The 121896-nt window shown below is 39.2% G+C and overlaps 1 protein-coding gene and 1 long non-coding RNA gene across 9 annotated transcripts; one reads left to right on the forward strand and one right to left on the reverse strand.

The window, feature by feature from the left end:
• Nucleotides 1-27735: 27735 nt before the first annotated feature.
• LOC138067834 (uncharacterized) lies at nt 27736-47880 on the forward strand. Its single transcript, XR_011142248.1, has 3 exons — nt 27736-27860; nt 30436-30722; nt 45790-47880. It is a non-coding gene; the product is annotated as an uncharacterized lncRNA (long non-coding RNA).
• On the reverse strand, nt 37254-121188 carry CCSER2 (coiled-coil serine rich protein 2). Of its 8 annotated transcripts, XM_068950721.1 has the most exons (13): nt 121098-121188; nt 120267-120450; nt 102336-103812; nt 101227-101426; nt 77967-78057; nt 74379-74544; nt 73492-73687; nt 64575-64658; nt 62972-63058; nt 60015-60113; nt 50590-50674; nt 45926-45965; nt 42303-42519 (listed from the first exon to the last, which is right to left on the reverse strand). In XM_068950721.1, the coding sequence occupies exons 3-13, from the start codon at nt 103771-103773 to the stop codon at nt 42456-42458; spliced, it is 2550 nt and encodes an 849-aa protein (XP_068806822.1). In that variant the 5' UTR covers nt 103774-103812; nt 120267-120450; nt 121098-121188; the 3' UTR covers nt 42303-42455. The 8 variants fall into 8 exon arrangements, with proteins under 8 accessions (XP_068806823.1, XP_068806819.1, XP_009675719.2 ...); XM_068950722.1 differs by lacking the exon at nt 45926-45965 and having other exon boundaries at nt 37254-42519; XM_068950723.1 differs by lacking the exon at nt 60015-60113.
• Between the last annotated feature and the right edge of the window lie 708 nt (nt 121189-121896).

The raw sequence follows: 121896 nt of genomic DNA on the forward strand, positions 1-121896 counted from the left end.
ACAAAAGGTATCATCATAAAACATTCTTCAAAGCCATTTGCACAACCAAAGCATTAGATGTGTTTCACAGAGTTTGGTTTTCTCTCTGCTCTCACCAATTGCAGCTATTCCTCTGCTGAATGGCTGCCACTTCAGGAAATCAGCAAAGCGGCCTCTTCTGAGTAAGCCAAGCTACAATCAGGCCAAATTTTTTCCCGTGTATTTCTCTTTTCTCCTTCTTTCTTCTCACTCATTTTCTTAGCTCTTGTTACATGAAAAACACATTTGGCATTTACTGTAGAAGTTACTGTGGAAAACTGCTAGATGGTGCTAGAATATATACATATGCCATACTATGCTAATATAGTGGTTTAGGCTGCAGTCTTCTTGTCCCCAGGTTCAGTCTTCTGATGTAATTGCTTTGTATGCCTGCTACATATGAGCCAGGTGGCTGAGTCATATTCCCTTATACTCTGGGGAAAGGATGCAAAGATCCAGCTGTAATCACACCAAGGCCCAGGTCAAAGAGATGGACTCACCCTTACGCTCTTCGATGAGAGTACGCAGGTCATCACCCTATCCATATAAAGCAAGCATGCAACCACATGTATTCTATATACAAGAGTGCAAGCCACCCTGCACAAAAAGGGCAACTTCCAGACACCAGAGAGCTCTCTCTCACTGTAAACGTTCTTGGAAGAGGAGAAAATGAGGAAGGGACAAAGAAAAATACCAGGAAAAAAAAAAAAAACCTGCTCCAAATCAAGACTGTAACAGAAGAGAATTCTGACAATACATACTCAACCCGTACACAGCTTGTGTTACCCCTCTAATTGATGTCAGTGGCTTCAGAATGGTTTGTATGTGGAAGTTTAAACTTGATACACCATAAATATATGTGATCATAAATGAAAGACACTTAAAAAAAAGTATCCATAATACACAGAGGAACACACAGAGACACCCTGGAACAAACAGCAACTGGAATTACATGGCACAGGCTTTGTCTGTAACCAACTAGAGCTTTTATATGAAAAAACATATATTAATACTATTTTTAGATGTATATATCTGATTCTTCACAGTAGTGGATAAGCATGTGGACACTTGAGTGAAGAGAAGGCACCAAGCAGATTAAGCCCAGCTTTCACTACTACTAATCTGCAGAGACTTTCACACCAGAAATACCACCCTGGCATTTTCCTGTTTACCAGCTGCAGACCAAGCTGTGTAACATTTAATCTTTTAAGTACTTGCCCTTTGAAAAATCTTGCTTTCGCTCACCTTTCTCTCAAGAAATCACCTCCTCTGCTCTGCTCATGCTGCACAGCAGTTTCTGCCAGCCTTTTCCTAGACAGGTCTCCCATAATGGAGTGCTGAGGAGCTCTCTTTCCTCAGCCCTCCCCCAGCTTTGCAGGTTTTCCCTCCTGCAGTCCCACATCAGTGCTGTGGATGTCAGGGTAAAATCCAAATGAGAACTCAGGGAGGCCAGGGCAGTCACAGATACACCCTTAGGGTGGGCACTGTGCTCTGGAAAGCTAACTAGAATTTGCCCCAAAAAAAACTGTTTAAGTGACCAACTAAAGCACCCAAAGACCTACTGAGATCAAAACAACACGTGGACCAGCCTAATAGCACACAAGTCACTTCAGGAGGTCTGCAACTAGATAAAAGCAAGTTAGCACCCTCTCAGTTTAATAAACCTGCACTTAATTAGATGACAGGCACCAAGGACCACACTGAAACAATGTTTATCCTTTAGGCGCAACTAGCCAATAGGATTCCAGTCGTTTACAAGCACTGCAGCTGAGCCCATGTATACTCCAGTCCAGACCTCACCAACTCTTTGATTACTGGATTGCAACAGCCTGGAAAAGCAAATATCACAACCTGAACCCATCTGTTTCATGTGCCATGTTATGGCTTTTCCCTCACACACACCACTTTTTTCTAACGTGTAAGCCATGGCGCTAACAGGAGCGGCACTGTGCTAGGTTGTGACTGTGACGGGTTCTTCGTTCCCTGCTCTGATTCTGACCAGCTGACTCCAGAAAGAAATATCCATCCTCTTCTCCTGCTGCCTTAAACATTTCCAAATAATTTTATGTAGGAGGTGAAGCATTCGTGTCCTTCTCTCGCTATAAATCCAGCTAGGTACCGGGTGAAAAGTCTGTTAGTATGTACATCAGATATTTTAAACAGAAGATCAAATACTTTAAACAGAAGAAATATGGATAAATGCAAGCTTAGGGCCTGTCTTTACAAAGTTCATTTTTTGTATATTATATATGGAAACATAATCAGTAAATAATATAAAGATGTTATCAATACACTTTCACTGTGATAGTGCTGCATATTGCAAATGTTTTCAGCATGGACTTCGCTAGTCAGAAGAATCATTATTTCTAGATGTTTCAGGGGCACTGATATATTCGAGGGCTCTGTGGCTGGCACAGGAAAATAAAAACACCAGCCAACATGGCATTCAGAACAGACTGAATCCTAAAGACTTCTGAATCCTAAGGAGGGGCTTCGCTGCTCTGCTGCACTGTATTTTCTTACTTCTGATATTTAGCAGAAGAGCTGCTATCACCAGCAAAATAAAAGGGACGCATTTCCCAAATCCTGTGGCATTGCTCATTGGCTTCTCTTTCCCACCCTCTCCCTCCTTCACATCCCAATCAGTTTGTCACTGCAGCAGTGTAACATACACATCTGTTCTCCCTTCTCCCCAGCTTTTGCTAAACATCTGTCTTTCCCTAAGCGTGGAGAGATTGGCCATGGGTGGTGTGCAGCTCCTTTCCTACTAGTTCATCACAAAATGCTGGTATTATTATTGGCCTTAAACGTTCTCATTTTCACAAATATTCCCATGACAGAGTTGCACACTACCTGCTGTGGTTGAGTGTTCCCCAATGCACACTGCTCGCAGCACACACAACACAGAATAAGGCCCAGAATATCCATCACAGAGATTAAAAAAAAAAAAAAAAGATTAATTCCTAGTCCTACAATACATAACCAATTGTTCTGAGAGTAAAAACCATCTGATACCCCTGACAAGGAACTCTAGCATTGGTGGAGATAGTTAACTGTCATATGGCTGAAAAAGATTTAATTAAAACTTCCAGCAAGAGAAATTACGTCATTCATAGAACTATATGAAACGTTTAAAAGTGTTTGTCACATCTTCAGTAGAGCTCTCAGTCACAGTTCTGCTCTATCTAGTATTCCACTGGAAAATGCTGTTCCAGAAAAAATAAAATGTTTACAATACTCAACAAAAAACACTGGAAAAGCTTTGACTGCTTTGTACTGAAAAGATTCTGTGGCTAACCTGAACTGGAGCTGTAGCTCACTGCAAAGTTATTTCCTAAGTTAACAAATAAGAAACCCTTTTTGAATTCTGTCTCTAGAAAGTTTTGGATTTTCTTTGTAGTATGTCATAATTCTATTTCTAAATCCCCAAGTTATTTTTCAGAATACACAAATTATTATTTTTCTGATCCACTGATTCAGCACCCATTCTGAGATATCACGACCTAAAGCTATGTAACAAGATTCTCCTCAAAGTGCCAAAAAAAGAGCTCCTATCCTTGCTTCTTCTCCTAGTGTTTTCTGTCACCAGGGACAAGACGCGTTGCCATTTTTTTCTCACTTTGTTCACCAGGCATAGCAATATTAGCCTTCCTCTGGGAAGTGCTTTCAGAGCCCCTGAACAAAAAGAACACACAAGGTTATCATCACCAACTGGTCGGCTTTCTAGTCTGATAGTGATATGCATTTTAGTCTGGCTTGTAGCCAAAAATGTACTGACGTGTCAGAAATAGTATAATCAAAATTTATGAACTTTATAGAATACTTCGTAAATTTACCTAATGAATACCTTTCAGTCAGAAAAGGCTCAAGGTTGGAGGAAGAGGGAGCATTACATATCACAAAAACGGTGCATAACTATAGATATTCACAGTGACCACAGGCTCACATGGGCACTTTAACAGTGCACCAATATCTTCTTCTGGATACAGACAGTGAAATTAGAGCAGGAAATTGTGTTCAATAGACAGATTCTAAATCAAGAGGCAAAGTTTTTCTTTATATTGGGTTTCAGAAACTCTGCTGCTTCACAGACGGACCTGATGAAGGGACGGGGGTACTGAAATCATGCCTTACGTACTCTGCTGGCAGAAGTGTGCTCTATGTGCTTGTTCCTCAGCAAGCCCTGGCACCAGATCCATGGAGAAATAATAAGGTGGTGCTGTAAAGGATGCTGTAAAGGACCAGACACAGTATATTCCACCTTTGTGAGAACAGAGGAATTCTTTCAGTAGCGGCATGAAAGACTGAAGGGGGCCCATGCTGGAATTCCTCTGCCAGGGAAGGAAAGCATCACCTGCTGAGTTCAAGGTACACCCTGTTTGTTGGTGGTAAGCATCCCTTTCTGCGCTTCATCTGCTCTATTGTCATTGGGAGATAGTTATTCTAATATAGGGTGTAATGGGTGCTTTGAAATGTTGAAAAGCTCAAAGCACCAAGACAAGCAAGCAAGCAAGCAAGCAAACAGGCATTGTTTTTGAGAAATCCCACAGTTCACACAGCTTTTCATTCAAACACTGTTTTCAGCAGATGAGTTGCTGAACAAGAAAGGAAGTCCCTGGGTGACCCTTCACGAGCCTCCCATCCTCCAGCAGATTCATTCCATCTGCAACACTTCTAGATCCTTAACTCACGCTGTGACTGGAGCCAGCGTGTCCAGAGAGAGTAGATACGACATTGTGTGACTGAATGATCAAGGTCTGCAGCTCTCTCATACCCTGAGGTAAAAACGTCTGCAGGCTTTACAACTGCTACAAGCAAGCTCAAGGCTAGACCACTGTAGTATTTTAACGTGCCATAACCAGATTTTGAACTACTGGGAAGTTACTAGCATACCCATTTTTACAGTGATACAGTATGATTTCATTGCATTTCCAAGCCAATGCAACTACAGTTGCACAGAGATACACTGCTTCAGTAATTTTGACACGGTACCCAATCTCTCCCCAAAATCAATGCAAGAAAGGGACATGCACTTAATGAAGGAATTTCCAGGTTAAGCTAAAAAACATCTAAGAAGAACTTGTTCCCAAATATCTCTTTTCCAGTTTCATTTCCATCTTGCCTTTGCTGGATGCAGAAGTCAGCTAAGAACACTGCAGACTTTGGAAGCAAGAGGCCACAAGCATGCTTACTCTACTAAATTTAGCCTCTCGCAAGTTTTGATCTGTACTGGCAGAGGAACTCCATGTGCAATAGCTGTATCAGTATGCTGCTATTCCCAAGGTAATGAGCCTGAATGAGTATGTCTGCCAGTGCTAGTGATCTAGCAGGGACCTCCATGCCCAGTATCCAGCTTTCCTCCAGTTGGGTCAAATCCCAGTGGAGAAGTCTTTTTTTTCTTGTGGCTCTTTTAAGGCAAAAAAGAAGGAGGAGGACTTCTCAGAAAGGGAGCTAGCTAAAAAAAAGATAGCGTTGAATGAATTATTTACAGTATTACATTGCATAACGGGCACGACCTTTCCACTCAGACATCTTTAGCTATCTGGTTGCTAGCAACCTCTGAGAGGGTTAATGCATCTTCATGGTCAATTGTGCCAAGCTAGTATGTTTTTGGATAAACTGATCTGTTTTCAACACTTTCTACATGGGAGAATCACACAAACAGATGAGACAGTTGTTCAACAGAAACTTCAGAGCATCAGTCACTAGATTCCTCTAGGATCTTTCAAATCCAACAGCGGATAAGAACAGGAACTATGAAGCTAATTCACTTCTCAGAAATAACACAGTCTTGGTTAATAGCATAGGATTAATCCCTTGTCTCCAGGAAACCAGGCCTGGTATCAAGTACGTCTTCTCTCATATGCTATTTCAGACCCACAGGTAACTTGACTTACTTCCAGAACAGCGCTAGAAGTTTCAGTTATGCTTTATGCCTCCCCCAAGACCCAGAATAAATGGGACCATTTTCATCATTTTCCCTTGGCCTCTTCTTTTCCAGAAATCTATCTCTACATTTTTGAAGAAAATACCTATGATGATGATAAAAACAGCTATTAACTATTACTACAGGCATTTCGCCTTAGGATTTTTTTTTTTTTTTTTTTTTAGTAAGGCTGCGTGGCATTTCCACAGAGAAAAATCACTGACACAGGATTTATCAACTTCTTTCTATACTTTCAAGATAAAGTATAATAGAGGATTTTAATTTCCTGAAAAACAACTTTGTTGCCCTGTTGTCACTCCAGCTGAAGTGAGTGAAGGAGCACTTGTTCTTCACGCTGCACGCAAAAACTGAATGGAGGGAAAAAGCCCACAAGATTAGCATGTTTTATCCAAAACCTCAACTGCCAGTAGAACTTCTGATCAAAAGGCATCTCAGGAGTGTAACACTTAATAACAATGTCACAGTGTCAATAAAGCTAATATCTGTAAAACACCAATTAAGAAGGATTTCAATTATTTTTGCTCTATTTAAAAAAAAAGTCTATTTCTTCAAACAAGTCAAACTGAGAATTCAGGTCTTGCAAAGCATTCAAACACATTCCTAGCTACTGCTCTGTACCTTTAATTGCTTGTTGCAGTGATGCTACATTAGCTCATATCAGGCAATGTCTATTTCCCATAGCTGCTTTTTAGATAAATGGCTGTAGCCTGAAAGTCTGGAGAAGCTCCTTTTAAATATATCAGAGAGCACTTTGGTTCCAATAAAATGTCCAAATTCAGAGCACTACAGCCTCTGAATGGTCAACAGAACTTCCTAGAGACCGGGAATCCCTAGGACAGCCAACTAATGAAATCAGCACCTCATAATCTGCTTTTCCAAACCAACAACCACATCAACAGAGCAAGTTCAGTTGGCAGCTAACAGAAGAAAATCAGCCTCATTTGGCACTCTTCAGTTGAGGACACCATTATTCTCAAATCACCCTTCATATAAGGTTAATTCAGCATTAATGTCAATATCATCATACTCACTCTAGTCAGTTGCGTCTGAGACATGTCATTACCTCCACATCAGCTAAGGATAACTTCTCTTGTTCCCACACATGTGCTCTGTGGCTATGCTTTGTTCCAGGTGATTAAAAATAAAAAACTAAAATCCCTTTTGCCACGTTCAAATCTCTCCAGCTGGTTCCTGTCTATCTCTCCTTGCAGTTTCTCTCATTAAAAAGCATAACGTTGAGTAAACAACAGTATTAGGCCACAAGCGCTATGCTCTGCTATGTCCTACCTTTATGCCAGGCTCTGTTGGCTCAGAAACTACTCCCTGGTAAAAGATGGGATACTTGTTTCTTTGCACAAAGCAATCTTCTCTTCAGCACTCTCTGGAAAGTCTTGTGAGCTCAAAGATGCTCCCTTGCAGTAAGAAGATAACTGGCTACATAATCCTGGGGCCAGGACTCGGTGCTCGAATGGAGCTGCCATAGCAAGGATGCTTGTCCAGGAGTTCCAGAGCTAATCAGGCACCGAGGCTGGCCTGGCCTTGTGCAAAGCAGCGGTGTGCCTGTCTGCAGGGACACACCAGGAGTCCTGCTAAATTTGGAACCCTCCTCCTCCCCCAACCCATTTTGAACACCAGTTTCTTACTGTCTTTTTCAGGCCATGCAAAGAAACGTACTTTTGGAGATCATCACACTCCAAATCTCACCCTCCCCACCTGTCCCGGCAGAGCCACCTGTAACAATTCCTTTTCACTGGGCAATACGCAGTCACAGGTTTTTTAAGTACCTGACAAAGGCCAAACTATGGAAAAATATGAACTTTGGCTCTCCTTTGCTTTCCTGTGTGGAAACAGCATGTGTTTCTCCCCACCGAGGGTAGTAAAAAGGCTAGGCAAGAAAGAACGTCAGATTTTTAAGCTGAAAGTGTCTTACTCTAGCGCACTTTATTTAAATTCCCCGAAATGCGCTCACTGCTGCTTTATCACTAAACCTTATCCTTCTGATGAAAGTTTCCGTAACAGCCATAGGATCTGGATGGCAGTAGTTCCTTAAGACTTACTGAAAGACCAAATCATCTCCTTCAGGTAGCGAGTTGGAAATAAAAGCCTGAAATGCAGAAGGAATGCCAAGAAGGTGGAGAAGCTATGGAAGGATCTAAGGCTGGGAAGACTTCTGGAAAGGTAACACGGAGACAGATACCATCGGAAAGGAAAGGCTGAAATCAGCTCAGGATGACAACGAATGGACTCCTCTGTACAAGAGACAGATCCCATAGGAGATCTGGGCTACTCTATGAGGATAGGCCTGAATTCCTCTGCATTTCCTCCCCCACAAAAGGGAGGAAAGCATCTGGAGGCAGTATCCTGGGTAGCTGCCAACTGGAGAGGGGCCTAAAACTAGTCATATGCAATCCTCCGGACTTGCGCAGCTTGAGCCCTTTCATTCTTTGGCAGAGGGGTGTCACACACAGAATTTGCTTTGGCTTAGTTCAGATCTGTCACATCAGGGTTACCTAAGAAAAGCACTAACCTGCCATAATAACCCCTTGCCATAATGACCCCTTGCCATGCGCACACCCTCTCGCCTGGTAAAGGTAACAGAACCTGTCAATACAAAAATAAATTTGCCAGTAAACCTGAGAAAGTTGGGGAAATTCTTCTGCTTGCCTAATGGCTACAGAGGGACTTCTGCTCTGGGATTGCACGTAATCTAACTGTTTGCTACTTAAACAAAAAGTAATCCTATAAAGCCTGCAACTACCTCTGCTTTCACGTCCCCTTGCAATTACAAAAGTGATTGTGTTTGAATAGCTGGCTTTCTCCTTCACTACTCTGCTTCTCTCCACTCTCGTGACTCCTACAGGGAAATCATCTTTTGGACATCATGGTTAGCTGCTCTGGGAAGTTACTGGACTGTCAGAAAGTCAGTATCTTAGCCTTATTGCAAGTACAAGTAAGAAGAGAAACGGACTGTTGCAAAGAAGAATACAAGTTTAGATACCAGCACCTTTGAGAGCCCTTACGCACACTGGAATTGTCCTCTCCTCCTAAGACCACTCATAACTAAGAGTCACTTAACCTTTGACTGTTTGAAGCAGTCGCATTCAGTGATTTATAAGGTTGCCACCTTAGAAAAATTAACAAAGACAGTATAAGAAATAACAATTCACACTGCCACTTCCATAATCCCAAATTCTCAATGTGTTCTACAAGTGTTAATGAAAAATACATAAAAGGCAATGGGTTATGTGTTTAAAATATGATTCAAGTCCTTCCCCGTACAGAAATACCATGAAGGGAGGATGACACCATCAAAACAGAGGGGAGAAGGGGGAATAACTGATGGTAACAGAATGCACTTCTCTTGTTTTATAGGTGGAACTCAGTTTCACTTTAACACATGGGGAAAAGGTATGAGGTTGTTATAATTTCATGCAGGTTTGCAAAGCTGAGTGTCCTTATAAAAAGAGCAATTACATACACACTTTAAGCACGAAGCTGCACAATAATTAAATGAGTAATTACCTTCCCACTTTTAAGCTGTCATGCAATTAAACTTAATGAAACATTCTCTATACTTCGCTAATCTTACACAAACAAAAGAAGGTAAGAAGGGTGCGGTAAAGAAAGGAAAGGGCATTTGGCAGAAGGTTGAGCCTATCAGTCTGCATACTTAAAATAAAATAAAACAAAACAAAACAAAACCCACTGACTAGTCAGCACCAGATTCTCACATAATTGTCTTACTCCTAGCGAGGAGATAACCCGGCCTGAGCTGCAAGGCAAGCAACAGACTGAGACAATACATTCCATTTAATTTTATGTAGCATGCTTATATGCAAAAAGTGAAAGACTTTCATCAGTTTCTCTTAGTATCAATTTTAGTTCAAATCACAAGTAAGGGTACTTTCAGGAAGCCTAACAGTCAGAATCTGTTCACAGCATCCCAACACAACACAGATATTGCTGGTATTGCCTGTTTCAGAGATACACAGCACGGAAAAAGAGGGTCACTAAATATGGAAAGTTACAGGAGAATAGCAGAACCCAGAAAGTCTTCAGAACAATTCCTGCCCACACAGGACTCATCTCAAAACCACTTTCACAGCACTAAGTTATTTCCACATAATACTTCCTAACACTGCCAGTAAACAAAGCACAAATTTAAAGCAAGCGGTAAAAAGAGAAAGGCTTCTGATCTAGCAATCAATAGAGCCTTCCACGATGCATTTGTCTCTGAAGACAATATTGCTTCCTATGCACAGCAGGCCAAAGTAAGTAAATAAGCAGTTCTGGAAACACTGGAGACAGCATTCAGGACAAGCCTTGTGTTACGGCTAGTCTGTGTGTCTGCGTGCAAACAAGAATGACAGCCCAGGGAGCCTGCTTTCAGCTGCTTTGACCCCGATGTCAATGCTCTGTGCAATCCAAGGTAGGCAGTGCCACACAGTCCCTGCCAGGCCTACAGCGGACAGGGCCATTCCTTCAGCTCCCTGGCAGTGCTGCTGATTTAGAAGCTGAGGACTTTGGGTCCAGTCCAAGCTGCTGTGCAATTGCAGGGAGCCTTCGGAAGCCTCCAGAACTTGGCTGTTTAACCCAAGCTGTCAAGCTCCAGTAGATATTTTATTTTAGGTCTGGGACATTATATCATTTCACTAATGAACTGGAAGTCAACAGTCCTCTATAGCTGGCAATGGTAAGTGCTATGTGATTTAAATTGGGAATCAGTAACAGAAACAGCATTAAAATTATGGTTTCTGCCTCATGATCTGTCACCCCACCCTTACCTGCATGTCCAAAAGGAAATCTCAGCAGAGCAGAACTTGTCCACAACTAATAGGCTGTTTCTTTTCCATGATTTAGGCTCTGGTTTAGGGGTTTTTTTTCCCCCTGCTTGTTTTGTTTTCATATTTTTCTCACAGATTTGGCAATATCACCTTGACTCCTCCTGCTGCTTTCTGACTCAGATCCAGGACAGCTCCTTCTAGCCCCATGAGCATAACTATCACCTGCTACTGTGGAACTTTGTTCAGGTGGACAACTTCCATGCTGCCTTATTTGCAGAAGCCCTTGAAACAGCCATAGGAAACTCGCTTGCAAATAGGAACCCAAAGATAGCTCACCATTACCTCAAGGCAGTGCTATGGAAAAGCAAGGTGAACTAACCCATGCTATTCTGCACTGCTTGTCATACCCAGTCCAGCTCATTTGAAGTTATTTTCAGTAATCTAGAACGGAGGCAAAAGACTTGGTTTCTATGCTGTGATTTCCTTCTCGCATAGTCTCCCTGATGGTCCTGACATATTTTACTGCACATTTCCTAATGTTGGGGAAATACCTTCTTTCTCAGTTCACAATATGAAAAAAGTCTGAGGCACAGGCAGCACAGGGTTGTGTTTAGCACTGTAGGGGCTGCCCCTTGCTAGTAAAAGCTAAAAGAACAGTTGGACTTGTTATTTGCTGGGTTTCAAGAAGCTCTCTGCTTTACATCAGTCAACACTGCACTGTTGCCAAAGTATTTACCCATTGAACAGAGTTGGAGCCTGCTCACACTAGACTCAGCAGCATGCTGAGTCTTCATGGGCTCTGCATACTGATCGTCCATGAGACACAAGAAATACGCAGTTTGTTTGAACACCACAATCACGGAAGAGCTAGAAGCAAAAATTTAGCTTGGGTGGAATCTGTGGCCTTTACTTTTCAAGGCTGAACAAATCCAGCTCTCCCAGCTTCTATGGCAAGTGTGGGGGAAACTGTGGGCAAACACTGTAATTTACCTCTGAGCAACACCGAGTCTGTGGACAGAGCGCGATCCCTTCCTTTTTCATTCTTTGCCGAGTAACTCTGTCTTTTCCCGTGAAAGGTTTTTCATAAGACTCTCCAGCGTTCAGTTAACAGAGTTTTAACTTCTTAAGGCAAAACATAACGTTTCTGAGTCTATAGCAAGATAGATCGTAAGTAAAACAACCCACAACACCACTTCCATCATCAGGGTGTAACTACCTCCGTGTTAGGGTCTTCCTTTCAATGCATCTCTTCTGTAGGGCATGTAGGCAAATCCTCAGACTGTGCTGTCCTAGTGACGGCTCAGCAGAGAGCCTCAGTCCTGCTGACTAGCAGAGCAGCCCCAGTAATATATTATCTGCCTTACATTGACAAACAACTATGACTTCACAATTAATAACTGCTCTAAACTTTAAGTGAGGAAATATACAAACATGGGTACATCCTCCTTGAAATAGTCTCCTTGCCACATTAACACGTACAAGAAGAGTAATAAAAAGCCCCTCTGGCTCCACTCTGATGGACTGATGTGTATATAAGCTGTTCTCACAATTTTCTTTACTGCAATAATAAATAGGAGCCTGAAAATGGAGGGGAAAAAAAAAAAAAACACTCAGCTCAGAGACTATTTCTTGGAAATCGATACTCTCTGAAAGACCTGCAAAGTTTGCGGGACATGCGAGGTATTCAATCAAGCCCCACTGTCCGTCTTCCTTTAAAAACTGATCTTCACCATAACTCCTTTTCATTTAGAAACTTTCACTTCCATCCTCTTCCCCCAAAAGGGAAGAAAATGAAAGTGTACAGACCGAGGCAGGCTTTGACTACACACTTTCCTTTACAAGGCAGCTCTTAACACTGCCTCTCTGAAGTCTCCTCTGTGTTGGTTTGAGGAGATCAGGGGTCAGAGAAGATGAAGTAAAAACTGTAAAACTACTCAAATAATTGCTAATACATCTCCGTAAGGAAAGTCAGAGCTTCACAATTGTTTTGTTTTTTTTCCTGCCCCTTCAACTTGATAAATTGGTCCAGGGAAGAGTCAAAATATCCATAAGTGTTTTCCTCTTTGTAAAGCAGTGGGGCTGAACCATGAATGTTCATCCTTCAAGTCCAGCCCAGGAAGGATGTTAGGACAGAAATGTTACAAATTGAAGCCTTCCCCCCGCATCCCCCCCCCAAAAAAAAAAAAAAAAAGCCAGAGAGATTTACCTCTTCTAAACAGGCACCCAAAGCTGAAAAGTATTGAAAGAAGTGTTGCTTTCCGCAGAAAGAAAATGACCCCTTATTCCAAGAAGTAATCATTGCTAAAATAAGAGGAGGCCAGTGCTTAAAACAGTGTTATCACTATTAGTCCTAGCACCACAGACTAAGTCATACATTACTAAATTGTCATGTAAAGCACTGGACAAGGATTGTGAAAGTTGCTTCATATTATCCTGAATCACAAAGTACTGTCTGTTTTATATATCACACTTCTACTTCTCCAAAGTGCTTTCTTACATACACCTATTAGCCATAAATGGTTGTTTCAAACCTGCAAAGGAGCTTTCCTGCCAGGCTGTCTCCTACTGCATCCAAACCTTCAGTCCCACAAGCCCACGCCTTGCTGGGGCACTCTCTCCAGTCCTTTAAACATATGCTCCAGGTCCAAATTTCTCATCTTTCTTGGCAGCGTCTACCATACAATCTCATTTCCTAGGCGATGAAAGTAGTGTTAAGTGGTCACGCACATCCCAGCGATTCTCAGAATTTCTTGGCAGCAGTATCCCTCCACGACCATCAGACTACGGTAGAGACGGAAAGTTACCCACAGAAACAGAACAGTTTCACTGCCCAAAGAAACACACAAAGCAAACCAGGGGCCATTGCTCAATATGTGCGTGTTAGGTGGCCACATGTTTTAATAGCAGAAGCGAGCTAAAAGCTGTTTCAAGAAAAAAAATGGCAAAGGAACGCTGAAAAGTCAACTCAAAGCAAAGACAGAGAGAAGAGTTTGGGAAACTTTCAACAGAAAGCCCTAGACGAGCAAAATTCCCTGGAGCCTCCTGTGGCCACCGGGATCTTAACTCATGATTTCTCTTGCCCTATAGTATTTGTGTTGCTGTGATGAACCGTGTCCTTAATTCCAAGTTAATTAATGTTAATGAGGACTCATTGTCCACAGACGTCCACAGACCCTTGTAGCAGGTGGAGAGAACCGTAAGTTAAGGTAGCATTCACACTGATCAGAAAAGCAGGGTTAAACTGCAAGCAATCATTCATTATAGCATTAGCTCAAGTCATAGGTCAAAGAAGTAGATGGAACCAGCTCTCATATAGCAATGTACAATCATTAGTGACCTAGGCTGTGTTCAGGCCAGTGATCTAAAGGTGAGAGGTTTGGTGTGTCACAGTACTAATCCTCTAAGGCAGCCACTCCCCTGCTAGCTTTAAGTTCAAGGGAAAGGTTCAGAGTGCTGCAAGGCAACTTTTTCCCCAACCTAAAGCTAATCAGCAAACCTGGATCCTCCACCATAGCAGAGAGCACGGATTAAGGACTAGTAAAATAACCTCTGGAAAAGAGAAAGCAGAGCCATCCATCTGATACTGCTTCAGAAACCTGACTGGCAACGTGTGTACCTGCTGTGAGCCCTGACATATGGTTTTACTAACGATGGCAGCACCTAATAATATTTTAGCAGATACTCCCTGGACTAGAAAAGAGCTAGTTTATACCACAGACAGCATCTTCCACCACAGACACAGCTGATGGCAATCCTATCCACTCCTCACCAGCAGAGACAAAAGAAATAGCAGAGACAAGAGAGAGGCACAAGTATGCAGCTCATGGGGAAAGCAAGCGTGATCAGTTGTTCCACAGCGTGCTGTGGTGATAATGGCCGAGTTGTAAAGACCTGCTTCCAACACTTTGTTGGACGCTCAGCTCTAAGTCCCTATGGACATTTCCTGCCTAGGTCTGAGATACTTTAGTCTTGTTCAAGCATACTATTCTGACACATTATTAAATCTCTACGCCCTGTCCTCTAAGTTTTGCAAAATTCAAGAACTGCAATAACACACTACTTCTAAGAAATATGCAAGATAAACTAAAAAAAGCTATTTCACGTGTTACAATTCACCAAAAGAAGTTCTCACAATCTAGGGAAGGCAGTGAACGTACAATGGGCAAAGAACCACCTCAAGAAGTTCAACAACGGAAGAGAAATAACTCATGCAGGCTGGGGGTTGACCAGCTGGACAACAGCTTTGCAGAGATGGACCTGAGGGTCATGGTGGACAAGCTGAACGTGGACCAGCAATGCAGCTTTGTGGCAAAGGCCAACGTATCCTGGGCTGCATTACAAACAGCCTTGCCAGCAGGTCAAGGGAAGTGATCTTTCCCCTCCGCTCAACACTCATGAGGCTGCATCTGGACTGCTGGGTCCAGTCCTGGGACAAGACAGACATGGACCTGCCTGGAGTACGTTCAGCAAAGGGCCACAAAGATGATTAAGGGACTCTCACAGGAGAGGCTGACAGAGCTGGGACTGTTTAGCCTGGAGAAGAGAAGGCTCAAGGGATCTTATCAATGTTTATAAATATCTGATGGGAGGGTGTATAGGACAGAGCCAGACTCTTCTCAGACTTCTTCGCAGTGGTGCCCAGTGACAGGAAAAAGGGCAATGGGCACAAACAATCGCAGGAAGCTCCATGTGAACATAAGAAAACATTTCTTCACTGCGTAGATGGTCAAACACTGAATAGGTTGCACAGTGCGGTTATAGAGTCTCCATCCATGAAAATATTCAAAACCTGATGGACATGGTATGGAGCAACCTGCTCTAGCTGACCCTGCGTGAGCAGGGGATTTAGACCAGATGATCTCTTAAGGTCCCTTTCAACCCCAACTATTCTGTGATACCCCACAGATATTATACCTGAAAAGATCTGAGTTGTGGCCCAGAAATACTGCTAACTTGACAACTAGTAGTACTTCTAGCTTTCAAAGATGACAAGGTCTTACAGTGTCAATGGCTAGATTTGAACTGTCAAAACAGAACTGACCACTGCTAAATCACATCGTAATTTTCATAATGTCAGGCACAGGGAAAATTCCTATGGACATTTACTAGCATTTTGCAGACTGCCTTAATTACCTTATGTTGACAGGTACACCTCACTCAGCTTGCTATGTTGCAATTAAGATGTCAAAACACAACTCGGAAATGGACACCTATTAACTCTTTCAACAGTCTAACAAGGATTGCAAGACAAGACATACATCACAATATAGTACAACCCTCAGCTAAAACCAGCTAAAAGCAGTAGCTGACTGAAATTGAAAAGGCATTATTTTCTTAACAACTCAGTGAGTAATCCCATAGGAAGCATTTTAACCTGGAATTTTAAGGTAAATCTTTAAAAAATACTAAGCAAATTAAAATAGATACGAAGATCTCAGTGAAATCATCCGTCTTGCTCAATCCTCTCATATAAGATTCTAGTGGACCAATTCAACTGCTACTGCTACTGCAACCTGCGATCAAGTCACTCTACTCTAATGAGGTATAGATTAAGCCTGTAAAGGCTCTTCCCCACAGAAACTTCTCTACCAGCTTATATCTAGAAAAAGTCTCTGCCATTCCTCCAGTGACTGAAGGGGGGGGGGGGGGAGAGGGATTTCGGAATACCCACATTGTCCTCAACGTGTGTTCTAGGAAAGAGCCAAAATGATTAAATTAATCGATCACAAGAGAGCTAGTGGTTTAACAGGGAGCATCAACAGAATTTTTAGTATTCATAGAGAGGTAGAATCATTGCAGCAAAACAACCCTTGTTCACTTATTGATGATCTAAGTTAGTCCATGTCTGATTTAACGATATCCTTACAAAGGAAAGCAAGTAAAAGAGGAAGCACATAACAAAATGTTAATTACTGCTAGGTATCAGTGCTACTCATAGAGCTAGGTATTTTTAATTGGTTTGGTTTAGATACTACCTTTAGATCATCAGCAGATTTTAATTTATTAAATTTAAACCCATCCCATACAGGAAGTTCTGCCACCCAAAGTTAGGAAAAACTCCCAAGACTGTGATACTCCCAAGATTCTGTTGAAGAACAGAAGAAAGAGCTCACGACGTTGCTGTGAAATTTCAGTGAGCAGAATTCAAAGGCCATCAGAGGAACAGGACCAACGTTAAAACTGGAGTTACAGAGGTCCATTTCCAAGCGTCATCCCATAATTTGCTAGGTATTACTTTGTACAGCATAGAATCAGGAGACGAGTCTGGTTTCATCCTGCACTCCTTGACTCCTATAAAAAGGCAACCAAATAGCTACTTACTCCTTCTTGGCAATTTCGAACTGCTCCTCCTCCACACAGAGTGCAGGGCAGCTGCTTGTAACTTTAAAAGTCAGGTCCACACTGTACAACACACAGTTCCAGAGCACTACAGCAATGTAAGCAAAGTTTGCACACTGCCACATGCCTGGACGGGCTTTGGCCTTACTTACGCTTCTCCTTGTGCAGTTATTTGAATGTTTCCTTTCATTCTTTCATAAAAAGAGAGCACCATTTCTATCATTTAAGCCCCACTGTGACGCACAGCAGTTTAGCCGTTAACAGCTTCAAAATTGCAGTCACTTCAGTGTCAAAACCCCATAGTTTAGGGCCTGGTTTGCTGAAAACAGACCCTTGTTTAATCCTTGACAGCTGAACGGTTCGCAACGGTGCTGGAAAGGCAGAGATCAGCACCATGCTATGCTCTGAGAGCACTCTGCTTTCTCTATACATTTCTGTCCCTCTTGTCCCACGTAACTAAAATTTGATTGTCTTTTCTTCATAAATTGAATACATCCATGACAACTGTAACATCTTTGGCTACATCTCCTACTCCAACATGGAGCTGAGTATTCACATACTGTTCTTTCTCGCAACCCAATACCTTTTGGAAAAGTTTCATGTCAGTTGAGAGAGGAAAGGGAAGGGAAAGGAAGAATGACAGATGATTCTTCTGCTCCTAAGAGCAAGGCCCTTGCCTTTTATCAGTGTTTGTGCGGGTCAGAAAGAGAACAAATGGACTGTTCTTGTCAGTATGACATTTAGCTGGATTCCTCTTACTTTAGAAAAAGGGCTTAAAGAATTCATCTTAGGCTGGATAATGCTATATTGGTCCAGCTAGGACAATTATTACAACCCTAGTTGTGTGTTCATTCAAGCAGGTCTGCACAAACCTGCAACTATAAAATTAAAGAGATCATTTCAGCTTTAAAAAAAAAAAAAAATACAAAACATGTTCTATCCCCTGAAGTGTTACATCAGGGTCTGGCAGGAGGTTGATTTAAGAAAACAACCAGAAGGCACTAATCATCAGACTAGCATTACGGTTTTAAAGCTTCACTTACTGTTCAGAACACTGAGAGATGCTTGCTTGTCTCACTGAGACCTCCTTTCAAAAATATCAGTGAGCAACTGTTGTGCCAACTCTGCTCTTAACTCAACCAAAATTTAGAAGCAATAGAAGTGGGTAGAAATCAGAAAAGGAATATGAGGTACCATACATATGGAGAAATACACAGGCGAGACTGAGCCAAAAGGTGGACTACGTAATTCATTAGCTTATATCTATGTGCATTCTCCAATGCAGGAGAATTAAATTGTGACCAGCAGATTTTTAATCCTTTTTTTTTTTTTTTGGTGAGAAAACATGAAATAAACCAAATTAAACAGGGAAATGGAAGCAAAATCAAGATTCTAACTCATTCATTCCCCAGTTTACTTTGTAGTAGCTTTGTTCATGACACAGAGCCAGCCAGAGCAGCTGTGCTCTTAAAAAGGGGATCTGGCTGATGTAGAAAGGTGAAAAAGGTTTTGAGATCTGAACTACAAATGGAGATCAAATGTTGCACAAACAAGCACTCACTAGCACCATATCTATCTAGATGTGCTCGTGTCATATACTCTCTTCTCAAGCGCATTGCACCAATGCCAGCCCCAAAACTGCTACCTTCAATGCAGCGATGGCCATGCTAATATACCAGTATCGCAGAGTCACTTAAGGAAAGGTTCAGTAGAGAGGCAGCTTGTGTACTGAACATACCACCACAGTTGCCCCTCCTGTGGACAGGTACAATCCTGGAACACCACATACCTGGAACTTAACTTCCCTTGACCTCTTGAGGTCGTCAAGTCGAGGATTTAGCTGCTTGGCTCCCATTAGAGGCAGCAGGAAGTGAGCAGTTAAAATCCTGAAATTCGGCTTTGAAAGCTACCTGTTAATGTTCCAGCACTTGTTCTGCAAGGATAGATTGATTTGTTCTTTCTAGCTTGTCATCCGCTGCATCATGCATTTATTTCTACGCTCGTTATCTCTGAGAAATTGCCTCAGTAGCTGTCAAAGCAGGGGGTATCCTCCAATGGTCTCTGGCAGCAAACCAGCAGCTGGAAGTCCTGTAGCGCATGTCTTAGCCAAGACCCTCCCAGGCTCTGACTTCACAGGGTCAGTTAAGAGCAGCAATGAATGTCTTCAAATCCAACAATCTTTGCATCCCGTTTCAACAAGATTGTTGTATCAGATGCAGACATAACTTTATGCACCTGGGGAATGCCTACATTCTTTTCTCACTGCCTTGGAGCCTCCTTTGTCCCTGTCAGTACGCCTCAATTATTTTCTTAACCTACGTGAAGGTTAGTTCTCCTGTCTAATGCAGGCTTCTGCTTCTGGATACTGGGGACAGACAGAATTTTGAGATTTGCACTGAAGGGCACTAAGTCAGGTTCAGTGTTGTAGAAGTACCTTCCTGGAAAGATCATAACAGAGACTACACAGTGCCCACTCCTGCAAAGAGGGTCAGTTACTTTCACAACTGTTCAAAGACCTGCTGAGGTGGTCAGTAATGATTCCGAACACCATAGCAGCAATTTCAACTGGTAAGACACTGCTACAGATCCTACAAACATAGTGAATTTGTTTGCCTCTGTTGCAAGAAGGGAAAAGAAGGAGCGAAAAGAGTATGGGATTTGAGTAACATTCAGAAGGGCTATTCAATAACGCAGAAATAGAGGCTAAAAGCAGCTTTCTTGTCAGTAGCTGCTGAACAAGTATCATCCCCCCCGAAACAGCCAGTAGAATACAGCCATTGGTACATCAGCAATCCTGATAAGGAAATTACCAACTTCTGAGCATACTATTCTGTGAATTTTACATATAATTTTTCATCATTTCTCAAACATCTCAGCATTGTTATTGCCCAGAAAGCATTAAGACCAGAATATTCAATAAATATTTGTCAGATGAACTTCTGGACAAGGCAGAGAGCCTGTTCTCTATCAGCCTTTCCTTGCCTGACTCAGAAAACAAACAAAAACTTAGGCAAAAAGTGAGAAAACATAAAAAGCAGATTCTGCCAATCTTCCTGACTGCATGTAAATGCTTCAGGTTCCCTAATCCGATTATGCCCAGCTAATCCCAGATGTAAGTCTTGAATGCATACAAAACATTAAAAATGAGTCCCAAGTTTCATGGTCGTTTTATAGTAAAATGAAAATGCCTTGCAATTTTTCTGAGTGATTTCTAAAGCAAGGTAAGTTCAGCTATGAGTGAAAGCAGACAGACATCTTTTTGATAAAAAAAAAAAAAAAAAAAAAGCTCTGAGACAAGGACTCCACACAGTTGTTCTGCTAACCTTTTCAGCAGGATTGAGAGAGACGTCTGAAAGCATAAAACTTTGAGGATAATCATTCTGAGCTTATGACAGACATCATGGACCTGTAGAGGCAATTTAATCAGGGTAACAACAGTTAAATAAATATACATCCTTATTTCTGGATCAGAGAGCGGGTATCCTGTCGAAACAAAGGTCAAGCAGAATAGTAATTAACACAAACTGTTAATGGTGACAAGTCTGACCTCCTCTGAAAGACTAGCTCATACTATTCCATTCTGATTGGAGAGGACTGCACAGGCAGAGAATATCCAAACGAGAAACAGAAGAAGCCTCGATGGAGTACAGTCACTCACTCATGCAACAGAAAACGCATGTATGTGAAAGACATGTAGATCACGATTAGTAACATCAAAAAGCATTTTCACTTCAACACTTACCATAACAAGAAAACAGTTGTGCCTTTTCGAAAAAGGCAAAGGGTCTCCGGTTAATGTTATTACTGTCCCTGTGAGAGAGCAGATTTAACTGAAGTGCAGACGCTGAACTAAACGCCTACCTGTTGATACAACCTCTAGGCAAGCCAAAGGAAGTACAGCCCCAGAGCCCTGCTACAGGGAGAGACAATGGAAATCCAGGCAGAAAGGGAACAGCTAGAGGGCTGAGACTAAGCAGGATCACCTCAAGGAACATGCAAAGAACCCATATTTTGCCCTAATACTGCCATTGCAGATGTCACTGGTCAGAACCTGTTTATATGCATTTTTATAAGAAGGGTAAATTGCATAACAAAAAGCAAATCCCTGTCTGAATAGTAACAAAACAGAAAACATATACTGTTCCTGCACAATTACCAGCCAGTATCATACACAGAGAGACTATACCAAGCCAGTTTACGAGGCAGTGCGAGGATCTGGTGGTATATCTCATTAGGTAACTTGGCTCAGCCGGGGTCAATACGCTGTAAATAATGGATGACTCCCCCCCCCCCCCCACTTTTCCCAGATAAGAGAGGACAATCATTTTCTTCCTCAGCACAGTGAGCTACTCGCAAAGAAATGGAAGATATGGGATACTTGTAAGGCTACATTTGATCTCTCTCCAGATTTACTATTACTCTGTCTTTTCTGCAAAAGTTACCAAGGAGCAGGATCTGAAATTTCTGTCCCCAGTGATGACCACAGTAGCTGCCCCTCCCAATTCATCCCTCTTGAACATAGCAAGACATGCACAACAGATTGTGTTGTCTCTTAACTTTTGCCCAACGCACATACACCAGTGCTGACCAGGGGTCTCACAGCAGTATGTCAACATCAGCCACACTCCAATTTCGTTTCTTTTCATGTCTTTGTGGTAATAGGCTATAGGGCCCTTCACCTTTAGGTCAGTGGCTTAAATGGAGCCCAGTTTCACAAACACTGAAAGCTGTTCCCTGCTAATGGATGCTTAAAAGCCCTTTGTGAAATTGTTAGTTGACAGACTCATTATCAGCTAACAGTGCATCAGCCACTAATTAGTTTGCCCAGAATAGGAGGACCGGCAGGTCCTCCTCGTGACATGGCATCCAGCCAAGCAGCACTTGAGCGTTTCCACCATCCCGCTCTCTGCTACCATGAGGATGAACAGCAGTGCTGTTCCTCAGGTACCCCTCCCACACACAACTCCCACTCACAGAGACAGTCCACTGTCTTTACAGCAGGACACACTCAGGCCCAGTAGCACCTTGGGTGCTTGGCAGATGCTTGGAGGGAAGTCTGGTGCTGTGTGATGCCTCCAGAGAACAGCTCTCCTGTGGATAATAATTTAAAAAAAAAAAAAAAGCAAATTAGAAACAATAAATGACACAATAGAGAGAAATAATATAAACGCTATTCTCTCGCTATGATCCCTTGAGAGTTCACATAGTGCTGTCACCTTTCTATCCTTCCTCCCCAAGCATGCGTGCTAAAACACAGTAGTTTGGAGGATGAGGCTGTCTGTACAGTAGATGTAAATGCTTGCTAGCGCATTATCAGATTTCAGCATAAAAATTCTAATGACGACTAGTAGAGGTCTACCCAAAGCTACCTAGTCACCTGGCAGTTAAGCTATTGCTAATGACACAGGTAGAAACAGGTATTCCCTACAGAATTTTACTTTGATTACGGTCCTAATGCACAGTAGAATCAATAACTTGCCTAATGTTCCAGCTAGCTTTTCTTCATCTCAAGATCCTTGCATCACGTCAAATAACCTCTCTCTATGACTGCAGATAACACCTTCCAAGTATTTGTACAAATTTATCCTGAGCTCCTTTCAGTGTCACATACGCATACGCTTGTGCACGTGTGCACATGCATACACTCACACACTTCAGATACCTGCCACTTAAAAATGCTTTAATCTGCATATTTCCATATATATGCACAGTAGCTTCCCAGAAGCGCTTAAGGGATCCTGGCCCTACATCTCTGCCCTTCAAGGCCTGCTCAACTTCACTGCCGTTCTCTGAACTCATTCCAATTGGTTCACTACAGTCTAACAGTGAAAAAAAATGGACTTCTGCTCTGCTTCATATGCCGTTCTCTCAGAGTGGGTACACTTGACACTGTTGGTAGAAGAGGAGAGAGCACAGCGACACTATTGGCAACATCCATGACTGTACGAAGAAATAACTACCACTGATTCTGCAACCCCTTGTCTCCTCTCATCTAAAATGAGCCCGTCCTCCAGGAACAACAACGTTCTCCTCCTTGTATTTGATTCTGAAGTTCCCATACAATGTTCCAAGCTGAGACCTTGGCAGTAAGCGCCATATAAAGCCCAGAAGGCAGCCAACAATTTAATATTCTGGGTAGAGCTTAGACAGTAGGAAGCAAGCAAGGCCTGGGGCTACATATTGCATTTCCAGTATTTAAGTAATCTGAATTTTGTTGAGTGAAAACTAGCCTTTCAATACCACCACCTCAGAGAAAAAACGTGCAAGATCACATAACAGACTACACAGGCAACTAACTGGGAGTTTCCTAATTCTGAGCGTTCTGCATTGGAACCTCAACAATGTGGGAAGGAGTTACTGGGTTTATTTTAATTACTGTAGTGAGTGTTTCTCATTGTTAAGAAAATACATATAATATTACATATAACATACACGTTTGCTTATTTAATAATATATTATTTATATAACTCTCTCTCTCTCTGAAAGATTCCCCTCCTCTCCACACATGCATAGGCTTTTACAACTCCAGAGCGGCAACCTCAAATATTCACAGGTAAACAAATGATAGATCTAGGACTGTTCAACGTACTTAAAGAGTTCAGATTTTTTCCTGGTTAGACAGCAAGAGTATGTCCAATACAGCTGCAAAGCCTCATTGGCCATTCATGGGATCATGCTACAGAAGCTGTAAAAGGAAACGCTACCTGCTTGCCTGGGTAAACCTTCGCTGTCAAAGAGAGATCAAACTGACAGGATCCAGCTGACCTCCCTCTCCCATCGCCATTAATGACAAGGTCTTTTAATTAATACATGCACACGAAGAGTAGATGCAGCTTAGCTGCTCCTCCAAGATTTAATTACCAAGATCACTCCAACAATGACCCAGCTTGTTCCTAAGTCGTGCAAGCTGCTGCCTCTCACTAAATTGTGTTCATTAACACAACCTGTCTCCAATACGGCAGCATCCTCCTGCTGTGCCTGACCCAGGAAAGCAGTAACTGGAAGAATGGGGGCAAAGAGCTCCTACCTGTCTCCTCCTTTTCCCAGCAAGAGGTAGACACAGCTGGTCACCCACACAACCAGGATGCTGCTGACAGGCAAGGGAAATCTTTGAAACCTTCTCGATGGGCAAGGCTCACGCTGATCCTCTCCCTCCCTTTGCAGATTCTCTGCTTTTAACTCCTACAAACAGCGGGTACAATTTTCAAAAGACATTCAAAGATGTTAAAATCTCTAAGTTTTGAAAGAAGATGAGTTTGGTCAGAATTATTTCCAAACAGGAAAAAAAGGTCTACTCTTGGCATCAGAGTAGCACAGAAGAGGTTTAACCCAACTCTCCCCCTTGCTGGAGAGGTTCTTTCTTCCAGTCAGGCTCTCAAAGCCACCAGAAGCCATCTTGCTTTCAGATAGACTGTGCAGTGCTGCAAGTCTCTTCTTTTCCACCGCTTCTGAGGCCTGACTGGGCTCCTACTGTCTCTCAGGAATCTGTTAGGCTCTGTTCTACTTCAGACACATCACTAACAGCCTCTCCCTACCTGTTCAGCCACCCCTTCCAGAGGTCCCACCTAGCCCATCGATTAGGCGGTCGGGTAGCCCTCTCTCACTGCCTACCCACACCTCTTAGCGCCCAATACAAATGCAGTAAACCACAAACAAGCAAACAGTGCCTAGGTAACCATGTCAGTAATGCCATATAATGCCAAGATTACCTTTCGGGTCCCCATGCACGAAACCGGGACCAATAGAGAAAAAGTATTTAGGAGCAGGTTGTTTATTTGGGAGGAGACTGGGACAGGACAAAGTAATAAGGGCAGAGAGAAGAAAGGTCAAGAAATGGGAAAAGGAATAATAAGGTAAGTAAATTATGTAGTCAGGCTATTTAGGGGGTCGCTGTCAAGCACCTCTGCACTTCATCAACGTAGTTTGGAGCAGGACCAAAAAAACTACTGTTTCCACTGTGCTTGCATCTGATTCGCTTCCACAGTCAGGAGGGACCTGGCATGTCCTCCTTTGCTTTGGTGGGGGAACACCTGGAGGGCACCACCCAATAACGCTGTATCTGCCCAACTTCCTTTAACAGAGCTATCAGCATTCCTTTTCCAGGATGCGTATCTGAGTACAAAAAAGCCCCATCAGTTCCACCTGCCCTCTCTGACTCAATAAACAGTGCTAAACAGTGGAGGAGGAGGACTGGCTCAGGCCACACTGAACACAGCCATACACCTGAGAGCAAAACAACATAAGCCTTTCATTTTCCCCTGTACAGCGTGCTCTTGTACCCCCTGCATACTTTAAGACCAGCCAGCAATAACAGCCCACAGACAAAAGCCAGGGAATAATATAGACTGAAAAAGCAGGCCAGCACTGCTCAGCCCCTCTGAACAGGGCATCCAGACCAACCTGGAGTCACGTTGAGAAAAACGCTGCTTTGTTAAGTGTTCAAAATGACCTCCAGATAGGAGCTTCATGGGTCTCAAATTGGAACATGATAAATAGGATGCGCAGAAGCTACTACAGTCTACCAAGAGCGATGTGAAGTCTTTGCGGTAGGGGAACTTCACTTAGCCAGCTTGAATTTACAGTCTGATCCTCCAGTCCTCTGCTCCAGGAGGGGGGACTGGTCCTTGGTTTCTTCTTAAAAGCTGTACTCAATCCTGAGTCCGGCTTTTGGGAAAGAGAGAAGGGAACTCAAGAGAGGCACCAACTCAAAACCCCTGCAGCCGTTTTAGTTACTATTTTCTATTCTATCTTAAAACCTTAATGTTCACCTTCTATGTACAAGAGAAAAGGAACTAGCAACAAAGGCTGCCAAGCCAATAATTTGGAGCTGTGATTAGAGATCTATAAATGAGAACAGCACCTGGTCCCTGCCCACCCCCACCCCGAGGGAAGCAGAATTAAAAACCAACTGAAAAATATGCATCTGTCTCCCAATCATTTAAATGAGAAGCAAAGGATAATGCTAGGGTAAAAGCTTTCAACAGAAAATGTTTTTTTTTTCCCGCAATCACCTTTTTATGGCTAATCTTAAAGCAATTATTTTACAAGTAAAATAAACCAAAATTCATTATACTACAGGCCACTGGTTATAGTTTTACAGAGCAACAGACCCTTCGTCATTGATCATCGCAGCACAGTTTAACGTTTGATTCATGAAGCTGTGCCTCCAGCTGCTCAGAAGAGAGCCACTCCTTAACTAATAATAACGAGCACTAGCTCAAGACTCTCACGTTTATCAGACCCCAGAGGAGCACCAGCTCAAGCTGGAACCTCAGCGGGCAACCTTTATTCAGTCAGGAGCAAAAGCACAAAGATCTTACAAAGCAATGGTGTTTACAAAAGATGCACTAATCATCATCGATGTTCATTCAGATTATCACCAGCAGCGCCAAAAATAACACCTATTTGGGTTTTAGCAAAGCGTTTAGTACCATGGCTTATGAAAGTACCTGAAAATGACTGCATTCATGAGCAGAACAGCCACGATTCAGAAATATGCTACCAGATAGTAGTGAGCAACAGTTTACAGTAGTCGAGAAATAAAACGCGCTTGTTCTCTGCGGCAGAATCTGCGGAAAGGAGAAAAAAAGTGAGGCTTTTACGTGACCAAATAACGATGCACTGCATTTAAACATGAGAACAGAGTAAAAATCACTTGAAAGCTCACATCAGGCAAGAATCATTCATTCTCCTTTCTAACTATAGGACACCCAGCTTCAACAACGTTCCAGTCCCCAGCTCACCTGTCCACAGAATTAAATATGCCCAACTACTGGCAGCTGATGGCAGCTCATAAGTCTGTCTCCACCTCCTTCCCCAGGAACATGCCGACAAAAACTCCAGTTCTGCCACTGAGAGTCAGCAGTCTGCTCGACTCAAACACAAAGTGCTGGAGCCCTGAAAGGGAAAAGTAACATCTTTTGTTCATGGAGTTCACGTTTATAAGCTCTTTCCGACTCCAGCCAAGAGGAAGAAGCATATTCCTTACACAACTCTTATTTTAAGAGTCTGTAAAGTCCTGTTTAACTGGTCTGAAAGAAATACAAACGTCATCCAAATACTCAATGATCAAGGCTATTACAGTCAAAGCAAAATGGACTGGTTTCCATAGGGCATCTGAAGCACCAGGACTGGAAAACAAATCCATTTTCTTTTTAACAACTGAGCAACCCTTTTTCATTCTCGTTATTTAGAGCAGAACTAACAGTCACTTAAAAGCGCCAAGGAACGCTTTGTACCTTTCAAATCCTGCACGAATCACACCCACATACTGTAATACGCACTGCTGAGTCCTTCCAAGAATCTCCTCGTCCTAGCCCCGTGCAACACCACTTCCAGCTGCACGCTTCAGCTTAAAAACCTCTGCACAAAGCGCTGTGCACCTCCAGACCGTCACACCGTTAACAGCTCTTCCAGGAACGCCCAGGACCCTCAGCAGGCCGGATCTCCGCTATTTATTCGTAGCCCTTTTCACAGGGCAGATGGCAAACGCCTTCGTGTCGAAGCGCCCGCATTTCTCACTCTCGACACGAGGAGCCTCTCGGCGCACCGCTCAGCCGGGGCAGAGCCGCAGCCCCCACACGCCGCCGCCCCCTCAAAATGGCAGCGGGCCGCGCGCGCGCCGACCGTTAGGGCGCACCGACCGTTAGGGCGCGCGGGCGGCGCCAACGGCCGCGCTCGCCGGCGCCGCCCGCCTGCCCCCCGCCCCGGCCCTTGCCACCGCCCGGCCCGGCCCGGCCCGCAGCAGCAGCGAGGAGAGAAGCTCCTTACCGGTGAGCGACGCTTCCTGCGCCCTGCCGGGAACAGCCCTGCCCTTCCCTTCCCTTCCCTTCCCTTCCCCAGGGGGCGGTGTCGCGTCCCCTTCACGCGCGACCCGCCGGCGTCGCGGGGGGGAGGAGGGGGTAAAGCCACACGGGGCGGCGGCCCGAAATGGCGGCCGGGCGCCCGCTCCTGCCGGCCATGCCGCCGCCCGGAGCCGCGTCCCTCACGCTTCCCTTCCGCACCCTCCCAAACGCGATAAATGCTGCCCCGAGAGTTCAGAGCGTCAGCGCGACGGCCAGCCGGCTGGCGCTTGCCCTCAAGGAGGTGTGAAGTGAGCAAGCCTGCCTGCTCCACCTCATAGTAAACGCCACGCTGAGGAAGAGATGTCTTGGGCCTGTCGCCCTTACGGCTGGAACCAGCAGGGAGGTGGCAGGGCAGATGTAAACCAGATCATTTGCAGCTGCACGAAATAGGTCTCAGGGGTTTTCAGAGGAAGACAGCTCCACTGGTGAAAGGCTGGAGACATAAATCAGACACATTTGGCTTTTCATCTTATCATCTGGCCAGGTGTTAGTGCACTGACAATAAGTTCTAGCTGCAAGGTTGCTTGCTTATTAGCACTCTGTTATCTTGTATGCAGGTTAGCCAACAGATAACAAGTTCCCTCTCCTGAAACCTCCAGAGCTGTTGAAATTTCCACCTCAGTGGTGCTTCCTCCATTCGCTCTGGGGAGCGGTTACCTCACCGGTCTGATAAGGTCTTATGTAGTCTTAAAGATCACAGATGTGTCAGGATTGCTGTAAGGAAAGCCAGAGGCTCCATGAAGCATCACACCCCAGACCACAAAACATGTTATAGGAGCATTGGAACTAAGTGAGACCCTTGTATCCTGGGAGCCGACTCCCTGTCACCATTGCCACCACTGCTTTCGGTGGCATTCACCATCACGAGGCTCCTCTGGTGAATTGTGACAGGAGACCATTGCGGCAAACAGAGAGCCGAAGCGCTAGCGTGCTTCCCACCCCGACTGCCACGTGCGCATAGACAGTAAAGAAAGTCTGCATGACACTCAACAGCTCCTAGACAAATCCCCAGAGAAACTTCCACGAACCTTCCATCAAGGTAGAAAGACACCTTTCAGATACACAGGTCAAACTTCTTAAGAAAGAAAAAAAGGCAAAATCAAATCAACAACAAAACCAAACAAATCCAAAAATGCTGAAATAAAGGGTCTGTTATTGGGAATGATCTGATCTGACCTATTGCCATTACCTTCCCCCCCCGCCTCCATAACAATAAAAATGAGTCCCAGTTCTGTTTATAACCATTAGTGACTGGTCTAGCTGCTGTTGGGTTTTAGGGCTGTGCTTTTCCAACAGAGCTCAGTTTGGTCACCCATAATGGCAGCAGGCTGAGCTGCATCTAGTCAGAACACAGACAAGTGCCAAAGGTGTGATGAGAGACCATCAGCATTTTAATGGAGCAGGTTAAAGGGGAAAAAAAGGGGAGATAGAATCCTTATCAAAGCCATAGCATAAAAGAGACTTAAATAGCTGACTGTACATTCCAACAGCATTTGTTCTGTTTCTGCGTGAAACAACACAAACCCCAAAGCTGAGGAGAGTTAATTATTCCCATACCTTTGATGGAACAGGAGTTGTTGATGTGGCTTCAGACAGCAAGGGAACATCTCCAAGGAGTAGAAGAGTGAAAGTGATTTCCTTGCTTCCACCAAGTAAGAGGTCAATTCGGTGTCAATCTACAGTGTGCTGATGAAAGGCTTGTGTCAAGTGTAGTTATGTGATGAAAAGAGAAACTCAGCAATGCCCATGGGTCACTATGGAAGGTGGGGGAACAAGATAGTTACTAGTGTTCAAATAAATAAGCGTCAACACCGAACGTAATCTAGGACTGACAAGAAGAGCAGGCAGGATGATGCAGAGAACAAAAATTGGACTAAATAAATTGTCTGCAGGTAGGTTTAAAAGAGAGAAAGGAAAAGAATCGGAACATCTTAAGTCATGCTACTACGGCTGACCCAGCTTGAGCAGGGTTGGAGTTGGACTGGATGATCTCCAGAGGACCCTTCCAACCTCAACTATTCTGTGAAGTTGCTGGGCTTATTCTCACGCATAAAATTACAAATAAAAAGAATCCACAGATGTAGACGTCTAGAGGGGCTGTGGAGATACCTGACAAGCAACAGTCTGTGTATTTGTATGAAAACATTCCAGGGGAAAAATGAGAAAGGACAAAACTGGCACAGCCATGTCCACAGAGCTGCAGAATCTCAGCTTTCTCGCGCTTACGTTCTCTCCAGTTGGCGTGAGCAGATCAGGTCCGTAGCGGAACTGGAGATGTCAAAGGAGAAGTGATGGCTTCCTGGAAATGAGGTCAGACTGCTTCAGTAGATAGCACTGAATATTTTCTTCCAAACACTGCACCAGCATTGCTTGGGGTATGATACAGCTAGAGAGGCTGAAAAATTAAAATCAAGCTCTGCTTCCCACCACTTTTTTTTTTTTTTTTTTTAAAGAAAATACATACAAAAGCTGTTACCTGTCACATGCTCGCCGTGTTCCACAGGTATATTCTGCCTGCATGTACTTCCTTTGGAATATGAGAAAGAAGAATTGCTCCTGTGCTCTCTGCCCTGTCGTCTGAGGCTCCTTTTGCAATGATGGAAGGGGAGGTAGAAACGTTCATTTACAAGAGGCACGTATGTGCCCAGAAGCAGTGTTGTCGACAGGTGCTTAGCACCAACCTGAGCTGATTCATTTTTTAGCTACCATGCAGAGTCATATAGATGGCACAGGCACAAGTTAACACAACTGTTCTGCTCCTGGTCTTGAAGTTACTGCAGTCTCTTTCAGGTAAGTCTGCATTGTATTCTGCTGCACAGAAAACATGCTTATTGCATGTTCAGTCTTTTCTTCAGGAGATCTTACCGAATCTGACTTCTGATGCTACAGCTTTCTCATGCAATTTCAGTAGCGCAGCTCACTTCTGGCCTGCAACGGCTACTTGCTAACCTTCATAGTGTCACAAGCTGGCACTGCTTCTTGTTTTTCATGCTGAAGTGGAATGATACATGTACCAACAATAACTCATATGTGCAACATAAGGGGAAAAAAAACACCATTACTTTAAAAAAGGCCAAAAAAACCCTGATGGCAGATTCAGTCCAAAAAAAGCAAGTATTCTGCAGTAATGGTTTAAAGCACTCGTATCCTGAGATCACATGGATCTAGTAACAGAAACCATGTTTGGAGAGTACCATGTTGTATTTCTGTAGAGCTTACACCCAAGGCATGATGCTCTGTTAATGCTTACTGTTAAAATTAACGTATGTTGGCTTTTAAGAGTGATTTGTTTGCTTTCAGTCAGATAAAAAAGCCAGTTTTTCAGAGAAGGGAATCTAGGAAAATTGTTTTTGAATAAACAGTAAAATGCAAAAAATGTATGGGAGTATGGTGACAAGCTAACATGGAGCCAAAAAAAAAAAAAAATCATCACTTGAACATTCAATGAGAAGTTTAGAAACAGTTGCATTTTAGGGGTCAGTAAGAATCTTTCCCTTGTGTACTAGATCAGGATTGCCATAAAAAATGATCGAGTCCAAGGTTTCCCTTAGCTACAGATCAATGAAATAAATGAGTCAAAATGAAAAGTTCTAGGTCTAATAAATCAGTTTAGTTTAATTCCCTGAAAAATTGCTTGCTTATATCTAGCCTAAGTCAGGGCAGCAACATGTAATTCATAAATTCTTATAATCTTAATTCATACTGACACTTTACTAGTTGTAGAAATGTTATCTTTAGATGAAGTAATGTGATTATAACAGGTCTCATGTTACATAAAAATAAAATCCACTTAATTCAGGACCGTCTCCAGGCTTACTCCACATTAAAATATTCTCAGAGGATTTCTGTGCATGCTCAGTAGTAAGCAAATTAAAACAATTTCACAAAGAAGTTTATCTGTACAAACTCTTTCTTTGCAGAACGGAAGGCCTACTGCAGTGGGGCTGCCCACTGCAAAAACCTCTACAGATCAGAGTGCAAATCCTAACAAATCAACAGACATTTCAACTGGTGGGAAATGCTAGTATAAGCCTGCAGTAGAAGTGATAGCTTCCATTTCTGTAGGTCTGATGAGGAAGTGTTGCCTAGGGAATACAAAATTTAAGGAATATTAGAAGTGAGTAGTTAAAAAATGTACAAAAGGTACACTCAAGGAGTCAAGTCTATTTAAAGAGCACTGAAAACTGAGGACCTAAGAGCAGTAGTCATTTCTGATTAGTCAGAGGTCTACACTATATGCAGGCGTTACCTGGTGAAGTTTATGTGCAGTTAGATGGGAAAGAAAATGGCTAAACACACATACATCTTCCTTGAGTAATTTTCCAAAAATTAACCAGCACTACCGGTTGCTGGAGTATGATGAAAGAACACCTCTTGCCAGGCAGGAGGGATTTTTCTCTGCAGGGTATGTTTGGGCATTGAAAAGAGCAGTTAAAGATTCCTGCAAGGGCTATGAGTTGCAAACACATTTGCACATTTATTCTTTATCTCCCATATCCCTTGCGGATTTCCAGCCTAGGCAGTCAGTGAGCTGAATGATAAATACAGCTAGCTGAAACAAGATCAACCTCCATCAGGGAACTAGCTAGGAAGACAACTAGGTTATTCCAGTTCAGATTACGCAGAGGCTTCAGTTAAGGTTATCAGTGTTTGTCTTCCTTCCTCCACCCCTCCAAAAAGTTGATTGCTTCTTTCAGCTGAGCAATGTTGCACCTGGTCACTGTAAAAAAAAAAAAAAAAAAGATATATATATATATCTATATATATCTATATCTAATCAGTATTGCTTTGTTTGGGGCTTGCCCCTTAAAGCAAACAGGATAGGGTGAGAAGAACAGAGTGTATATGTCAGTCAAAGGCACAGCCCCACCTCCTTCCTGCCCCCCAGCCTATACCTAGGAAGCTGTTGTGGCATGCATAGAATTTAGGTTTTTTTTTTTTTTTTTTTTTTTTTTTAAAGTTTGAAGTCTTTCAGCTCCTTACATTACACTGCCCTCTGCTGTGTACAGGAGCAAAAGTCGAGCCTGCTCTCCGCATTAGAATGGAGTGGAGGAAGGGCAAAACAGAAATCTCGGCTATTGAGACAGGTGGAAGCATGAATTCTCTTTTGATCTCAAGAGGGCAAGGAGGTAAACACAGATATTTCTCCATGGGATTTCCCAAAGTGCTTTTATTTTGCTTGCTCTTAGCACCTGCTTTCCATGCATTTATAATGGAAATAATAACACTTAATTCTTACCCTATTCTGTTTGTCTGCTGAAGCTCCAAGGGCTTTACCGAGCAAGCGCATACCATTAGGACTTGTTATTTACCCTACAGGCACTTTGTCTAACACATTTCCTAAGGACTGCACCTGGTACCCAGTTTAGAGCGCAGTTAGCACAACGTCATGACACATCCCCTAACACCCCAAGATCCTTTGTACCACTTGTCCTTTGACCATGAGTATATTTCTAATACCCCTCCTTGACTTTGTTAGGCTTAGAAGTTTGGACCTAAACTAGTTACGTTCCAGGCCAGCACTCTGGAAAACGTTATATATAAACGCATATGTGATACAGCATGCCTGTGTCAGTAGCTTAAAAAAAGTGAAGAGTAATCTCCATTACCCCTTTTAATCCTTCAAAACAAATATATATAAGCACTCAGACAATATTGCTTAACAACTGTGAAGATAATCAGCTGAGAAAGTTAACACTCTCAACAAAGCTTAAAAAGATTAAGTGCCATTGGAAATGTATTTTAAAGCAAATATATCTTTGATGTTAAACTGCAAAATACAAACACACTATTTTTTCAATACCCTGCTTGTCCCAGCAATGCCACACACAAAGCTTTCAACAGCAGTTAATTTAATGCACACACATAGACCTTAACTAACTCTTTTGAAGTAAGAAGTTGAATGCCAGCATAAGATGCACAAGAGTATTATTAACAAAGAGCCTGTGTATCACTAAGTTTCCCTGCATGGTAATACCAAATACACAACTGCTTATAAACATATAGATTGAACATCATGGACATCCTAGAAACGTAACTTCACATCCTGGCAGGATCAACTCAGCTTGACAGCCTTCTGCTGTGTGTCTTGCAGTACAAAATGCTTTGCTACTACTATTTTATATGGTATCTCACAGTGAAGGGCTCTCACCTGTGATTGGGGGGGGGGGTCTTCTAGGTTACTACTGTAGGACAAAAAAATAACATAGCAACCCACAGACATTACAGGGCAGAATTTAAACAGAGGTTATGTAAAACAGGACTGAACTTTTTGTGTTATCTGTAGTAGCTTGAGCAACAAAAAAGCTGGTTGCTCAAATAACTTTCCCAAAAGTGAGTGGAACTTAAAAACCCCCACGACCTCAGAACTTCTTGTATAAGCAGAATTTACACCTTTGGGATCCTCCAGAAAGACGGGGACACAAGTTCCCACCACCCCGCAATACTGCCAGCGTACTTGGGATACATATGCCCAGGATAACTTTCCCGTAGGGCTTCAGAGAATTTGTCCGCTGTGCTGCATGTAACTCGCTGTAGAAACTTTTTCCTCTCATTTGTTTGCAAGGGAGCCCTGCAAATAACTGCTGTGGACTCTTATTAAGAGGGAAATTGAGTGCTTCTGGTAGAGATAAAATAGTTCTAGTGAAATCTATGAAACCTGCCCTGCAAAGTATTACATTAAGAATTTTTTTTGCAAAAGCTTTTGAGCTTTGCCTGTATAGTTCAGGCCTTTGAAGACTCATAGCAGGTAAATGCAGAGACGTAAACACAATGTTCAAGAAAGTAAGGGAGGATTCATTTTCTCAGTGAATTTTCATCGTGCTGTCAGCACAGAATCTTCCAAGTGTTGACCTGGCTAAGAAATACTGGTATTATTCCCATTTTATATATGAGGAAAATAGGGCACAGAAATTAAAAGTAGGATTGGATAATTAGTATGGAAAATTTCAGGTCATACAGTTTGTCAAACTGAGTAGCAATTAAAATGGAGTAAAGATTTATAGAGCCTTACTGTAGGAATCGCTCAGCTTCTACAGTACTAAGCACAAAAGTTTATCAGACTGTCAGTGACCCATGAATCTTCCAGTACTCATAGGCTTTTATCAGCCTACACTTCTGATATAACTAAATTACTGGTATTTACCACCACCTAAAGACTTACCAGTCTTTGTGTACAAAGGCTATTTTATACTGTTGATCTTAAGGAAATTGGGGAAATTTACACAGGCTGATTTTCAGGGATCTTTCTAGCTGCAGTAACAGAGATAATGATGAATCAGGCCTCTTCAGAACAAAACCTATTATGTTGGATTGGAAAGGTACCAAGAGAATCACATTCCATCAGAACGCGTAGCTCCACTGAAACCTAAAACTCTCTCATATTGCTTCATTTCTCCAGAATTTTCCTGAAGAAAATGCAAGTAAAGTAACCTCGTCCCATTTTCACAACCGTTCTCAAGTGCCTACCAATCTGGGGTTCCCCCCCCCCCCCCCCGAGATGTGCGTTCTAATAAGCTTTAAAAACCAACATCATGAAATTTAAATGCTTTCAGCAACCTGAAATGATTTTCAGAGGTTGTGATAGAGGGAAACATTTTTTCTTAGATAGTTTTGAAGTTTTCAGATTTTTATCTGCTTTGGAACGATCAATTTCAACATCCGTAAGCAGATTTTCTGGCCTATTATGCAGGGCAATTGCTTCTGCCTTGGACTTCATATCAAGAACTCCCGCTACATTGCATGAGCGCTTAGAGCATGCATCCTCAACCTCCCCAGGTACTGCACTGTGACTGAGGACTCTTCCTGCCTGCAGTTTCACAGAAAACAAGAACATCACCTAACAGGAAATCCTCCTCTTACTTTTCAAACTGTCAGATTAGCATTAAGTACTTGAATAGCCCAGCTCATTAGAGCTGTGATATTTAGGCTCAACGTCCTCCACTAAAAGCCAATTTTGATTTGAAACAGTGGCTAATTTTCATAACCTAAGGAAAACAGCAACCACACGACTGAGTAACGTTCTGCATGCTTCAGTATTAATTTTTCTTGTGGACCAGCTGCACTGAAATACGCTGAAAAATAAACCATTCCTTTACGAGGAAAGGTGCCAAGGGTGTTAATTTTGAGTTCCAAAAGGAGGCAAGCAAAGATTTCACGTTGTCTCATATTTTCTCCTTGCGTGCAATACTGTGCCCAGTGATAAAGCAGATCTCTTCCAGTGCCAGCAGTACACAGCTCCCAGTCCATCACTGCCACAAGGCCTTCGTCTCTTGATGGGGGAGGGGAAGAGAAGACAAGGAAAGGAAGAGAGGGACTTGTGAATTGCATCTCTTATGCATACTACATAGTCATTGCATTACCTCTTTAATTTCTTCTCATGACTAAGAGGGTTGGACACCACTGTACCAGAGTCTTGTCCATAAAGTAACAAGGAGTGCTTGCTCTTGCGCTATACCCAGCAGAACTACAAGGCAGAAGATCCATGGATCCCCAGTTACCTTTTTGGGCCTCAGTTGAGGAAGGTACCTAAAAATGTGTGTTTAAACTTGGAAGCTTTATGCTCTTCCCCACCCTCAACCCAGCAAAAAGTCAAACATCATCCAGAAGCTCAAAACTTTAGATCAATGGTTCCAAATGTCTGCAGCATTTTTTAATACCCTTACAGAGAACTGCAGGATTCTCCCTTTACCAAGCCCCATTTCTGATTGAAATTTCAACTTGCACTTCCATCTACTGAAACAAGTCAGGAATTAAACAAGTGAAACAGAGTCCCTTTTCTTGCAAGAAAATAACTCATTTTATCTCCTGCATATTAAAGCACTCAGACTGTGGGCAAAATACTAATACACTCTATCAGGAACTCTTCATGGATGTTTACATGCATTGTATAGATTTAGACTCCTGTAGGGAAGTCGCAGAATCAGATTAAAGCTGTCTGTCATAACTAGTTAATTACATAAGGGAACTCTATGAAATATCCTTCTGCTCTCCCTGATTCTGCATTAGAGGTGAAATAAAGTACCTTTAAAAAATAATCACATCAATCCAGCTTCTTGTTCACCTAGAAACAACAGCTAAATATGGTTGTTTTTGTTTTTTTTTTTTTGAAATCTCTTTGTTCTTCTTTAAAACACTTATGCTAAAAGTCATTGGACAAACAAGCATGCAGATCTGCTGGAGAAAGACACAATTCCATGAGAGAACATAATTGTAAGCATAAGCACAGTCTCCCCTTCCCAGACAATTTCCTCCTTTCAGTCCTGTAGTTATGCACAGAGAATAGAATAAAGTGAAATAAAGTGAACAGTCAGGAGAAATAGGTACTTATTAGAATTATTACTTTTATTTTTATTCACTAGAGCAACATTGAAGAAAATTTTTTACATACAGGTTTTTAAATCAACTTTACAAGCAAATTCCAATATACAGTATTTACTCTGGCCTGGTTTAAAAAACAAGAAAAAAACAACAATGCAGATAACTAAGGGTACTTTTTTTTTTTTTTTTTAAGCTAGTACTGAATTTAAGACTTCACTGACACTGGAATTATGTTGTTTTTATTGTGGTGCTTTTACAGTTAGGTAGGCAGTGAGCAGCTTTACCACAACAGTGACTGAATTTCCTTGATAGCGTAGTTGTAAGATTACTATAAAACTGAGACCTACCACCAGGATCATGTAGTACATCCACTCTGCTCAGAAAAAGCCACTATAAACAAGATAAAGAATAGCCACGGAAGCCCAATTCAAGAGTGGATTTCCATTTGTGTGGCAAGAAAATGTCCACATCAAGAGGATTATGTGCTGTGCAAAAACTAAAATATTCCTCTCCCATCCCACCCTCCCACAACATGCAACCTACCAGAGCATGGCCACTGTAGAATGTGCATATGGTTGTGACATGCAAACAAAGTAAATCACACAAATGGTATTCAATTTTCTAGCATCATTACAACAAATCAGCATTTAGATCAAGGATGAAATTAATTTTACTGACCTATGATGCAGTCTAGTTGCTATGTCTAGTCTCACTGCTATGAGATTTAAAGTTCAAGAACCCACTTCTTTTGAACTAGATAGAAAACTCAGTGCAGTTTTTGATTTTTCAGGGCTTTTATAATTATTTCAAGAAAGGCTAGGAGTTAGTATTGCACTTTTCTCTAACAGAACCAAAACATAGGCTAGGAACATCGTTCTTTAAGGAGTAGGCTAGTCCTTTGAAAGTTTTGCCATTGGCGTTGACCAGAACTATGAAGTGCCAGTTTCAGGGAAGGGGAAGGTAATCTTCTGGCTGCATCACTAATTTAACTGTGGAATTTTAGCACTAAAGTCATTGCACAACAAAAACTCAGTACACTATATGAGTATTTTTAAACATGCTAGAGTGTATATTAATTCTGTGAAAGCGATGTGAAGGTATCTTGGAAGCAGCAACACTAGCAGGGAAATTAGTTTCAAACAAAAGCCACACACACAACAGGAGGCATCTAGATTATTTAGGCACAACTCCAAGCAATAAAGCTCATTTAAAGTGCAATTCTGTTTTTCTTCTTTTGTGTTTATTCACTTATTAAAATACATAATTGCCTCTGTACACACATACTGAACAGTAGTTTAATACTTGTGAATATTGCACAAAAGAAGGAGACATCAAAAGCATAAAAAATCTGCAATAAACCAGTTTCAGAAACCTAAAAAAACTCTGAAGATATCAAATCCTTGAATTTAAGCATTTAGGATAATCTGCACCAGTACTGATGATATACATGCTCCTTAAATAAAGTAGACCAATTACCTGAAGTTACTTGCTTAATACCATTTGACATGCTCTTCACAGCACCCTCTTACCCCCTCTCCCCACTGAAGTGAGGCTTTGAATTTCCCTTCACTGCTTCTCTTCCAGTTGCTCGTCGGCTGACAAGCTTTACTCATACTCTGGACTTGCTATACATGCAACAGAACCTTCCCTGGCAAAGTCAGAAGAGTCAAAATACACAATTGTGTTTAGAGCAATGCAAGATTCGCAGCTGAATACAAACACAATTCAGCCTAGCGTCTGCCTCATCTATGATCAATCCTGCTATCTTCAGCGCAATTTCTTACTCATCTGTCACAGCAAAATGGCAAACCCTACATATTCACACCAAGGAATATAATCTACTTATGCTTCTTTAACAGTATAGAACAACCTGCAGAATAAATATGTTTTTGTTCTTCTGGTGGGGGGGGAGGGTCATCATCTGTTTTATGAAAACCCTGATAGTCTGTTTGCTTCCCTCCTAAATTATCAGTAAAGGTGCAGATAGGTAGATATCTATACTTTTAAATTTAAACATAAAAGCTTAAAATCTCTAAATCAGACCAATGAAGCCTCCAGAACGAGTAGAAACAACAGGACTCATGGCGAAACACTGCCATCAATAGTATTCTTTTAAGTAACAATAAACTTCTTGCACAAAAACATATACAATTAAAAATAAAATCAGCTTCCCTTCAAGGAAAGTGAAGTTTAAAAAAGAAAGAAAAACTTCCACAGAAATATATACGGACCTGAAAACAAACCAGGAATCTGATCATTCCCTCAGCAGTTTCTACACTCTTGAGAAATATAGGCAGCTGCCAGGAGCTAATTTTGGGGAATATAAAAAGTCAGTTTTATTTTCTTACCCAAAGTAAACATCTACTCTGATTCTGGACGTCAAAGGTCACCTGATTCAATACTTTCCAAGGCAATAAATAAATTTTCCTGGAGAACAATTATAACAGTAATCTCAAGTTATACTTATTTTGATCTTTTAGCAACTGCAACAAATTAATACTGCTCTTGTTATTTCTTGCTTAACCGGTCCCCTTCTCCCCCACCTCCCCCCACAAATTTGTCAGAAGGTCCTGCAGGTCTTCAGAATCACATAGCCAGTTCTGAAATAAACATAATCTGCCCCCTGCTTTTCCCCCAAGCTTTAATTTTTCATCTCATTGTCAGGTGAAACAACTTAACAGTGAGAAACCTGACATTTTCTTGGACGTTAATTATGCATTGAGAAATACAACTCCGATGATTTTTTTCCTTCTCTCCTCCAACCAGGGTATCTATCCCTGGTTAAAGGGATTATATTACAAAAGCTGATTACTGAACATATTTATGAAATGTCTATACCTATTCACTTTATTAGCTCAAAGAATACACTGTAACACGTCAACATCATATAGCCAAAGCCTAGAACAAGCTATTACTGTGTTTCATTTCGCTGTCATTATATGCTGTTCAGGGACAGATTTTGAGTGAAATAATTGTAACAGGTTTAGGCTGATGATTTTAAAACCAACTTAAGAATAGGAGGAAAAAAAGTAAAATTCAAGAGACAGTGACGGGGAAGAGGAGAATTGGGAGATGGGACAGAAGGGTAAGTTTTTAGCACACTTCACTGGATGTGCATATACGCAACCCACAGCATGAGTGTCATGGTCCCATAGCTGCACCATGATGGGCAAATATTTCCAGACCACTTTTAGAAAAAAATGCTTTTCTAGAGAGCAGAAAGATTTTTTTTTGTTTTATTTCCCCAAAAAGCTCCTTCCCAGTTATCATGCACTTCTTTAGAAATTCCAAAAAGAAAAAAGCCAAAACAAAATACACATCTATGAAAAACTCTTAAGAGTACCAGCTCTGATTAGGACATAACAGGATTGCTCAAAGCAAATAGGTGGGGTGGTTATTTTTTTTAGTAGCTGCTTTTTTAAATCAGGTTTTATTATGTAAAATAGTTCCACATTCTTACATATATGGCAAAATTCTGTGCAAACATTTCAAGTCAGGTACTTCAGAGACTTCCAGTAATAAACAAAAATCAATAAATACAAGTAGCACAATAAAAGTTAAAAATATTAATTAAAATGCATGTTGTGCAACCTCAACATAGGTGTTATGGACCCCTTATTCCCAGAGGCTCTTTACTTACCAATTCCTAAGAGCCTGTATCGGCAGGTTTTGCACAAGCATCCCTAGCACTGCGTTTCAAAAATTTACCCAATAACGTGTCTATTCAACGCAATAAAAGCATACCACAATGTCACAACAAATGATGATGTCTAAGAGATAAGATCCGTTTCACCCTGTGAAATCTGCTTACTGTCTGTGAACAGTGAAAATGGGATAAATAAAAAACAGAGCAACTTCAGATTACAGCAAAACAAACAAAAAAAAAACCCCAAACAACTCCCCAACCCATCAGATTAAATAACATTAAATATGTCATTCTTCAGATAATGATAAATACAAGGATTTTTGCATAGGCCTCTGAAACACAGAGTCAAAAGTATGGCCAATAAAACATCTGCTACTAAGTCTAATTTTCCACCACTCTAACCTAACCAGCAGTCAGAACCAAAAAGTTAGACTGAATAGTAATTTCATTGTCTAATCCCTCAAAATAACAGATTTCTGCCTTCCTGAAATACCTAGTGCAGCATTCTGGTATTTGTGGTCACCACAGACTTGAGTTTTTGCTTAATTATTAAGATCAATGAGCAGTGCAATCGTTAATGCAGACTTACGATATACTTGAACACTCTCAAGAGAGGCTGCACAGTTGATAACATGAACTTAAGAAGAGAAGAGAATGGAATATGCAAACTCTAAAGAAAGATGCTATTTTTAATAGTCACTCAGGATTTGCAGGCTGTAGGTAAAGCAGCCTCAAAGGCAGTCAACACATGGGAAGTAGATTAATGTATGGCATCATTCAATGAGATGGGTACACACGTTCTCAATGTGTCTTTGGTTTAGGGAGGCGGGAATGCCGATTAGAGGGCAAGCTATCCCCAGAATGCAAACCGGTACTCTGCATTTGCACGCTTTCCTTTCTTTGCACCGGTGGCTTTGGGATGTTAGTCTTCGAACAAGTGTTTTGAGGCTCTGGAGAGACCAGTGTGGATTTCTGACTGCTCGTTTGTTTAGATTTAACGAAGGACATAGTTGGTGGGCGAAGCTTAGACACTTTCTGGCTCTGTTTACTCTTTAGGTTAGCCTGACCAGATGTTGGCTCTAGCTGAGTCGGACTATTTGATAGCAGAAGCTCAGGCTCCTTGGAAGCAGCAGAATGATTTGCAGATCGTGCGAGCACGGCCACTGTAGGAGGCACTAAAGCATTTGGGGGCTTTGCAATTCCTAAAGTCTTTGGCCGAGAAGCCTTGTTTGTGAATGAGGGCTGACCTTTCACAGCTAACTCAGTCTGCACCTCTCTAACATCGGCTCGTGTAAATGCCGGAAAATAGGAATGAGATTGTAATATACCTTCTTTAATACTAGCCCGCTCCCCAGGGTCTTCAGCATTTTCGTTTTTCAAATTTTCCAAATATGATGCATTCTCATCTTTTATGTTTAACTGTATACTCATTAGTGTGTTTAGTTCATTCAGACTATTAGTGAGAGATGCTTTTGCAGCATTTGGATCCTTATGATTGCCATTTTCATGTGGATCATGTTTAGGATATTCACTGAGGCCCTCTGTATGTGGCATTTTTATTAGTTTTCCCTGGTCGAGGTCTGTGGAACTGGGAAGGTTGCTGGAAGGCTGTAGTACTTGAGGCTGTTAAAGAGAAAAGAATACAGCAATATATTAGGCAAAGAAAACAAATTAACATTCTGAACCCAATGTGCACTGATCACATTGGTAAGCACTGATGCTTGGTAAGGGCTGCATATCTTTTTGGATTAAATCAAAAAGTTGACTTTGGCGAAACAGGATGGTTCAAGGGACACGTACAAATATGACTTAGGTGGAAAAAATTATACTAGCAGTGAAATACACAACTCAACATAAAGACAAAAAAATCTATTGATTGGCTTAAAGAACATGAAGGAGGCTTGGTTGATGGTTTTGCTTTATTCTGCAGTGCAGCATAACAAGGACATATGAATACTGATCAATTCTGATTCAAGTGCTTAAAAAATAAATGCAACAGCTACTTAACTGCGTCCATCTTTTATTTTCTATTCAGTGCTTACTCAGGTTAGCTATCCCAAATCTTTCATCAATGTTAAGCATCCCTAAAGGCAGGAAAGGAGTTTAATGGACGACATGTATTTACAGTGCATTTTCCTTGCCTTCCTGAGGTCAGGAAATTTGGTACAAACATGCCGAGATCAGGTTACTGACTAGATTTAGGAAACTGTTTGGTCTTGAAGGAAATTCAAATGGCCCGATAAAGAAACCATCTTCAGCAGCGGTATAACAGAGTACCTCTAAAGTTACAGAACATATATTATATTGATAACCAATGGATAAATGTAACTTAATGAGGATTTCGCATTTTATCAGGAGAGAGATTCTAGTATTAGACAAGGAAATTGCCAGTACCTCTTCTGGGTCATTTCTATTTTTCTCTTTGCTCTTCCCTGTAAAAAGACTCAAGAGATTAACGTGCACGCTAGCTTGACAAACACACCCTGGACCTCAAACTTGTACAGAGATCTTGGAATAATTTCACTACTGAAATAAGTCAGCAAAAAAGCAGCAATGTTTTTTAAGCTTTAAGTAATTTGACTGAAATTGTTACTTCAGTCACTCTCTTGACTTGTTCACCACTTCTAAATGAGGAAGCCAGTTATTTGTCTGGCCTTTTTAGCGCTTCTGCTAACAGCAGAAAGAATGCAATGACACTTGTGCACACTAAAGCCCTGACACATTTCTAGGGTGAGCTAGCATCTCAGCACTCAACAGGATTTCATCTTTTACCCGGCAGGATTACTACCCAGTGAAAACTGTATCTTCACTGAAGTTCTTCATCAAGAGTATATGTAATAGGAACAAGAGAAGTATCAAGTTTTCTTGATCTAATCCTGATTTACTAACATTTTTTCCCTTAGACTAAACCAATCCTACCTGTATGCAAGGGCAACATCAAAGTTGGACCAGTGACATCAACAAATGACAGAGAGGGAAGCACAGACATGTTGAGCAGTCTGAATATTAATTTGGCAAAAGGGAGGGCAAAAAAAGACTTTAAAATGGTGCAAGATGATCAACACTTTACTCTAAGAGTAATGCACATTTCCTTATGTGGTCAAACCTAGCCTAGCTTTGAGAGTGTTGTCAAATACAGAACCATCCTTCTTAACCAAGCAGTCCTTCTGGAAGAAGGCACTAAATACAATAATTCAATATATTAAGAGTTACAGTTCAAAAATTAAATCCTCTTGATATTTTTGTCATTTTTCAGCGTTAATGTAATGGGTTACGTAAGTCACTGCCCTTCCAACTAAAAGTTAGGAACTGACAGAGAGATGTTAGCCAAACTAATTTACTGTATTGAGAACTTGCCGGTAAAAACAAAACTGGTACAAATAGGGCAGAAACCGAAGCAATACATGCCTGATTATGATACACATAGTGCAACAAATAATTCAGATTTCCTAATCCTACTTTAAAAAAGAATTAAAAATAGGCATATTTATAGCAATGAGTATTACCTCAAATTCTAATATAGGAAAATAATATTGGAAAAATTTTCCCTCACCTAGGAAGGGTTTCCAAATGCAAATCTTAAAAAAAAAAAAAAATCTAATTTGAGCATTAAAAATCATAGCTTTGTGTCAAATAATCCTAGTTAGAGCATTATTAGTTTAGTTAATCAAAGTGGAAACTTCATAAATTACAGAAGAAACTAAATTTGTATTAAAAAACTAAGTTAAACACATGAAACTTCTGAAACACAACAAAGAAGCAACCTGTTGATAATGCTGTATTTCAAATTTTTGAAAAAGTCGGCAATATTTGAATTTTTCTATTTTGATGCTTCCTTTTTTAATTTTACATTTAAAAATAGCCAAATATATGATTTCCTCATATTCATTACTTTCATAACGTAAAATGGTCTAAGCTGCTTAAGATGCGTAAAGTTTGCAACTCAAAGGTGGAAAGCAGCTACATTCTCGGAATGACGAGGACACGCTTAATTACTTTAAATATAGTATTGTTTTTTAACTTTGGATTTCTACTTCGTCAAAGTGTGTCCCATTATCATGATTACAGATTTACTCTCTTCAAATTGCTACGTGCATTACCCTTCAAGACGGCACTGAAAGCAGAAAAACAGCTTTCAAAATACGCAAGTAATGCCTCAGAAGATATTTAACAGTGCAAATTCCGTTATGACTTTTGTCATTTGCATTGGTTTGAAAGCACTTTTGATATTATTTCAGGGAGGAACAGGCCGTGACTTGGTGTAGACTGACAAACTAACATTTAAATTTACATTCTTGTCCGATATACAAAATGTTCAGGTGCACAAAAGTACTTGCGTTCCTTTATGATGCTCCTAAAATGCAAAGTTGGACTCCATAATATTTCTTGTACTATGTAACTGAGAAAAATTAGCTCTCCCCAGAATGAAAATACATTAGATGAAAGGCTTTGTGCACATGTTCCTTTTGGCAGCACAAAGAAACAGACATTTCTGTAATGGCGAAAGCTTTGGAGATTTGCACATATCGTTGCACTGAGCAAAATTATTAACTTATTATCCCTACCATATTAGCATAAGAAGAGAATTTCTCTCAGGAGTATATCTGGTTGTTACATCATCCAGAGAAAAATGACAACATATCCATGAAGAGGTTTACCATCAATACACACTTACTGAGAAACTGAGATACACAGAGACAAGTATTTTGTACTGATAAAGAAGTCAAGTCAATGTGGTCATGACACCGATAGTCATTACACTATCACTACTTTAAGGTTCCCTGCAATTTTGCTTTGGTTATGCTGTATCTCTGATATCAATTCCCTTCATATATTCCATGTAATGCCTCTGTTGAATGAAATAATGATATTTCCTCCCTTTGATATTTTAAGGAACAAGGAAGTGATGCAATGAAGAATCTGAGAACTGCATGCACATCTCTGATAGACATGCATCATGCATAGGGCAAAAAATAACAGTGAAAATGTGTGAGGAGGAGATGGGAAGAAATCTGAAGTTGTACTGTACCACGCTTTATCACAGAAGTAATGGACTAACTTCTCAACTCCTTGCCAATGGCATAATGGGAAAGCAGAGACAAGAAAAAGACAAGGACAATGATGTCAGAGGACCAAGACAAAACAATGAGCAATTGCCATGACTGAACTGCAACTTTTCAGTATCTGAATTGCAATTAGCATGTCCCCCGCTTGTTTTTTTATCCATCTTCCAGAAACAAAGATAGCCCTGTTGTTTAAACACCACAGTACAAGTAATATCTATAGCAAGACCTGCATGGCATACCCTTGCTCTTAGAACTTGAGGTCTCAAACACATTTAACCTCTTATACTTAAAATACTCTTAAGAGTAGTAACCACAACTTATGTGTATGATTATAAATGTATACATCAAAATATTTGCATTCATGAATATACACAATTTTAGATACATCTAACAATGAATAACAACATCATAAGAAACTGTATCATGCATTTTAACCATATGTTATGTTCTGCACTGTTTATTAACCCATCTTCCAAGCTATTCAGTCAAAATTGCCTTTTTTTTTTTTTTTTTGGAAAGGAGCATACAAAACTTGCTATGTAAGCTTTTCCTTTTCTGATCAGTTCCAATATTTCTCTCACTGCCTTCACAGAATAAGCTGCCATTTCACAGCCCTTCTTGTGAAGACCTAGCCTTGCTCCACTGGAAAGCTATCGTTTTCAAATTTTGTTTCTCTCTCTGGAAAACAAAGTTCTCATAACTTAAATCCATAGTATCTGTCAATACATTCATTCTATTTTTTTTCCTTTTAGCTAGCTATATTATTCCTCTGTGTTTCAATACTGTAAAATAGCATCCTACAGTATGGAGTATGACTTCAAACAGTGATACAAACAATCTGAGTTATTTTTTTCTTTGCTCTTTTAAACCATTCACACCCCACAGTGTGGGGGTACTGAAATAATTAGTAATATAGAATAGCATGGATTTTTTTCTGCATAGTCTGTATAAAAATACACTTTCTTAAAGAAAAGCACTGTTTAGCTGAAAGTAATATAAACACATCAAGGCAGGCATTTTATCCATACAGAGTCACATGCAACTAACACAGTATGACTACACAGTAAATTTTTGTTTGTAAACATACACAAGAGACAACAACTTACAACAAGAGCCTGCATTTCTACTGAAATCCAATCTTCAACTACCGAAATTGGAAGTATGGAATTTTTCTCAAAAGAGATTTCTTCTTATAACTGAACACTAATCTCTCAGAGCAAAAACACATACATAAAGGACAGTAATGTAATTTCTGTCCAAGGACATTTGCAATATTTGTCACCTCTTAACATAAGTCATGACATTTCCAAAATAACATCTGGAAGAAACCTTGTTCTGCTAACACTATCACTATGTACTCTCTACAAAGAGGCTGAACTGGTCAAAGATTTCATATTAAAAGTATGGAAACATTTCGTAATGTTAAGGGCCACATACTTGTTTAAAAACGCATGAAAGAGTAAAGCAAAGCAAGGATCTGATTTCTAATCAATATGCACACAGGAGCTCTCTTGCTGGTAATTAGAAGCTATGTATCACCTGTTAAGAGTTGCTTATCATCTTTATTTGCAATGCTCATATACAAAAACTCTAAAAACTTTCTCAAGGAAGAGCACAGTAATCAGATGAAAACAATAGCAATGCTCGAGTCGAGTAACAAAGCAGTATTCCTCTGTGTATGCAGAGAAGTACTTGGGGTCAGGGGCCTAGAGAAATGGGTATAACGTCCTTTTATTGTATCAACACTTCATCATTTGTTCATTGAAAAGGCATCTCCTGAACAAAACTTCTAGAACTCCTTTATTAAAACTCCAAAATCCAACATAAAAGTTTTAAAATGTATAAAATCCTATTTATGTTTTTATGTATTAATGTTATAAAATCCTATTACCAAGAGAAAAATAAAGGAGGACTACGTAAGAACTGAGTTTAAGACACACAATACTTGAGGCATAAGAATTAAAAAAAATATATACAATTTCATTCATGGAATTGTTTTTCCAAGGCTGTTGAAACAACATTTGAGTTAATAAACATGAAAGTATTTTAAAAAAATCAGTTCTCATTAAAAGTACAAAACATACGTCTGATTACAAAGTTTATTAACAAGGTGTAGCATTATGACAGGTTCTTAGAGCAAGTTAAGCAGTAGGTATGCTGACCTTGTGATTGCTGCTAATACAAAAGAACTGTAAGCATACAGTAGTATTACACAGCAGGGATATGTTACCTGTCCTGTAGAACAGCAGTAAAGTTATATTACACTGTATAAACAGTTGATCATGAACAGTTTACAGATTTATGCCCTGATAATCTATAGCGCTGGTTAGGTGTCCGTGCATCTGTAAACTATCAACAACGTAGCAAAGAGGTAGCTGTTGAAACCTGCAGGATTCACAAGCGTGGATGATACTTCTAGGTTGGGACCCAGAAGTTACAGAAAGAAATGCTTGAATCTAAAGATCTCCAGACAGAAAATACAACCAACCAAAAGTGAGATTCCTGTGTGTTCCCCATCACCTTCTCTATATTATTGCCAAAGCACACTAATATCAACTGCAAGGCTGGTTTTCCTATTCTAGCTGGTGATGCCAAGTTCAACGCTTGCCTTGAAATGTCATCTCTGGCATTCCACACAGAATAAAAATAAAATAAAATAAAATAAAAGATAGACCTAAAAACACTGGACCAAGGTAAGAGATTATGTGGGGAGGAGAAAGGATGCTTATGATAATTTCAGTAATTTTCTACCTCACGGGAATGTTCTCTAAAAGCACAGATATATATATATGTATGTATATGTATATTAATTTTGCAAGAGTGTATGTTAAGAATCTCCAGCAAATCCCCTAATTTATACTTTATAAGTTATCTCAGTATTATCTTTTGATCAAGCTTAAAACTTAAAGAAAAAGGCTAGGAACACTCAACTACGGGAAATAAATGCATCTTCCTGAACAACAGGGTAATTATAGTCTAGGTTAGTCAGTCTTTGGCCAATTTTCACCTACTTTATTTGCCTAAGTTGTAATTCATAGAAGTTGAATGCATAAGATGCATATTGAAAAATCCAATCTGCTTTACTAACAGAAGCTCAATACGGTATCTTGAGACTAAGAAGCTGCTGCCATGAATAGAGGAATGAGGTGGGGTTCAGAGGATTGGCACCAGATTAGCATAAAATTTCTTCGTTGGCTAAGCCATCAGCGAGAATGAGAAGACACCAGAGGCACACATCTGGCAGTTCAGACACCACTCTCCCACTCTGACTCTCCAACTGCCAAGCTTCAAAAATGCAACATTTATGTGCTCCTCGGCTCTAAAACCGATCCTTTCAAACTCTGATTCTGTGCTGACAGGACAGCAAAATAGTTAGGCTCTGCTGCTGCTTGTACTATACCCAGAAACAGAACACATGACGATCACCTTCAGGGTTTCTGCATTCATTCCACACACGCACACAATATCCTACATCGAACAACACAGGGAAATAAAGCATAACCCACCACTGCAGAGAGAAAAGCCTATGAAACAGTGTGAGTTCCTGATGAGTTGTTTAGATGAATATTGCCACAGAAACATCAAGAGAGTATCTGAAATACTCATAAAATTCACAAGTTACTGTACAAGATTTTTTTTGTATTTGAAGTAATGGTAAGGATCATTACAATCTGAAATAAATGTAAGCTTAGTTTTCCAAGGTGCAGCTTACTCTTCAGATCTCCATGGGTCCTGGAAATTTCAGTGTTTCTGTAATTTTAATTTTACTCTATTTCTTGTCCAAATACACTCTTGAATATTGCTGGGCAATCAAACACACTGTAATCTGCAAATTACAGTAAACTTTAAAAATATAACTTTAGCTTCATTAACTAGTTATATTTCTTTGAACAATTATCTGTTTATAATGCAATACCAAAGCACAAAATAAGACTTACCATTCCTCTATAGCTATGTAAGCATACAGTTTTAAAATTAGCAATTGTCTTTTGTTTTGCAGATCGAAGGCAAGAGTACCAACGCATCTTTTATCAGCCCACATCGTAGCTAGCACATAAGCAATGTTAGTCAAATCATGCATGTTTTGCAACAGCCACTTCAATGCATTAGAAATCTTTTTACGATAAACATCAAAAGAAAAAGAAAATATTAGTTTCAGAAGAGCCATTCTGAAAAGTTAAGAAAACTTGTGAAAGGCAATGAAAAGCACCCTCTCACCAACATTTTTATGTACGTCCACAATATATTTACGTAAATAGCCACATATGCACGCATGCAGATTTATGAACAAACGGAACACATACACAAACAGGACAATATATTACAGCCATGAAAAAGAAAGGGAAAATGCAGCAAGGAAGATTTATGTTAGGACAAGACCGCAAACGAGCCTATTCAGGTGTGCCTCTGGAACTGCTGAAGTAAGTCAGCTTTCAATAGCTGGTACAAAAGCTGTAAGTTGTAGCTGCTTATACGCTAACTGAAGGAAGCATTTAGTTTAGCCAACTATTGTGTACGCCTGTATATCTGCCTGAGAAAGGAGGATACTACAGGATGAACAGTGCGTGCAAAGGGGAAGCTTCTACGGGAACACGGTGAGGGATATGAGTGAGAGGTACAGACTCACTCTGTCTGCGGTGCGGTGGAGCAGTCCGAGGGATGCCCTGGAATGAGCCCTGCCAGGGAGAGAAGGAGGGAGCAGAATACCCACCCTGTGCAGAAAGAGAGAGGGGGAAAAGTATAATAAAAAAGAGAACAGGGAAAAACAAGACACCAAAAAGTCACACCATTCTTTTTCCTTTTCCCCCAGAAAGCTATCACTGTATTTCTCAGTTGTTCTCCTTCGTAAAGGCAAACACTACATGCTAATAAAGCCCACAGGAAACTCGACCACTTTATGATGTCCTAAACTAGTCAGAAATCTTATTCTTTCAGGATAAGTGTGCAAGTGCTGCACAGAAAATACCTCAATTTTTTCAAAATATATGCACATATTTCTGTTAAAGATGTTTTTAAAGGGAAAGTATGAGAGATGAGCTTTTCAGGTTACAAATATATACTAAAAGTTATATATTTATTAACAATAACCTGCTTAACAACACCAATCTACTGGGAAGCCAAACAGTTTTAGTTTACAACTAAGAATCCTAGCACGGAGAAAAAGAAAGATTTTCTAGCAAAACTGTCATCCATGTGCTTTAGAGTTTGCTTGACTCATTTTGATAGCCTTATTATTGAATGTGAAAAGGATGGATGACGACACTTAACTGTGTTCTTTGTACTTTGTATTAGGAGCTTGAGCTTTACTGTTACAGAATCAGAATTATGCGTGTCAGTGGCATGCAGTTTGGCAAATGTTTCAGATTACTACAAAAGTGGCACATTACAGTATTTCTTTCTGAACTTGTATCATATCATGGTTGATGCGTTTTTGAAACAAGGAAAGTAATTTTATGCAGCCTAGCATTTTTTCCATACCCTTACCTATCCAAGCTGGAATTACCCTGTTAAAAATCAGATATTCTTATTCTTGATCTCCTGTATCAGAAAAGCAGGTCTGATTCTTTACAACCTCTTCGTGGCTTACCAACTGCAAACTGCTCTAACAAGTTCTGGAACAGCAGTGCTAGGGATAAGGACCACCGCTGCTCCCTGGCTGTCAGCGACCAGCAGCTAACGACAGCAGCTGCTCTTTCAGATAGGAGTCATAAAACATTTGAACTGATATCTAGACAGAAGATAATAGTGTACAGCTTGGCCTACCCTCCAGTTTCTCTGCTGGTATATCTGCACAGATCATGCCATCGGGGTCAGAACAAAACAAGAAAGAATTTTACTTCCATGCTTCCTTTCAAAAGATGTTAAGTGCCACAGCTTATTTCTATAAAGAAGTATTCCGCTTTTATTTATCTTAAAAGTTTAAAGATTTCCCTGGCCTCCCAGCTGTCTTCATCCAATTAAGTTTTATCCATCATTATTCCAAACTTCATTACTGCTAAGATGCAACTTAATAAAACATACATTTTAATCAATCCTTAGAATCTGCCAGCTCAAACACTTTTAAAATGGAACAGCAAAAACAGAAAAAAGTTTTAGAAGACGTCTTTATTCTTCTACAGAAACAAAGACAAGACAATTTTTGGAGCTAAACCTCAAAAAAACTCCAAAAAACAAAAAAAAAACCTTAATCTGATTATCTCTAGACTGAGGTATGAATTACCGAACATGCTCTTACAGTCTTCCAACAGTAGCCATCAACATCGACACAAGTTTTAGACTGCTGCATGAAAGAACGTTACAAGCTTTCTTCATCAAGCAGTATGACAAAACTACATAATTTGTCACACCAGTTGAGGTAGATATAAAAAGAAAAATATTCCTGGGAACAAGATTAGTCATTGATTGATATGACATTAACAAAATTTTTGCATTTCTACAGCACTATGTTTTCAGGCCATCTATTTTTCAGGTTTGTTCACATATCATCCTAAATTATTTTAGGGCAGTAGAACAAAGAAAAAAGAGGCTTTCCATTCTCTAAACATAACTGGCTTTCCAGATAGTTTAAAAAAACAAAACAAACAACAAAAAACCTAGCATCATCAAGCACAGGTCTTGCTTGGTAGGACCTGTGTGTGGAGGGTTGGCAACATGCTTTTTTCAGATTTCTGTCTTAATGCATTATAAATTTGAAAGAGTAGTGAAAATTTTGCATCCTCTCCATTTCTCCAAAGAAGAGATTCAGACAAGTATAAACCAGCTAAGCTGATAACAATTAAGATATATTATTGTAAAAGTAGATACATATTTAGACTTCCTGACACATTTCAGTCATTTTTAAGCATCCATATTAACACTGCACCAAAGCACAGCACCAAATACAGTATTCTCAATAATTCTTCTTGGCATCATTTCTCTACTCTTTGACCGGAGAAACTAAGGAAGAAAGGCCAAGCAACTTCCTTCGGAGTTTTGCCTGCTAAACCAAACTGCTCCCCGAGCTGGGTTCAGTCCTCCACCCCCCAGGTGCCAGAGCACTCTACTAGCTGAGAAGCAGAAGTAGCTATGCTTCAGGCAGCAGTCTTGAGTCCATATTAGTGAGCAAATACCAAACAGCTGGATTTCTTACATGTAAAATCCTAAAGAACACTGTTAATTCTACATCAAATAAAATGATTAAAAATCAACATCAGTGGAATCAAACAAGGATTAGAAAATACCATGCCAGGAATATTACGACTTATGTAGATTTTACCAAAGACTGTACTGATCCTGTAGATGTAGCATATTAAAAGATAGTTATCTGACAGTAAGTCTGGCTTATGAAACAATGACTTCTTTTAATAGCATTTTACAAAACTCCAGAAAAGAAATTTAGAGTTTTTTCTTCTTTAAATATCAGTGACTCACATACATTCCTGTCTATTGGTCAAATGCATGCTGAGGTTCCCAAAAAATCCAAACAGAAAAAAAAGACAGACACTCTAATAGGCATTTCTCCTCAGGTTATGGTAGTACAGAAAACTTGGCAGTTTCCTACTACATACTGGGGGGGGGGAACGGGACCCCTGAATTACAAAATTCATTTTATGTTTAATTATTAAGAAGGCTATAAAGTCTTTAACTTCTTAAAATAAGCAAGCAGTGCTAGAATTGAAAGATGAGAACATTACTTACCTTAGCTTTTATTTAATAAAAAAACAAATAACAACCAAAAATATATATTTGATAGGATTCTTCTGGGTTTTGAAGCTCAGCATGATGCAAAATATTCCACTTGCACTTTAGTGCTAGAAGGCAGTCACAGCAGTCCTCCCTCAGCCATCCTATGCCTCTAGCTGCTAAACACCAATCTCTCTCCTCTCATTTTCCAGTTACTGTAATCGTGAAATAGCAAAAGCCTCCCAAAAGAAAAGTGATTCAGAATTTTAAACATCAGACAGAAGAGCCTCAGAAAAAGAAAAGTCTAGAAAATTAAGATCAGATGAAATCAAGCAACTTGCAAATCAAAGGAAAATGATGAGTGTTTTTCAGCGGTCCTGATGAATTGTGCAATTGTTGCTAAACACTTTATGAATGTCTGACACTAACTGCATTGGGAAAATCTGTTTTTAAAAAACTGCTACAAAGACGTTAGGGCCAGAGTTGTTATTTGCTAGTAAAGGATCTCAACCTTAGAATAAGCAATCAGACAAAGAAAGGCAACCACTTGTGTCAGAGTAGGACAAGAAAAACATTTCTAAGCTATCACTGCATAGTAATTTCAGGCAAACAGTCGAACAGTACTGCCCTTTTTCCAAGGATATACCAATATCCAAAACTGCTACTGCTTCAGAAAGTGCTTCCCGCTGGTGAAGTACAAATACAGGAGGAAAGATCCAACTGTATCCATACGGCTGGAGTCAGGGCTTTGGGCCCTTCCAGTAAGAGATGATTTTAGCCGTCTCAGCTAGCATTACCACTCATCTCACAGAAACTCAGAACTCCACATTACAAATGAAGCTAGAATGACACGCTTCAAGTATCGATGCAAATGAAACGCTTTCACAGAAGCGTCCTCTTGCTGGCTTAGCACCTGGGAAGAGTATGAAGCAGCAGTTCTGACATGCAGTAATCCTTCTGGAAGTATTCAGGTCAAAACCCAGTAAGTCTTACAGTGCTGGTTTTGAATGAACAGCCAACAAGAACTGCCTCCGAAAAATCTTAAGGACCTCTCCTCTTCTGTGCGTACGCACACATATTATGCACTGTCACTGTTTACACAGCAAGAAGCAGATGCTCAACACAACTACTCTACCATGGTCCTGTCTCACCAAAAATGTGGGTGCGTCAGTGGTCTTCTCTTAGTACAATAATAGAACGCCAGGTGTAAAAGAGAGATCCTGGGATTCTCTAAGTGTCCAATGAGTGTGAAGATAATCACTAATACAAAAAGTGACCAGGCTGTAAAACGTGGAAATTTGAATTCATAGTTGCAGAGTCAATCAATATGGAAACTGTAAGGCTGAGACAGAGGGAAATGCTAAGGAAAGATAGAGGTAAACATCAAAAGGCAGCCAAAGTATTATGAAGGTTCACTGAAAAATTAAATGTGAAAGGCTTTTGAAAGACAAATTGAGACAATACTCAAATACTTAGAGGGCAAAGAATACCTCAGTGAGGAAGCAGAGCAGAGCTGCAGCAAAGAATACGTGTGCTCTCATCCAAACTGGGTTTTTTATTGTTTTACCAGAGACAATGACCTTGAGTACATTTCAAAATTAAAACTTCTTCTCACCACCACATACTGTTTTAAGACCAAGGAGGAACTTAGCTCTTAACTCTGTCTACTGTTCCAGGACACAACAGAGCACTCAGGAACTAGGAGGAGCTCCGTTACGCTAAGGAACTGGACATCGGGGCCAAAATCCTTTATAGATAACAACTTTTAGGTTCAAGAAGTCAAATAATTTGCTAGCACAAACTTAAGTCTTGATATCTACCCTCTTTACCTTCAAGGTATTTAGTATTACAGAAACAATGCTGCAAAGCCTGCAGGACAATTCTGACAATGGTTTTCTTCCTTTTAAGCTTTGTCCATTGACATAAAATCCTTAATGCAATTTCAGAGTCAATGCTTTCTTCAGGGCTTTATTTGTTTTGATTTTCCATGATAGTTAAATGACAGGTATAAATTAAATGCAAATGAATTCAATACAATAGACATATGAGGACTCCTTCTAGAAATGTCATGCTCTATCCTGTTAGCAAATACTTGGACAAGCCTTTATTATAAGGATGGCTAACCAAAAAGAATGGTTCTCTCTAAGTCACCGTTGTTTATACAGCCAGCCAGCAGTTACATAATGCAGCTTGGATAATACTGTCAGAGCACTACATATAAAAAAAAAAAAATACTGTGTAACAGATATGAGAGCAGCTAGGCTACAGGCAGCACGCTTGCTACTTATTAAACCTTAATACCCCTGATTTTCAAAACACTTGCTTTCAGCCACTAAGCCTTAAACACGCATACTAAGTTAAAAGAATTAACCTAGAGATACATAGTTTCCATTTATTTTCCTATTTACCTTGAAAAAGGAAAAACTAAAAGTACTTTCAGAAACGATGTGGTCCCTATTGAGAATAAACCCAGACAAGTTTCTGATTCACATCAGGATGGACCATTTTCTAGAAATGTATCTGGTAATAAAGACAGAAACAGGTAAGAAGATAACTTTTTAAAAAAGAAAATGTTCAATGATATCACAGGTCCACATACTGAGAGAAGCACAAAGTAATCAGAAATATTAGCTTCTTTAAGTAGATAGTAAAATTGCAATAAATCACTGCATTTCACATGGTCTTAAATTCCTAAACGGTGATTTTCAAAAATGGGTTTCCACACCCACCATTGCATAGCTTATTCTAGAATCTATTTTAAAAACATTACATTAACAATGTTTGCTAATGAAGTTTCTTGAACTATTTCAAGTATTTCTTGAAATAGTAAATTACTGTGGGTATGTTCCTTAACTGGTAATTATCCTTTAGAAATTAACAGACAGTATCAGTTCTGTTTGAATTTGTAAACTGTTAGAATAATCTTGAAGGTTACGGTATGTTAACTGAAGTGATTTTCTGATCTTCACCATGACTGTAAGTGTTAACCCATCAATCACTTTAAGAACAAATGAAATAGTTAAGTATTCCTCAACTTTGATAACTATTACCAAGTTTTTAAAAAGCAAAAAGCTTGCATGCTTCAAAGGAGTTCTAGTTTCGTTGCCAAGATTTCAATTAGAATTTGGTTTTTACGAAATAAAGTCTCTGTAAGAACTTCATAATTTCATAAACATGAACTACATTTTACAACTCATATCAAGTTTAGGAGCAATGAATCTGATTTCTCCCAGCCTGAGTTAAAACCCTCAGTTTTAAACTGAGCATGAAAGTTAATAAAGCAAAATGTTTTAGAAGAGGACATTGTTTCAAGTGAGAACGCAGTCTGCCCAAGTCTTTCTCCTGCTATTTCCCATTATTGTATTTCTACCTCATAAAACAGTCTATTGTTTCTCTTTTCTATTGCAAGATATAGTTATGTCATTTTGTTCCAGATCAAAAGCTATTTCATGCCAAAGTTATTCTACGTTTGTAGTTATATTAAACCATGCAAGTGAGTACAGCAATTCATATTAACAGACGAACTTTTTAAATCACTGTTTCCAAAAGAAATCCCACATCGCTCTCCATTGTAAAAAAACACTATTCTGAGTTTTATTGCAAACCATTCCAATACAAAACCCAGAACTTCAGCAAAGTGTTTTTTTCTTTTAAATGACTTTGGTTACTATATGAGAGAAGCAGAAAACGAACAGAGAGCATTTGTTTAGATTTAGCTTACCTTAACTGAGAAGATCAGTTCAACAGAGTTTCAAAGAGGAGAAAAAAAGCTCAAGTGCAGTCCTCAGCTAAATTATTTCTAATGTTGTCTATCTCCTCTTAGTTTCTCCCCGAAACAAGAAAAAACCCACAGAAGTATGATTTTTACTGCTGAACTTCCCGGGCTAGTTTAGATCATTTAGAAGTCACTGCTGTTAAAATGTATTCCATTTGCCCAGACCTTTACTACTAAATTCCTTTCCAAACTTGAAGGCATTAAGGTAAATGTAACAGTTTAAAATATCTATCTATACCTTTTAACAGATTTTTCCTTTCCACTATACCTTCTACTCCTGAACATCTTAGTCCCTGTAAGCACCTATATTTCTTTGCACTTCTTCCTGTACCCTGCTCCTGAAAACACTCAACCCACTGGTTTCCCCCCCCCCCCCGTCTTTTTTCAAAGCAAACAAGCCCATTCATAGAAAACACTTCATATTCCTGAAATGCAGAAATTTCTGGAAGAGGCTTTGGAGTTCATCCAACAGCATCATTACAAAAATCACGCTTAATTAGCTACTAACTAATATATCATTGTATTCAAGTGAAATTGAATAGAAAGTTTAGAAGTCTGATCCTCAGAACCAGAGCTTCACTGCAACAGCAAGACTAGTATCTTCCTTCCAAAAAATCTCATTTTAAGCAGCTCCTATCAATTTCTGCTTGCTTATGGAAAGCCTACATATAACTTCTAAATAGGTAAATGAGAATCCATTCAAAAAAGTTTCTGCCCAAAACTTTTGAGCTATCATTTACAAGTGAAAGTCCCTAAAATAAAGTGTATTTTGAGCATTTGCCAATACTTGGGGAATCTTCACAAATCCATAACTTTCTTGAGAAACTTTACATGCAAAGGGAGATAAAAATGTAGAGATGTTTATAGAGTGCACCTGTAAGTGGGTGTGTATATATATATATATTTTTATATGTATGCACGTTTACGTACCCACACACATAAACATACATGTATATACACACAACTATGAACACAGCAGGGGCCAAGATTTGTTGTTTAAGATACTCTCCCTCAAACTGTTTTAAATTCCGTAAGACAAAGGAAGTGTCTCTGAGACAAGACTACTGAATGTCTATTCACATCTGTGCCTAAAGTAAAAAGCAGTTGGAAGAGAAAACTCAATTGTTGCAACTCTAAGTAGGAATAAATGTACTTCAACCTGACCAAATGGATATTTGGACTGAATGACTCCCTCTACCTGATATAGCATTAACTTAGCCTCTCCCATTCGCCATCTCCCGTATCTCCGTCTTGCAAGTTGCTCAAACTGAAGCTTTCGTAGTTGGTTAACTAATTTTCAATATTTACTAATTTTTTTTTGAATTTACTGAAAAAATAAGAGACTAAAACAAAAAGCACCATGGAAGCAAGGACAGCCGCTAACCTGGAAACAGCATTGTAGGGGGAGGGAAGGGGGTGTCAAATGAATACCACATATATGAAATTAAAACTTGGTAAAAGAAAACAATACAAGAGCTCAAAAAGCACCAAAGAAACAGGAAAAAGATATAAACAAATAAGCAAGTACACCAAGTGTACCTGGGGGAACAGAAGAGGCAGAGGAAAATGGAAGGTACTCAAGGTTACATTCTCTTGACTTTGGGCAGTTAACAGACAACAGGCGGCCAGAAAGCGTGGCCTCAGCAGAAGAAAGCTCTCTGCTAGAAACTGCTGAACAAACCCCAAGGTGGTATTCCTACCCTAGCACTAAATATTCAAAGAAGTAATTTTTAGAGGGACAGTAGAGCGGGCTCATCTCTATTACCATCTTACATCATTTGCCGCCCCCTCCAGTCAAGTGACTTAAGGCCAGGTAAGAACAAATCTAATTCATTTTCAGTTGTTGGAAAAAAATCTCTCAGGGTTTGTTAGCTAGAGCAGTAGCTGCCAGACTATCATCTGCAGCTGGTGACTGACAAAAGCCTTTTTCACTACTCCAAGATAATCACTTATTATTATATCACAGCAAATGTGTTGTCCCTCCCCCATCTCAAGTATGCTATTACTGATCCATGAAGAATATAACAGTTGTAAAATGGAAGAAATGTGATCCATGCAACAACATATGGGAATGAAGATGTCTGTCACAGTGATTTTCACCCAATAAATTTGTGAACAAGTTGAGTTCTTCAAATATATGACCAAAAAAAAAAGATTATAGTGTTTTTGGACAGAAATTTTATGATGAAACACACTGTCACTTCTCCACAACAACTATGAGCACAGCAACAATGAAACTTAAGCAGGAAAAAAAAACAGATAAAAGGTCAAGCATCAATGACTAAATTCATGATAGGAAATGTCTGGATATATGATTAGAGATACAGCTTGGGCTGACTTACTTACATTAATCACCCTGCGCACTATTTAAGAGGATAGCCTTCTAAAGCTTAATTAGGTATTTTAAAATATATGTTTATGACAAACGTTTAAATAAGAGAGCTACAAATAAATGTACAGGAGGTCCAGAGCAGAAAGGATATAAGAATACAGTACCCTCAGATACAGAACTAAACCTCTTAAACAAGGCCATCTGGCGTGACGGCAGTAACATTGCAACTGGGGAAGGAAATGCAGGAAGTCATACTCAAGGAGGAAGGGCAAGTTTTACTCACAGAACTTCTCCTCCAGGAGGTTTGCGTAAATTTGTCAGCATGCAAGCATGTTGCCCCTGCAAGTTTTTCATTGTCTTTCTGGCAGTCACATCTAGTGGCCTTAATCCCCCAAAAAGAGAGAGAAAAAGAGAATTTACTAGAAAATAACTGATTAAGTCTATTATAAAACAGAGCAAAGGCAGCGTAGCACACTATTGTTAAACTGGAGAAACTAATATTTACAGTACTACATAGCCACTTCTCTGGCCAAAGTATGTATATAAATAAACGTTAACTTCTAGAATGGGTTTTTGGTTCACTTGCATTTCTAGAACATCACATTCAAGTCACCTTTAAGTAACTGTGAATGTAAGTTTCACCCATCTTCACAGCAGAGTTCCTTAGCCTCAACAAAGCCTTTCAGTTACTACAGCATTTAGACATACAACCTAGCAGGAAAGGCGAGATTTCTCTGAAGGCATACGGTACGAGCGAGACTACGCATACCAAAATGAGTGCTTACTGTAAAACTCTAATAGGCAAGACAGTTTGTTCTGATGGACTGCTATCTGGAAAACTGTTTAAGAAGCAGAGCAGAGAGGCAAATCTTAACCTTTCATTTTCATTTTAGAGAGAAAATAATCACAGGCTACTTGTGGGGGAGACCACAGCTCAGTTTCAGTGTGCACATATACACAACTGCACACACAAGAGTTCATTAGAGATTACAGGCACACAAGACGCTGTCCAGCCATGGAAAAACAAACATGGCATGCACCCTTCAGCATCTCCTCTATGCTAGGGTTTTGCTGTTTGATGACATTCAAGGTTTGGAACACCAGACCTTTCCGGTGTCTCCCAAATTTGTTTTCTTACTGAATTATTCCTGCCTCCCTTTGAAAAGAGAAAAACCTAGCTTGTTCAGTCTTACTCTCAGGCTATGCCAGTCTGGAGGACGTGCAACGTTAAATACTAGCGCTTTGAAATTCTAGATGTTGAAGCTCTGTACCGTCAAAAATTCAATATCCCAATTACTGTAGGAGGGTAGAGCATCTGTACTTAGTCTTGTGAGATTCCAAAGCAGTAGGCTTAAAAACAGAAACATTTGTATGTACAGAAGTAACAATAGTAGAAAATCTAAATGCATCTTTTTGCAATTAGTGTGCACACTTTAAATAAATGGACGTAACTTCACGGTTAGAACGATAATGAACAGTTTCAATAGTATCTCTGAATCCTCCAGTTTCTCTGAGGAATGTTTACCTTCCATGTGTAACATGATACCGTATCCTCCTCTATTAGCAAAGAGGAGGCGATCTCTCATATCTATGTATTCTTGATAAGCAGCAGGTTGGCTCTGGCATCTTGCTGGGAAGAGAGTTAATGGCTACTGGGGAAGGAAGGACGGACGGACGGACAACGCTCAGTACAGCGCCCACACTGTAGATTCTACCGTTTCAGCATCTAACACCGTCTGGCATGTGCTTATCATGTTTATTTTAAATTGATACAAATAAAGTACTGATCTAGAGTTACTGTTTATCTAACATTTAACTCCACTGAACTATTTCTCCCTGCCAGGACAGTAGATGAAAGATACACGTGTGTATTATATACATGCATAAAACACGAAAATGCAATAGCTGCAAATATCTGCGATTAACCAAAAAGATGAAAGGCTAGGAAAAGGAGAAAAAGAGAAAAAGGATAACGTGGAGAGACAAAACCTGGAACAGAACTCCACTATAAAGGTTTCCATGGTTTAACAGAGGAGGATGTACGGGGGTTTCCTACAAAATTCATTACAAAATGACAATTTGATATCCAATGTCAGACTTGCACCTAATTACTATGAATTGAAAATGGATGTGAAAGAATGATAAATATATACTCTCGCTAGTCATAGAAGATGCATGGATTGCACAGGTAAAGAAAGGAAAGCAAAAAAGCCACTCCCATCACAGAATTTTGTTTGGAATGTTTTTATGAAGTCCAGCATCCATTGCAATGACATGTTATCCCCCCCCCCCCCCCCCACGCTAAACTTACAGATTTTTAATTGATATTAGATCAAATCAGTTTGAAGAGAATTTAAGCAGTATTTTAACTAAGTAACTTCAGAAAATGGCTTGAAAGTGTGGGGCTACTTTACAAGAATCAGAATAGCAAGCTATTTTGTCAGAACCAGATGCAAAGACATACACAACAAAATCCAAAATTAACTTATAACAAGACCAAAAATCCAAAAGGCACATATCAGTTTTGCCTGAGAATTTGTGTGCGTGCCTGAACTGATTCATGATAAAACTGTGTCCCACTGGCTTCAGAGACATAACTATCTACTTGGCCAAATTGAGATTTATTTATTTATTTATTTTTTAAATAAAGAAAAAACTTTGAATACCACCCCGCTCACTCAGCTTCAAGTTCCACGACAGAATACATTCTACGTTAAACTAATGGGTGGAAGGGAAAAGGAGAGGAAAAAAAGACAGAAGAGAAAGGGAGAGGAAAAAAACGCAGACGAGAAAAGGAGAGGAAAAAAAAGGCAGAAGAGAAGCCCAATTCTAGTTAAAGTACTTCAAGCATAAAGTGCCTTATCTTTTTTGCTATTTTTGGACACCTTCTAGAATTTTATGCTCAAAGTGTTTCTTTCAAGAAATGAAAGCTATTTAAGCATTGCATAAATGTCCTTGCCTAGGGCTTCTCAAATCATGACTGGCCTACAGAATTAACGATGCCAGCTACAAACACAGTAGTGCCTGCAAAACTGGGCCGCTAACTGAACCATTACGGACCCATGAGTCAGGCAGCTCTAGAGAGAGCCACAAACTCAACCTTCATTACAGTGAAAGTGTAGAAAAAGTCAGTCAAAATTAGAAGTCTAGCCTTCTTAGAGCCTTCATAAGAGCAAGGTATAAAAGTCATGCTCTGTGGTGTACGCTTGGGACTTAGTTAAATATTTAAATTATACTTACAAGTTGATGCTCTAATCGGTTGATTGTTTCATCCTTTTTCTTCAGTTCATCTTTAAGCTGCTTGATTTCATTTAGCAGATCTTCCGTCTGCAACAGAACATTGGGCAATACGAAGTTTTCCATGAAGGCTACACAATCTGAATTAACACCTCCACAAGGCATATTAAATCAGATATTTACGGAACTCTGGCAGTAACATTAACACATACTTTCCTCTCAGCTTGTCACTTTATGCTTTCTTCCCGTTATTCACATGCTGACATGGGCTGTGGGTATATAACCTAAAGAGTGAAGAAACTTGACTAGAAGTCTCTTTGTAAGACAGAGTTGAACTAACCCACTAAGCGTTCAGGGTAGGTACCTAAAAGTTAATCAGCTGCATTTTTGATGCAATGATTCATCCGTTGTGTAATGACTAGCAGCAGGGGGAGAGCAACAACCCTAGCCATCAAGTACTACTTATCCTCCTCATTATCTAAAAAAATATTTCAAAGCTCGACACTACAGTGAACTATTTGAAAAACATTAACACGATTTATTCTGCAACTTTGCAAACTATATGCTGACATCATTTTAAAAAATTAATTCAAAACACTTAGTACTTGTTGTTATGAAATTAGAAGAACAATACTTTTTCCTCTAGGAATTAAGCCTAAAATTTTGAGGGACAAACCTATATCTGGCTATAGAAGGACAAACCTAAATATAGTAGAAATACAATTAAAGAGAAAAGAAGGCCTCAGTGTTAGTAATTTAGACCTCAGTGCTGCTTTGGCAAAGCTTTTTAATTCTGAAACTAGGATTTGGACAGATGGACTTCAGACAAGTATAAGACTCTACGTGTTCTTGCCTTTCAAGAAGAATTTCTAAATTCATTCTCTCTTAAGAAGTTGCTATTATTCCCCTCCTGTAAGTGCAGAATTAGCAGCCTTTCTATACTGATTTTACAATAAGAAGCCCAAGTAATCCTATAAAACCTTAGCACGGTAAAAAGCACAACATGACAAATCTGTGTCCATGAAAGACCACCCTTTTTGGAACATCTAATATAATTGCTTCTGTCTTTAAATACCCATTCTAACGCAATGAACGCATCTTTGATTCTGTGGGGTTTTTTGTGATCATAAGAACTTAAACACGTGCATTTTCTCAGGGAAAATTCACTCTAGGCGAAAGATACTTTAAACTGGAGCACAGGTTAACAACAAATGTAATAAAACATAGAAAGTATTTAATTATGGTGTGATTACACTTAGAAGCAAAAACTGCATTTTCAAAACTTAGTATTAGACCACATTCTAACAGTTATCAAACAGGCAGGCAATTTTTGAAGGAAGCTACCCTGCAGCTGTTCATTCTCACATATGCTACAAATAGGAAAAAGCAAAGTTATTTCAATTATTTAAACTGTACATGAATTTGTAAGCATGCAAAAGGTAAATAAATCCACATTAACAAAAACTGAAAAGATAAACTATATAAATATTTGCTAGGTTTGTATTTAAACAGATGCAAGAAGCACTGCTTTTCAAGGATACAGAAGTTTATCTTTTACAAACAGGTTTCTGTCTCTGTTCCATAGGAGTACATCAGTGTCATTTACCTTAAAAGTTGGTTCAGCTTCTTGGGGTTCTGGACTTGATGGCATCGAGAGTGGGATGTCCTGGAGTGACACGTTTTCATCAGTCTGTCAGAGAAAAAGAAGAACAAAGACTTGAATTACTTGCTGAAACAACTCTTTCAAGCTTGCTTTCAAGACTGGAGAAAGCATCTCTCTGGGGAACCTGTTACAATATCTGACCTCACGGTGAATTTTTTTTTTTCTTGATAGGAAACAGTCTCCCTTGCTGCAGCACGTGTCCGTTGCCTAAATGAGGGCCATAAATTGCCTCTCTCATGAAGCCGTAGGTAGGAGGAGCTGTAGCTATGTTTAAGAGCGTTGATTCTGAGCAAAACTCTGGCAAACACTGGCCACTGTTCAACTGTTCTATGGCAGGAAGGAAGGGTGATACTACGTGATATAAAAACCTTATTTTCCTTCAGAATCTGCACTACAAATATGTCTGAGTAATTTCAAAACACTCAGCCACAATGTTTCAGCTAGGGATTCTCAACTAAAATAGCTACATTTGCTACTGGGTTGACTAACGCAAAATTAATCCATAGCCGTCAGAACTAAATCTCAATTACGAAAACCGGAACCATGGAAAAGTATTCTTTCCCTCCCACCGACAGCCACCAATTCTGAAATTAAGCACAGCAGGTAGAAATAGAAAGAACCTGCAAAGATGCCAAAAGATACCTGCCTGGATGTGTCCTGAAGCACTTACGCTGCCATGACAAGAACAGCAGCAGCTGTTGCGTGCGGTTTTCCAAACCTGCGGTGCTCAGCCCTAACAATTCAGCTGGGTTACAGAGTCGAAGTCAGAGACCAAACAATTGACAAGGTATTCCCCTCATGCAGTCTCCTGTTTGTACTGTGATGGAAGTTGCGCCCGATCTAGCGTGACATATACTCACAGTGCAATCACAATACAATTATTCTGTGGCCCTACAAGACCACAACTCCCGTTTCCTTGGCCTGAAAAGATTTTTTCTCTTGTTGCCTTGTTCCCACCATCTGCAATCTTTTCAAAAGAGAAAAAAAAAAAAAAAAATCTTTTTCTGCGTATTATCCTCCTCAATTTTTTAAAGTACTTTGGGGGAAAGGCAGAAGAAGTTTCTCTTCCCCAGTGTCCTCACTGCCTCAGGTTGCATTTGGAGAAGATGTAAGATCAGCATATGCTTCAAAGCCCATCTAAAACCAGTATAAGGTCAAACCAGCAACTCCCAAAAATCCTGAGAGCTAAAGCAGCTCAAATGCTAAAGATCAATTAAGAAAATCAATAGACCTGTTTATGTTCTTTATGTCCCTGAGGTATGTATTCGGCTTTTTTTAATCCATAAGAAATATTTCTCATATAAATTAAACGGCAGAGACACACCTCAAGAGAGATCGCCCAGAGGTTTTTAAAAACAGTAATAAATTAAAATTTATGAACTTTTAGTCACTGACTGCTTGCAGCCAAAATATGCACAATCATCTAAATACATGAAAAATAGTAAGACCTATCATACAGTTCAAAATTGCTTTTACCATATTAAAGACCGTTAAATTTAATTCTGTCACTTGCATGTAATTTTGCATCTCACAGTTATTTTCTTCTATTTTTTAACCTTCTTGACTTTTTTCTTTTTTTTGACCAAGACCACTCATTTGAGTAGGAGTCAAATTTCAGTTCAGCTTTTTTGCTGAAGGCTTCTGACTCCTTCGACTTACACACAGTCCAACGCACAGCTGTATTCAACTCACAAGCAGCTGCTCGTCCCTTCCAGGCACATTGCCAGCACCGAGGTGACAGGCTGATGGAGCAGTTTGCAGTCTAGTAGGAACAAATTCTAATGCAGTGTCTTGAAATGTTTTGCACAATACTACTACCATAAAGAAAAGAATAAGAACCTTATTTAACCCAAAGCATTTCTAAAATTTTAGAGGGAACAAGCAGCAATTAACAGATTTCTTCCATATTTCTGTTATTTAAAATAACTACTCAAACAAGTTACACGCACTCAGAAGAAAAAGTATGATAAAGTTATCTATAATTGTAAAGGAGTAACCACAGGAATGAAAAAAAACATGAAACAAAGACAAATTTACAATTTCAAAAAAAGCCGCTTGCATATATTTTTAAATCTCTCTCTCTCTGTAGTACCTCTGACATACCTTTTACCTGCCAACCAGTGAAAGGTACGGAACGGGAGAAATAAAACACTCCCCAATAGTAGATTAAGACCACATTGCAAAGACAGCCGGTACGTCACAAATTTTCCAGCAATTCAAATAAAGTGCTCAAGCCCTATCCCATACCTGACTAAAATCACTGCAAAGCAAGAGGTAAGCTCATTTGCATCACTTCCCTTACCACTTGCTTAATTATTTTAATATACCTAATAAACAGTACAACCGAAAGCAAACGTTCAGAACTAATACTACCAATGGAAACTCCAATACTGAATTGAGAACACATACTAGTAGTAACAGTGTGGAAGATTATGAATCTTTTCTTGTTCTCCCTTTTCCTTCTCCCTAATCATATCGCTAAAATGAGACGTGAGGAGGGGAGTGAGTAGGCAGAAAAATGAAAAGAATAAGAAAATAGCTATCCCTGTACAAAGAAAAAGAGCTGAAAGCATAATTAGCAGAACAAATGTAACTTGTTACATGCACATACTATTTTTGATAGCCTTTGGGATACCAGTAGAGAGTGTACAATTTTAACCTTTAGGCAAAGCATTATGATAATAAACTTAATATAGCTTATCATTACCTTGCGATAGGCAATATAAAAAAAGCTGCTGGCTCTTGTTTCTTTTACCTGAGTGACATTTCCTACACCAGCAGGATACATTGTTTCTCTACACCATAATATAAAAAGCTAAGTACCTAACTTTTACCATAAACATGTCTTTAAAACAGTTGAAGTAGTCTTATTTCTGCCAAAAGAGGCTTTGCAAAAAGAACATCTCAGAACAGTTTCTATTAGGCAACAAGCATCGAAAAAAATGCTTATCAAATGCGCTTAAAAATAAGTTATATGTGAAAGCATAAGCAAGAACAAAACCTTGTAATCTAATTTCCTTAGCAGATCAACATTTTTGTAAAAGAGCAGCATGAGAAGGGAAAAATCCACAGTCAATCAATACTATTTGTAATTATTTCCTAATTTTAAAATGTTGCAGCAAATTATTCAAACCTAATACATCCTGGCATTCCTGTTACAGTCACTTCTAAACATTATTGGCACTTTAGGCATGAAAATAACAGTACACAAACTGACAGAGGACTAACGTTGCAGATGTTCCCATTTAATTAGCTACGTAGGGACAGTCTTCAATTATAGATTCACTTTCCACCCTGGTATAAATTCATATATATTATTTGTATGCAGTGTTTAATCTAGCATATTCTGTTTTCAGAAGCAATCAATATTGCAGTGACTGATCACTTCACAGTCCTTTTCTCTTGGCTAGGAGTATCAATAACCCATCTGAATTTCTAGCTTTCTGAAGCGATGTTCAATTCGATTACGTTCACTGGAAATTTGCTACATGACTTAAGTTAACAGCATACGCTTCATCTTATGGCCAGCTTTGGGCAGTCCCTATGGAACAAACCAGAGTAATCATAGGCTGGAAGAATTATGGCAAAGCTGAAGTCAGAAACCATTACACACTGAACCCCAGCAAGTCTTACAGTCATCCTATATTTATTAATAGCTAGCTGCATGAAAGGAAAAGCTGCGAGGGCGGAAGGGGGGCTCGCACCCAAATTCTCTTTAAAGAGTTTTAGAACACACAAAGACTAAAAGGTTGCTATGAAAAAACTTTCTCCCTAACTCTTTGAAAACAAATGGGAGCAGATTCGTGTTCCTCATTAAATGAAAGTTAAGGAGCAGTAAGACACAATTTACCACATCTGTAACAATGTTTGAACTGCATAGGCTGCCTACGCACCCAGACCACAGTAATGTCTAAAGCTCTGCAACCCTGACTATCAAAGTAGCATCTGATTTCATGCTGAATATTATTTCTGCTTCACATTCCTCTTCAAAGCCTCTCTGCAGAGAAAGTTTATCATCCATCTGTTCATTTTACCATCCCAATAATAAAAAAAAATCATAATTTTTTAAAAAGTTACTGCAGACCAGTTTTTTCATTGTTTTAGGATGGACCCAGTGAAAGTCAGGGAGAGAACGTTAAATGCACTCGTAGGTAAAACTACATCAATCCTTTCTTCCCCGAGTGTTAAGGCTGTCATGCAACTTATTCCTCCGGACAACTAATTTTACAGGTGTGAGATATTTTCATGTACCCACTCTCAAGTGTTAGAGCCTAACCCAAGTGGTGGATTACATTCTCAAGTCCATATCTGTCATTTCCACTTTCTCCCAAAAATATAGGCTAAAGATTATGAGAATAAACCTCAAGTACGGCTGTTGCTGTTACACTACAATTCACCCAAATGCAAACAGCCGTAAAACAGAAAAATGTAGTTTTGAATGCATGGACTCATCTGCTGTGAATACGCCCAAAGTTCTGACTGTTACTCTCTTCCGCCCATGCTTCTCTCATGACCCCCAAAAAAGGGAGGAAACAAAAGGAAATTAGCAACGCCGCGTTCTGTGCTATATTCAAGATATCCTAAACTCCAAGCAGAACTTGTTACTCTACAGAGCACTAACTTCAAACATATCGCCACTATCACCCAATAGCCTGTAAAACCAATGCCATTTTTGTCACCTATTGTCTACTCAAGTAGAAAGCACTGATTTCAGAGAAGAGTTAACAGATAAGCCTCTGGACAGATTCTTTAAAAATGTGCCCGCAGACCGGCAAATCTACTCCCGAACATACATGATAGAGCCTGAAACAGATTTAGGTGCAAGTTTGCTGTAAATACAGTAAGATACTCTCAAAAAACTCTACATTTCTATTTGTTGTCATTTCTAGTGACTAGAAGTAATTGTTTATGTTCCATTTATATCAGCAACAGGAAGTTACCTCAGTGGGAATACGGACATTACCACCAGCAACTGAAAGTTATGTGCTTTTGCCTTTTCTCAGCAGTTAGCAGAACTGCTCCCGCTCAGCCCGAGCTCCCAGCCCGCAGCCCGCGCCCACAGCGTTAACCAGCAGATGTTACCAGTGCTCCACAATGGGTTTTTATATAAACGTCTTCCTTAGAATATCTTACAGTTTCAAAATACTTACGCTCTAAAGGCAAGTATAGACTGGCTCCAGGAAATTACGCACTTCCTCAATCTCTCCAAATTTTTGGTTGTACCAGGAAAGTGCTAACAAGGCTTCTATGACAGAGGGATGTTTCAGCTAGGAATTTATTTCCGAGAACAATGGTCAAAGCTTAATAAAGTTACCAGGAACTACTGGCTTCCTTCTCAAGGTGAAGCAAAATCCATTGGAAAGCTTCTTAAAATCCAGACACCACATAAGCATAATTTGAGGCTGCCATGGAGATATGCAATATTAGGCAAGTCACTAAACATCATTTTAAGAGAGAAGCTTTCACTTTGTGAACCTTTTAATTACACAACAGAAGTGTGTATTTATTGCCAGCACTCGAAAGGGCTTCTGACTATACTATTAAAAGTTACTAAATTCTTAAAAATGATTAAAATTAAAATCTTGGAAGAATCATTAGCTCACAACTATGCAAATGAAGTTCAGAAGTCATAAAATTCCTAATAAAGTGCAGCTTCCAAGAACAAACAAACCAAAAAAACACCTTTTTTCTTTTTAAAATGGGCACCCAGGGAGAGTCAAACATTTAGCTGCTGACTCAGATTTGCAATAGCCAAATCCAGCACAGCAAAGGCAATGAGGTAAACTATTTCCTGGGCAATTTAAAAAAAAAAAAAAAACAAAGGAACAACCACAGTTGCAATTTATACAACTTAATTCACAAGAAACAGAAATCTTCATATTCCTTTTTATATTTAATCTGCATCTGCCTTGTCTTCAGGCCTTTTATACCGAAGGCAAATCATCGCTCAAAGATCTCAGCAGACACAAAAAGGTAAGACGACAATGAACACAGCCACTTATTTAAAAGGAAGGTACTCGAGTCACTCATGAGCCTTATGTCTCAGTAACAATATGTTGATACAGTTGACCACTTTGTGCTACAGCTTTCATCCTTCTGTTTATATCTCTTCACAGAGATCTGTGACAGTCATACCTGGTATGTTACATTGAAGATCTGTGCTTGAAAAATAGAATTTCTTGTCTATTTATGAAACCTGATTTGAAAAGAAATAAGTTTCATAAACCTTTCCTCCCCACAGAAAAGGGCTTCAAGGATCTCACAGTTCTGTTAACTCCTCCATGCTTCAGTTCTTGTTAAAACGTCATCAAGTGCCTATTTGAGATAAGACAGGGTGGGAAGCACTGCTGCCGGTCTTGAGAGGAGGTTAAAGAGGATGGGCTGGATCACGATGCCTAGATCGGTGGCTCCAGGACGTCAGACATACTACCGTCCTTGTTTAAATAAAGATATTCTAACATACTAGCACCGTAGTCTCAACCTAGAGCAGCTAGTTTAAGGAGCTAATTGAGGAAGAGGCAGGAAGGCCCCTGCTGATGCAGCTATGCTGCTCGTAAAGCGCATGGTAGTTCAGATGCGGTTACGTGAGCTACGAATGCAGCGTAGCACATCAAGCCTCCCTAGGGGCCCACTTCGCATACCCTATGTGCTACGCTCGCTCCGCAGTAGGTCACGTCACAGTTGATTAGATAATCATACACAATTTTAAGTATAATTCCTACTTATTTCCTAATAAAACTAACTGTTCCTGTGAGAGCGCATAACTGACTCTACAACTATTACTTCCACCTAAATTAAAGAACAACATTGCTAAAAATCATCACTGAAAAAAGGTATGAAAACATTTGAATATATAATATGGGAGAAGCAAATACAAGAACTTTTGCTTCTTTTGCTACAGCTAGTGTTCGAAAGGAGCTCTGATTTTGAATCTTGCTTTTATACACTTTGAAAGAAAAGGCCTCTCATATGACCTAGATACTGACATCAAGTACCAGTTCAGTATTCAGACTGCTCAAGTTCACGCAGCTGTTTTCAAAATTGTATTTCTTCAGAATTAAGAAGAAAAGAACTGTAATATTTTGACTCATTTCTATTAGTATAAAACCCAGTATTTTCAGGGAAAATTAATATGTAAAAATAATGAAAAAATATTTCACTCAAATTGTTTAGTAAACAAAGGTAGCAAGGGTCTAAAATTTTCCCATTTGTAACGGTTTTATTTAGTCTTTTATTACTATTTATATTTTTTGATTAAAAGACTGGATAACACACAGGAGACTAGAATAAACAATCAGAAGTGCAGTGATGGAGCCTGGAAGCAGCAAGTTCAGAGAGGGGACCTTAGGTCAGGAAAATACAGAGAACTATGCTTGACAAAGTTTGAAGGAAAGAATAACACTTGTAGAAGAGAGGAAAACGAAGCTTTTGTCACAAAACAGAAGCAGCAAATTCTGAAGAACATACATATTAAGAAAAAAGGTTGTCTTGTCTGTAGTTTGTTTTTTTCTTTTTTGGAAAAGAAACCTCATCTTAGCTACTTGAGGCAGAGCTTGTCTTGAGTTACTTTTTAGAAAAGTCCAGCTACTATAATCTAAACCAAGGCTGAAAATAAAGTCTTCTGCAGGACCACAAGCAGTTCGGTGTAACAGGTACAGCTTTACACAGTGAACTACAAGTACGCAGATCACTGTTTGTTTAATTGTGCTTGTGCTAAAGCCATTAAGACCTCCAGCTAAAACGTGCCCTGCTATCTCGTGTACTAACCACACGCGCCTGAGGCTGCTGCAAGGCACAGTTTATGCAGCTTACGTAGTTCACTGCTCAGATGTCACGCTCCAAGAACACGTCTTCCCTCTCTGGCACTACCTTATGTTTTACACAATGTATTTTCCCCACACAAAAGCAGAAATACAATCTCCAGTGTTCTCTATTACCACAGGAACTTCGCAACAGTTTAGTAAACGTGTACGTTTCTCAAAAGCACAGCCACATCCTTGAATTAGTTACAAGGTTGATTTACTTGTTCTGTTACGTTTTGTTTTAGCATCTTACTTTCAGGGCATGAACTTACTTCCCTTGTGTTGTGCTGCTAGGAAAGAACAGCATTAATTATAACATTAAGCACAACATCACACAGATTTTTCAATACTAACCTATATATATCTCCAAGGAAAAGGTCTCATGGACTTTTTTTTTTTTTTTTTAAAAAAAGGAAGGAAAGGAATTATCGTAGCTGAAAATTTGTACTTTTGCAGAATCAGCCTGTGGCTTACCAACTCCCACAATTTGCCAAGTTTTGAGGCCAAATGTTAAAAGCTCCTTAAAAGTGTATGACAATGCACTGCTTTTGTATGCTAAAAAGGTTTAACTTTAGCACTTGCAGTAAGAGACTGACCTGTCAGGATTTGCTAAGCTCCTTGTGGAAAACGCACAGAAAAGGTGAAAAGAACGTGGAAAGTAAAACATTGACAAAAGGCTGAAGGAAAGTTTACTCAATGTGATCAAAAAAAAAATATTTTTTTTACCTTCAGCTTTTTAGGATCTCTTTAATTAAAAGCCTGCCTCACATCCACTCATCATGGGTTTTTTGTTTTTTGAAAATTACCTTTCTCACTCCAGAGAAGCGGAACAATAATATTTGCAGAATAATGCTTAATATTTTTGCAGTCAGTAAAGTGCTTAAAAAGTAAAAAGTATTATTTTAAATAGCAATAAAATAAAGAGACTTTCTTAAACACTGTAATTCAATGTATGAAGAAAACGATGACAGCACTGTAAGGCCAAACAGAAGACCAGCCCATTTACGGTCTGCTCTCCCATACGCTTCCCTGCTTTTGTTCCATTTATAACAGCTCACCTGGTGCAGTAATCTTTTCAGTTTCAATAACTGAGTTTTTACAGCTGTGCAGTCTTGGACCATGTGCCGAAGTGTCATTTCGTCAAGCATCACAGTATTCTCCGGTAAGCCCACCAGCTGTCTAGGAGCCTGGTAAAAATTTGGTGCTCCATAGCTTTCAAAGTGACCAACGGGAGATTCTAGGCAGTTTGATCCCCTGGAAGAACAAACAGAGATGACAAAATAGAGCTAGAGAGCATTTATTAAAGTATTAAAAGTGTTATGTAACATGGGCTATACTCATACATTGTGGGATACAGCGAAGGGAAAAAAAACCCACCACAAAATGCCAATATCATATCAGAAAATTGTTGGGCCTTTCTTCCCACTTGCACGAAATCTCTCACAGACGAACAACTCTAGTACCCCAAAAACCAGTTTGCTCCTCTGGACTTTTATAAGCTCTGTCCTTTAAGTTAGCCTATAAAAATTACACCATTGTATGTAATTTAAAAACAAATTAGTAAGTAAAAACCTATCTGAGCCTACAACATACAAGTGATAATCAGTGTAACATTTCTGCTTGGAACACATACAGCAGTTTAAGCAAGCATTTGTAGTACCATATAAACAAAGGTAGCAAACACGCTTTCACGTTACTTCCAGCTTGAGATAAAAAAACCACACATTTCAGTTAAAAACCCTTGGCAGAAATCAGGAGTAGCCTCCCCCAAAATTGTTATACATGTCAATGATTCTCCTACTCGGACATGCTATTTATAAGCATACAACTATTCTGCAAGCATCTTGTATTCAGTATCACCTGAGGCCCTTCAGTGGAAAAGAAATTTCTTAATACAGTATTTAATTTTTAACTTCTTGGAAAAAAAGAGATAACAGGTTCTTACCTGTTCAAATCATTTTTACCATGCGCATAGTGATCAGTATTGCCAAGATGATAGTGATCCTGCGTATTCCATCGTGGCTGGGGTGCTCTTTTCCAGAATCCTTCCGGCAGATGTTGCCTAGCATTTCTGTCCTGCCTGTCATAACGGCTCATATTTTCACATTCCTCTACACAGACCATAAAGTGAAAAGAAAAAAAAATTATTCTCAAATTCATTCTCAATATCATGTAAATCAAATACTTGTTGTGAGCCGGTGACAGGTGCAATGTAAAGTCTAGTTTCTTTTTATTTTAACTGACCAAAAAGTAAGCACTGCAGAACTCACAAGACGACTGCTGTAATGATCTCCCTTTTTTACTAGCATACAGAAATTGAAGTTATAAGCATACGAGTAACCTGTGGCAGAAACTACAGAATTTAGTCTTTACAGCATTTACTAGAAAAATCACCTGGAAATTGTAAGGCTATGGGGAAGGAAGGGAGAGGAAAAAAAAAGTTATTTTTCCTGTCTCCTTTACTGATAGTATCCTCAGGCCTTTGGAAAGTTAACAGCACACAAACACTGAAAGGTGACATTTTAGAAAAAGGCCAGTACTGCATGCTAAAAAAAAAAAGAGAGAGAGAGAGAGAGAGAGAGAGAGAGAGAGAGAGAGAGAGAGAGAGAGAGAGAGAGAGAGAAGTTTCAATACTTAAAATACATATATTTATACACACACACACACATATATATATATATATATCTCTCTCATCCCATTCATCTGACCTTTTTCAACTTCAGAGAAGTTTAATCTTTATTTACCCAGACTGTAGGCATGATTTAAAACAAATAAAATAATCTCTTTAAGACTCTGGACTTCTAAGAAGCAAAACAGCTTTTGTTCATTTTAGTTTGTGGAATTTATATTTGGCAACAGATCGTAAACCACCAGAAACAAAGCCAAAACTGCTAGCCGTGCAGTTAGACACAGCGAAACACGTAAAGTTATGACCTACGATTCTGCCACTGCACCTTCCCCTTCACTTACCCAAAGAGCTTTTCCTCACATTGTCAGTCCTCTGCTAGGAGAATAGCTTTACACAAGAGAACATTGTTTTATTCGGCTGCCTACTCGGGCATAGCTGCACACAAGACGCTCATAAACAGGCCTTCCTTCCTGCTCCGTTCCCAGCCTGCGTGGTGTTGGGAAGCGAGCCCAGTTTCACCCTGTGATTTAAAACTGCCATCCTCACTCGCTGCGTACATACTTGTTGAGCTAGAACCGTTTCTATAAATAGTGTCCAAACGGCATCCCAGACTCCAGAGTGAAACAAAGAAAGTTTCTGCAGACCTGCGAAGTACTTTAAGGTTGACGTCAGTTAAATTACACGTAATTGTGAACTAACTGCTGGCAAACAGTGCTGTTAAATATTATTATAACAAATACTCACGTCTAGAATTCAATTTGTATCAAATAGTTCAAAGAACTAGTAAGAAAATAAGCTGGTCACTTAAAGTTGCAAAAGATGTATTTTCCTTTAGAAACATCCTCCTACAGCTCATAATGCATGATTTCAATTCAAAATAAACCCTCAGGAAACTTACGAATAGTTTCATTATTATGATTTTCAGCTTTGGCTAATGAAATCAAGACACTTGGAGTAAAGACATATGAGCATCAGCAAAATAATGAATTTCGGTTTTTCAGGAGGTCACTTTTATTTAAGGAAGAGCATGATAATTTTTGGATTCCTCTTTTCAGACCCATTTTGCTCTAAGGACAGTGTTTTCAAAACAAGCAAGAAATGATACCCATTCATGCCAAATTAATTCTACATGGAAATCCAACTTTTTTAAAATGGCAAAAATAGCAGCAATGGGCTAATATTGATCCCAATCAGTAACAGTCTCTCCTCCTGAGCAACTAGCTGAAACAGCACAGGTTGTAATAGTCACAAGACAGATTCCAGCCACATAAAACAGTCCTGAAACTTAGTTTTGTTTTGTTTTTAAACAGAGTACAGATTTAAATTTGCTATATTGATGCAATTAATAAAGCAATGAAGTAAAAAATATTTCACCCGTATCTAGATAATATATATTAAAATACATTAACCTTTTGCAAAGGTTATAATGGCTATATATAAGGTTAATATGCAAGCATAGTAAGGTTCTGTATTTTGAATAGTTTTTAGAATAATAAGCTGAAACGGAATTGCTGCTGTATATGCACTGTATGTTTCATAAGCAAGACGACTTGTAGCAAGAACTTGACCAACTCTTTCAAATTGCTTCTTAGTTTTTCAAGTCGGATATCAATTACCATTACTGTAAAAATACTTAGGTGCAAATCCATCTGTATTGTGAGCAAACATCTAGGGATGGCATGTTACCCATTCCAGCAAAATAAATAATCTGTATATATCCATCTGGGCTTAGAAGATGATAATGGCATAGCAGTAACTGCCATAAAATGTGCCTTTTATACAAGCACTTGGGAAAGTTTATTCTGAGATTTAGAAGACTAAATACTGCACTTCCTATATATACACTTTTAAAAATACAATTTGCCACCATTTGGGGGGATGGGAGACTATGTATTGATTTATTGTTAACTCTGCTTCAGAGCTAACATACATATAGAAGTCTTCACCTCAAAAACTCGAAGCTGAATATCCTCAAATGTCCCCAGGTAGCTGAGGAGTACACAGAATAAGAAAAGCCTCTTTTTCCATTCAGAGCCTATTCGTACAGCGTGAGGCACTGCAGTGGTATATATGTGATGTTTCTATTTATTTGAAGACTATAGCAGCCTTTCCAACTAAAAGGAACTTGGAAGGAAAGCTAATACACCCATACTCACGAGCCAGCGACAACTCCTATGAGGAGGTTGGAAATGACCAAAAGCAAACGACCCTGAAGCTTTTTCAGGCTAGGATTTGAAAAAGCCTGGCAATAAATTTCCTTACCTGGCTCAATCTAGTCTGGATTTGTACCATTTTATTGGCAACTGTGTGCTATCATCCTCCCTACATAAAGTACGCCAGCATTCTCAACGACAGAGAGAGCGTACAGAAAACATCCTGAAAAACAGTGTCTTAAAAATGAAGGCTCTTGTTACCCTGAATGGTATAAAATAAATTAGGAGATGGTTGCAATTTAATAGAAGAAAATCAACTCTCTCAAGAAGAATTATTTTATGATTCACCACAGCTGAAAAGTCTTTTTTCTCCCCGTGAACTTTTTCAAATATAGCTGAAGCATGACATTGAAGGACTAATTAAGAACTTGAGGAAATTTATCCTACTAAAATAGCTTAAGGAAACAAATACAGTCCATAACAAGGTAACATTTTTATAAAAGGCTATAAAATTTTTAACTTTTGTTAAGAACTTTTCAAATTTAAGAGCTGCAAGTGGGGACACAGGAATGTTAAATTTCCTGCGTTTCAGAAAAGGAAGAGCTGTTACCCGAAACATAAAATAATTTTTTCTCGGAGGGGGGAAGAGCACATCTGCTATTAAAGCTGAAGTCAAAACTGTGACATTCAAAAACCTCTTAAGCCCATATTACAATTTCACAATGTAAAATTGCTTGACTGATTTACTAACCATTGTCATGAGGTGGGTCCTCAGGTAGGTCCACATCAAGCATGAGATCATCATCATCAAGATCACACGAATCAAGATTATTCAAGATATCCTACAAGAAAGAAAACGTGAGAGAAAGCAACTTTCACAGTAACTCTACTGCCATAAAGAAGTTTATTTCAAAACTTTGGTGCATTTCCACTGTATATATAACCAACATTGTCAGCAACCTCCCCTCTTTTAATGAGGGAATCAACCCTACTTGAAACCATCTCCTTTAAATTCATGTAGATAGCCACAAAGTGATAAACTAGTCAACCATAATGAATATAGTTTTTCAGGATGCTGACACATCGTTAATTCAAAATTCATCTACTCCGCACTCCCAAAGCCTGAGGTTGAGCAATGAAACTGAAAGTAAATAGAACTACAGGTACCAGGCTAACATTCCTCCTTCCCTTTACAAACGTGCACTCACACAACACAAAAATATTATTAAAAAAAATCATTCAAGTAGGACACAATGAAAGAAATACTAGATTATGAGTAAAGAAATGTATGCAGACTGACACTTCTGGCTAGAAGCTCAGGAACAGTGCCCGTTGCAACATATTTTATATTAGTCTTTCTTTCAGCCAGGCAAGCACCTGAGTCCTAAACATCAGCAGGCAAGGAATACTGTATCTTCCCTTAAACAAGAAAGTAGGTTAAGTAGCGTAAAGCTTCAGAGACACAGGATACCTGACCTGAAATAGTTATTGATGAGTTACTGGCCAGCAAAGGTGACGTTCCAACTTGACTACCAAATTATTGTGTCCAGATCAACACGCTGATGAGCTTCACTATACCACATCACCCTCTTCAAAACCAACACTCAACTGCATCTCGATCTCCACCCTAGTTCCCACTGCGAGGATAAAGCTAGAGAGCTAGTACTGTACCATTCACACCACCTCTTTACCAAAAGCTTAGCAAGCAATGGAGGGTTTTAAAGACTGACTGACTTTTTCTGAACTGCTTCCTTTAATATAGCAAGATAAAGCACAGGGAAGATTATTTTGCCAATAAATTATTGAGCAGAACTGTACCTTTACTTTTTTAAAGCTAAAGGCAATGCCAGCAGCAGAGAATTCTGTTTTATGCACCTCTTCTTGATATGGATAAAAGTTTTTTTATTCTTGTATATCGTTACAAGAGTGTAACGCCATTCAATCTAACACGGACAAGCTTTCACAATCAGGAACACTTGCAAATTTTCTCAGTCATTGGCACATTCCTCTAACAAAAAGGCACAAGATCCAATAGCAAAGTATAGTTAAGTGATTAATTGTATTAACGTGTTTTCTCCTATTGAAACTTTCAGGGGAAAACCCAATTCACTGCTTTACGCCCCTAGCACATTCCTGCTAAATCCAAATGATTGGACAGTATCTTCGTAACGCGACCTACTCTGTTGCTATACTTGAGCATGCAAATAACTTAAGCCAGACCTGTTGCATATACTTACCTCAAATGACTACTTTTTTTTTTTTTTAAACTTAAGACAAATATTCATGGAAAATGACTGATCTCTTCATCTTTGATATAGGGACATGAAATGGAGCAAGACTGTTGAAAGGATGTTTAAATCTTCTCAGTCAGCTTAAAGCTGCTGGAGGTTTTTTCTTCCCTTCTCCTTTACTGCGCTGAACCCCGCGTTACATATTATTCCTCCAAATTGTTTTTCTGTTTTAGAATCACTTCATAATCAAGAAGGGTGACGCCTCTATATTCTTTTAAATATGTTACCAAAGGCATCTTCTACTTTAGTAAGAAACAACACATGGCTTTTTAATGAGCTGGGAAATAGCACCTGAACATGTTTCTTGCTGCTCAGGCAGCTTTGGTCTGGAACAGCAGCAAATGAACACCTGCAAATGAACACCTACAATCTTTTCACATGTTTTGTCAGCCAGCTGAAACTGCAATACTCCCAAGGTTTTAATGAGAACTTAAGTCTTTCCAACAGCTTTTTTGGACAACAAAACAAAAATATGCAGCTATCACTGCTAAGCTCTGCTACCTTTTGTATTTTTGACTATATAGAGCTGTTTCTAAAATTACAAGAAAAACGTCATGTTGCCTAGCTATGCTAATTGTACAAGAAAAATGCAACAAAGAGTTTGTACTAATGGGATATATAGTCCATTCAATAAACACACTCAGTCTGATATAAAGAAAAATGTAACTGCAGCGTGGCGAAAGTCAAATTAGCGGTAAGGCGACAGAAGCTGACTGTCCATCCCTCCAAAACACCCAGAGCAGAACAACGCTGGGGACAGGACTATACAACACTCAGCTTACTGAGCAGCCAGACGCTGCTGCTGCCATACTACTGAAATGCCACGGCAGGCAAAAAAGTGCAGTCCTTCCACCAGAGAACCCAGAGCCCTTTTTACTTGATTGTTCAAGGAAAGCTAAATTTATTAATACCAAAGTGATTATAATGTACAACACAAAGCACATCTCATGTCTAAGAAAAATCATTAACGGTTATGCAGCTCTAAAATTCTTCAGCTCTATTTTTCCAAATCCCAGAAAACAGCCACAGCTTTAAAGTCTATTTGATTCAGGCATTTCATATCTGCCTCTTTTCCAAGAGTAGAAATACAGATTTATTTAGGCTTAACAGCCACATCTAAAGATGACTCATGGGACCATTATTGAAAAAGTTACCAAATATTAAGTAAAATAACTGTTTCATTATTTATTTCTCACTGGATAATAAACTGACCAGTAAATACCTGATTGAACGCTTGCATGCAGACCATCAATACACAGTAAAACCATGTTCACTTGCAAAACTATGCCTTTACAGGTTAAGCATCTGTTAGATTTGCTTTGTCAGAGATGGAGAAAGGAAGTTTAACAAGCCTGTCTCTAAGGTGCTGAGCCAATTGTTCTTCAGCAGTCTTGTACATCCTTCCTACGCTGTTCACAAACAGACAAAGAACTACTGTATTTGATTACAAATGGAGGAAAAAGCCAGGCATATTTTAAGATTGTTACGTAACACAGAACATTATATTTTACATTTCTGCAGGGGAAGCCTGTTGACTTGCGGATAGAGAATGAGATGAAAATAGTTAACATCTACTTTTTTTTGTAAGGCATTAGCAACACGGAATGGTGGAAAAACTGCGATAGAACTACCTGTTTTGCCTACATTTAAAAATCCTAACTGAACAATATTACTATGTATAGCATTTTACCTAACTAGGGAACCTGTATTATCACAATCATGGAAAAGCTTTCAGAGAAATTGAAGCTGTTTAAAGAAAACGTGGATTTAGCACTGAGGAGAATAAACAGAATGCAAATATTCACTACTTTTTGTTGCAATTAATTTAAGTTTTTCCAGGAACGCAAAGATTTTTTAAAAATTTCCATTTTTTTAAACAATTCTGCAAAACACAAGTACATTTGAGAGGAAAATTCAGTTTGTTAGTCAATAAATTATTTTTATCCCATGCTTACAACTTCAAAATTAGTATGAACAAGCATTTTCTCTCTCTTGGGGAAAGTTAATGAACATAAATATTAAGTTACAAGTGTCCAGAAACACATAAGAAAGTTAGAAACATTTGCCCTTACAGTGCAGAAGTGTTAAAAAACCCCACAGCATAAAAACACAATGTATGTCAGGAGTGATAACTAATAAACCTAGATAAGCCGCTTTATTATCTCTGTATGAGAACTTCAGAAGCCTAATGGTGTCAGAGCAGGGTCAGCATCTGAGATGCCAAACATATTTCTGCCAACAGCACACTTCATTAGGTGTCCCTAATCACATATTCTTGAACCACACTGAGACAAACTCCATGCTAGAGAACATAACTCTGAATATGAACTCTTTGCAAGGGCTGGGCCACACATGAATTTACTTCACTGTATTTTCCTGCTGCTATATACTTGGGAAACAGGTAATATGAAAGCAGATGTTATCAACACTGTCCTGAAACAGCTGCAAGAAACTGGAAGTTTTGTTAACACAACATTAGTACATGTAAAAACTGTATTTACAAACTTCAGCTACTATTTTTATTACCATATAAAGAACTAAAGTTAACTACATGGCAGTGACATTGCTAATAACGTGTGTACCTAAGAGCTGTTAAAATCATTAAGCTGCTCTGGGCAACGACGTCAAACAGAACAGGAAGTGAGAAATTCTTCAAGAGGGCAGCCACAACCCTACAGAATATTACATGTTTTGGCAGTTTGTTATTAAAGGCTACAGCAAGAGATGAATCCTATTTTATTTTTTTAGTTGAAAGGAACAACGCATCTTCAAGCGGCACATAACTTCCTAGGGCTGATTTAGCACTAGATTTTTCAAGATGGTACAACCTAGAAAGAGATGAAGTTTGGGACTATGAAATCCCAAATCAAACTACAATCCGGCCCCCAAGCTCTCCCTCCAGAAAGGCTTTCAACTAAACACATGCAGTGCTTTGCTGACTCAATGTTTTTCCTATTACGTTGCAGTAAGTGAGAATGATGCGCCATTACTACTGGAATAAGAACTGAATAAATTTAGAACCGCAATAGCAGTGAATTTTCAAGCTGTGTAAGGAGATAGGAAAGGACTGAATAAGGAGGAAAGGGTACAGGTCGGCAAACAACAGTTTTAGCCAGTTCACATCAGTGCTCTGTAAGCTCCTTCTGTAGTGATTGCCCTCAGGTGGTATGTTTTATCAAAGGTTAACTAAACACACACCAACAGCTCACCCACAACAGCTTGTTTGCCCAGTTTGTCGGATGTGTATAGTTCAGCATCTCTTTCTCAAGAGGTGTGACAATATTAAGTCCTTAAGAGCAAGACCTTGAAGATCAGAGGCGCTGTGCAGCAGCTGTCTTTGCTGAAGCTGAAAGAGTTTAAAGTTCTACATAAATTCGTGTCCCATCCACCATAATACCCTGGAGTAGCAAACTGTTCTTTCAAAAAGTTCTTTTCCTAAAAAAATTCCTCATGCAATGTACGTAAGCTCTCTTTTCCACTCAGGTGCACTGTTTTTATAGTTCACCATGTTAGTTCAACTCAGCTTAACAGTTGATCAGGCCCCTTGCCTAGGTCTACGAGCTTTCCCACTTCTTGAAGTAAGGACATAACACAACTCACAATAAATTACATTGTGCCCGATATACAATAAATTACAATGTGCCCAAATTAGAAAAAAGATAGGTGTCTACATCTCCTTTTAATTAAATGCAAAAGATGTGTAGCTGTGGAAACTTATAAAGCAATGTATATTATACTGGAATAAAAAAAAAAAGGAAGGAATTCAGGGGCTGGGGTCAGCGCCGAAACACAAAACAATCCCAGATAAGCCACCCTCAATCAAATCATTCTGGAAAGTGTTCACTGAATTGAAAAGCCCTTGAGCTCAAAACACCTCTTAGCATTTTCCCTTCTGCTTTCCACCTAAGGTTTTACCTTGCTTGAAAAGCAATCGCGTCGGGGTGGCCATGAACTTTTAGTGAATAATAGGAATAATATTTTACCTTTTTCCACGGGTCACGGTCTCAGATGTCATTCATATTTTCTACCTTTAGAAATTAGGTTGTTAAAGGAAAGTAGTTAATGATTTTTATTACTGATTTACTGAGTTAAGGCTTGCTTCCAACAATAATCACACACTCCTGAAAAATAAAGGTGGAAAATGGAAGTGATTGCTCACATGTAATTTAAGTATTCCATAGCGGTTACTTAAATTGAAAGTGCATACAAACGTCTTCAGCTTGATTTGCTGTATACTCTGATTTCTGAAGCCTACATGCCCAAATTTTTGTTCTATTTTCTTGCTCAAAAAGAGCATACAAGAGCATTTACATATAGATCATTTAACACAAAAGACTAACTTCTTAAAAAACTTCAAGCAGCAAAAAACATTAAAGGGGAGGATATTCCACTTTTGGAGGAAAATGAAACTATATAGAAAGTACTTCTAAAAACTCAACATTTCATAGCATTTAGATGAGCAACATTCCAATATTACAGCAAAAGATGTCACATGTCATCTACAGCATCAGTATCAAAATAACTGTCTGCTATGTCTCTCTGATATTAATATTCATCTGCTACATTCCCAGGTTACTGACAACACATTTATAAAACCTTTATCTGATATTAACCTCATTTAGTAAAAAGTTTAGTGTTAAAGCCGATTAGATAGGGTAGGTTTATGATAGGTAAACATGCTAGACTAGTTCCAATAGGTACTTTCAAAGTTGTTTACTTAAAAGAATTAACACAATAGCAATTACAGATCTCTCTGTTGGATTACAACATCTCTTACAGCATGTTCTGTTTATCTAGTTATACTTTAATCTCTTTGTACAAACAAACCGCCAGTAGGTTAGAATCAGACTTCAGGCTTGTATTTAGTTATTCTTACAGCGCCACGCAATATTCCTTTTGATGACAAAGCATTATAGGAAACATTAGCAAGGACCAGCATTTAATGACTTCCAGTATTTAAAAGTGATTTAGTTACCCATAACTTTGTCAATCCTTACAGTCCATTAGGCTAAAATTCTCTATGCCTGCCTCAAGCTCATTTGAACGTTTCAGTAAGATAGTAAACAGTTTCTTGGAAACTGCTGAAAAAGAAGCAATTTCATTTGTCTGCGTAAACTTTTTTCTACAGTTTTCACATTGCAAAGTTCTCATATACACATCCTGGAAGAGAAAGCTTGACATTTAGATTTGTCTGACAGTTCTCTGGAACAGGGATCCCAGCTCACAAAGCTTGGCATGAGTATCAAACTTAAAAGCCACTGAAAAACTAATCCACTAATCACAACATTTTAAGAGATGGCTTACAAAATGGCATTTAAACCATTCCGACAGTAATAAATAAACATAAATAAGCCGCCCTCCCGAAAGAATTCTATTGGACCTAAGAGTCTCCAAAATACCAGAATTACTGTTAGAGGCCTTTTAGATAGTTACTATGGTGAGAAACAAAAACGTTTTAAAAATATGATTTTACATGCAAAAACAAGTCTTAGAAAAAACAGCATTTCTGTTAGTATTACAACATTCTTTGAAAACTTAGAAAAGCAGCTGTCAAAGTCACTACATCACTTAAAGCAGGGTAGGCGTCCTCACATTCCACAAAGTCAGTCAAATACCTTGGCCAGAAGTCACCCACGTTCTTTTTCTACTGCCAAAGAAACCTTATTAAAAAACCCTTTGGCCTCTACACTACCACGGCAACAAAGCTACACTACCATGTTTAACATGAGCCTAATGCCATGGCAATAGCAGCAACATTCATTTTGCCAAATATTATCATATAGGAGGAAAGAATAACCATAAAGTAAGTCCTCTTAAAAAAAGACTCTTGAAACAACAGATGATGCAAGGGACGGCACTGGGACAGGAAGCCTAATAATTTCCAGGCCAATGGTAAAGGCTCCAGGAAGTAGCTGATGGTTTCAAGCCGATTTTTCAGCTGATGCACCCAGCAATGAACTCTTCATGTTGGCAGCATCACAAGAACAGAATCACCACTGTACGGAGAGATTATCTTACACATCCCTCCAATGCATAAGGTGACACTTCAGAACAGGTCTATGGTGGTACACCGTACCACTATTTGTATTTTTTATTGCAACAAATTCAGGTTCAGAAACCGCCCAATCCTATCCTTAGCAATAAATAAAGTTCTTTTGAGATTACGTTACTCAAACAGCTTCGGATAAGATAGCTGAACAGACCTTTTGTCACAAATTTCTTCCAGTCCAATAGGCTTAAAAGTTACCAAATAAGAAAAGCTTCTTCTGTTATTATTTTGAAAGTTAAGAAAAATGCCACAATGCTGCCTCAATACACATCTCAGCGATCCAACAGAAAAGCAAAGTGTGACTGCTCTGCAAAGCAAGTAAGACAGGGCTGAATGAGAGGCTAGCCACAAGCTTCTAGGATTTACTGGGAAATGGTAATATAAAAAAGCATGGAGATTGTGTGCATGTGTGTGTACACACACGCACACACACATACGTACCTACCACACACACACACTCAAACAGAAGTAAATTCATAGGAATTTCAATTCATAGAAAGTTAGTTTCAAACAACAGAAAAGCACCAAGACATAAGAGAGAGCTTTTAAACTACTGTTTCGTAAAGAAAAACCTGCGTACATTTCCTTCGACCATCAGAAATACCTACTGTCAAACTGAACATAGCCTACATGCTTTTGCTTTGTCTAAACAGGAGGGTTAGATGTGACGCATCAGAAAGGCAAGTACTCCAAAAACCTGAAGCAGGAGCAGAGTTAAAGCTTTTGCAGTCACTACTCCCCAGTTGGAAATCTTGGTGATAAGCATCAGCTGAAAATGTGGCAAGTAATCTTTTCCTCAGAGATATGCATTAGATTTCTCCTTTTCTTCTGGCTATAACACTATAACTTCTCTTAGATCATATTTTCATTACAAACAATACTGTACACAAATATTTTTATGGAAATGATATATGAATAATCCTACCAATATGGCAAAAATACCCATAAAAAAATCAAACATGAACAATACCATTTTTTCACCCTTATATTATTCATATTGCTTCTCTTTGTATGATCCACAGCCATCATAAAAAAAGTATTAAGACAAAGCATTCCAGATGAACCCTACTACTACGTTCTAGGAATAGGAATCAGTAGTCATGTCCGTGCATCTTAGTACTGATAAGACCTCCCAGACAGATGCTTCTGGCACAAAATTTGAATTCTACGATCAACATGTGGTTGTACTTTCAAAACAGAACGTCTTTTGTTGCCTATAGGGCTCACGCACCTGAAACAGTAAGGATCTTTGCAGTGAATTGATATATTTTTGGAAGATAAAGAACAAAAATATGCTGTGTTTATAAAATTCTCTATACTTTAATATTTGAAATGGAAAGAAATATTATTTCCTATATGAAAGTGACTCATATCTTTGTAGTGTCAAAGCGTACTATAAGATTCACGCTCTGCTAAAGGAAGGATCCTGTTTCTCATTTGAAATGGTCCATTGCAAATAGAAACCTATGCGTATTTGAAGTTCTGACAAATCAGCAATTTTAGATGCACAGCACTGCATAAATGTTTTCACACTCATTTTCTATACAGTTGTGCATGCTGCATTTCTTCTTGCGAGACACCTGAAATTAAGAGTGGGTTTTTCCACAAACAAGATACTTGAGGAGAAAAGGAAGAAAACAAGCAGCGCATGGAGAAAATTTCAACAAGCAGAAGGTAAGCACGAGTAAAGGGAGAGAAGTAAGGAAGGAACCTCTGCAAGAAACTTGAGTCAAGTGAAGAGTTTGTTTGAAGTTAGTACAGAAATTTACAAAATATAGCTTCAGGTACTCGGAAGAAAGCAAGCAGGAAGTTGCTTTTAAAAAGCAGACACTGAGCAGATCCCATGGGCAACTCAGTCATCTGGAGGGCAGGGAAGGGACGACTGCAGAAGAAAGAAATAGGATTCAAAGCCGACAGGAGAGAGGAGAAGAAAAGACTTCCAGAAGTAATTTTCAGCATTTGGCAACACACCAGATAGGGACAGAGAAAAGATATATAAAATGAATTGAATACAAGTCTCAGAAAAGGTGATGCTAAGTAAGAACTCAATAGAACTGGTAAGTGAAGGAGGAAAGCTGAGACAGAAGATAAAGACTTGTTTCACATTGAATGATATCAATTGAGCATCAAGGAGGGGGAAAAGAGCCACATACCATAATATAGACCAAAGAGAAAAAACTCTAAACAAAGTCATAAATCAGATAGGGAAGAGAAAAAACAAACAGACCACCCTCCCTGGCCCCCACAAGGAAAGACCACTGTGGGATATCAAACACTGGAGAATGTGATTTTAAACAATGCACATCGCAAGGCACGTTAGAGATAATTAAGCCCAACACCCAAAGAAGTATTGCGTCTTTTTTTTCATGCCCTATAAGGAGAGTTGCCATGACTACAAATATAACAAGATCTTTGTTCTGAATATGCAAGACATTTCATGTTTAATTATCAGATATAAAAGTCTTAAATAAGCCTTTGTTATTGTTGAAAACATTGAGAGGCATTATATGTTCTACCTAGGTTTACTGCAAGTAGACAGAAAGTAAGTATTAGTTTACAAAATTACCCACTATATCTCAAGAAAGATAGGCTTACTGCTTAAGAAAAAAATTTTTTTTTAAAAATCAGATATCAAGAACGCATAAGAAGTCTGAGATTCAACAGCATGATGAGAGGAGAGAAAGAGAAGAGAAAACAGAAACATTAACTATGCTGTTGAGACTTCACCAGTTCATACACACCACCACTTTCCAAGCACGCAAGGCAAGTTCCATCCCGCAGCCACAAAAAGCGTTCCTTTACTGCCATCTAGCCTCCACTAGTGAATCTACAGAAAAGAAATTCGTGGGTAAAGCGTCCTGTCCAGCTTCCTGCAGAAATCTAGTAAAAGCTCAAGAACGTTTTGTGAATTCTTTTTCTTTTTTTTTTTTAAATAGGCAAATGTTTTTAATAAAGTATGCAATTTACTGTGGAGCACAATAACAGAAAGCCATCAACAGTAAGTGTAAATTATAACACAAAGAACTGGAAGCTGAAGGCATGCAGTCCTTTTGACTCATTGCTTCCAGTCAGTTTTCAGAAAAGTCCACCAATATCAGAAGTTCAGCATTACTTTTACAGTTTGCCTACAAATAATGGAACATTTTAAATGATAAAAGCAGTAAGTAATTGCTACTGGTTTTATTAATTGGCAAAAATTATTGTGAATGATTAAGTCTCTACTGACTCATGCTTACATTAAAGCTATGAGGCTTAGCTTACAGGAAGACCACCTTCAGAATCAGGAAGAACTAGCTAAGTAGTTTGCTTCCTCTGACTTCCAGGTTCTCACACATCTTGGATGATGGGTCCTCTGCTCATTTCTAGGCACCAGTGAAGACAAACCACGGATCAGCTCCTTCAGCTTCCAAAACGCATTTGAGTTTGGTGTTACAGCCTCTTCTTAGGGATGGGCATCACCAGTGAATTTGAAAGATACTTAATGCATGAAATATCAAAACCAAGCTATTTTAATTTGAAAATTCAATTATAATACAACAATATTATATCAGTGATTTCAGCTTCAAGTAACTCCAAGCTGAGAATGGAATAAAACCATAACCTCAAAATTTGGAAAAAAAAACTATGTGCAGGGGTGCTACCAGGAACTCAGTCAAGCTTCTTCTACATAGTAAGTTTTAATTATAATTATTATTATAATTATTAAATATTATTATTTACTAGTTAGATTTTAGTCTAATCTGAACAGGACTTGTTACAGAGCATTAGTGTGCTCAGTTCTTATACACGCAGCTTAATACATTTGTTTCTAATTACCCCCCCTTGCGCGCACACAAATATATCTCCTAGCTATTTTCTATTAATTCTGTTTTGTCCAATCTATCTTTAGATGAACTGCTATCAACATAGCAAGTGTCCTATCACTTAATAGCACAGTTGCAAAAATATCAACTCACTGCATTACCCTGACATATTTCAGTAGTGTGAATGAACCAGGTGCACAAAAAGGCTGAAATGCTGTTTACCTTAAGCGTGGAAAAATTGGCCCTTTGTTACATTTCCAGTCTCAAGGAGCACGACAATTAGAGTCAGAAGTGGGTGCTCTGCAGCTGAACATCAATATGACCTGAATGCTATATTAAGTGTTCTTAAAAATAAATAAATAAGACTTCCTATTGAGTTAAAACACATCCCATATTTAGAACTGTGGAGACAGTAAAACTGAAACTGCATGTATACATTTCATCCACAGTGAAGAAATCAGTGAGTCATACAAAAAACAACTGCCCCTAAAACTGTATAAGCCACTTCCTCTGCCCTAAATTTCTGATCTATAGCAACTATAGAGGGAAGTCAACTCTAGCATTCCTATAACTTAATATAGCAACAAAAGTTTGGGTAAAAAGGAAAAAAAGAAAAGTGAGAGGGTGTCTAGGGTTTTTAAACCAAATCATCTATAAAACATTCAAAAGCCCAGTTAGATATTAATACGTCTTATCTTACATATTCTAAAAAAACTGCTTTCCTTGTTTATGCTGATAACTTTAAAAAACTACTCCAAGAAGTTTAAGAGTCCACTCTTCTCTTTGGATCCTGCTTAATATGGTTTCAAGACTTGCTAGGTGTAAGGAAAACAATGCATGATGTTTTTAAAAATTCAGCAATACAGAGCTACATGAAGTACGCTACAGTAATTATAAGTATTTTTCGTTACAGAAAAATCATGCCACTTGTTTATATAAAGAAAAAATTGAAAAGGAATAAATTCACATTAAAATATAACATTGGGTATGTAGAGTTACCAACTAATGCTGGACATCTCACTTACAAGCTTATAAAATACAAGAGGTGCTAATTGCTACCAGTAATTATTTCAAAGTTTTATGGAACAATATATCCTCTGCTGCTCTCTCTGCACCTTATACATTCAAAACTGTCATTAATGGCTACCACAGTGAAACATGGGAGTACAAGTGAGGTTGCCTCGCTTGATTTTACTGACCATAACAGCATGAGAAGATTTACTGTGTCAGTTCTGAATCAAACTGCTCAGAAAGGCATATACGCTTCCCCATCCCAAAGGAGAAAAGGTAATTTGCCATAAAAGCTTGTTCACAAAATGTCAGCGTTCCAAAGCAACACCACAAGAGAATTGTGCCCAGTAACACCATCATATAACCCCTTAATAACACTTGACAGTGGGGACACGCACATCACACAAGACAGAAAAGCCATCTCATTCAGTAACTCAGCGTCTCACTACCTCCCACAGTTAAGCTCTAACAGTTGCAGGCTGCAGTGGTGGAGGGAGAGTAGAGAGTTGCTACTGTCAATACGAAGACGACACCTCCAAAGTCACAAAGTCATTTCCTATCAATGCCATGAGCAGAAAACTGGCTGTCAGCAAACTCTTGTGAAAGAGCGATCAAGGAACATTGCTAACTAAACATACTGAAACTAGCATGCGCTCTGAATTCAGTATCAAGACAAGTAATAATTATGGACTGAATTTTACAAACAGTAAACAGTAGTCAAAGCAGTAACTGTGGACACGTTTATCAAGGAGGCTCTCATCCTAAACAAACACGTCCAGGTTGTCTGTTCACAATGGAGGCTAAATGCAAAAAGGTGACACTGAACTAGCCTTTGAAGTGAGAAAGTCTGACCTTCAACTCTTCTCCAAGCAAACAGAGAATTCATTTTCCAAATATAAATTTTTAGGCCTGAGGATGTGAAAAACCAATGCCAGAAGTTTCTATACTGTTATATTGGGAAAAATGCAGGCAATTGTATCACTCTAATGAGAGCGATGAAATTAGAACAGTACAATTCTTCAGTTGAACCCTCAGCTTCATTTTTTTCAGCTTCTGCAACACGAGATTCTGCGACAAAAGAACACGGAACTCGGACATGACCGTATTAGCTTCAATGGAGGTTGCCAACATTACCTTCAGATAAGCGGCACACAGACATCTGCCATCGGAAAAAAGCCTTTTCCGGTTTACATGTGTACTAGACTCCAATCCTGGAATCACTCTATTTCGAAACAGGAAAAGGGAATTTTGAACCACTTCACAAACAGAGCAAGACAACTGCCACAGCTCTTCCTCAAGGGCATTCTAAGCAAAAACAGCTTATCAAGCTAATGCGTTTCCAAGAAATCCTTTCACATCACACACTCACCTGCGTTCACATCAGCGTTCACCTGATGTTTGCCATTATCTCAAACACATCAGTAAAAGCTAAAATCTCACAAAAAAGACTTCCTGGGCTACTCCGATGTCTGTTGCCAAGAAAAATCTTGACCTAGAAACCCAAAAGACTTGCTTTCAGGTACCGCAGTGTGAAGAGCCAAGGCATTATCCAGTCTGTCACGCAGGACGGGATCCCTTTGGTGCTGAATGGAATAAGTGAAAATTCCGAGCAGCAGCAGAAAATACAAAACTCCAAACTGTCTTTCCACGTTAGTGATGGTATGTGCAATACTGTTCTGCCCATAAAAACTGTCTCCAGTATACAGACCACAGAGGGAATTGTGGAAAGAGGAATAACAGAAATTGCAAAGTCTCTGACCCCTTCTGGGATTGCTCCGAGTCGCTTCCCAATACGTTCACAGATATTTCATTGTTTCTGACAATAAGATTGCATCCAACTAGACAGATGTGCCACTGCAAATCTCAGTCACTGCCTATACTGATCTACATGTCTGTCTCAGATGATTTCTAAAGTGCATTTTATCATTCGTGTGTTTGAATACCTTCTAGGTAATAGGCAGATACATTTTCCTCCTCCTACGCTGGCACTGCATTCCCACAGTGCCACATTATTCTGACGTGCTAATAAATTCTAACACGTAGTCACAAAACAAATCATAACTACAGGGTGAGATTGCCCAATTTCTTCCTCTGTGGTCAAGTTATGCCACAACAGTGGTCAGATAAACTTGGCAGCAGCAAGAAAAACTAAATTGTTGGGCGGGGGGGGACTCACAGATGTTGTGCAGCATCTTCAGTTGTTGTGCAGCTACTTCAAAACCAAAGCTAGTCTAACATAGCTATGATCAAATTCACCAAAAGGTTAAAGCCATTATACTTAGTTAAATAACGTCACACTGAAACACTAATGCCTTCTCCTTCCTTTCAACCTCACTCCTGTACTGAAGTACAGGGCATCTAGATTCCTGTAGCAGAAGTGTCCAAGTCTGCAATTAGTCCTTGCTACACCAACTCCGCTAGCAAAAAACAAATTTAAAAAGTACAAACACAAAATTGAAAGCTTATTTTTATTAATGTAAAGATTTCAGCTCAGAGATGGCACTGATTGAGGTGAAAGAATTTTGATACTGACAGTAAACGTTTTTACATTTCAGGCACAGAACAAAAATTAGACTCTCTTTAAAGAAATACACAGCTGAGGCACCCAGACTCCTCTGAGTAAGTGCCATAGGAGGACACAACGCAAATTCTCGCTATTAATTTACGGCATTTGCTAGTCAAAAGACTACATAAAGGATATTATAATTTAGGAAACACTCTAAGGAAAGATATGCACTCTAACAAAGGAGAATACAATCAAAACCATTCATATGAATACAGACTGCAAAAAAAATGCCAGGTAAAATGTTTCCTTCCATTTCTTTTTAAACCTTGACCTCTGTTTGGAGAAAGATCTTTATTGTTCTTTGCTGAATCGTGCTAAGATTTTGGAAAGAGAGATTTTAATCTCTTTTAGAAAATTTTAGGTACAGTCTGGATAAAGAACTGAATTGCCAATGAAAATCAGTTTTATGAAATAAAGCAATTCACGAAAGCAGTGTTGCTTCAGTAAGACTGAAACAACTTCTATACGCTCAAACACAAAAACGTATTCATTCTTTGAAGAATGGTGACAGTATATGCTGTCTTGAGGGAGAAGATCAGGAAACACTATACTGAAATGAACTCAAATTTAATTGACTTTGTAAATTTTTTATTTATATGATAAAATCAAATCCAATAACTTGTTCAATGAACAACATTAGTAATATCTATGGAAAGTAACAAAATACCATAGCATTTGCTTTTGGCATGCAGATGTTCTAACTCTACCTGTTGTTTCCTTCCACTAAAATGGAGAGAAAACTAGCTCAGCTGCACTCCTGCCAACCAGAGCAAAAGCCCAGAGAGGCTTTTGTTAAATGTAAAATGTAAAAAAAATGAAAAATTCATTAAACGCAAAAAAATGAAGATGTGCTTTGAAGAAATGCGTCGTATTTGCTGGAAAGACACAGAAAGGGGTCTGGGAAGGAGTCATGTCAGCATTTTTCTACTGCCTAAATTAGAGCTGCAATAGGCTGGGAATAAGTCATAAGAAATCCTTCCTCTTGATCAATCTAAATTTGAGTAATGAAGTACAAATGTATCAACAATGTAAGACGTATTGATGATAACATCAAGTACAATTATTCATTTTTAATTCATCCATCCTTCTAAAGACAGACAAATAGACACAGATTCCATGAGACTCACTCAAGCTCAAGAAGTCTAGAAGATGAGGAATTGGGGTTCTCTCTAGTCAAAGCATCAAAAGCATAGATTACTTAGCTATTTTACATACTAACCACAAAGACGTTTGATCTACCAGTGAATAAAAACGTTTGGCTGATTCTCTCTCTGGGAAAAAAAAATGATACCGAACTGATGGGTGTGCAAGTCTTTCTCAACTGGAAAGTCTCCACTAACAGAGGACTCTGATACCAACTTGCATACAGAAATGCAAACACAAGAACAGAGGAAAAAGCCTCAGATGCTGGAAATCTAGAGATTTCAGTGATGGCTTACATAAAGATGTCACGCAACTCTAAAAACACTCAAGTGTCTTTGGGTCAATAATAAAATTAAGTATATATTCTTTCCTACAAAAACACAGTTTTTATTTCAAAGTAGTTTTTCTGAAAGTTTTCTTTCAAATTTACCTTCAGCTTCTTAAAATTTTAGGCATTTTTCACGTGCGACATGAAAAGCAGAGAGGAAAAAAAAAACCCTAAATTTCAGTTAGCTCATTAGACAAAAACTGCTGCTTCCCCCCACTGGAACCTCTTAAATTAAAATGAAGCTCCACGAGACCTTCTGAATACTCCACACCGAATGGCTCGATAAACCAACTACTGCTTCTGATGAAATATTTCATAAGAATGAAATCATTTTGCATTTGAAGTATACTATTGCAACTACCTAAATTGTGTTCAAGTCTGTAAACGCCGCTTTTAATTCAGAAAGATTTTCTGCCAAAAATGTGACCAAACATATTCTATAGTGCTTCCAGCACAGTACAGAGATTCAACATTTGTCTCTTTGGAGTTAACACTGCAAATTCACACTGTTTCCAAAACAAATTCAGCCCCTTCATAATAGTATTTCATAGCTCCAGCAAGAGAAAACACTGATGAAGAGATGTCATATTCTATTTGATTTCAGTGTTAGAATACCTCACATGGTGAAATCCAAGGAGTTCATTCATTAAAGCCATCAAAATACGACTTTCTTTAAAAAAATCCTTATACATCGAATAGCTGTTTTTGTCCAGATGTGAACACTATATTAAGCTTATTTTTACCTCTGTTTGTATTACAGCTGTGACAAAATAGTCCCAAACGGATTTTCAAAATCCACTTCCTCACGGAACAAGAACTATGGCTTTGGTATTAATACGCTGAGGAGAACGTATGACTAAAGAAAGGAAGATGTGTGGATGACAGTATCTAGAACACTTCACTCTGGAGAAGTAAAAGTATTAGACGCATTCAACTTAAAATTGTCCTTTCACTTGACTAGTTTTCCATAACACACAATTCTGCTCTCAAGCATGAAATACCTTTCTTTTTCCTCTGGCTGAGATTGGGCAAGAACGCCAAAAAAACCCAGCAGATGAAATGCAAATTCTTATACCAAACTGCTGTCATTTGAAAAGTCAAGGTGGTAATTTAAAGCTTACTACAAAGTCATTCTGAGAAGGAAATTATTTTTTTTTAAAAAGTAATTAATACTAAACTACTTGTAAATAACTACATTACTGTAAGAGAATCATGAGGAACAGACTAAGTTGCTATTTCAGCAAGTTTAGCTTCTTTTTCTCTAATAAGGGGATAAATTTAAATTTTACCAGCATAATTCAGCGCAAGTGCTTAAACTTCTAAAACTGGAAAGTGTTCTGCCCAGCCTCAAAAGCTAATTCAAAATCTATCTTCCCCAAGGTTCAACCACAAAGGGAAAAATACAACCAAAAAAAAAAAAATCTCATGAGATTTCAAAAATATCCTAGAGAATAGAGGAAAAAATGTAACAATTTCAGACTTTGTGGCTGAAATCCTGGCCACATGTCAATAAATGACAAAACATACATTCACTTCATTGAGATCAGGATTTCATCCCTCGAGCAATTAAATTCTAAGCAAAGCAGATAAAAACCCATCTGCCTCTTCAAGAAGCATTTCAATTATTGTCCCATAATCCTATAACCTTATAATTAATTGTTCACTCTGCATATACTCAGAAAAATAGCTTTATTTATTCTAGCTAAAATTAAAACAGCAGAAATATGAATATTGTTACTAGGGCCCATATTAATAAAGGGCTTTTTTGTCTTTTCCTCAGGCAGGTCTCGATATGACCCAATAATATGAAGAACATTCATAAAAGCTCCCTCTCTAAACCAACCTATTAGCCCAAAAGAAATTGCTTTTAAAACAACTCTTATTCTCTAGAGAATATTAAAGAAAGAAGCCAAAGCTAGTTGAAGATCTTCGGCTTGAATGTTTGTATCTTGTTGACTGTTACGCACTACAATATTCTAGTGTCTTTAAAAAAGTACCTATCTCAAAATAATCCAAACAAGGATAGCTGTATTATCTATCATATTTTCAATGTAAATAAGGGCTTGACTTCAAAAAAAAAAAAAGCATTAAAGCTTTACTCTGAACAAATACATAATCAAAGCCTGTGCTTCCCATGTGTCTACTTGCTAAAATGGATAAGAGAAAACAGCTCCGACAAACCTTCCTACAGCAAAACTGCTTTATTATCTGTTAAGCAGAAGAGCGATGAGAGTCCAGTTAAGCAGTATGTGTTAGGCTATATTGATTACATGTACCGTGACTAGTATTTCCAGACAAAATAAATGAAAACAAAAGTTTAGCAACATTGATATACTAAGACTAGACCATCTGGGGGAAAAAGCCTGAAATATCTACGGCATACTGATAGTTTCAGTACAAGTTCTCATTCCAGGAATTGGGGGGGGGGACAAAAAACAAAAAACCTTGTTTACTGCATTCTGTGAAGTCAAATGAAACTTCAGTTACGCAGCTATTTCCAAGGTCACTGTGGAAATCCAACATTCAGTCTTAGTGATGCGCAGCTACCAGACTCTATTGAGAGAATGCTAAATCTCACCAGCTGCTAAATGAATAAACACAAAAAATATTCCCTCTCCACCTCCTCCCCCCACCCCCAGCAAAAAAAAAAACAAACAGAATTCATTTTTAGGAACCAAGGACTCCTAAAAACAGTGGCCTCTGTTCTACTTCTGTAAACTGTAAGGCTTTAGGGGGGGTTGTTCATTTTGTTTTTACACTAAAGACAATTGCATTATAACTGTAAGCACAATTCAAATCTAGAGACACAGCTTCTACGTAGGTCCATATTAGGTTTTTTTCCTTTTTATAGTCTATTTAAAATGTTGTTTGCAAGGCTTTTTCCTTTGCTTTTAAATAACTATAATCTAAAGCTACTCATTCAGAGGCAGTGGAATGAAGAGCCACTTCAATTGGAACCCTTAACTTGGTCCCTACCCCAAAGCTAACCAGGAACAGCATGGATGAGAGTCCATAAAGAAAAATAGCAACAAAAATTGTACCTTACATTGCTGAGCAGCTTTCCCCCATCAAACAGTAAAGCAGCTAGGTGGTGTTGAAGGAGGTAGCTGAAATACAGGACATGAGCAAACAGTACAGCTGAACACAGGTGAGAACACATGTAGACAAATATTGTCTATGAGACTAACTTACAGAGCCACCTAAACTGGTCTGCTAGGCAACAGCTCTCTTGCACAGAGCTGAGCATCAGTGATCTGGTGCTAAGTAGCAAAAACTAACAGCTGAAAAGAGTACAAGAGAAGCTAATGAACCAATCAATTAACAACCTGAAAGGGATACTACTTCTTAGAACATTAACCAATTGATTGGTTGCCTTGAAAATTGGAAGTGAAAATACAAAAGTGGGAATAGGGAAGGAAATCATTTTCTGTTACAGAATTGGAGAATACAACCATCTTCATCCAGACAAGCTTTCAGAAGAAAGGATACCCTACTTAGCTGTAAGTATCCATCACATTGTCTTATGAAAGGTTATTTAGATTTGGGTAACTGTCAAACCTGTTCCACTGGGCTGCACATTTTCCTCTGTAACTGTCGATTCACTTAGTGAAGAATAGAGGAGATGTCCCAAAAGAAAACAAGTGTATTTTTCTTGTGACCTTAAAACCACACTCAACTGAGTCTAGAAAAACCTTCTCTTCTTTTCTCCTCCCAAAAAAGCAACAAAAATGATTCAGTAGCCAACAAGCTCCTCCTGTTGTCTTTCCACTCTGCTCCTCATTCTTGCTGTCATTCCTGAAGCCTAGTTAAAATACGCTCAGCAAAATCTGCCTCAAAGATGGTCAAGCCACGTCTTATCTCAGAGGACCCAACAGTAGCTGTACTGTTGTCTATCACAGAAAAGTTCAGGAAAAGCACTTAACGTTGATGCTAAGGCTGATACGACCTACAAAACAAACCAGATAACAGCAGGATGGAAATAAGGAAAAGGTGAATTCTTCCCTAAATAATACTAACTAGATTGTTCACCACCTAATAACCAACAACTCAGCCCCACTGCTGGCAGCCCATATGTCACCAAGGCTCTCACAGCTTCTCACACCCACCCACCTGATGGCAGGGAACTCCAGAACTATGTGCTTTGGAGATTTCCCTGGAAACAGTAATTCCAAGGGCCATTCAGACTGGCATCAGCTCCAGCACCCAAAATTCTTAAGTATGACTCTTATCCACTGGATCTTGACACATAGATATTAACTGCCTTTGCCCCCACCACACCAGAGGACAGAAATCAGTGTAATTTGGCCATTTACCTCCCAACAGTCAAAACATCTGATGTGCTAACTAATCACAATAACCATTCTCAAAATCTTCAATTCAATTGTTTTTCCACTTGCCTTTATATTCACCACCTCCTGGGAAGAGAAACATGAAATGAAAGCTTACATTAATCTACCCAAGAGCACAATTCTTCAGGAATAATGAAAAATTGCAGCAGAAATTCTTCTGCATCTTCAGACTAAAAATAATTTGTGTTTAATCTTTGGGCAAAGAAATCAAATATATTATGCTTTATACAATAAAAGCAAGAACAGGAAACAAATAATGACTACTAACAGGCAATTCAGCAGATATTTCAAAGCTACAATTTTCCTCCAAAGCTGAGTTGACTGAAAACTGATATTTCTGCACTGTAAAAATAAAAGATGCATTATTGCTATTTCTTGCATTTAAGATGAAAAATCACAACACATTAAGCACTGTAATACTGGAACAGCACTAATAAGATAAAAACCAAAATGTGGAAAAAACCCAACGACGTGACTTTCTAGACTCAACCATCAGTCTTACTTACAACCTCATTCTTTCTCCTCTGACTCCAAATCTAAGGAACTTATTCTTCCATTTTTAAGTCCTCTCTAAAACCAATTCACTTATCATAAAGGAAGAAATGCACCAGAGGGAACAAGAACATATCAAAAGCTTCTAATGTGTCTCTGCTCCATGGGACTTACAAGAGCTTCTATCAATCAGAAGATCTAAAATTGACTGTCAATTCATAAACATGTGCAAATTAATGCGTGGAGGTCACATGAATCAAAAGACTAGATAAATAGTCCAAAAGCATGAGTCTTTCATTTCTGTTTGATAAATTGCACTGAATATCGCAAAAATGTCTATTGAATATTCATCAAGGACAAAGTTTAAAAACTTCAGTTACTTTCTGGTGTGTGCATTTATGTCTCAGGGGAGAAGGGTGTTGGTTTCTGCAGTGCCCTTCGTAAATACCTCCCCTCCCCCCATATACATTAACGAAGCTCCACAGTTCATTTTTGGAAAAATCTCAAAATGCTTTTCCAAGTTGGCCACAATCACCATGAGAAGCTGGAAACTGATTCTAAACCCTCTTTAAGCACTACATCATAATTTAAGACAGAAAGTGAACAGTACCATAGGCAGCTGAAAAATAAATTAGGAATTCGTCTAGAAATCACATCTCATAATACCAAAGAATAATCCCAGGAAAAAAAATATGGAATCGCTGGTTTCTGTGGAAAAAAAAATTGCCTGCTAGTAGTCCCAACACTATTTCATCACACATCTTTATAGCGCGCTTACAGAAGAAGTGAACAAGAATGCCTCGTCACGTCTTGTCTTCTTACCCTGCTTTATTCATTCTCCCGAAAAGTGAAGGAATTGTTGTTCCATATTGATACGGGTTGGGACAAATAACATGGTATCAATAGGTAAACTGCCTGTTGTTACATGCAGCGGACATTCAGGGGAAATTTCAGGAGACGTCTGCTCTTCTGCTCTTGGGCTAGAATAGAAAGCCCTAATAAAATTACAACTTATTCCATTTTTATTGAGTAGGGCCCACAAACCCTATTCTGGTTGGATAACACCTCCATTAAAGGTACTGGCAGTAGTGACATGAAATCTAACACGCCTGAAAAATATGAAGCATGAGACATTGATCAATCGTACCTAATTCTTTTTGTTAGAAATTCTGAACGGTTATTTTCACATTATTAAAATCAGAGTTATTTAATAAGTATTTCTGTAAATAGGGAGGAAGGACAGATGGACAAGATTTTCTCAAGCCAACAGGAATGCTGAGGCTGGCTACCTGACCTCAGCTGGAGGATCAGAGCACTGCAGCTAGTCTCCATCCACTCTAGACTGAATGGTGTCTGCTGTAGATTAGTTATGAGCTTAGCCACAAGGAAGAGATTGCTATGTATCTTGCATACCACATTCCTGACACACTAAAGACAGAGAGTCCTGCCCATTTGATAAGCCAGAGTTAGGTACCTACCTTAAAGATTCTATACTTGAACAAACTGAGATTCTACGTTTGAACCAACTGTGACAAGTCAAATAATATTTAGGTTCACAGGGTCCTGTCTAGATACAGACTAGAAACGAGGAGATGGAAAAGAGTCAGATAGGTGCAGGCTATTTTCTTAGGTTTTTCACTCCCAGGTTTAAAGACTGATGGGAGATACTTAACATTTAATTTGTTACAAGTAATTCCTTTTTTTCTTTTCGAGTACTAGAAAGAGATTGCAGAAAGAAGGAATTATTTTATCACAGCTTTAGAATAAGGAAAAATGTAGGTAAATCAACATATTTCAAGGCCACCTGCCCAGAAATAGAAGTTCCTAAGCAAGGACAAATTTCAAAAAGCTATCAACTACAGAAAAAAGAGGAAACAATTATCAAGTATGAAATAAATTAACTCTACTTTTAAAATATACTTAATAAGCAATAAACTCAAATAACTATAAATATACAGGTTATATATATAAATACATACAATGCTGTTCATTTCTGAAGACTCGTAACTTCCACACGGATGAACACTTCCGATAGGTTCCAACCCTTCCTCGTCCCACATGTATGTGCCATCAGAACTATCAGATGGAGAAAGCTCAAAAGAGGAGCCAGCTCTGTAATTCATGTCTGGAGAAATCATGTTCTCGGTAGTATGCTTTGTGCTTTCACTGTTGTCATCCACTGTTTAAAGAAAACAGGAACAGTCAAGATTCCAGAAACAATTCAATATTCCAAAATAAAAATTAGTATGTATATTATTGGCATGCTAAAGGATCCGAAGCTGTGTTATAACAGAAACATTTGAAAGCATTCTATCGTAGCGTTAATGCTCATCCTAGGAAGAAAAAAAGCTCAAGTTGCATTGGTTGTAACAACTAAGCATCCCTTCCAGCCTTCGCTAATCTTTTATGCTGCGTTCATCCATCATGAAAGGTAGTTTCTATAATTCATTATCCTTTAAAATACATTAGAAGGTGGGTCCAAAAGTGGATGCTTTGGATCCAATCTTTCAACTGCCTGAACAGTAGTATCTCTGAGAAAAAGCAAGTGTGTACCACAAAAAACCCAGACACTTGAAAACTGCAGTTTTTAAGAAAATTTCCTCCATTTCTTCTTCCAACTTTCAAGGAGTTAATAAAGCATGCCCCTAGAAAAACATCAGTGACATTGCAACTTACAATTTAACTGATTTAATTAGAAACCCTACACTTATTCCCACTGCTTAGAAGTAGTTGCAGATGCTCGCTGCCAAGAGAGGGAAAAAAAAATAGAATTCTTCAGAGACTATCATCATTCCAAAGAAAGGGATGACAAAGCAAAGATAAGAGGAATTCCATAAGCCAACCACAAGTGTGGTTAGAGGAGGAACCATTCACTCCGACCCCAAAGAAAAGGAGCTCTTCTAAATCATGCTTGAGAAAGACAACAACTATCATGCAGAAAAAGCACTGTAAGCTAAACGGACCAGCCTAGAACCAAGTTCTATTCTAAAACAACCCACAAACAATGGGAAGTTATATAAAATAATTACAATTACAGAATCTTGATTTAGTATCTAAGGGTCCAAACAGAACATAACAAAGCATTTACCAGACACATGTATATCAAGCCAGGCATCAGCGTTACAGCGGGATCCTCCACTTTCCTTGAGAGAAGTGAATGGCTCTATCGGTGCTGTGTTTCCACGCTCCAGTTCTTGAATACTGCCCTCCTTCTGCTGTGTCTGTATTGTTCTATTTGGGTCTTCCAGATCTATAAAATCATCACTGAAATCTTCACTCAAGTCATTTTTTTCAGAAGATGACAAGGAAGATATAGATATTTCATCTCCATCATCACTCATACACATGACTTTTGACCCATGCTTTCCTGTGCTCTCACGGAGACCCTCGCCAGATTCTATTCTTTGAGTACCGCTCTCTATAATGCTATTATTCTCAATTACTCTATTAATATTCGTTGAAATTTCAGAGTTCTCCACTATGCATGTACTAGGAGTTGTACTTTTGCAGTCATCCACAATGATATTTCCAGCAAATCGCTGTCTAGTAGGCTTCAGCAAAGAAGGTCGGCTTAACCTGTACCCAAAAGAAGGTGCTGACCCAGATCCATTTGAGAGCGGGGTCTTCTTTGAACAAGGAGCCGATATACCAGTATAGGGCCTGGTAAACCCGTATTTCATGGGTTCATTTCCATTGGGTACATCCAACTGCCGTGCATTTCTTGACAATAGAGTTGGCCTCTGAGATGTCCTAACAGCTAGATTTTGACTTTGATAAGGCTTTGTAAGATCCACAGCTTTATTAAAGGAATGTGACCTGGTTAAAGATGCAGTGGGAAGGAAAGAATTAGGAATGGAATGTGAAAAACTTTGAGATCTTACCATTTTTTCACAGGAAAAAGTCTTACTATTGTCTGTAGATTGTGCCAAGCTTTCTCTTGAACTTGTCCTTGCGGCACTGGAATTAGCTCTAGATCTCTGCAAACCTACCATTGGCCTATTTCCATAAAATCCATTTAAATGTGATTTTGGAGCACTGAGTCCAGAATATGAGGTCCTGCCTGACAGAGTACCTTTGGCAAATTTTGCTGAACTAGAGAGTCCAGGCAAAGACTTTGGGTTCAATTCCTCAGTAGAAGATACAAACATATTGGTTCGCTTTGCTGTTTTTGATGCAACTGAAGCAGTGCTGTTCAAACCCACCCTGAGCATATCCTTACCCAATGCTCCTTGAGACTGGGAATACTTCTCAGAATCAATTAGTTTTTCATTACAGTTAGGGTTGGAGTTAGACTCTCTCCCATTTTGATCACAAAGCTGATATTTATTTGATTTTCTCCAGTTGAAAGAAAAGGAAGACATGCGAACAGTGCCATTGTGCTTGCCGACATTTTTGTCACCATTATTCCCTGATAAACTAACAGTTGTCCCATTTGGCATAGGTTGCAAGACACTTCCTAAAGTTTTTGTTCCATACTTCGGTAGCCTGGAAACCAAGGACGTCCTGATTTGATTTTTTTCTTCCATGAGCTATTGGGTGCATTGGTCCTTACAGGGTGCTTGAATCTGAGAAGAAGAAAGAGAACATTAGACCTGAATCAATGACATATTAAACAATAGATGCAAACATAAAGCTTTATGTTTACCATATCCATATCCCCAAAAAATGCTAGTTACCAGAAGTCATTTGGCAGTAATATGGTATTCAGGTTGTGCACGCATGCATGCATACGCTGTCTCTCCGTCTCAAGATTTTAGTTCTCTAGATAAACCGCATTTTTAAATTTGTCCTCTCATCTTCAAATCTTTAAAATAAGCTTGAAAAAGAAAATCATTATTTTCTTTGCCTATTTCGAGCAGCAAACTAAGTACTTCAACTCTACTACAACTACTAAAGTACAAACTTAAGATTTTATATTTAAAAAGTAGTAAGTTGAACATGGCACAGAGCTGTGGTCAGCAACCCTAACCTGCAAGAGCCACAAGGCAGAAGTGTGGTCAAAAGCTTATTTTTTCAAAAAAATATTTGTTTTCTCCTTATCAAGACTATTTCCCATTATACCAGTCATAGCAGCCATTACAGTAAAAGGAATTCTGAAGCTGGACACAACATATCCTCAAGTACAAATGAAAAACAGAAGTAACAGAACAATACTATTGAAGGATATCTTTAAAAAAGCATTCCAAATGATTCAGTTATTATCTGAGGAACTTCTCAACTCTTCATGTAAGTGCGAGATTTGAGAAAATAGGGAAGTTTGGTTTTTTTAAAGCATTTTAGGAACAAAACAGTGACACGAATCAGATTCCCATTAGCAGAAGCAGTATAGTTCACAGAAAGTCTATTATTTATAAAAATATCAAACGCACAGACCATACAAACATGGTTCTGAAAATCAACTTCTGAGAAAAGCCTCACTACTGAAGAAAGCTACTTATATTATGTATGAGTTATCCATCATTAAATACCAAAAATTCACTATTTCTGTCACATGGTGATACCATGAAGGCAAAAGGTGCATATCTTAACAGTAGCCTCATTCAAGATGAAGACTCCTAGCCAATTTTTCTCTTCTCATGGAAGCTGTAGTCTATTTTGGTCATCGTCTCATTCATCTACAAGACTTGAGGTAAAGGGCCACAGCTGCATGTGGTATTCAAGATACCAATTCTTAGCAAAGGTCAGTGTTTATAAGTGAATCTAAAAATATTACTTCTGTGCAGTGATACATGAAAACGTAAAGCTAGACACAGAAGTCTGAGATGAAAAAAAAAAAGATGGCATCCATTTCCTTACATCTGAGAATTTCCCTCCCTTCTCCCTCATTAAAAATACAGGGATTCCACTACAGTCTTTACTAAAGATTTGTTGTATCTCAACTTACAGTCATGTCGATTTGGTACATTTTAAATCTCACTCCTATTTTATAAAGCCATATCTTCTTTATAGAGATATCTTTGCCATAAAATTTCTTGCCTTGAGAACTCCTATCTGCTTGCTTTGATATAGCACTTGTTTTTTCCACACACAAACCACTTATCTACATATTCATCCTATAATTTTTACAGCTAACTACATCAGTATCATCCTTTAGCACAGTATTTAGCCTGTGGCTTTTCCTGACATTATAACATGAAGAACTTGTCTAAATACTATTCATTAAAGGCTTGAAATTCAGATAATAAGGCTTTGAGAAGTCTCCAAGTCTCAATGTTGTATATCTCAAGACAAGCTTTATCCTTGTGTTAAACTCTGTATTTGCAAGATAAGGGTTCTGTTTTTTTCAAGATAGTTGTAAAAGGATATTTTGCTTTTGCTAGTCTGGATTTTATATATTAGTCTGTTCCAACTGCTGCTCTTACAGTGGTGCCAAGACAGATAATAGTTCATATGTTACTCCCTCAAACTAACATTGGTATTTCTCTCTCAGATCTACACACAGCTAGTGGGATTGGAAAAAATAGCATTAAAAAATGGTAATCATGATGAGAATCAGCATATAGCAAGTACTATTACACTTATTCAAGATACAGGAAAAATCTTGCACAGCCATAGCAAGCATTACATTAAAGTGAGTCACTCCCTAAGTAGCAAGACCTCACTAAGTAGCACTTCAGTTAAAACTGAAGTGGCATTAAATTCATACAAACTGAAGAACCATTTGCATTTTGTATTTGAACAGAATGCCCCAGAGCTATACTTCAGAAAGTAGATCTACATTAAAAAGATATAAAGAGAAACCTCCTCACAGAGACAAGGCTTTATTAAGGGTTTCTATGTAGTGAAAATATGAGAATCCACATCCTGCAACCAGTGGAGTGCATTTCAGTTCAGAAGCACACAAAACAACGGTTTTCAAATACTAACGCAGAGTGAATTCTTGCACGCTGGAGACATAACCCTCACCGAGTCTTACATAGAAGGGCACAAGCTTAGAAGATTTAAAAAAAAAAAAAAAAAAGTATTTTTCCCTTCCTCCCATTCGACTCCTTCTCATATCTTATTGTATCTTAGGCTTTTAATTATTCTTACAGGGAGGTGCTACCACATCTGCACAGACTGAGGCAGCAGTGATGGCGATGTCCCTTGTCACCCACATTCCATACTTTCCAATCCTCAAAAAAAATTCAAACCCACATTTTCCTTTCTCTCCACTATGTGGCTTAATTGCCAGGCTACTACTGTAATTCCCTTCTGCGACATACTCCAGACAAAACAGCATGCATTATATTCACTGCAGTATTCCTATACACCCACAGCATTTTACTCTCAAGCAAATATCCCAGACACCTACATTTCAGGTCCTGGTCCAATGACAATTCACGTTTTCCATGTTAAGAATTCACTAAACTAAGAACAACAATCAACAGGCCCATTCCTCCTTTCCAATTTTCCAGACAGTTTACCTGAACATCGCACAGTGTCACTAAACCTTAAGCTAAACACCGAGCTACACGTATGAGGAAACGTATGCTGAAGAACTGGTCTTAGTAAACAGGAGACATTTAAATACTTCTTTCATTTGTTTGTTTGTCTACAATTACTAGCATTAAGAACACACGTAAACTTGAAGTCACATATCAAACCTCATCTTAAATGATTCTTCACAGTCTGCAGAAACTATCTGGTTGATTTGCAATTTGGATCGTAATATCCTAGTCTTACACAAAGCAGTATCTGAGTCAAGAATAGAATAGTAGGATCCAGCCACAAAGAAGCAACAATCACAGTTAATTACAAATTTTCAGGTACCAGTTTCAAACTGCAACAAGAACGTATCTTTTCCTATGTAATATTTCAGTATTTGGCCATATGTTGGTAGTGAGGAAGACAAGAAAATATAGTGACAGAGGTAATCCTGAATGCCTCTAAAGGTCTGTACACAGAAATAAATCTGGGTAGCATATGAAGGTGCCAAGTATCGCTCTGTTGCCGTGCCCTGTCCTGGACGAAGCCTCTAAACCACTAGAGCTGAAAGTCCAGCTGAACAATATACTGAAGCAAATCCTAACTAATGCTTGCCACTACCTACACAATAAACTCAGGGTGACTCTGTCATGCGATATAAATCACAGATACTGTAGTTTAAAATCAATCATAGACTAACTCCTCAATGTATGTAGAACAGTAGCAGCCACCCTATAGAAAAAAACTTAAATAAGTGAACTAGGTAATAATGGAGGATGTGGCTAGGATAACAAGGTTCCAGGTTAGCAAAATAACAAGCATAAAGACAAAACACTGCAGAAGCTAGTAGAAAAATAGGCCAATATTTAAGACTAGAGATTAAAGCTCTTAAACATACGTTTAAGACACCTACACACCAGCTTTTCAGAAGTGCTGAGTACTCCACAGCTTCCACTGACCTCACTTCCCTAATTTAAGTGACTACATGTAGATTTAGGTGCCTAATGCTAGGCTTATCTCCAGAACACTGTGACCAGCATTTTCTAGTAAGAAAAAAACTACCACAGCATCTCATTCATGTGCTGGTCAGGTGCCCGCCCCCCCCCCCCCCAAAAGAAACTTACCTACAGTGTACCTGTACACCTTACAAATGAAAATGCTTTAATGCTCTTTAATTACATGTTAATATCAAACATGTCAGCCTTAGATACTCATCTTGTATCACAAATATCCAGTAAAGGCAATAGAAAAAAAGTATATTTTAAATTCCCTTTTTAAGAAGTACATGCATAAAAATGGCCTTTGACTTCCGGATGCACTCATTCATGGCAAGCATCCTACTGAACAGTCATTAACAGATATCCCAGCTCTAACAGAAAGAGGTAAGTCCTGGAAACGGAAATCTTCCAAATTAAAAAAAGTTAAATTAGAAAGCTGCTTATTTAAATTGCATGCTTTATGGACCAATCCCTTTTGGAACCTTTCTACAATCTCTTAGGTGACTGCAAAATTTAAATGAAGCCATTTAATGAGATTACTTTAATCCTCCAGCAAGTGCTGCAAATTAAACTTGAAAAGACGACCATCCAGGTCTCTAGGAAGGGAGCTTGCTCATTTATCCTTAATTAGGGAAAGACAAAATATTATCTCAAGAAAACTACACTGATTGCTTAAAATACTTCAGCTAATTAAATCAAAAGAGTTCCTTTAGAAGTACTTGCCAGTGTTTTATTAACTCCATAACTGTAACTGCTTTATCATATTTTCAATACTAGGTTGCATTCTTTTGGTTCTACTATAAAAATTTTCAACTGATTAATATACTTCTATTACCAAAACTATTTACACACAATACAGCAAGGGACTATAAAAACAAGTTAATTACTGAAGTACAATGCTGTCAAAAGCTTAAGAGCATCATGTTTGGCAGATGCTATTTTTCCTGAATACCAGAGAATTCTATCAACTCGGTACTCCGTTCAGTTTCTGCCACAGAAGCAATGCTGTACAACATATTTGGAATTAACTTGCTATGAGCAAGATTGTTCAGTTAGCACAATCTAACACAGTAGCACAATCTAACACTAGCACAGTAAAAGTGACTGATGCTTTTCTTGCATACCCCAGTTTCTTCCAGTTTCACTGAAGCACTGAAAAAAGTGTATCTGTTATCTGAATGGTGAGCCTGCATAACTTCCATTAATTTATCATATGGCCAGCCCAGAAAAACATGCAATAGTAGCACAGTTGCAGCCCAGCAAAGTTTGTCACTGAAAGTATTTTAGAGTCATTGAGAAAGAAGTAGATTTATCTTCAGCAGCACATCTAATAACCATGTATTAGGAGTCCTATTACTCAATCAAGTTACAAAGGAATAGAATGACTGGATTGAAATTGACAGACAAAGCACAAGTTTTACTACTGTTTGGTGCATTGCATAAAATTCACTTTGGAAAGCATGTAGCAAGCAGAATACTAAGACTAAAATAATATGAAAGTCTTGTGACTAAAGTTTTTTAATGGCAATTTTCCCATCAAGTAGTTGCTCTGCAAAGCATCCTCAATTATGACACACTTAGTACTAGAAATGACCTTATCCTAACACAGAATTTCCACTTATCCAGAAACACAGTACCTCCAAGTTATACTATGATTTCTGTGTCCCACAGAAATGAGTTGCACTACAACGTAAGTTGCATTCTGCTATGTTATGAAAAGTGCAAATGAGGTATTTTTAGACTTGAGTAATCTATGGGGTTTTTTTAAATAGACATTTGAACAAACAAGCCCTACATGCTTTGCCTTGGGAAATACATTATCTAGTGCACACAAGCCTAATCGGGAATTAAACTAATTATAAAGGGCCTAGTCTTACATAATAATCTAGGGAAAAGGAGTTAAAACTTTTACCAATCCTCTGAAATATACTCTGAAGAAACTGAAAAGGTACTACATCCCTTCCTTCCTTAAAGAGCATTCAAGTTCCTGGCGACAAACAAAAGGCTGCTCGTTTTCACTCTCTTTTTATACTTTCCATATAGGATTATTTACTAGAGGATCTAGATAAGATCCTCTGATGCTAGTTCCAACTAGCAAACAGAACATTCGCTTTTGCTTCATTAACAGTCACTGCTTCAACATTTATATTCCTACCAATTAGGCTCTCAAAGTCAGGTTTTGTAGTAGAGATTGCCCCATATGCTGCAGAACGGTTCTTCCAGCACAAGACAGTCAAAAGTTCATACATTCCATGTTGGAGCACCTTTAAAATATTACTATCCCTATGACCCATGTCATTAGGCAGCTAACATCATTTTCAAGTTCCAAACAGATTACTATGACTGACATCAAATTCTCTGTTATCATCAGAGCAGTCTGGAATAAACAGCTGCCTGATGAAACGCATCCAATAGATGTTCTGCAGAATTGCTCGTTCTTCACCCTACTGCTATGCCAACCGTTTGCAGTGCATCTTTAGTTCCTTTCCTTGACTGCAAGTGGACCTAAATAAGAAACGGAAACCCTGAGTAGCTAATTAAAGATGCTTCTTTTTGAGCAACTTCCCACTGTGAAGAATTTTTTTCCTCAAGGAACGAGACAATCACAAATCTGTGTACTGAAAACTCAAGACAGTCAACATCTCAGAAATCCTGAGCAACCAAAAAGGCACTTTTCAGGAGATTTATAAGAAGCTGGCAGCTGTAACCACACACAAGTTTCCTTACTCATCAAGGAACATTATGTCCATCTTTGTCTGTATATCAGACAACACCAAAGATTATCAGTCAATTTTTTTGGTATAAGGGCAGACTGACAGAACAACTGCTATGAAGCTCTGCACCATTATTCACACTCCTGACATCTTATGCTGAACATCACTGAAGTCAATGAGGTTTAGTAAACCCCTGTTTCCCAAGCCAGACCTTACACTCCTATTATTTGCCTTCCCCAGAAGGCCTAGGAATTCAAGAGATTGTCTAGTTCTACTTGTTTGTCTCAGTGAGAGACAAGTTGAAGCAGCAGTTTACCAATATTCATGCAAACTTATCTTGCCAAGTTTATAGTGGTAGAATTTCCAGGGACCCTTTTTTCCCTTGGGGGAAAAAAGTACATTTCTAGTAAGCTAACACCACAGGTAGGAAGGTGCACATATTCCTCATATAACCTATTACATTTAGATTGAGAAAAGAAATTGTTGCCCAAAGAAATTGTTGCCCAAAGAAATTGTTGCCCAAAGAAATTGTTGCCCAAAGAAATTGTTGCCCAAAGAAATTGTTGCCCAAAGAAATTGTTGCCCAAAGAAATTGTTGCCCAAAGAAATTGTTGCCCAAAGAAATTGTTGCCCAAAGAAATTGTTGCCCAAAGAAATTGTTGCCCAAAGAAATTGTTGCCCAAAGAAATTGTTGCCCAAAGAAATTGTTGCCCAAAGAAATTGTTGCCCAAAGAAATTGTTGCCCAAAGAAATTGTTGCCCAAAGAAATTGTTGCCCAAAGAAATTGTTGCCCAAAGAAATTGTTGCCCAAAGAAATTGTTGCCCAAAGAAATTGTTGCCCAAAGAAATTGTTGCCCAAGAAGTGCAGAAAATGAGTGAGGCATACCCTTGGGAAAGTGAAGAGCAAACAGCAAGCAATGAACACGCTGCTTGAGGCAGACAAAAACTACTGCCTTGAATAAAAATTGTGTCCTGTTTTCTGCACCATACCTATGACAGGAGAGCACCTTGCTGAGATTTGAAAGACAGAAGTCTAGACATTCCAGATGCTCTGAACATCAAGATACCCATTCCTAACATCCATGTGGTTTTTATGGTGGTAACTAAGAGGCCCTCCAAAAGAACCTGAGAAAAAAGCTTAACAGTTTAAATAAGGCTATTGCATTTTGCTTCTAAGAATTATCGGCTGAATCTAGATATACCTCATGGTCTTCATGAAGTTAAGCACAAGTTCATCTCAACTACGTCCACTGTGCCTGGCTTAAAAACAAACTCTGTGCACCTTTGGGTTTTAATAGAGTAATTTTTATTTTTTACATAGATTGTTATATATTCAAGACACACAGAACGTAGATCCTTTCACCACAGATATTCTTAGCAATGATTCAATCTCTGGCTTAGAAATACAATTAAAAATATATTTTTTTCTTTAAAAATAGGAATAATTTAAAAATGCAGTAGAGCAGTTCCATGAAAATATCTTACTTCTGCCAGGGGAGAGGGGTACTGAGGGATATCAGAGAAAATGAGGGAGGTCCCTGCATCAGATATAACTACAAAGAATTTTATTGCAGTTACTCAGGAACACTGCAAGACAAGTAGCATGGTTACAAGTCAGCATTCAGCTTTAAAGGGACTGTTGGAGCTCAACAGAACGAAAGAAACTGTGGCCGGAGGTCTAGCTCACAAACTCCTGCTCTGAGCAGGACAAGTTCTGAATTGCCTGAGGAATTAAAGATGGTGAATGCCGAGGAAGCTGTGCATATTGTATGAACTAAATAGACGCAGAAGACCACTAGTAGTTTCAGTGGTTCGGAGACTCTAACTTTTGAGTATTTACAAGCATTACAAGGGTGCAATAACAGCTCACATGTCCTTTTGTGTCCTTTACCCTGCACTCATTGGCTCTGGCTCAGTTAAAAAAGTCTTCTTCTGGCAACTCCCAGATCAGGTAAGATTTTTTCAGCTCCGTAGGAATATCCTCCAAGTCTTCTCTCTTGTCCTGTCTTCAGTGCCTCAGAAATACTTCTGTTCTTGAATCAATTCCCTATGCTTCATGAAGGCATGCACAAATTCCTTAGCGTCTTTCTCTTTATTCTTGAGTTTGCTCAAAACTGCACAGTGATTAATACTAGCATCCTTGACAGTCTGCCTGTTGATGGTACAACAGGCAGGAAGTACGGAAATGCTTGTTCTGTTTCTCTGAAATACAATTTCTGTGCTCAAAATTGTGAGGATGCTTTTCCTGGAGAGCCTTTCTCTAGACTTCAGAGAGCTTAGAGATAAGTCCTTTTCTACTCTTCCTCCCTCACCCTTGGGTATGCTGATGTTCTACTTGGCTTGTAAAGTTCTTTCCATCAAACACATAGCAAAGCAGTTTTCCAGACTGCTGCTGTATTGTATTTACTGTTGTTCAGAATGCACAAGGCCAAGGAATATTAGCAGAGCATAATAAGCAGAGATGAAGGGAGGAGAGTACAAGAAATACATCATAAAAAGATTAGGGCTTCTGAATATCTAATACTGAACAGTATCTCCAATCAATACAGAAAAAGTATATGGCATTCCTTACAGTCTTTGAAAACTGTGTTGTTATTCATCAGAATACTGTTCCTTCATGTTTTGAATGGTTAGAGGACATGAACACTTAAGGGGGTGGGGGGGGAGGGGGGAAGTACAGCTCTGTTTGCCATAGAAGAAAGCTACCACAATACTTTCAGAATCAAAAACTCCATTTACATCTCTTACGGGCACACTCACAATTCACTCTGCCATTAATGCTATTTGCAACAAATACTAGGCACTTCCAGGGCCAAGTGTTATCTGATCAGAAATTTATGCTTTGCAATATACTGCCCACCTGTGCTTTGCATACTAGTGAAATAGAGACCGTGTTTAAAATCAGAAATTTTACGTGAAAACATACAAAAATATATATATAAAATAGAATTTGGGTTACTGCAAAAGGTTTAAGATTTTACTGAAAAATTCCACAAGATTTTAACTGAAAAGTAAAACCTTCCTGAAGTTTCTCAGATCGGTAAATTTGCACTGATTTTCAGAACTCCTACAACATGACTAGTAAGGCAGAGGGCACTCAAGGTCTAGAGGCTTAGCACAGGAGCAGCTTCCAGGACAAAGAAAAAAAGATGGAAGAAGATATTTGGGGTAGGGGGAGGCAAGGGGAAGAGTACTGTACTGCAAAGTAATAGAATTTCAGGGCCTGTAGAATGAAATACTACTGCAATGGTAAGAATAAAAAAATATTATAGGTGACTCACAAATGAAAAGTGAAACGCAGTGACACTTACCATTCTTCTCGGCATTAGTGCTGACAGCCTAACTGTTCTCAGGGACTGAGAAAAGGAATAAAACGTTGCACAGAGACAATTACTTTCTGAAGCTCCCAATTATCTGATGCATCCTCTTGGAAGAAGTCATCAATTCCCCTCTTCTTCAAAACTTTTAGTATTCCCGCCACAGCCGAAAAAAATATGGGCCTACTCTAGCTTTCTTTGTCAAAATCCTGGGCAACACTTTTTAGTAAGAATTAGTTAGCTCAAACACTGACTGACACAGCGTTTGTCTTAAATTTGTTTATATGCATTCTACGAATCACTCATCCACATGTGACACAGTCTTATCTTGTGAGATGTGAAGTAGTGATGTCAGCTCTGTGCCTGCAGATAGAAATACCATGCATTTCCTGCTCTACTGGCTCTTCAAAATGAAAAATGCAGAACATAGTAAGATTTCACTGGAAGTTCAGATAACATATGGCACTGCTGATTTAAAATCTAAATTAAGTGCGCTGACACCAAGAACATACCACAGACAAAGAGAACCTGTCTGTGCTTTAATGACAGGTCAGAACAGGCTTCTAAACGTTACAAGAAAGTGATGGGATAACACTGTAAAAAACTCAGAAACGCAAACATAGTTCACACAAACGTGACTAGGATATGTAACTCCAATGTAGAAATATTCATGTTAAAGGTATTAAATTATGTAGATTACCTCATTTGTTATGTAACATAGGGAATGGCCTTCAGTGGAGAGAATCAATTTGTTAGATTCCACCTTAGTAAATGAGTCATGTTGACAAGACTTCTTAAATAGGGTAGCTCACAGTGCTGTAAAATATTTGTTGTCCTCAAAAATCTTTGATGGTGAACAGATACAAAGTCATTATTCTCTTCAATTCTTTGATGATCTTATTATTCAGCTTAACTTGTTACTGAATTTGCAAGAATATTATACCGAACTGTGACCGACCACAAACTAGGAAGAGACATACACAATAGGTCTGTTTTAAAAATCCAACGCTCTGTGACCTAAAGACAAGGTCTTATAGCCACAGGGAAGAAAAGAGCAAAATTACTATATTATGCAAAAACACATACATCTTAAGTAGTACAACCACAAAACACATCTGCATCTAGATAACTCTCTTGTGCAGTGTTAACACTTGCGTATGTTCAGCAAGAGTTCTATCCTAAAAGGTAATCTATAATTGAACATATAGGTTTGAAAGTCCCTAATCTTAGGGTAGAACTGAAAATTTAAAACTGAAGTTTTAAGCCCAAAACATGAACATGAACAAAGCAGTGTTTTCAAGTTTGAGCAAAGTTAAGTTCAAAGAGAAGCCCTCTTCCCTCAGAGCTATCAACTATTATCAAATGATTTAAATATACCTTCTTTCATTCGCAATACAGTGTCTAGTTCCACTAGGAGAGACTACTTCAGTCATAAGCTAAAAAGTCAGCTTCCAATTACTTTTCTCTGCTATTTATTTAATAATGCTATCTGCAAAAAAGAATTTCTTGCTAAGAACAGGCAAGTCGGAAACCAGATGAAACTATGGATACATTTGATTATAAATGGAATAGCCCTCTCTAAACTCTCATCTTGTTCACCTCTTGCTCCACCTAGTTTGTTCATCTCATGCATCTTCTCCAAGTAAGAATACTGATTTGTCTCGAGTAAAAACCCTCTTACATCTGTACAAGCAGATATTGTTCAATACATTGCTGTTCTGAGTATACAGTGACTAATGACAGAAGCAGTATTATTAATATGAACCTCTGCTGAACAATTTTATCTATGCAGATATCTCAAGATCAACAACTCTCATTAGCTCAAATCTGCAACTAGGCTATGTTTATGACCAATACATAAGAATATTTTTGGCTCCATTCATATAAACTCATTCCTTATACTGGTACTTCAGTAAGCAGTATAGTTATATGCTTAAGCTGAATGACAAGCACAGATAATTGAAGGAGACAGTATGGAATTCATAGGGCTGACTGGTATTGATATATCTTCAGTAAGCCTTATCAGGTTCACAGGTGACAATCAAGCAAGACTAGAAAAGGTGAAGCAATAAGCAGTTGAAAGAAAATAGTTCTAGGAATTTTTTTCTACATATTGCCAATGCCATTTCAACCAAGTCTGGCTTTGTCAAGAGATCATGACCTTGAGACAAGAACATCTCAAACCACTGTTACAGAATTTTATTTTTATATATACATATACATATATGAGTTAAGTCAGCTACTGCAGGATTAAAAAAGACTGGAAAATGGACGGAGAAAGAAAATCTTTAAGACTTTTCGCCTGAAAGAAAGCAGGTAAGCCCTGCTGGATGAGCTTGAAATATTAGATAAATCAGAATATTTCTCTGCTTAAGGATTGTGGCGATTCAGCTGTCTGAACTAAGTTCTTCAGATCAACCATCCAGTTCCAGCAGTCAATCTTACTTTAAAAGCGATGCATAAAAAGTCATATTGTGTACTGTGGTAGCCTTAAGATGATACCCAGGAAAGAGGAAGACCAGGGCAAGCATATAATGTCACTTCTCCAAAAACTTCCATAGGACTTCTTGAATTTGATGTCATTTATTTAGTAACCCTCAACAGGTCTCTCCTCTACTAACTTGTCAAAACTCTCCTCAAACCTACAAACTTTTTGCATCCATGACAGCCGCAGGCAAGGAGTTCCACCCATTCTATGAAAGCCTATTTATGTCAATTGATAGATTCTACTTCTAGTATAGGAGGAGACGACAAACAGTCAAATACATAACCATACTTCCCACAACACATCTAACTTAAGTCTTAGTCTACTCAGTCACTACTCACCTAAAACCTCATCATACCACTTCAGATTTTTTTTTTAAGCTTTTCTCTGAATCTTTTCAAATTCTTAACATAAAAGTATTAAATACATTACTATAGCTTTTTCTGTGCTGGGGAATATGAAAACCTACAATTATCATCTCTATATGCGGGCACAAGTGAATTTATGGAGTGGCATAATGGTATTTCACCTCCCCCCGCCCAACCACTACTAACACCGAGTTTACGTGTTCAGGACTCTATTAAAACCTGAAAAAATCTCATCCTGAAGTGACAACACTCAACTCACAGCCAATTTGTTTTATATCCAAAGTCAGGGTTATTCTCTTCTCCCACGTGTATATCACTTAACATTTATTTACAGCGCGTTTCATATGCCACTTCATGCCCAGACAACCAGCCCCGTAAGGTTCTTCAGCAACTTTATTAAGGTTCTTCAGAAAACTTTGTCATCTCACCATTCACTCTGCTTGCCAGGTCATTTGTGAACATGTGCATTTAGGGGTCCTAGCACAGCTTCCTGTGGAACGCTACCTGTAAGCTCCCTTCATTGCAAGAATTGGCCACCGATTCCTACTCTCCTTGGTACCAACCATACCATTTATACCAATCAGTTTGTTTCATATCTGTGAGCATTCCAGAAGATATTGGATTACTTATCTTCTGTGAAGCGAAGCTCAACTTCTCATCAACACTCACTCTTAACCAAAAATATTGTAGCATATACTAATTTCAGTTGAAGCAAGCTTTCAGTTGAAGCTTGCTTACTTCTGAACCACAGCTTCAAAGCGCCACTTCCTTGCTATTCAATTGCACTTTATTAAATAATGTTGGACTATTACAGCTCCAATCTTAAGTATTATTCCTACAAATCAGTTCAAAATCTCAAAAACCAGACCCCTGAAAAATACTCTTGGACCAGAGAACTTCACAAGTTTACCACAGCATAACAAGTACCAACATAGTTTTAACCACAGACTAACAGCTTTCTATAGGTATTTCAGTGTTTTATTTTTCTTGCTCATTTTCTGATCAGATTTCAGATCTGATCATTTTCCTATTAGATTTTCAGATCTGCATGTATTCATCAATGTTGGTTTCCTGAAAATGCAGGAGCCACAGATACTTGCTATATTTACAAAGATTTGCAGATGAAACAAAGTAGGGCTCTTGTTGAAATTAAGATACGCAACTTCACTTACCGGTGGCAGTTTCTCCACAGTATCAGTTTCTCCTGTATTAGCTTACTGAATTACACTGAGAGATGGCGTGCATCCATATTTACTGGAATTTACAGGAAATCTGATACACATGAAGTCATTTGTTTTGTTGATTAAATAGCTCAAGGTTCTTTACCGTAAGGCCTTATTTTCATACACTAACATCTCGGACAGCTCTGTGACTGAGAGACAGACTTACACAGAGAGGGATCACGTTTTTGTGTAAACTCCATTTACTGATAGACAAGGCCGAAAGATTCTACTCCTTTCTTCAAAGTCTCCCGCTACTAACAGTAGTAGCTTTGGCCTTGAGAAGTTTCCACCTAAATACGCCGTACAAGTTTGCCTTACTGAGATGAAGGCGTAGTTAAAAGCCATAGCATCCCTCAAATCACCAAAAACACTGAGCAACAAATCTGTGTAATAATTGGACCATTTTATAAACTCAAAACAATGCACTTCAGTAAAACACATCTTTAACATGATTTACAAAAGGAAATAGAGTTGAAGTACCGCACGTGTTAACGTTTTAGTGAAAAATTTTCTGTCTAAAACACACTTCTGAATCTCCAGCTCTAATGACACATCATTTGAGTAAAGAGAATCCAGAATATTCAGTTCTCCCACGACACTTAGCTTAGCTTGTGCCGTGTGTGTCACGAGCCATTAGGGCTAATTAGGCTAAATGCATAGCAGTCCCTTTGCTTTAGGGAATAAATTCAGAAATAATTTGCAATTTAAGGGTTATTCCAGATCTATAACCTGTTCAACCACCACATAAAAGTAAAACCTTATCAGCTATTTTCCTCTGGCTAAGTCGAGACCTTTCTCACAGCGTGAACCTTGCCGACATTAACCATACTTCTGCTTCAGTCAAAGCCATTAAAATGTATTCTACAGAAGACTAAGCGCTCATGAAAACCCCAACAACTATTACAGTGGAAAAGCCATCTCACTGAGAACTTGTGACATCAGTTTCCCCCAGGACCTGTGGCAAGCACCCCTGAGAGAAGACTGTCTCGCTCCACGTGCTACAGGATACTGTCAACCGAACTGTTCCAGATGGATCTTTCCTCTAGCACAGAGGGATAATAGCTAGCAAGAAAGGCCTAGAACTCTGCAAATCAAGTACTTTTGATTAGAATATCTTCAAAAAATATACCCACTTGATAGAAGTTCAGAAGTGAGCTGGAGTATGTTTCCCAGAGGTACCAAGAAATACAAAGATCTACACTGACTAGCTAAATTTCATCTTCTGAATAATTATTTTAATGCTATCGGGATTTTTTTGTAACATAAACGTGTTCAGGTACCCAGAGACTTATATAAGCTTTTTTATTGCTTCAGCTGAAACAAAATGCAGAACTTTAAACCTAATTATCAAAACCCCCATTAGTATTTTTATCTTCTTAGTATCCCTGTTGGCAAGGAATTCAGCCCTGCCTGGAAGCTTCTAACTAAGATGGCGCTGCTGTTTACACTTTCAAATAGTGGCAAGAAGAGAGCAACACAACCCTCGCTGCAATGGTTGTGTTTTATTCTCTCTTGCCAATTTCCACAGAAACAAACTTTCTAACAGCTTTATATGTCTGATTTTCATGTGAAGACTGATGGCATGACGGCTTTTCATCCAGAGAGCCTGTACCAACTCTTCTTTGCAAATGGTTTATTCCAAACAGCAAATCCATCCCAACCCATGATCAGGTCCAAGAGTAATAGGTTTTACTCCAGAAAGCATTTACACAAACAGTTCCATTAAACTGAATTACTCACTAGCATAATACTGCATGTTAGTTTGGATCATTATTATTCACATTATTATGCGTTCATATATATTATTAATTCCTTAGATTCAGAAACAAAAGGTGTTATAAGAGACAAAAAATATCAAATACAGAGATCTTCTAAACTATTTAAAATAGTTTTATGATTAGAAGACTATACTTAGCAGTTTTTCAACCCAAATAATTAAGATCTCTATAACGGAAAGTATGTGAGTAAAATCTAAATTTTGATTTTAAAAGCATTTTGACTATCTCAGGTTGCATATTTACATAGATTTTTGGTTAATATTTAGGTAGCTGGTCACTATTAATGTTCTATTTTTTAGGCATTCACCTCTACAGCTTTTAGGTATTCAATCAAAATGGGCTCAAAGAATTTAGAGTTATGAGATCTCTTCTACACTTCAGGAAGTAGCTGCCAAATTTCAGTCAGCATCAACAAAAAAAAATCTGAATATTTATTGTCTCACACTAAACGTTCAACTGTCCCAGCAAAATACATTTTTAACATTTCAGGCAATACTTACAACAGCTTTCAGTTCCACAAAAAAACAACAAAAATTAATCCAACTTCATATTGCTTTTAATACATTGGTTAAAAAAAATTTTTTGTTCTGCGCCAATACCAGGCTCAAGGACCACATACAGGAATAAGCCTTCTAAGGATCTGAAGCATCTATCCTACACTTTCAACAAAGACCTTAAAGAACCGATAAACATCTTATTACAAAGATGAACCAGATCTCCAATCCTTACCTTAATTTGTTGTCTGGCCTGGACACTAATGATCTGCTGCAGCACAAAGTTCCCATTCACTTTTTCTTTCTTTAACTGAAGATGAACAGCTCGGTTTCCTCCGGCTCAGAGTTAAAGGGTGAAGTTGTCTATGTTTCATTGTGTATCAGAGTACAATCGACAGAACATGATGTTTCAGCAGGCTCTGGATGAGAAAGGCAAATTCTCAGCGTCACTGAAGAGAAAACAGCATAACACACGTAACACTTTCTTCCTGCTATACGCAATATCTGAATAGATTTAGCTGAAATAGATGCTCTATTGCCTTTTTTTTTTTTTTAGACCGTTGGCTGTGAACACCCACGTACTTGGTGCCTTGGCACCTTCCCCTTTGGGGGGGGATGGGGGAGACACAAGGGGATCTCTGCAACCAGGGCCTTCAGCTTCCTGGTATACCTGCAGGCACTCTTCAGCAAACAGAAGAAAATCAGAATACGGGCAAACCGACAGAGCCACCCAAAGACAGGCCCGCCCTCCCCCCCGCCCTTGACCGCCGGGCAGCGCAGCCCGCCGAGGCCGGGGGCTAGCCGGGCACGCGGCCAGCCTCGCCCGCCCCGCCGAAAGGTCGAGGCAGCGCCCGGCGGGAGGCCGCCGCCGCCCCCGGCCCGGCCGCCGCCCCCCGCGCGGCAGCGCAGACCCGCGGCCTCAGCGCCGCCGATGCCGCAGCATCCTCCGCCCGCCCCAGGCGGCGACCCGCCGACGCGAGGGAGGGCGGCGAGGGGACGCCGGACCCCCCCGGCCGCCCGGCGAAGGGAAGGGGCGCGAGGGGGTGGCGGAGGCCGCCGCACTCACCGCCGCGCCGCGCCGCGCCGCGCCGGGCCGGAGCAGTGCCCTCCCCTGGCGGGGCCGCGCCGCTCTGCGCCCCCAGGTACCGGCCGCCCAACCGCCCCGCCCCGCCCCGCCCCTCCCCGCCCGCGGTGGGAGGGGCGCGCGCCCGCGGCCGCGCATGCTCCGGCGCCCGCGGCGGCGGCGGCGGCGGCAGCGCCGGGCTCCCTCCCCTGCCCCCGGCCGCGCCCCTCGCCTCACCCTGACGTCACAGCGCCGGCCGCGCAGGCGCGCCGGGCGGCCTGGCGGGGCGGTGGTTGCGCGCACGCCCGTTGGGCCGCGCCCCGCCCAGCCGCGCGTCGGCCGTTAGGCGCCGCGCGCTGCCCTCCCAACGGTTTTTCCCGCCGGCGGGAGGGGGCAGCCGGTGCTCTGCGGGCAGACGCAGGCAGTGTCCGCCTAGCTGGGGCCCTGTGCCTGCCAGCTGGGTGCAGGGAGGCTCCGGCGTGCTCACATCGCCGTAGCCCCGGCCCCCCCCTTCGCTCGCCCCTTGCCCCTGAAGCTTTGTCCTCGTTTGACATGGCGGAGGGCAGCGCCGGGGCTCTGCTATCATGTCACCTCGCCCGCCTGCTCAGCTGCCCGCCGGGCTGCCCAAACTGTCCTGCCCTTGGCGCTTGGGTTCACGCTGGGCTCGTGAGACACAGGCAGAGCCGATGTCTGTGGGTGCAGCACCACCGCCCGCGTCTATCAGTCTGCCCCAACAATTCGGGGACCCGGAGACCAATTTGAAAAAAAAGTAGTAGTTAGGCCTACAAGTGTCCTAGCGCTG

This window comes from Struthio camelus, chromosome 7, assembly GCF_040807025.1.
Source record: "Struthio camelus isolate bStrCam1 chromosome 7, bStrCam1.hap1, whole genome shotgun sequence".
Classification (NCBI taxonomy): domain Eukaryota; kingdom Metazoa; phylum Chordata; class Aves; order Struthioniformes; family Struthionidae; genus Struthio; species Struthio camelus.

What these genes read in the sequence shown, in the direction of transcription:
- CCSER2 (XM_068950718.1), bottom strand. Translation starts at nt 103,773, where the DNA reads ATGGAAGAAAAAAATCAAATCAGGACGTCCTTGGTTTCCAGGCTACCG. An exon ending in CTTCAGAAATGAACAGCATT is followed by an intron (nt 78,058 to 101,226) that starts GTATGTATTTAT and finishes TCTTTCTTGTAG; the next exon opens with GATATCTTGAATAATCTTGA. An exon ending in ACCGATTAGAGCATCAACTT is followed by an intron (nt 60,114 to 62,971) that starts GTAAGTATAATT and finishes TGGGGGATTAAG; the next exon opens with GCCACTAGATGTGACTGCCA.